A 144,179-nucleotide genomic window follows, 5' to 3' on the forward strand; every position below is an offset into this window, starting at 1 on the left:
TTCCTACCCCAGAACCTGCTGCTCTTGTGGACCAGTGCCACAAGATTTCTGGCCACTTCACAGGAGCAAAAAAGCATGGTGCCTGCTCAAGTTGAGGCAGATTCTGCCTGAACACCTGGTCCTTTAGGATGGAACTCCACCTTTCTCTTGCTCTAGCACATGCAGGAGCAAGAGGGAACCATCTGAAGCCTGCCAAGGCATAGTGGCTTGTATGTGTGTGACCTGTCCACTGCAGACTGGAAGCTCATTTCTGAGCTGGCCTTAGTACTCGAGTCATTCTATGCTGCCACAAACAGCTTGCGTAGTGAGGCAGCTATGCTGAGCCAAGCTTTGAACACTGGTCTTCTCCTCAAGAAAACCACCATGGGTAATCTCCAGGCCACTCTGACCACTTGGGATGCAGTCGCCCTGGCAGGTCGGCTGAGGACTGGGGTAGTGGAATGGCACCCTTGGGTGCATCTGCATGGCATGTCCTGGCATGCATATGACACCCAAGGATGAAGGGAAGAGCTGTCTCCCCTGACCAGCTGCCCAGGTGGAGGGACCTCCTGGTCAAGCCCTTTAGGTGTGCAGAGGAGGAGAGGCTAGGTGCAGACAACGACCAGGAGGAGGGGGCTGGTGTGCAGCCTAGCAGTGTGCATTCCACCCTCAGCAACACTGCCACCACCACCACTTTTTCCCAGTGCAGCAGTGCAGTTTCTCTGGCAGTGGCACCAATGGAGTGGCCAATGCCACCTCCACGTTCCACCACCCAGTGGTTCACAGAGGGCTTCCTTGGTGCCTTGCCAGAGGGACAGGAAGAGTCTACCACTCTCTGCAGCCATGCTGAGCAGTCTGTTCTGCTCTACCTGCCAGAGTCATTGAAAGGCCGGGAGGCGGAGCCATGCCAGTATGAGGCAATGCGTCGCCATGTCTGGCCGATCTTGGCAACTGTTGCTGGTCAGTTCCTCTCATCCTTGCCAACCAGTGACTCAAGCAAGAGGCTGCTCTCCAAGGCTGGGGACATGGTGACCCCTCTATGCTCACAGCTGGATGCTGAGTTGGTCGAGCAGCTGGTCTTCTTGAAAGCCAACCTCCCCTGGCTGGGCTACGCCGAGCTGGCCGTGGAGGGTGAGTGACTTCCATCAACCCTCTGTGCAGCACCTGCCACACTATGGCAGCTTATCCTGACCAAGATGTGTCACAGTCTCTGCCCCTTACTGCTGCTGACACATCCAGACATGCACACAGACACCACCGCACTGCCAGCCCGAGAATGGTGAGATGGGGCAATGCTGCTGTGCTGGTACTCAGGGCTAGGACGAGTGCTCCCTGCATCAGGGAGGGGTTCTCCCAGATGTTGCTGAGAGAGACTACAACTCCCATTCTCCACTCTTGCAATGACTGGCCACTATTGAGACTAGGGACAATGGGAGTTGTAGTCACTCTCAGCAGCATACATCTGCGGATCCCTCCCTCTTGCGGGAGCACTCGCTTGCCCGGTCCTGAGGGCCAAAAGGCAGAAGCGGCACACCACATCCATCACAGAGGCAGGCTACTGCATGTGCAGGCACAGGAACATCTGGATGTTATGTTTCACACATGCTTATGTTGAACTACACACGTAAGGAGCACACTGTCACAGAGGGTTGGGTTTGTTTCCCTGTAATGTTGTATATTGTTTGGTTTGTCTCAACCACGCATGACACCACGAGGCCCATGAAGGAGGTGGGTGGTGTGTCCTGGCCTGGTGCCACTATGGCCCAGCACCACCACCACCACCACCACCACCCATCCACAGAGGCTGTGGTTGCGGGGTGGGGGTGAGGCAGGAGGGAGGGTTTTGGAAGATGCATGCTGATATGAAAGAATTGCTTTCATGACTAATTGAATGGATGCTGAAATGAAAATGATGAATGTCAATGTGATAATATGATGCTGATGCTGATGATGTGATGATGAGATGTTCATACTGTTTTGTAATGTGACTTTCACTTGTCTCTTTAATGTTTGTTGCATGAGACTTTGCTTTGCTTTTTCCACCCATGGAAGGACTATGACTGAAGCAGCACACACACACACATGCACCGACCCCACCCCCACCCCCCAGCTGTGGCCAAGGATGAGCTTGCTGCTGGTGCTCTCACATATTGTGTCAGCCTGTCTGTCACACAGACTTAGGGCACCAAAGATTCTGAGGATATGGCAAAAATTAACCCTAAACCCACTAACCCTTTTGCAGAGCATGCATGCACAGGTATATGTTTCCCCCCTACATAATCTCGACTCTAGCAATTATATATATAATGCAATTCCAATGCCCTGGTTTGTTGCTGTGCCTGTATTTTGGTGACCTCATGGATGGGCACAGGATAGGTGTGCTCTCTCTCTCGGTAGACTTCTTTGCAATGAAGATTGGGTTTGTGACTTCTAGCATCATCATTATTTTTATTCAGACTAGATTGCTTGCACCTACAATAGGTTGTGCTGGTGCCACAGGCTCCGATCCATTACAGAAATGTCAAAAAATGCATCAAAAATTGTGTGCCGTTGTTGTCATCATTACTGACTCTTCTACTTGTGTAGGTGGGAGGGGGCCCCGACCTCGCTGTTCCACTGGCAGAATGTTTTCCATTCTTACTTAACCCACTTATGGCCGGGTGCCACAGATGTAGCTGTGTCAGTTGCTTGTTGATGAAAGCAGGGGGAAGGAGAGCATTTGATGTTGTTGGCCCTAGTCTGCTGCCCTAGTCTGCTGCATCTGTGATATCACACTTGCTTGCTTTTTGCTGGCTGCTGATCTTATCCTGCATTGGGAGGGGGCACATGGGACAGTGCATTTCATTGTTGTTGTTTCACACTGTTGTGTGAAGATCAATTGCATTTCTGTTGTGGGAGTGGGACACAGTGGATGTGGTGAATGACACTGTGGATATGGTGTGTGTGACCTTTGGAAACCTTGTTTTGCAAAGCTTTGTTGTTGATGATGTGTGCTGCATCCACCTTATAGGACAATGGGGATAGACAGTGCCCATTTCTGCTTCTGGGTGCCTCCTATAAGTGCCACAGTGGGTCGGGTGGTAGTGCACAATGGGTGACAGCTACCAATTTTTTTTCAAAGGAATTGGGCAAAGGGGTGATATTTAACAATTTTTTTTGAAGTTGGCATGTCTTTGGGCAGAAAAGGGGTTTCGGGGCCGAAGAGTGGGTCAGGTGGTAGTGCCCCAATGGGTGCCTACAACTAAAAAAGAGACATGATAGAGAGACATGCTAGCGGTGTATAAAATTATGCATGGAGTAGAGACAGTGGAGAGACAGAAATTTATCTCCCTCTCTCACAAGACTAGAACCAGGGGCCATCTCATGAAACTGAACATTGGGAAATATAGAACCAACAAAATGAAATTCATTTTTACCCAGTACATAGCTAGTCTGGGGGCTATAGGCCACCTCCAGTCTCAGAGGCAGGATGCCTGTCAACACCAGTTGCAGGGGAGCAACAGCAGGAGAGAGGGCATGCCCCTTTCAGCTCTTGCCTGTGGGCTTCTCAGAGGCATCTGGTGGGCCACTGTGTGAAACAGGATGCTGACCTCGATGGGCCTCCTTGGGCCTGATCCAGCAGGGCAGTTCTAATGTTCTTATGTGCCAGCCATTTTCCATGAAAATAAGTGGAAGGCAACAACAACAACCACAAACATATGTTTGCCTAGTACAGTAAACACTTATTAAAATTATTGTGTCTGCACTTCAGACATCTTTATAATACTACTGCCAGGCTTGGTCCTGGCAAATAGGACAGGACATTCTCACTCATGAAGGACACATATTAATTCATGGGCAGTTCCAATTTCTTCAGGAAGTTACTTACTTTAAGAACAAGTTGTGCTCCTCTCAGGATCTGAAATCTGCTCCTCCTCTCTCTGTGTAATCATTCTGTTTAATTTAATTTAGGTAAATAATGGTAGAGAATCCTATTGTGCTCCCCCTGGGGAAAACATGCTTTGCAAATGATGTATTTGAGGCAAAAAGACAGGGGGAGAGAGAGAGAGAGATTGCAAGTTGTACATGTTATCAGGAGCGTTATTTACATATATAGTCTTTGACAGAATTGAAACATGAAACTAAGTTTTATAGGTATCCTGGAGAAACGAAAGGCTTTGTAACATGGAAACCAAATGTTTTCTCAGTCCTGCTACACTTCATTGGCTGATACTTGCAAGGGTGAGGAAGCTTGTTGTGATTTTAATTTGGATGGGCCATAGATTTATTTACGGGGTGGGGGCCGCTTGTTTTTAATGGATGGTTCTAATGGCTGATAAGGGGTATTTGAGATTTATGCTTCTTCTGTTTCCTTTTCATAGAAGTAGTGTGTCTGTGTTGTGAATTCTTTTTTCTGCTGCTGCTATTATTGTTGTTGTTATTATTATTATTTGAATTTATATACCACCTAGTATAAAAATTTCTAGGAGGTGTATAGAATTAAAAACATAAAACATAACACATTTAAAATTCATAAAAGGATACAATCATAATAGATTAAAACACAATAATAATAATAATAATAATAATAATAATAATAATAATAATAATAATAAAATAATTCGATTTCTATACCACCCTTCCAAAAATGGCTCAGGGCGGTTTACAAAGAGAGATAACAAACAAATAAGATGCCTCCCTGTCCCCAAAGGGCTCACATTCTAAAAAGAAACATAAGATAGACCCCAGCTACAGTCACTGGAAGTACTGTGCTGGGGGTGGAGAGGGCCAGTTACTCTCCCCCTGCTAAATAAAGAGAATCACCACGGTAAAAGGTGCCTCTTTGCCCAGTTAGCAGGGGTATAATGTTATGCTGGCCAACATCCTCACATTGGACTTGCTCAATGAGCAAAAATCAAGGCCCAGGGATTTTCAAATTTGCCCTCTTGCACAAAAAAATCACTATAAAACATATACACCACAAATTGCACAGCTGTTGTATAACCAGAAGCATGCTTGTGCTAGTTCTACACTCGTCTCAAACATAAGCTTCAGTTAGTGGAGCAGCCTTGCACTAGCACAGCGCTAGTCAGGATGCCGGCCATTTGCTTTATATGTATTTTTCCCCTACTCTGATAAATTTTGAGCCTATTAAGAAATAGGCTCAAAATTTATCAGAGGAGGGGGAAAATACATATAAAACAAATTGAAGTATGGAAAGACAAGATACAAATGATTGTAACTGATACATAATGAGGTTGATCACAACCAAGTACTTTCAGAATGCCCTCTTTCAGCAGGGCATTTTGAGGCATCCTTCTTTCCAGCCTGGAGCTTCTGCTATGCTATGGCCATGGCTAACAGCAGTTGCTAGCTGTTGGTAGGGCTCCAAATGTGGTGTTTTTGATCACCCATTTCTTGATGGGTTAACCAAAAGAGAGGATAGCTGGTCTTGTGGTAGCAAGCATGACTTGTCCCCATAGCTAAGCAGGATCCTCCATGGTTGCATTTGGATGGGAGGCCACATGTGAGCACTGTATGATATTCCCCTCAGGAGATGGAGCTGCTCTGGGAACAGCATCTAGGTTCCAAGTTCCTTCCCTGGCATCATCTCCAAGATAGGGCTGAGAGAAATTCCTGCCTGCAACCTTGGAGAAGCCGCTGCCAGTCTGTGAAGACGATAATGAGCTAGGTAGACCAATGGTCTAACTCAGTATATGGCAGCTTCCTATCTTCCTATGATCCACGCCAGCTTTTGAATGGGGCTTTAGTTATGTGTATCCAAGTCCTGGAGGCAGGGCTAACAAACAGCCAGCAGCAAAAGCACAGAAAAGCAGTCTGCACTTACCTCTCTGTACATAATATCTATTCCATTAAATGATTAATATTCCTGATTCCACTCCACTTGTCCTTGTATACCACAACTCTTTCCTTTGGATTATACACCAGGAAGCTTCCGATCTGTCTTCAAAGGCCACCCATGCAGATCACATTGGGGCAATACGAACTGAAGTTAGCAATGCATAGATAATAGAGGTAAAACCCTAATCAGAGAGTTATCTGTCTCACCAGCCAAATCTTATTCTAGAGGAGCTTTCATGGGAGAATTTCCCAGTAGATTCCAAAATGACTTAAATCCTCACAAAACTCTGAATACAACAGAGTTGAAAAGAAAGTTTCCATTAACATTCTGAAAAAGCACCTTTTACAAGCTTGAAATGTGTACTTAAGAGGGTTGTGGGCAACATTTTTTACCCTTCCAGTTTGCCAGAATTCTGGCAATTTGAGGAGGGGACCAGTAGGGGATAGAAATCCCTATTACTTTTGTGGGGTATCCTACAGAATGCTCTTAAAGTCCAAGAAGGAGTAGCAGCCTGTCTTAGTCAGTGGGGCTATTCTCACGATCAACAAAAATTGGGCTACAAGAGCCTAGCCCGATTTTTGTTGATCGTGTAAACCCTCCCTAAAGCCCAGGTTTGCGGAGCGAGCGCTCCGCAAACCCGGGCTTTCTGATCATGAGTAGCCATGGTGCGGCTACGTACTGTGGCTACTCACGAGGAGACCCCGGAGGGGAGGCAAAAAGCTGCCTCCTGGCTCCAGGGTTCTCGCAAGCATGCCCTGCGTGCTCGTGTTGGGCATGCTGGAGCTTGCGGGGGCCAATTGACTCCCACTCCCCCTGCCGCCGCCGGCTCCGTCATGGAGCCGACAATCGTGTGGGCAGCCAATGTGGCCGACCCAGGGCTCCCTCCCTGCTCGTGTGCAGGGAGACCGGGCTTAGCCTGCTCTCCCTGCTCACTGCCCCAAACCAGGTCTCGCTGATCGTCAGACCTGGCTCAGTGTCTAAGCCAGTGTCATTGATCACAAAGGCCTAAACTGGTGCCTTTGTGATCAATGTCATTCTCTGGTGCATTCTTGGAACAAAATAATGCCAACTCAAGAGGCAAATGGCACTTTTCAGTGCCCACAAGGTACCATGAGCTAGTTAAGCCCCATACCAACATTGTTGCGACTCCACCAATGACTTATATATGCTCTCAACCCACTCATGAACTTAAAACAAATAATTCTGGTAAGAAGTAATCTGCCTATTTTCCTTTGACTATGCCTACAACTGGACTAACTTTGGTCCAAATTGGTTAGGCAGATCACAAGTTAGCCCACTTGGGTCAAACATTTACACACCTGCCATCTTGAACTGGGGTGTTCAAGATCATCACAAGTTATGCCTTTGAGGTGACCCTATGTGTCCCTACGACTGTACCAGATTTGGTCTAAATCAGTTCCCATTTGTGCCTCAAATGTTCACTCATCTGCAAAATACAAGGTTTTGCTTATAACCTATAAAGCCCTAAACAGCTTGGGTCCTGGGTATTTAAGAGAACTTCTTCTTCGCTATGAACCACACCTCCCATTGAGATCATCCGGATAGGTTCGTCTGAAGTTGCCACCGGCTTGTCTAGTGGCTACTCAGGGACGGGCCTTCTCCATTGCTGCCCCAAGGCTTTGTAACACACTTCCTGCTGAAAAAAGAGCCTTCCCATCTCTTACAACTTTTTAAAAGGCAGTCAAGACACATTTGTTCACCCAGGCTTTTAATTAGATACTGAGGCGAATCACATGAGCAGTGTGAGGCGCCAAAAGGAGGTCTGTGGGGAGAGTGGGCTTAGCCCGCTCTCCCTGCAGACGATCAAAAGGGAGCCTGGCCACTCACATGACTGCCGGCTCCATAACGGAGCCAGCAGGGGCTGTGGGGATCGGGGGCCGCGTAGCCCCCGGAAGTTCCAGGATGCCCCGCTGGACTGCATGGGGAATCCTGGAGAGACCCCCGAGCTTGGGAGTCTACTCATGTGTCACCACAGTGCCGGGGCAACACATGATCAAAAAGTCAAGATTAATGGAGTGCTCACTCCACTAACCTCGACTAAAGGGAGGGGTACTTTGGGAGGTTTGCTGCCGGGAGGCGTTCAGCTCCCGTTGCAGCACACGATCGCCCAAAAGCAGGCTAGGCTCCCCTAGCCCGCTTTTGGGAAATCATGAGAATTGCCTCACTGTTTTAATAGTTTGATTGTTTTTAATCATTTTATTGTTGTTTTAAATTTTAAATTGTTGTAATGTTTTAACCTTTTTACTTGCTGTTTTTATTGTTTTGTTGTAATCCATCCAGAGACCTGTGTTTTGTGTGGTATACAAATATCCTCTATAATAAAAGCCCTGGGTGTGTGCCCGTGTCTCTGCGGCCGTATCTTTCTCAGCCGTTCTGGGCATGCACGGAGTGCATGCCCAGAATGTCCGAGAAAGATACGGCCGCAGAGACACGGCGGACATTTTGGCCGGTTGTTCACCCGGCCGCGGGAAGGCCAGAGGTGGCCACGGGGAAGGCAGAGGCGGAGGCGGCGGGTCCAGCCCAGCCACGAAGATAGGAAGCAGTGGGGGAAGCCGGGCAACGCGGCGGCGGAGCCGCGGCCTCGCCAGAGGAGACGGAGAACCCGGCCGGGAGGAGGTGGTGGGTGAGGCCAGGGAAGATGGCGGCGGGGCCCGGCGAGGCGGCGGGCCGCAGCAGCGGGGCCCAGCAAGGCAGCGGGCCCGGCCGCAAGGGCTGGGGAGAAGGCGGGGGCCCAAGGAGACAATGGTGGGAGAAGCCGGGCGAGGCGGCAGCCGTGCGGGGGGAGGCGGCGGCGGGGGAAGCCAGGCGAGGCGCAGGCTGGCAGGGGACGGATAATCGTCTCCCCTCCCCAGTTCCTTACCAGTCGGTCCCTGGCTCATCAACTACCAGTAACACTTTGCTGCGCCCCGAGGAGCCTCCGGAGCCGGCGACCACCCCAACCTGCTCGCTGAAGGTGGCCACCGCCGCCTGCTTCACAGCATTGGAGAGGGATGAGAAAAAGCCGCCGCCTCCGCCAGCGCCGCCAGCCCCGGGGCTGGGGGCAGCAGGAGGCCTTTCAGCGGGCGAGATGCTGTCAGGTGATGGGGACGTGGTGCTGGGAGGCGGCGGTGGCTGCGGGTGGTGAAGACCCGTCATGTAGCCATTGGGCAGGTTGCCCATGAAGTTGCTGTCGGAGAGTCGCCTGCGCTGGTCATTCATCTTGGCTCCAAGGGGCGGTGAGCTTGAGGGCGGGGGTCCTACCTATGGCGACTTCTATGCCGGGGTGTCACTGGAGGGAATGTGGCGTGGCCCTAGGGCGAGCCTCTCTGGGGAAGAGGTCTTCCGGCTGGGATGCCCCCCACACCACCAGGGGGCTTCCTGTGGCTGATTGGCAGAGGGAAGGAAGTCTCTTCTAGAAAGGTGTGCCCTGCAACAAGCTTCTGCCCAAGAGAGGAGCAGCCAAGCAGCCAACCTTTCAGACAGAAATCTTTCAGGGGGAATCGCCTAGCGGACCCTCTCCCCCAAACAGAGAAAGATGCTTCAACTACGGATCCTCTCCAAGAAAAGGAATTGGGGGGGGAGGGGGGGGCTTTGTAGTAGAAGGAATCTCTCTAGAATCGGAAAGGATCCTATAAAGGTGTCGTTCTCCCCCACCCTCTCTCTTTCCCCCCTCTCTCCCTCGGTCCCTGGCAGATTCTCCTCCGGGGAGTTCCTATCTCCTACAGGGAGAAATTTCGGGGAAAGAAGCAAAGCAGGGACTATGCGGGGAACAATAGCAGTCTACTAGCGCCCGTTAATTTAACAGGCTTAAAGTTACTAGTGTTAAATAACCTAGAACTAGAACTATCTAGTCCAGCATGCTGTTTCCCACAAAGTGGCCCACCAGATGCCTCTGAGCAGCCCACAGGCAAGAGGTATGTGCATGCCCTCTGTCCTGCTGTTGCTCCCCTGCATCTGGTATTCGGAGGCATCATGCCTCTGAGGCTGGAGGTGGCCTATAGCCACCAGACTAAGAGCCATTGGTAGACCTGTCTTCCATGAATTTATCTAAGTCCCTTTTAAAGCTGTCCAAGCTGGTGGCCATTACCACATCCCATGGCAAGGAAATCCATGGATAAATTATGCACTGTGTGGAAAGGTTTTCCCTCTTGTCAGTCCTAAATTTCCAACCTTCAGTTTCATGTGATGACCCCTGGTTCTAGTGTTGTGAGAGATGGAGAAAATTTTCTCTCTGTGTGTGCTCAAAACCCCTTTCAGAAGCCACCCCTCACCCCAATTTATGAATCCCCATCCATAAAATATACTGGGAGACCATTGGGTAGGTATATTTCTCAGTGTACCTCTCAGAGGTCTAGTGAGGATGAAATAGGGTGTGTGTGGGATGACAGAGTTATCCTGAGCTACCTGGGAGAAGGGCTGCAGACAAGTGGATTCTTCAGGCCGGTCACCCACAACCATCACATCTTTTGCTTGGTACCTTGTCTGCTGTCCTGGGCACACACTTCCTGGATACACACAATACCAACATATTCTCTCCATCCAAGCCATACACAGATGACAAGATTCCATTTGTGAATGGGCTTGCATCTCTGGGGCTATGTATGGCTTCTTGTGTCTCATAGTCCCTACACAGGTCAACTCAGGAGAGCCTCTTCCAGCTATATGCTGGGGGGGAAATGTTATCCCACATTACAATTCTTTGAGGGCAGATCCATATGAACATTGCCCTGCAAATGGGAGAACATCAGTTCTGTGGCAAAAACGCACCTCCCCAATGGCATTGGTGGAAGAGCCGATACACTCTTGACACATCTTTTAATCACACGAGAGGGCTCTTCATCTGAATCACCCCTCAGCAAGTGACCCCAAGTGTTCTTCCATGGCAGCTGCTGCACAAACAAGGTCCAGATACATCTAATGGTGCCAGCTGGGCAATCAATCAGTCTTTTCTTCTGTTGTGTGGTTTTGTCATCAAAACCTGAACTACTTGTGATGTCCTCAGATCAAACCATCTAAACTGCATCATGGCACAGAAGTAGGAAGGCCCTAAATGTACTGCCTACAGTTCCTGCTGTGCTTCCTGGTTGGCATGAAATACTCCAACTAGAACTAGCAGGATCAGGTGCTTCCATGAGAACCTAGGAAGCTGCTATCTACTGAGTCAGCCCACAGGTCCATCAAGAGCAGCATTCTCTACTCTGACTGGCAGTGGCTCTCCAGGACTACAGGCAGTTTTGGGATTCACCATGGTCCATCCCCCCCGCACCTCCTTCCCTCCCTCTCTCCCTCCTTCCCTCAAATTGCAGAGGAGGGAGTTGCTTCACTTACTGCCTCCTCCTGCAGGACTAAACTTCTCTTGGTCTGGCCTCTCACTGGAGAACGCAGAACCCACCTCAGCACTGTTCACCTCATCACTGATACCTCTATTTCACTCACACGCCTCCCGCTTTCTCCTCCATTTCCTGCCCCCATTCCGGTCCTTCCCTGATGAACCTCCTTGCCCACCATACTTTCGCTGTTTACCAAACCTATCTCCTCACATTTCAGGGCCGTCTCCGGTGTCCAAGCTCTGCCTCATCACCAGTTTGCATGCCAACTGCTACACCAGCAGTTGGCCCCAGATGTTGCCCATATTCCTTCCATCACTTGCCCAGTACCATTCACTCTGGCCAGGCCTTTGAGGCATGTCAGGACCCTGCTCCACTCCTACGTCTCTAGATGTTGCTTCCCCCTTTCTGGGCTAGTAAGGCACAGGGACTGACTGTGTCTCTGATTGTTCCACATGCTATTCCTGGCTGCTCATGTATGATGTATGCATTGGGACAGTGATGGACTGGTTTTAGACCACCTTTTGCCATTTCTGCTTGTCATGTAACCCGTTATCTCTGTATCTTCACTGGCAGGTGAGTGAGGTCCAGCAGACTGCTCAGTGCCACAGATCTCACCTCTACATCTTCTTACTCTATCCACCTGCAACCAAGCTCCAACACCCACCCCCTTCTGGGCTGTATCCCACTAGGAGAAATGGGAAAAGACCAGAGATGTACTGTGGATAGTTGATTCACTGATGCCAGGCTTACTGAAGCTGACATGTGGTTGCTGCTGGCGTGAAGCCTTTGGCTTTATTCTGCTGGCTAAAATCCCTTCTTCTGTGAGGTCAGGTGCTTCTGAAGGATTTAGTAGTTCCAAATACTAGGTCTGACATTGTGGAAGGGGCTGGTTTCATCTTTTCAAACACCAGAGGACACAACTAAGCCGTTCCTCAAACTATTTTTCAGACACTATCATCTTCCCTGGTCAATTGAGCTTGCAAAGGAAAGCAAAATTGGAGTTTCCTAAGAAAAACAGGATGTTCTCTCCCATTCCAAATGGCTTAAAATGGTCATGGGATAGAAACCACCCCACCACAGAAAGTGTGGTGGGATGAAAATTTCTGGGGTGTTTTTTCTCCCAGTTGGCTTATAATGGCAGAGAGAGAGTGATAGCACCACAGCACAGGGAGTTCATTCATTTTGGGGTAGTTTTCTATCCTGTGTCATGTTTTTATTAATATCATAAATATAACTGGTGAGGGGCCAAACTTGTGGATATATCACATGCCAGAGTCCAGGTAAGAGTTTGTCAACAAGAGCATAGCAGGGAGTGCAGTGGTTGGCTTGTTTACATAGCATTACACAGCTAGGGGTGGAACTCTACACCCAAAGCCAAATGAGGGTTAAGTGCCCTGGACAAAAGCCATTCAGGGCTTGCTTTATTTATTTATTTATTTGTTTATCTATCTATCTATTTATTTATTTATTTATTTTTACATTTCTATACCGCCTTTCGTTAAAAACAACCCCAAGGCGGGTTACAAAAACTAAAACATACAATAAAAAGCAATAAAAACATCAAACTAAAAACATATAAAAACAGGCATAAAAACAATACAACAGATAAAAACACACCGAAGCAGCATTAAAAATGATTATTTAAAAGCCTGGGTAAAAAGCCAAGTCTTTACAAGCCAAGTCTTTACAAGCTTTCTAAAAACCGTGATGGAGTCCGAGGAACGGACTATATAGGCAATAACCAGCACTTTGTATTTTGCTCTGAAACATAGCACAAGCCAGTGCAGTTCTTTTTCAGTTGGTGTGATATGGTCCCTTAGGGTTGTCCCACAGACCAGTCTGGCTGCTGCATTCGGTACAAGTTGTGGTTTCTGGACTAAGTACAAAGGCCTCCCTATGGAGGGGCATTACAAAAATCAAGCCTGAAGGTTATCAGCATACATACCTCTGTTCTAAGATTGTTTACCCCCAGAAATGGGTGCTGCTGACATCTTAGCTGAACTTGATAGAAAGCACTCCTGGCCACTGCCTTTTTGTCACCAAGATAAGCCCGTGTTCTGTCTGGCTACTTGTAGTCCCATTCTTTCTGTTGTCTGACAGAAGAAAAACATTGCATAAGATCATACAAACATAAGCGCAGCCCTGCTGGATCAGACCCAAGGCCCATATAGTCCAGCATCCTGTTTCACATAGTGGCCCACCAGATGCCTCTGGGGAGCCCACAGGCAAGAGGTAGGTGCATGCCGTCTCTCCTGCTGTTGCTCCCCTGCAACTGGTATTGAGAGGCATAGTGCCTCTGAGGCTGGAGGTGGCCCACAGCCACCAGACTAGTAGCCATTGATAGACCTGTCCACCATGAATCTGTCTAAGCCCCTTTTCAAGCCACCCAAGCTGGTGGCCATCACCACATCCCATGGCAAGGAATTCCATAGATTAATTATGCACTGTTTGGAAAAGTACTTCCTCTTGTCCATCCTAAATTTCCCAACCTTCAGTTTAATGGGGTGACCTCTGGTTCTAGTGTTGTGAGAGAGGGAGAAAAATTTCACTTGGACCACCCTCTCCACTCCATGCATAATTTATACACCTCGATCATGTCTCCCCTGAGTCGCCTCTTTTCCAAGGTAAAGAGCCCCAGATGCTGTAGCCTTACCACATAAAGAAGGTGCTCTAAGCCCATGATCAGCTTGGTTGCCCTCTTCTGCACCTTTTCTAGTTCTACAATATCCTTCTTAAGATACAGCAACCAAAACTGTATGCAATACTGCAGATGTGGCCGCACCATATATTTGTAGAAGGGCAATATAATATTAGCATTTTTATTTTCAGTCCCCTTCCGAATGCTACCGCATACTGAGTCTACACTTTCAATGAGCTGTCTACCACAACCTCAAGATCTCAGTCCTGATCAGTCACTGACAGTTCAGACCCCATCAGTGTATATGTGAAGTTTGGAGTTTTTTCCTCTAATATGCATCTCTTTACACTTGCTAACATTGAACCACATCTTCCATTTTGTCACCCGCTCAGCCAAATTTGGAGAGATCATTTTGGAGCACCTCACAATCTCCTTTGGATGTCACTACCCTAAATAATTTAGTGTCATCTGCAGGTTTGGCCACTTTGCTGCTTACCCCAACTTCTAGATCATTTATGAATGAGTTAAATTGCACTGGTACCAGTACAGATCCTTGGGGGATCCCACTTCTTACTTCCCTCCATTGTGAAAACTGTCCATTTATTCCAACCCTTTCCCCCCTGTCCATCAACCAGTTACCGATCCACACATGAACCTGTCCCCTTATCCCAGAACTGCTAAATTTACTCAAGATCCTTTGGTGGGTAATTTTATCAAAAACCTTTTGGAAGTCTAATTATACTATCTCAAATGGAAGACCTTTTATCCACATGCCTGCTGACACACTCAAAGAACTCTAAAAGGTTCGTGAGGCAAGACCTGCCCTTGCAGAAGCCATGCTGGTTCTCCTTCAGCAAGGCCTGTTCTTCTATATGCTTAACAATTTTGTCCTTTAGTATGCTGTCCATCAATGCATTCATCTGTGCAGTGGACCCACCCCTTGGAGTGGAAGAAGGGACAGGCTCTCTTGAAGGACTGCACAAGTTCCTCTGTAGCTCCCATCCAAGTCAATAGAGCAAGAGAACATCCTGGAGGATGATTCCCTTAGAAAGTGGCCCAGATGTTGTGCCACCTAAATCGAGTGTTGACACCCCACTGTTGCACGTTCCCATTACATCCACTGGCACTGATGCAAGCTCATAATGAAGTGCTGGGAGAGTACAAATACTTAAATCAATGCCCACACCCACCAGAAATGCTAGTTAGATCAGAAACCCATCATGTGTCCTTCTATGACATGTTTCCAATCCAACTAGTGCTTTCAGAAGGCACTATTCAAATGATTTGTGCTCTTGGGCAAAAGTGCAAGAAGTTCACTAGGAGCCTGCAGCCTATAAAGAGATGGATTAGACCATTGCTTAATATTACAACATCTTGTGGACAAACAGGTCAAAAGGAATAAGCGACCTTTGTTTGCCACTTTTATAGACCTTAAGATGGCTTTTGACAGTTTCTAGAGATCGTCTTTGTTCTAAATTGGCGGCTACTTCTATGGACCGAAGGCTTCTACTCTTGCTCATCAAAATGCATGAAGATTCCTTTTTAAGAGTGCGTTTAGACCATGCTGGTAATCTTACAAACTTAGTACCCATTAGGAAAGGGGTGCGACAAGGGTGTGTATATTATCCCCCTACTTATTCAACCTTTATATTAACGATTTGATAAAGTGTTGGCAGACATCTGACACTCATCCACCAAAACTAGCTAACAAGAAAATCCCAATCCTGATGTATGCCGATGATGCAGTAATTCTATCTCAAACCAGGGTTGGGCTCAAAATAGCGTTAGATGCCTTAGCACTTTACTGCAGAGAGGAGCATCTACAGATCAATTACGACAAATCTAAAATGATGTGTTTCACCAATAAAGTAAAAAAAATTGTATGGATGCTAGATGGACACCGACTAGAACAGGTAAATCAAATAAAATTCTTGGGGGTTATTTTTCAACACAATGCTGGGAAATTAGCACATATAAGTATGGTCACAGAGTTGGCAAAACGCAGCACAGCAGCAATCTTAAGATTTTTTAGAACTCAGAGTGCAGGCTTCATACCAGCTGCCTTAAAGCTCTATACTGCAAAGGTCATTCCGCAATTATTGTATGGTATACAACTAGGTCCATACTCAAGGTTTGACACTTTGGAAAGAAGCCAATCAGGGTTCTTGAGGAACTTATTTGGCACTCCAAAATGTACAGCAAATGTGACTTTAAGGACAGAGGCTGGCTTTATAAAAATTGAATCTCGGGCCTGGCTTCTGATTATTTATTTCTGGTTGAAAATACATCTGTGACCAGTTGGTTTAATTCCTGAGTTTCTCTCAGTTAGTCCCCAGTCACTATGGTGTGCTACAGTAAGTATGAAACTCACCTCTCTAGGCTTAGACCCAGCTCAACTGCTGGAACTGGGTCTAGCGAATGCGAAAAGAGTAGTGAGACAACGCTTTGTTGATATTGAGATCCAAGAAAACTGGGCTGCACTTCCAAAGTTTTATAGAGTTATAAGAACTAATATGGATCTTTCCTCCACAAAATATCTGTCGACAATTACTTTTTCTAAGTTTCTATGGATATTCATGAGAGTAAGGGTTAATTCCTTTCCATCTGCACTTCTAGCTGGGAGGTTTCAGGGTGTGCCTTTAGAAGAACGACACTGTAGTTGTGGGTCAGGAGATACAGAAACTGTTGCACATATCCTTCTCCACTGTAATCTCCATTTATATCCCAGGGAACGCCTTATTGTTCCTTTAATATGTAAATATATCAATCCGATGATAACCTTGTAAAACATCTGCTTTCAGATAAAGATGCTTCAATTTCTATTTCTGTAGCTAAGTTTAGTTATATTGTTTTTAAAAGGTATAATGGGATATCATCCCAATTTTAAATTGTATATATATACACACACATTTTAATGCTTACTAGTTTTTATTCTCTGTTTGGTCAATGACTGTAAATAAAATTACAATACAATACAATAAATAGATAAATAAATAAATATTGAACTGGGATGAATGACATCATCATAAACCTGGCTGTTGAGGTGTCCCTATGTGTCCCAACAGCTGTAGCAAATTTCATTCAAATCAGTTAGGAGGTTAGGCACCTCAAACGTTTATGCATCTGCCATCTTGAATTGGGGTGGATGATACCATCAAGCTATGCCACTGAGGTGTCCCTATTTGTCACTCACTACTACAGTACCAAATTTGTTTCGAATTGGTTAGAGGGTTCACAAATTAGCCCACTTGCACCTCAAATGTTTACACATCTCCCGTCTTGAACTGGGGTGGATGACATCATCATGATCTATGTCGTTGAGATGTCCTTATGTGTTCCTACATCTGTACCAAATTTGGTTCATTTTGGTCCAGGCATTGTGGAGTGATGGGGGCGGGGGACACACATGCACCCAGACATCCAGACACACACACAGAATGCCAGGTGATCTCATAAGCTTACTTTTCTTAAGGAAAATTCTCTAAAAATGTTGTGGGTTCCCCCACAAAAGTGAAAGGGGTATCTGATCCCTCATTGCCATAATTCCAGCAAATTGGAGCGGTTGAAAATATGGCCAGAACCCTAATAATACACAAGTTTTCAATCTTGGGGAAAGTGCCCATTCAGAATATTAGTATAAGCTTTAATTTCTGCTCTGTGTTATTCAGAGTTTGGGGAGACTTTATTTATTTGTAATGTACTGGGAAGTTCTCCTGTGAAAGTCCCATTGAAATTAGTGTTAGCTGTGCAAGATTGTGCCCATGTTGTGAAGCATTTTTTCTCCCATAGAAAGATTATCAGCTTTACAAATCACTTTTGTTACTCCTCAGGAGAAAAAAAAACACCCCACAGTACTGTTTTATAGAAGGAGAAGTGGAAAACTATTGTCACGTCACGTCTCTTCTGTTCGTGTTTCATCTTATTGAGATGCCACAAGTGGCCTTCCCTGTCAACTTACCACCCAATGCAAAGTGACAACTGCATCCTGACAGGGTATTAGGTCCAAAATGAACTGTCTGTCTATAAAAACCTTTTTAAAAAAATTATTAAGCTGGTTTGGCCTGCCCTCAACACGCATATTTAGGGGAAGTCCATTGGCTTGACATAGGTTATGCAAAATGCTTCATTACAGATATTTATTGCATAAACTGAATGTTTCTGCAGGCAGAGATGAGACTGCTCTTGAGTTTTATTCATCTTTAAATAGCAGTTTCAATTTTTGAACTGTTTCCTGATCTTACTCTCCCCAGGGCTGTGTAGCAAGAGAGAAGCACATATGAAATCAGGATTTGACTCCAACAGCTGAAGACGACATGGATGCCCATCCAGTTGTGCATCCACAAACACATCCATTGAACTGTTTGGAGGCTTATTTAGATGCAGACGTGGTTCCAGAACCATAGCTGCAGACACTGCTAGCTGTAGAAAGGGCATAACAATCACAATGGACCCTATGGACATTCAATTACTGATCAGGTAATTTGTGACTATTAGACTCTTTTTACAGATGAGGAACCAAGGTTTGTTTGTTTGTTTATTTAACCCTAACCTGAGCAAAAAGTGTACTTGACTATTCTGATGTTTGAGTCAAATGTATTCCAAAAAGTCACAGAAATAACAACCTTGACTGGGTGGACTTGAGTATGACATAAGCTGCACAGTGGCATAACCAGGGAAAATGGCGCCCAGGGCAAGCACTGAAATTGCACCCCCCGCCGCACCCCCCGCCACCCCCCCAACATACATCTGACTGACACACATGTTTCAGAAAACTTTTATTTTTAAAATTTAAAAAATTACAAAAATTACCAATATCATACATGTGGTCAAGCCCCTATCTACCACTTCAGATTTGTTTTTTAAAACTATCCAAATTGTGGGGCTATCATTAATTTGTTTGGATAGCTCAGGTTAAAATGCTGGAAAATGACAAATTTCAGTATGCTGGGGCTCATGAAATCCCCAAATATTATGTTTTATCTGTTTATTTGCTCCTTTAAATTCTACTGCTACTCATCATCATCATCATCATTAGGGATGTGCACAAAACCGGTTCGCCCGGTTCAGTTTGGATCTGAACCGGGTCCGAACCAGGAGGGGGTGGTTTGGTTTTGGTTTTGTCCGAACCACCCTGTGGTTCGGTTCGGATCCGAACCAGTTCGGATATGAACTGAACTGGTTCGGATCTTGAAAAGTAGCTATGATGGTAGCTGGCACCCAGGGGTACCTGTCACCCAAACCCCAAAGCAATCGGATACTCGTACGATTTTTTATGAATTTTTGAAAAATATTTTTATTTTTTTCTCATAGGATGTAATGGGACTCGAACCAGGCCATTATTCCTTATTGTGGAGCACCCATGGGTGCCAACAACCATGCAAACCCTGAAGCAATCAGACACCCCTATGATTTTTTATGAATATTTGAAATATTTTAAATTATTTTTCTCATAGAGAAAAACCACTCTAATATGCTATCATAGAATCCACACTCAATACCTCAGAAACAAGAGAACCTTTCAAATAATTCAGGTAGCTTCCTTGCCCACCCTAGGAACTACCACCCACCACAATCCACTCTACGACACCCCTTCCCCCCCGACATGAAGCTATACATTTGCTGACACCTCCATGCTTCTTTATGGAGAAAAACCTTAAAGACGCGTAAACTTCAAAAATCACTTTAAAATCACCCCTTTGCCCAATTCCTTTCAAATAATTCAGGTAGCTTCCTTGCCCACCCTAGGAACTACCAGCCACCACACTACACTCTACGACACCCCTTTCCCGCCGACGTGAAGCTATACATTTGCTGCAATCCTCATTATTCTCTATGAGGAATTCAAAAATACTTTAACAATTCACCAATAATCAGAGGAGTGTCAAATTGCCTTGGGATTTTTTTGGGTGGTAGGCACCCCTGTCTGTCTACCACCCACCCTGCTTTTGTGCCCCTAGGTGCTCCACAATAGGGGATATGGACTGGTTTGGGTCCCATTATACTCTATGAGAAAAATAATTTGAAATATTTCAAATATTCATAAAAAATCATAGGGGTGTCTGATTGCTTCAGGGTTTGCATGGTTGTTGGCACCCATGGGTGCTCCACAATAAGGAATAATGGCCTGGTTCGAGTCCCATTATATCCTATTAGAAAAAAAATAAAAATATTTTTCAAAAATTCATAAAAAATCGTACGAGTATCCGATTGCTTTGGGGTTTGGGTGACAGGTACCCCTGGGTGCCAGCTACCATCATAGCTACTTTTCAAGATCCGAACCAGTTCAGTTCATATCCGAACTGGTTCGGATCCGAACCGAACCACAGGGTGGTTCGGACAAAACCAAAACCAAACCACCCCCTCCTGGTTCGGACCTGGTTCAGATCCAAACTGAACCGGGCGAACCGGTTTTGTGCACATCCCTAATGATGATGATGATGATGAGTAGCAGTAGAATTTAAAGGAGCAAATAAACAGATAAAACAGCAGATTACTATATTTTAAAAGGAATGAAGTTTAAAAGCCCTCAGAAAATAGTCATTAAAAAGAGAGAATACAATAAAACAGATGACAAACAAGTAGAGACCAGAGACTAGGTCTCTTGTGGCACGGAATTCCAGAGCTCTGTGGGAAGGAGTTCTTCCATGTACAGATGAGAAGCACTTGTCAGTGGCAAGAGATGGATCAGCACTTTTTCTGATAGCATGATAGCATGAGGGGACAGTGACTTGACAAGACCATGGCCATCATCATCAACATGATCACCATGGGCATCATCATCAACATGACCAATACTCAGGGCATCATCAAGGGAAACGAGTCCTGTTGGGCGAGGGGGCTGACTGTTTGCTTCTGCTCTACCTACTCCAGGAGATTCCTATATGAGAACAGACTGCGCCAGGGGCGCAAGCCTCTTGGCATGAGCCAAAGGACAAGAACGCAAGGGTTCTCATCCTTTTGGTTTTCAGCACCGAGGCAAGCAGAATGGGGCCTCAGAAGCAGAAGAAAAAAATTGAATGTCCCTTGCGTTCAACAAAGAGTTAGTAAGTGTAATACTCTTGTGCATGAATAAGGAAGCGATGGGCCTGGTGTTACTGAAAAAGTGGAGCCGAGGGTTGTTGAGCTGGGGAGATGTGTCTGGGAGAGCAGAAGAGTGAGGATGGTCTGGGGGCTGGTGATTTCATGGATAGTGGGCAGAGGGAGATATGATGGTGGGAGTTGTGCAGGCCGCAACAGCTGCGTCCCTTTCTCGAGAAGGCAGATCTGGTGGCAGTTACCCACTCTGTAGTCACATAACTAATGCAGAAATCCTAGTTTGAGTTCATTGTTGGCCTGGCCTTCCAGGGTTTTTAAACTGTTTTAAAAGTTTTAGTTGTTATTGGTTTTAAACTGTTTTTAAGGTTTGTTTGTATGGATTGTTTTTAAAATGACTGCTTTGTGGGTTTTGTTTTTGTATTTGTGCACCGACCAGAGCCATTTGGATGAAGCAGTATATAAACAAACAAACAAACTAATGGCTGAATTACTGTAAAGCACTCTCTAAGTGGGGCTGCCTTTGAAGAATATTTGGAAACTGCAGCTAGTGCAAAATGAGGCAGCGAAGATTTTATCTCGAGCTGCCTGCTGGGATCACATCACACCCTTTTGGGAATAGCTAAATTGGCTGCCAATTTGTTTCCAGTTTCAATTCAAGGTGCTGATATTGACCTTTAAAGCCCTTAACAGTTTGGGCCCTGGAAAACCGAGGGACTGCCTTCTCCCAAGGGCTTCTGCCTGCTTGAAAAGATCATTGGAGAAGGCTCTGTTCCATGTACCGACAATGAAGGAGGCTGGGCTGTCATGCATGCAGGACAGGGCCTTCTCAGTTATTGCCCCCTGACTTTAGAATGCTCTTCTGGTGGGCATCTGCTCCACAGTCTCCATAACAGTTTTTAGAGAGCAAGTGAAATCTGGGCTTTTTACCCAAGGTTTTATATGAGTGTTTTTTGTTGCTGCAGCTCCGTATTTTATGCTATCATTGTTTATGTTTTTTAAACTTTTAACTACATTTGTATTTTTGTTTTCTGATTTATTTCCCCCCCCCCGTAACTGTAACCTCCCCCCACCCGCTCTCCTGTCTACACTTGCACATAATGGACAAGATGCAAACTGCAGTCATAGAGAGGGGAACTGGTTTCGTGTTACCTGTGATGACTGCGGCCACCACATACATACATACATATAAAGATCATCAACTTTATTCCACTTCTCTGTAAGTTGTTCAAGGGAGCTAACAATCAGGAATAAAGGCTGGAAACAATACAATGTCCAATGACATGGTACAATGCCCATGGTATCCTTCTGGGTCGCCTCTCGAGTATGGGAATCGGAGGCACTGCGTTGCAGTGGTTATGGTCCATTCTTGGGGGGAGGGTCCAGAAGGTGGTGCTGGGGGACTACTGCTCGGCCCTGTGGCCATTGGCCTGTGGTGTCCTGCAGGGTTCGGTCTTGTCCCCCATGCTGTTTAACATCTACATGAAGCCGCTGGGAGAGGTCATCCGGAGTTTTGGACTGAGTTGTCAGCAATATGTGTATGACACTCAGCTCTATCTCTCCTTGTCATCTGATCCTAGGGAGGCAGTGGATGTCCTGAATCGGGGAGGGCGTGATGGGTTGGATGTGGGCTAATACACTGAAATTGAATCCAGACAAGACGGAGGTAATGTTGGTCAGTAGGAGAGCCGATCAAGATGAGGAGATTTTACCGGTTCTGGATGGGGTTGCACTCCCCTTGAAGGAGCAAGTACGCAGCTTGGGGGTACTACTGGACCCGGCTCTGCTTTTGGAAGCTCAGGGGGAGGCGGTGGCCAGGGGTGCCTTTGCACGGCTTTGGCTAGTGCGCCAGCTGCGTCCCTTTCTCGAGAAGGCAGATCTGGCCACGGTTACCCACGCCTTAGTCACGTCGCGGCTGGATTACTGTAACGCGCTCTACGTGGGGCTTCCCTTGAAGAATATCCGGAAACTGCAGCTAGAGCAAAACGTGGCAGCGAGGGTTTTATCGGGAGCTGCCCGTTGGGAACACATTACCCCCATTTTGAAAGAGTTGCACTGGCTGCCAGTTCGTTTCCGGGTCCAATTCAAGGTGCTGGTTTTGACCTTTAAAGCCCTTAACGGTTTGGGCCCGGGGTATTTGAGGGACCGCCTCCTCCCAAGGGTTGCTGCCCGCTTGACGAGGACATCTGAGGGGGCCATGCTCCGGGTGCCGACAATGAGAGAGGCCCGGCTGTCGTGCACTCGGGACAGGGCCTTCTCTGTTGCTGCTCCTAGACTCTGGAATGCTCTCCCGGTGGCCATTTGTTCCTCGGACTCCATCACGGCTTTTAGAAAGCTTGTTAAAACTTGGCTTTTTACCCAGGCTTTTACATAATCGTTTTTACTGCTGCTTCTGTATGTTTTTATCCATTGTATTGTTTTTATGCCTGTTTTTATATGTTTTTATATTTTTTGCTTGATGTCTTTATTGCCTTTTTATTGTATGTTTTAACTTTTGTAAACCGCCTTGGGGTTTTCTTTTAACGAAAGGCGATATATAAATGTAAAAATAAATAAATAAATAAATAAATAAATAAATATAACAATAACCCCATTCAGGCATCTCCTCCCCACAAACCATTCATGCTTGCAGCCTAGAAAGTGGGTAGAAAGTCTCTCTCTGAAGTGTCACTCACCCCCTCTCCAGCTGTTCACGTTTACAGCAGTGGTTGTCTGCAGAAGAAATCTGGCTGATGACCACAGAAGTGCCTTCCCTCATGGTTACAGTGGGTCCCTCTGCAGACGATCGCCACTGTAATCATGAGCCGCTGGAGAGAGGGGGTGAGTGAAACCTAAAGGGTGGGACTTCCTCCCCACAATTTGAACTGTAAGCTTGAGTGGTTTGGGAGGAGGAAATGTCTGAATGGGGCTATTAGACAAAGTTTAAAAAGTGAGAACCTGAATGATAAAAACACAGATATGCTTATACGATATGCTGATTTGTATATGTGGTTGATATGCATAAGACATATCAAACTAGGTAGCAGGGGCTGGCATACAGACTAATGAAGCCTCTGCATTCATGAGAAGTGCTAGTGCCTGTGAATGGTGCTGCAACATTCCAAATGTGAAAGGGGTCCAATTTTTGCTGATCTCCCCTGACCCCAGAAGTGCTCCATGCAACCTGGGAGCAGGCCCCTGAGGATCACACAGCCCCAAGGGATCTACTTCCAGGTGACAGGGGGTGCTGCCTGCAGGACAGGAGATTGGTGGAAATGGTCCCACATGAAAAGCGGAGCTATGTTATTCTCCATGAGGAGCAGCACTTGTGCTTCTCATGGAGCTTCGTTAGCATGAATGTCAGCTGTTGACGACACTTTTAAAGCTGATTAAAACACAGAGTTGGGAAGGCCCTTTGGGACACAGTAATTGTCTCTCCTTATCTAAAAACAGACAGCAATGGGGCACGTTTTTCCAAATTGTGGATTTGGAAAATTGTGGACACCATAAGCGTAAAAAGCATGTCTCAAGTATCAAAGGGGATATCAAGAGGAGAGAGTAGCATTTCCAGGCAGGTTGTGCTGTCGAGACAATTTTGACTCCTGGCACCCACAGAGCGCTGTGGTTGTCTTTGGTAGAATACAGGAGGGGTTTACCACTGCCATCTCCCTTGTAGCATGAGATGATGCCTTTCAGCATCTTCCTATATCACTGCTTTCCCATACTCTGGGAAACATACCAGCGGGGATTCAAACCAGCAATCTTCTGCTTGTTAGTTAAGCATTTCCCCACTGCGCCCCTTGAGGTGGTGTATTTACCTGAACCCAAGACTAATCCCCCCCCCCAAAAAAATCATTGATGTTAAACATCAGGTGGCCATCTTAAATCCAGAATCCTTTGGTGTTTATATATATATATATATATATATATATATATATATATATATATATATCCTGTATTAATCTCTATTTTTCAGTGGTCTGTCTTAAATTCAGAGTCTTCTTCTATTTGGGTAAATACAGTATATGCAGGGCTATAGTTCTAGAGATATTCTAGTCCCGGACCATTCTGGGCCTTCATATGTCAAAGCCAACACCGTGAATTGAGTACAGAAGCAGACTGATAATCAGAGAAGTTGATGGATGATCACTGCACTGTGATCCAATCGATCAGTGCGAATCAGAAAACTGGCAGCTGCATTTTGAACCAATTGAAGCTTTCAGGCCATCACCAAGGATAGCCCCACAGAGAGTGCATTGCAGTGATCCAACCTGGAGGTGACAAGGTGCATGAATTACTGCGGGTAAGTCTGGTTTATAGCAGCAGTGGGACTTAAATCTGCGTTCCCCAGATTCACAACCAACTTCAGGTCTGTTCCCACTGGCATTTAGGAACATGAGACTATAGGAAGCTACCTTATACCGAATCAGACCCTGATCATCTAGCTAGGCAGTTAGCTCAGTATTTTCTACATTGACTGGCAGTGGCTCCACAAAGTTTCAGACAGAAATCTTTCCCAGCCCTACCTGGAGCTACGGCCCTATCCCTAACAAAAAAAAATAAGAACCAGATGCTTCTTGGACTGGGAACAAAGGACCTGCTCTTTGACATCCAGCTAACCCCTTGGCCAAATGCCACAGCAGGGATTTCAACTCACAGCCCCTGCCTCTGCAGCCAGCCTCTCCCCGCCTGCCACTATACTGTTGCTATAGTCCTCCGCTTGCCTTGCATGCCTTCCTTTACAAACTGTCAAAAGAAAAGTTAGACCCCGATACAGAGTTCCTTCTCTCAGACGCGTCCGAATGCCATCTCCATTTGCCAGTTCTGCAATGACAGCAGAGAGCAGTCCCTTGTGACTGAAACAGGTGGCTTCCGACGCTGATTGCTACAGTGGTTTTGCTCATATTGTTCTACGTAATGCCACTGATCTGAACCCCTTAATGACAAACTAAGAGCTCTGAAAAACAAACAAACAAAACATCAATTCTTCCTCATCTAAGCAGAGTCTATTAGCACATCGCAGAGCCAATTAAGTATAATTGGCAGCTCTTAGCATTAGAATATTTTGGCATTTCCATCACCTCAGAGAAGCTGCTGCGTGTGTCACGTCACACCGCCATCCACTTTCGCTGGGAGACGTGTCGAAGAGCAGCAGCTCACGTTTCAGATTTCCTCCTTATGGCCGTCAAAAACCTATGGAGGTCTATTTAGGTGCCCTCGGAGGGGGCACCAAAGTGAAAGGAGGGCAATAAATGATCCTGCATAGCCACAAAGCTGAACATGTCGCCTGTCTTGCTGTTAACTGTGAATCCTGTCATATCAGTGAGTGACATTATCAGTGAGCTGCGAATGGCAGGAGGGCCGTGAGTGTCAGGTATTAGCAACTGCCCTCAATTATAATAGGTTTTGACCCTGCTCCCGTTAAAGTCCATAGCAGAATGTCTACCGGATTCAGCTCTGAAGTAGTGGGCCTGTCATCTTATACAGAGAGATCTTCAATGCCTTTTCTAAGCATTAGCCAATTAATTCTGTCAGATACAGGAGCGCTACGCTACTCCTGCAGGTAGCCTATCTCTAGGGGAGAGTGGAATTTCCCCCGCATTAAATGCAACAATGGTATCAGAAAGGTGGTCAGGGAAACAAGGCCTGTGAGGAAAAGTTGAAAGAACTGAATATGTTTAGTAGGCCTGTATGAAAAAAACCCATTTCACTCAGTTCAGACAGAGTTTCCAAAGCAGGGCTTCACAACTGCAGCCCTCCAGTAGGGATGTGCAAACAGGTTCACCGTCAAATGTGTTTGATGTCGAACCAGTTTGGTTTGACCATTCGGGGTTGAACCGAACCATCCCGTTTGGTCCAACCCCGGACTGAACACCCCCTGACTGTTCGGGGGGTTCACAGATTTTTGTTAAAAAATAGATATAGATATAGATATTTACTTGCCCACTTTGAGGGAGTTGTTGGAGGCGGGGGGTGTCCTTGGAGGTTCCCCCTCCCCCCCCTCCAGTCTCCCTTCAGGCCGCCACCAGCCGTTTGGCCAACTCTTTGGCCCATTCGGTCCTTCCCCCTCCAGCGTGGCGGCCATTTTGGAGGCTGCCGTGCCTGCACAATTGGCCTCTGCGCCACTTTGCTTCACGTGGAACCCTTTGGCCACTCCAAACGTTGTTTCACCCCCAACACCACCCCTTCTCACTCCTCAAAGTACTTCTCAGGACTGCTCAGTCTCTGCCACATGAGAGCAAGCAGACACCTTCCACAGTGACTCCCCCCACCCCATGAAGCCCAGGTAAGGGTGCAGGTGCTCATGGGATTTGTAGGCTTTGGGGGCTAAGAATATAAGAACAGACCCGCTGAATCAGGCCCAAGGCCTATCTAGCAATAGCAATAGCACTTACATTTATATACCGCTCTATAGCCAGAGCTCTCTAAGCAGTTTACAATGATTTTAGCATATTGCCCCCAACATTCTTGGTACTCATTTTACTGACCTCGGAAGGATGGAAGGCTGAGTCAACCTTGAGCCCCTGGTCAGGATCGAACTTGTAACCTTCTGGTTACAGGGCGGCAGTTTTACCACTGCGCCACCAGGGGCCCATCTAGTTCAGTTTCTTGTTTCACACAGTGGTCCACCAGATGCCTCTGAGAAGCCCACAGGCAAGAGGGGATGGTATGCCCTTTCTCTTGCTGTTGTTCTCCTGCACCTAGGATTTGGTGGCATCTTGCCTCTGAGGCTAGAGGTGGTCTATAACCACTAGACTAGTAGCCATTGATAGACTTGTCCTCTATGAATTTGTCTAAGCCCCTTTTAAAGCCACCCAGGCTGGTGGCCATCACCACATCTTGTGGCAGAAAATTCCACAGTGTGAAAAAGTACTTCCCTTTGTTGGTCCTAAATTTCATGGCCATCAGTTTCATGGGACGACCCCTGATTCTAGTGTGTGTGTGTGTGTGTGTGTGTGTGTGTGTGTGTGTGTGTGTGTGTGAGAGAGAGAGAGAGAGAGAGAGAGAGAGAGAGAGAGAGAGAGAGAGAGATTTCTCTCTATCCACTCCTTGTTTCAGCAATTGTAGATAAATTCAGTATCCTTGGGAGGCACCCTGAAGTTATAGGGAGAAATTCAGTTTCTCTATGGGGGAACCCTGAAAAGCCTGACGATCAGAGAGAATGTCCACTTTGAAGAAATGGGTCCACCTCTGGTGGAATTGTGCTGCCATTCCTGGCTATCACAGTCAAGCAGCAGTGATGTGGTGAATATGGAAAGAGGTTGGATCTGTGTTGCACAGCTCAAGAACTATAAGCAAAATTCTGCTGTGGCATAAACCACTAATAACTTAAGATGTCCCTCTAGCTCAGCAGCACTGCTTCCAAAGGTGGTCAGTCATTTAGTTGTCATGGTCAACAGTTGCTGATAGACCTGCCATTTGTCTCATCTCTGCTCAAATGATGGCTACCTATTCTAGCGGCCATCCTCACAGAGGAGAATCATAGAATGTTAGAGCTGGGTGTGGCTGTGAACGTCTTCAGTCCTCCTGCTCAGGGCTGAAGCATCCCTGACAGATGGTTCTCCAAGCTCTGTTGGAAAACCTCTAGTGGAGAGCTCATCAATGCATGAGGGAGACTATTCCACTGTTCAACAGCTCTTACAGTTAGGAAATTCTTCATAAAGTCTAGCCTAAATTTGCTGCCCTGCAATTTCCATCCATGGTCCTCCTCTCAGGAGCAACAGAAAACAAGTCCACGCCTTCTATGTGATAGCCCTTGGCTATCATATCCCCTCTCTGTCTTCTCTTTTCCAAGCTAAACATACCCAGCTCCTTCAACTGTTTCCAGCTGCTCACCATCTTTGTTGCCCTCAGATCCTGCAGCAGTGAATTCCATAAGTTATTTTTGTGCTGTGTGAAGAAGCCCTTTCCTTTGTTCCTCCTGAACCTCCTGCCAATCAGTTTCATTGGATGACTGTCAGTATTATGACAGAGGGAGAAAAAACTCCTCTTTCTGAAAAAATGAAAAACAAAACAAAACATTGAGGTCATCCACACAATCAAAAACTGTGTTCTACCCGGGTTTGGGAGCTATGTGGTTTCTGGTTTTGTGAAAGTAAGGTTAGAGGAAAACCTGGATAGAAGTGATTGTGTGGAAGCAAGGTAGGAGGAAAACCTACCCAGGTTTTCCTCCTACCTTGCTTCCACACAATCACTTCTACGTCGGTTTTCCTCCTACCTTGCTTCCACACAAGTGAAAGTTGGTAGCACACACAGCTCCCAAACCCGGGTAGAACACAGTTTTTGATTGTGTGAATGACCTCCATTTTTGATTGTGTGAATGACCTCATTGAATTGGTCCAGCAGGGTCTGCTGTAGACTTCTGTGTAAATCAGGCCTGCTCAACTTCGGCCCTCCTGCAAATGTTGGCCTACAATTCCCATAATCCCTGGCTATTGGCTGCTGTGGCTGAGAATTATGGGAGTTGTAGGCCAAAACAGCTGGGGGGCCTAAGTTGAGCAGGCCTGGTGTAAATGGACCCTGCTCTTCTTGATGTATTATTCACAGCAGCTGGAAGTTGTAGGACTGATGCAAAACATCCTCCAAAGAACAATGAAGTAGGGATGTGCAAAAAATTTCGGGCACAGAACGATCTGTGCCCGAAATGAACAATTTTGGGTGATTCGGAGCCGAACCGAATCACCCCCGATGTCCCCCGATATTTTTCGGGCATGAGCCGAATCACCCGAATTTCGGAACCAAAAAATTTGGGTGATTCGGTTCATGGTTGATTTTTGGCGATTTTTTTAAGTTTTAGTGACTTTGGGGCAGTTCGGGGGCATAGCATGGGATCTGGGCAAAAGGAGTGGGGTGGGGTGGTAGTGTCTAATGGGTGCAGGCTACCACCCCAATTTCAGGGGGATTGGGCAAAGGGCTGATTTTTGGTAAATTTCTGAAATTTTCATGTCTTTGGGGCAGATTGGGGCATATTGGGGCAGAAAGTGGGGCCTGGGGCAGAATAGTGGGGTGGGGTGGTAGTGCCTAATGGGTGGAGGCGACCACCCCAATTTCAGGGGGATTGGGCAGAGGGCTGATTTTTTGAGAATTTTTGAAGTTTGGGTGTCTTTGGGGCAGATTGGGGGCAGAAAGTGGATCTGCCCCAAAGGAGTGGGGTGGGCTGGTAGATAGTGCCTAATGGGTGGAGGCTACCACCCATCCCCAATTTAAGAGTGATTGGGCAGGGGGTGAATTTTGGTGAATTTATTTTTATGAGGTTTGTCTTCATAAGGTGAAGTGTGCTAAATTGATTACTTCCTCATATTATTCATAGTAAAGGAAAGTGTTAAAAAGTGAAAGTGGGGTCATGAGAGTTGTGTAATTGAAAAAAATCTCATTTGCTATGATAGAATGAGAATTCACACCTCAGAAAAAACTTTTTCTGAGGTGTGAATTCTCATTCTATCATAGCAAATGAGATTGTTTTCAATTAAACAACTCTCATGACCCCACTTTCACTTTTTAACACTTTCCTTTACTATGAATAATATGAGGAAGTAATCAATTTAGCACACTTCACCTTATGAAGACAAACCTCATAAAAATAAATTCACCAAAATTCACCCCCTGCCCAATCACTCTTAAATTGGGGATGGGTGGTAGCCTCCACCCATTAGGCACTATCTACCAGCCCACCCCACTCCTTTGGGGCAGATCCACTTTCTGCCCCCAATCTGTCCCAAAGACACCCAAACTTCAAAAATTCTCAAAAAATCAGCCCTCTGCCCAATCCCCCTGAAATTGGGGTGGAAGCCTCCACCCATTAGGCACTACCATCCCACTCCACTCTTTTGGGGCAGATCCACTTTCTGCCCCCAAACTGCCCCAAAGTCACTAAAACTTCAAGAATTCTCAAAAAATCAGCCCTTTGTCCAAACCCCCTGAAATTGGGGTGGTAGCCTCCACCCATTAGGCGCTACCACCCTGCCCCACTATTATGCCCCAGGCCCCACTTTCTGCCCCAATATGCCCCAATCTGCCCCAAAGATATGAAAATTTCAGAAATTTACCAAAAATCAGCCCTTTGCCCACTCCCCCTGAAATTGGGGTGGTAGCCTGCACCCATTAGGAACTACCACCCCACCCCACTCCTTTTGCCTAGATCCCATGCTATGCCCCTGAACTGCCCCAAAGTCACTAAAACTTTAAAAATTCACCAAAAATCAGGATTTTTCCCAATCCCCCTGAAATTGGGGTGGTAGACTCTACCCATTGGGCACTACCACCCCAACCCAAAATTTTGCCCCTGGGCCCCTTTTTTACCCCCCCAAATCGATTCAGATTTGGATTCGGATTAAATCCGTATCCGAACCGAATCAAGGGTGATTCGGGTGACCCAGATTCGGGCACAAAACAGAACAGGGGTGATTCGGTTCGGGTCCGAGCCGAATCACCTGAAAACCCGAATTGCACACCCCTACAGTGAAGCTATTCTGACAATCAGTGGAAAGCAGGCTAAGGGTGCTTAGCCCGCTTCCCACCAATTGTGAGACTCACTGGGCTTGCAGCTGAGCCCGGCTCAGTCAAAGCGGATCACCCTCTTAAGTACCCCTCCCCTAAGCCTGGGTTAGCGGAGCGAGCGCTCTGCTAACCCGGGCTTTCTGATCATGAGTTGCCGCAGCACAGCTCCGCAACTCACACGTAGACCCCCCAACTGGGAGGCTGAAAAGCAGCCTCCCAGCTTGGGGGTCTCTCCAGCACGTCCTGCGCGCTCATGCAGGGTATGCTGGAGCTTCCGGGGGCCGCACGGACCCTGATCCTCCCAGCCCTGCCAGCTCCATAATGGAGCTGGCAGTTGTGTGGGTGGCTGCTTTGGCCACCCGGAGCAGACAGCTCGGTGGTCTGCGGGGAGAGCGGGCTAAGCCCGCTAACCCTCCCCAGACAGCTCCCACTGATCGTGGGAACCACCTCAGTATTAGCTTCCCAGTACAGCAGCCCCAGCAGCTTTCCATCAGCATCTTAAAAATTGTCTGCAACTCCTTGGGTTCTGTTTAGATTGTACTAATGGTCAGTTTGCCCATGGAAATGATTCTCATTCAGGAGGATTGCAGTGAGCAGTGGCTGCACAGATGTGCCGCAGTCCCTGGGCATGCACGCTGATATTCAGATCATGTCCTGAGGGCTGTAAGTTTGAAAGCCTCTGCCCTCTACCTGTGTCATTTGTTTCCTTGGTGCCTCTCTTTCATTCTGCTTTCAAGTTTATGCCTCTCCTCTCCTTCTCCCACCCTGCATAGTTTTGTTTTATTTTATATAGATAGATGTTCCCCTCTGTGCTAATCTGTTTTTAATGATGCTGGTCTTAGCTTTGTTTTCCACTCATATGTTGTGCTTCTGTTTTTTGCTCTCTGGTGCAGGCTGTGTTCGGGGTTTGTGAACAGAAGGTAGTCACCTAAACATCTGATGGCAATTCAAATGTGTTGAGATTTTTTTCCACCCTTATATTAAAACATCAACAAAATCAACATTAAAATTAGAAATTAGACTAGCACTCTCGCTCTCGCTTAAACTTTACCCATCCTGTGGATTAGGCAGACAGAAAGAGGCACACGGCAGCCAGAGAAATACTCTATTAAAAGGAGGGTGGGTTAAGCATTTGCTACATTTGGCAGTTGACTCTTTCCCAATAACCTACGCACACATACGCACATGCAGCCAGCCAGCTGTGTGCAGGCAGATTTGTGGAAATCAAAGAGCAGGATTTGGCAAAAGCTCCAGCACATTTGCCAAAATTGTCAAAAGAAGCATGCGGCCCTTCAAAAGGGTTACGCTTGGCTCTGTGTTCAGAGGTAGCTTAGGTACCACCCTGCATATATAATTCTGGCACAGCTGGCACCGATAACGAGAATTCACTCTCTAGTAGATCTTTGTTCCAGTTCAGTGAAGGCAGAAGCTGTAAAACTGCATTGCGAGGCTCATCCAGCATTGTGTATGTGAAATACTAAAATGTATGCAGAGAACCAGTCCAGCAAAAAGGTCTTCTAGGTAAGGGAGTATAAAGAAGGTTATTCCTTAGGTAATGCCTTGTGATCACTTAGAGTGTTATCTGGGACGCTGTTGGGTGAAATCCTACCATAGCCATGAAATCACTAGCTAGAGTAAGCCCTGTGTCACAAAGTAGTGAGGAAGATTTGAGTTCTCTGGCACTCTTCTGCAAGCTGAATATTAAGAAATAGTGGGAAGAGGGAAAAGTGGGCAAGATTCTGAGGCACTTTCCACGATCAGTGGGAGCCGCCTGGGGAGGGCGAGTGGGGAGAGCGGGCTTAGCCCACTCTCCACGCAGACGATCCAGCAGTCTCCTGTGGGTGGCTAAACTGGCCACCCACATGACTACCGGCTCCGTTATGGAGCCTACTGGGGCTGGGAAGATTGGGGGCCGCACGCCCCCTGGAAGCTCCAGCATGCCCTTCGTGAGCACACAGAACATGCTGGAGAGACCCCCGAGCCGGGAGGCTGCTTTTCAGCCTCCCGGTCGGGGGTCTACTCGTGAGTTGCCGCGCAGCCCCCGGAAGCTCCAGCATGCCCTGCGTGAGCACGCAGAGCATGCTGGAAAGACCCCTGAGCCAGGAGGCAACTCACAATCAAAAATACCAGGTTAGCAGAGTGCTCGGCTAAGGGGAGGGTTCTTGAAGCGGGTGACTCGCTTTGGTGAGTCCGGGCTCAGCTGCGATCCCGGTGAGTCTCACCTGCAGACGAAATCGGGCTAGGCTCCCCTAGCCCAATTTTGCCTTATCGTGAGAATAGCCTCATTATTAGCCCTCTACACCAGAAACAAAAAAGTCAGATCCAATACAAATTGACTCCCCAAGACAGGGAAATTGCCTGGATCGCTGACATGCCCCCTGCAACTGTCACTTCCCATTTGCATAGGCACACTAGAAGCTGCCTTATACTGAGTCAGACCATTGAGCTTTCTAGCTCAGAATTGTCTGCACTAACTGGCAGCAGCTCTCCGAGGTTTCAGGCAAGCGTCTCTCCCAGCCCATCCTGGAAACGCTGACAGGAACTGAAGCTGGGACCTTCTGCATGCAAGCAGGCAGATGCTCTTCCACTGAGCTATTTACCCCCATTACCTAGGGGGTAAAACTTGCAGCACTCACATATAGTCACTCCCCCAATGCAAACCAAGGCAGTCCCTACTGAGCAAAAGGGACCATTCATGTTCGCTACCTCGAGACCAGCTCTCCTCAGTTTTGCCACATGGCTTCTGAGTCAGACAGACTCCGCATTGCAGGGTGTAATGCCTCTAAATGAATGCAGCTTTTAATTCATTGCAGGGTGTAGTTCTTTTAACGAATGCAGCCAAAATAGAACTATGATTCCCAGAAAGCGCCGTGACATCCCAGGTCCTTCTGATTACACGGAAGGAAAAAAGGTGCCTCTTTGAATCAGATGGCATGCGGTAAGGGCCAGGCACAAAATTGCAGTGCTCCATAGGAGGGAAGATGACATCATGCCTGCTGTCCCAGGCCCACACCGAGTCTCAAGTGAAGAAGAGAGATGGGGAGAGGGTGGGGGGACAGAGTGGGGGTGGGTGAGGAGAGGGCAGTGAGTGGGAGTTCCAACAGGCATGCTGGAACTACAATAGAATTGGATGCTGGTGGGGAGTTTCGACTGCCAGATGTCCCCACTTTTAGGGGTGTGCACGGAACTGGCTGACCTGGTTCGGTTTGAGTCCAAACTGGACTTGAACCAGACTAGGCCGGTTCGGTCCAGGACGCCTTCAAACCCCTCCCTGGGGGGTGGGGTCGTGGACCTTTTAAAATAAAATAAAATAAAATATTTTTTTTATCTTACTCCATTCAGGGGAGTTGTTGGAGGTGGCAAGGGGGTCCACAGAGGTTTCCCCCTCCCCTGGAGGGCCTCCCTTGGCCCTTTAGGCCTGTTCGGGCCTTCCCCCTCCGGTGTGGTGTCCATTTTGGAGGCCACTGCGCCTGCAATTGGCCTCTTCATGACCCAGGCCACACAATGGCCAATGGTGCAGGTGCAGTGGCTTCCAAAATGGCCATCACGCTGGAGGGGAATGCCCTAACGGGCTGAAGAGCTGGCCAAATGGGCCGGTTTGGGCTGCAAGGGAGGCCGGTAGGAGGAGGGGGAACCTCCACAGACCCCCCTCCCCACCACCTCCAACAACTCCCTCGAAGGGGGTAAGTAAAAAAAAAATTAAAACTCAGGTCCGCAAACTCCCGGGGGTGTTCGGTCTGGAGTCAGACCAAACAGGGGATGGTTCAGTTCAACCCCGAACCTTTGAACCAAACATGTTCAAATGTCGAACTGGTTTGCACGTCCCTACCCACAGTTGGTATAATTCATGTAACAGATTTCAGAAATCCTCAAGGCTGCAACAAATAAGAAAACCACTTGTTCTGAGTCAAGGCCAAGAAGAGAAGCTTTCCAAAACAAAGAGAGGCTTCCAGAGAGCCAAGGTTTTAAAAGAAAATTGAGGGACCCTTTACCAGTTCCTCACAAAGAGGATGCCATACCTTCCTTCTTGTTCAGTTCTCGGACTCTAGTGCTAAACACCGTACACATCTGGACTTAATACACAGGTCCAGCCATTCATGTCTCAACCATTATCCAGGGGAATGCACATTTGGCAGCGCTCATAAAGTCGGTGTGGAGTTAATGCCGACAGTCCCCGACATACTATAGAGGCTATCAAGTCCAGTATGCCTGTAAGAAGTATCCAGCTGCACAGCCCTAATCTTGATTAGACTGGTTTGCACATAGCAGAGTCTAATCTAATCTAATCTTATGACTGTCATGCCATTTTTGTCTCCTCCCCTTTGTTGGTTTGCTTTACATCCATCCTGAGGAAGAGTCCTTGAGATGTCCAAAACTTGCATATTAGTTCCTGCTGTAGCTGTCGCAGTCTGGCAATAGCCCACCCTGTAAACAGGGCAGAAAACAAGCAAATGAAATGCTTGCTTCTCCCACCTTTTGGAATTTAGGGTTGCCACCCAGTGGAAGTCTTCTTCCTTGGCTCTCTCCACCCAACTGCCAACAGTATCTTCAACCATAACTGATGTGGAGTAGGAATGCAAGTAATCATGGGCTAGGAAACAAAACTCAAGAGATCACAAGATACCTGAACACAGTTACTGTCTGTCCCCTGATAACTGAGCAAAGAGGCACCTTTTTAAAGTGGTGATTCTCTTTATTTCGCAGGGGGAGAGCAACTGGCCCTCTCCATCCCCAGCACAGCATCCCTCCAGTGGCTGTTGCTGGCATCTTTCTTATATTTCTTGTTTAGACAGTGAGCCCTTTGGGGACAGGGAGGCATTTAATTAATTTATTTATTTCTGTATGTAAACTGCTTTGGGAACTTTGGTTGAAAAGTGGTATATAAATATCTGTTGTATTCATATTTACTTAGGGAGAAAACAAAACATTAATCCAATTTATATTCTTAAAGATTATTTTCTAAATCCTCCCCCACAAATGAGCAATGGATAAATAAATCAAAGAAGAATAAATAGAAAGGACAGGGCGGGGCGCCTTGGAGGAGGGGTAGCACTGTATGTTAAAGAAGGGATAGACTCTAACAAGGTAGAAAACCTAGGTGGACCGGAGTCCTCCACAGAAACCTTGTGGGTGCCAATAAAAGGCCTGAAAGGGAACATGCTACTGGGGATGTGCTATTGACCTCCAGATCAAAACGCCGACAGTGACTGGGAGTTGCAGGAATAAATCAGGGAGGTATCAAGGAGAGGCAGGGCTGTAATTAGGGGTGACTTCAATTACCCACACATAGACTGGGTAAATTCATCAGGCCAGGACAAAGAGGTCAAATTCCTAGATACGCTAAATGACTGTGCCCTAGAACAGTTGGTCTTGGAAACAACCAGAGAGAAGGCAACCTTGGACCTAATTCTGAGTGGCACCCAGGATCTGGTGCGTGATGACAGTATCATTGACCCTCTAGGGAACAGTGACCATAGTGCTATCAAATTCAGCATACATGCGGGGAGAGAATCACCAAGGATGTCTAACACGGACATTTTGAATTTCAGAAGAGGAAACTTCTCCAAAATGAGGAGTATGGTGAAAAGAAAGCTGAAAGGGAGAATCAGGAGAGTCACTTCACTCCAGAGTGCATGGAGTTTACTCAAAACCACAATACTAGAAGCCCAGTTAGATTATATACCCCAAAGGAGGAAAGATACCACAAAGTCCAGGAGGATGCCAGCATGGCTAACAGGTACCGTCAAGGAAGTCATAAAAGGGAAGAAGACTTCCTTCCAAAATTGGAAGGCCTGTCCAAATGAAGAGAACAGAAAGGAACACAAACTCTGGCAAAAGAAATGCAAGGTGATGATAAGGGAGGCAACAAGAGAGTTTGAGGAACATTTAGCCAAAAGTATCAAGGGGAATAACAAAAACTTCTTTAACTACATCAGAAGCAGGAAACCTGAAAGGGAGGTGGTTGGACCATTCGACAATGAGGGAGTGAAAGGGATTATTAAGGAGGATATGGAGGTTGCAGAGAAGCTCTATGAGTTCTTTGCGTCTGTCATCACGGCAGAGGATACTGATCATATACCTGTTGCTGAACCAGGCTTTTAAGGGATGGAGGATAGAAAGCTGAGTAAGATAGAAGTGACAAGAGATGACGTTCTAAACTGTCTGGAAAAACTGAAAGCTAACAAATCACCAGGGCCGGATGGCATCCATCCAAGAGTCCTCAAAGAACTCACATGTGAAATTGCCGACCTCCTTGCCAAAATATATAACTTATCCCTGAAATCAGGCTCTGTACCAGAGGACTGGAGAGTAGCAAATGTAACACCAATTTTCAAGAAGGGATCCAGGGGCAATCCGGGAAATTACAGGCCAGTTAGCCTAATGTCCATTATAGGCAAATTGATGGAAAGCATCCTCAAGGATAAAATCGTAAAGCACCTAGAAGAACAGGCCCTGCTGGGAATGAGCCAGCATGGCTTCCACAGAGGTAAATCTTGCCTCACCAACCTTTTGGAGTTCTTTGCAAGTGTCAACGAGTGTGTGGATCAAGGTGATCCAGTTGACATAGTCTACCTGGACTTCCAAAAAGCTTTTGACAAAGTTCCTCATCAAAGACTCCTGAGGAAACCTAGCAGTCATGGGATAAGTGGACAAGTACAAGTGTGGATTGCTAACTGGTTGAAAGACAGGAAACAGAGGGTAGGAATAAATGGAAAGTTTTCACAATTGGGGGAAGTAAGAAGTGGGGTCCCCCAGGGATCTGTACTGGGGCCGGTGCTTTTTAATTTATTCATAAATGATCTAGAAGCACGGGTGGACAGCGAGGTGGCCAAATTTGCAGATGACTTCTGGGTAGTGAAATCCCAAACGGATTGTGAGCAGCTCCAAAAGGATCTCTCCAAACTGGGGGAGTGGGCGACAAAGTGGCAAATGCGCTTCAATGTTGGCAAGTGTAAAGTGCTACACATTGGGACAAAAAAACCCAACTTCAAGTATATGCTGATGGAATCTGAGCTGTGCGTGATGGACCAGGAGAGGGATCTTGGGGTTGTGGTGGACAGCTCGTTGAAAGTGTCTATTCAATGTGCAGCACCTGTGAAAAAGGCAAATTCCATGCTAGGGATCATTAGGAAGAGGATTGAAAATAAAATGGCTAACATTATAATGCCCTTATACAAAACTATGGTGCGACCACACTTGGAGTACTGCATACCGTTCTGGTCACCACATCTTAAAAAGGACATTGTAGAACTGGAAAAGGTACAGAAGAGGGCAACCAAGATGATCAGTGGCCTGGGGCACCTTTCTTATGGGGCAAGACTACAACACCTGGGGCTTTTTAGTGTAGAAAAAAAGACGACTGTGGGGAGATATGATAGAGGTCTATAAAATCATGCATGGTGTGGAGAAAGTGGAGAGAGAAATTCTTTTCCCTCTCACACAACACTAGAACTAGGGGTCACTCCATGAAATTGATTGCCAGGAGGTCTAGGACCAACAAACAGAAGTACTTTTTCACACAACCTATGATCCACTTGTGGAACTGTCTGCCACAAGATGTGGTGACAGCCAACCACCTAGATGGCTTTAAGAAGGGTTTGGATAACTTCATTGAGGAGAGGTCTATCAACGGCTACTAGTTAGAGGGCTGTGGGCCACCTCCAGCCTCAAAGGCAGGATGCCTCTGAGTGCCAGTTGCAGGGGAGTAACAGCAGGAGAGAGACCATGCCCTCAACTCCTGCCCGTGGCTTCCAGCGGCATCTGGTGGGCCACTGTGTGAAACAGGATGCTGGACTAGATGGGCCTTGGGCCTGATCCAGCAGGGCTGTTCTTATGCTCTTATGTTCTTAATAAATGCCAGCAGTCCCCCACCCATCTAACTTTCTTCTGGCTCCATTAATCTGTATTCTTCTCACACTCGCTAACTAAAACTCCTTCTCAAACTTTGCCTTATATTCCCTACATTTCCCATCCACGCCAAAATCTAACCAATCTGCAGAGTAGAATTGTTAATTTTGGTTTCTGTTCTACCAGGAGTTTCGGTCTTGGTGGTGACTCTGGTGGTCTCAGACTCTGTGGTGGTGATGATAGCAAATATCCAGGCCTAATCCTTAGGTATTATTACTGCTGCTATTTCGTGATTGAATTAATTATTATTGTTTTATTAGAGCTTATTCAAATGCTCAGTACTGGAATTGACATAGTTTTCACACAGGGGGTCACATAGGTTCTCTTCTGCTGATAACTTATTACAAGACTGGAGGAGAGCTGGTCTTGTGGTAGTGAGCATGAATTGTCCCCTTTGCTAAGCAGGGTCCACCTTGGTTTTCATTTGAATGGGAGAGTACATGTGTGAGCACTGTAGCCCTTAGGGGAGAGGAGGCACTCTGGGAAGAGCACCTGCATGCTTGCATGCAGAAGGTTCCAAGTCCCCTCCCTGGCGTCTCCAAGGTAGAGGTGAGAGAGATTCCTCCCTGCAGTCTGGGTAGACAATACTGAGCTAGATGGACCAATGGACTGACTCAGCATATGGCAGCTCCCTACGTTCCGAACTCAATTGCATGAGAGATATTCTAAATACACTGCACTACTCATTTAACAACTGACAATTAAGATCACATGGGAGGAGCCAGGGACATGGTTCCTTCCAAGGTCAGTATGTTCCCTCCCAAAAACTGGCATCATGCTGTCATCAGAATGAGCTGTGCTGTTCCAAGACCTTAGCCACTAGTCCTTCTTAGTCCTTTCACTTGAAAGCCACTAAATTATGATTACAGAGGTTGAACCCTTCTGCATGCAAGACACATATGAAGCTATAGCCCCCTCCTCTATAGCCCCCAAGAACACAAACGTTGGGCATCCCTGGTATTTTCCACTGATTTCACCTTAGATCAGGGCTTTGTGCAGAAATGTAGCTCAGGAAAGAACCAAAGAAAATAAATTACAAAGAGCAACTTTCTGAATCTTCACCTGACGGAGGGAGAAAAATGAAGGGAAGGGTAATGTTCATCCTCTTTAATTTATCATCTTCATCATCTAACCCCTGCAGGGAGGAGTAAAGGATGCTTCACCTCCTGTCTCCAATTTCCCAGTGCCCAGTAACTACCAGGAATTATTTCCTGACTGATCAGTAAGGTGTCAGCTGGTACATTAGTGTGGAAGCCTGGATGTGTTTTGACAATAAGTCAATGATTCTTTTTGACATGACTTTAATAGGACCAAAGAGGTGATTGTGGGATGATACTTTTTAATGGGATATAGATATAAATGACCCAGGTTTTATGACAAAGGTCAGAGATATTGATGATTAGTGTAAGGGAGATAATTTGGCTGGCGTGGTAGGAGGCAACCTGCATGATTTATGAATGATATTTGTCTTTTCCTTTCTCTTTCTCTTTCTCTTACTTTTTCTTTAAACAAAGGATAGATTCAGGCAAACATTTTTTTCCTTCCTAGAGTGCATTGATGCTTTCCATTCACTATGCACTGGGAATCAGGTGTTACGAGAAATGAACATAAGATATGGCCTCATATCGAGTTGGACCATTGGTCCATTTTGTCGAGCAATGCCTATTCTGATTGGCAATGGCTCAACCAGAGGATTTTTCCAGCACCTTCTTCTGAGATGCTGTAATTGGGGATGCTGAGGATTGCACCTGGAACCTTCTGAATGCAAAGGTTGAGCTTTACCTTTAAGCTATGAAGGTCTCAAAAGCCTAAATCACACTTATTCTATGTGAGGTTCACATGATCCATGGAGATGACTGTAGCTCATAAGTCTATGGGTGATGTTCTAAGAAGCCATCTCAGTTCCTGACCAACCATTTTTACTGCCTGTTTAGGACTACAACAACAGAAGGGTGGGACACAACTGTGGAGTTTTTGGTTAATCCATTCCATTCCTTGAATGAGACCAGTTTTTGAATGTGGCTTTAGCTACTTGTATTCCAGTCCTGGAGTAGAGGCGAGGCTAACAAACAGCCAGCAGCAAGAGCACTGGGAAGCAGTCTGCACTTGCCTCCCAGTACATAATGAGGCTATTCCCACGATCCCTGGAAAGTGGGCTAAAGGAACTTAGCCCACTTTCCAGGGACCGTGAGAACCACCAGGCTCACAGGCAAGTCCTGGTGCTCTCAAGTCAGCTAGCCCACCTCATTCCCCCTCCCCTTAAATGAAGTTAACGGAGCAAGTGCTCCATTAACCTCATTTTTATGTTTGTGTGTCGCTGTGGTGCACAACCAGCCTCCCGAGCTCGGGGGTCTCTCCAGGATGGGGCATCCTATAACTCACATGGGGCATCCTATAACTTCTGGGGGGCATACAACCCCAGATCCTTGTAGCCCCCGCCAGCTCCCTGATGGAGCCGGCAGACATGTAGGTGGCCAATCCAGACACCCAGCTACAAGCAACTGCTCATCTGCAGGGAGAGCAGAAAAGAAACTCTCAGGGAGAGCAGAAAAGAAACTCTCCCCACAAGCCCAACAGAAGCTCTTCTCACGAATCATGAGAAGAGCTTCAATATCTATTTATCAAACTATTAATATTCCTGATTCCACCCCACGGCCTTGTGCTTGCACACCACAGTTCTTTACCTTGGATTCTACAGCAACTACCTGATGGACCACAGTAAGTGCTGGCTGGCCTCTGGTCTAAGTTGAGCTTGGAAGATCAGCAGTTCTGCAGACCTGTTCTATAGGCTGGTGCTAGCGGGGCAGACTGAGGAATCAGGCCTTCGGGTTGTGCTCACCCACTACCATGCAAATGGAACAAGATGGAAGCTAGTCATCTGAATTTTTGAAAGTATGTGCAACTGTCTCAGTATTGATGATCCTTCAAGTTCTCAAAACAGGGATGGAAAGAAAACAGACACTGCAGGAATTATGGGCACAAACAGTTATCTGTATATACACCTGGCTCATAAATAACTGCCTGAAAGTTACTGACATGAAGAGGACCATCATGAGATCTGCTACATGCCCCCATACTAGATGCTGGAATGTTTCTTGGTGAAATATAAAGTGCTGGTTACCACTTTTAAAATCATGAATGGCTTAGGGTGCCACCAGTTCATCTGGTTGCAACCTGGGATCAGGCTTCTGTTGTATTCTAAGTAATAATCTTCTGTGTTTTGTTGTTGGGACACTTGTCCCAGTGAGGATCCTGTAGAGAGTGTGGGGGTTGGAGTCATAAAGGAAAAGGGGCGGAAAGAAGAAGGAGAAAAATGCCGTTGCTTCTGAATAAAGCCTTGGTTAAAACCACATGATATTTCTTTGTGTTTACAAGGGAAGTGGTTATAAAACATTTGGCGATGGAATTTTGAACCAGCTATGCATGTGAGCCTGCAAAGCTTGTGAAGAGTCACAAGATGTGGTGACAGCCAACAACCTGGATGGCTTTAAGAGGGGTTTGGATGACTTCATGGAGGAGAGGTCTATCAATGGCTACCAGTCGGAGGGATAAAGGCCACCTCCAGCCTCAAAGGCAGGATGCCTCTGAGTACCAGTTGCAGGGGAGTAACAGCAGGAGAGAGGACATGCCCTCAACTCCTGCCTGTAGGCTTCCAGTGGCATCTGGTGGGCTAATGTGTGAAACAGGATGCCGGACTAGATGGGCCTCCTTGGGCCTGATCCAGCAGAGCCATTCTTATGTTCTTATGTTCATCTTCATTTTATTGTATTACTGAGCCTACATTCCTGAACTGCTGCATTTTACTATTGCTGCTGCCGATTGTTTCTTCAGCTTCCTGACTGTTGTATTCTATCGAGTATTCTTCTATGTTGTGTTGTTGAAAAGTTTGTCTCAGTGGGGATCCTGTAGAGAATGTGGAAGGTGGAGTCAGGAAGGAAAAGGGAGGGAAAGGAGAAGGAGAAAATAGAGTTGTTTCTGAATAAATCTTTAGTTAAATCTATATAAGATTACTTCATTTCTATGAGGGAAGCAGCTATAAAATATTTGGCAATAGGATTTTGAACCAGCTAAGCACGTGAGCCTGCAAAGCTTGTGAATGTCCCTGCAACTTCATTTCATTGCATTTTTGCAATCCATTCAGTGGATTGTCATCCATTACCCAATATCAATGAAATGCTGCTTACTCTGAAAGAGTCCTCAGTGTGCACAACTTTGGCCTTGTCTTTGGCCTATCATCAAATCTCTCTGTTCAAAGGTTCTCGCGAATACACAGCTTTCATTACCCCAGAAGGTCTTTTTCAATACAAAAGACTGCCTTTTGGCTTAGCCTTTGCAGTTTTGTTATTTCAAAGAATGATGCTTGCAATTTTTGGGACTATGGATGGCATCACTTTCAGGATGACATTTTAATGTATGGCAAAACCATTGAAGAGCATGATGCTAAACTGACAGAAATCTTAAGAAAATTCGGACCAACACGGACTTATCTCTGCAGAGAAATGTCAATCTTGCACACACTTGGTGATGTACTTGGGACACATAGTATCTCAGACTGGTGTACATCCCCAAACAGACTTGGTGAAAGCTATTCGGAAAGCAGCAGAGCCACACAACAAGGATGCATTTCCCTCATTTTAAGGATGCTGTGATTATTACTCAAAATTTGTTAAGACAATTTGCCTCAAAAGTTGTTCCATTGCATCTTCTTTTTAAAAAGAATGTAGCATTTAACTGGGATGCATCCTTCAAGGCTAGTTTTTACACTGTTCGATTGGCTATTTCTGAAAGCCTTGCTCTTATTTCTTTTGACACCAACAGGCACACTGTTGCAACCACTGATGCTCCTGAATATGGTTTGGGTGCTGTCTTGACCCAGCCAAAAAAAAAAAAGGACAGGGAAGTTACAGTTGCCTTTTCTTTCAGAGTGCTTACTCCTTCAAAGATGTAGCCTGTCACTGAAAAAGGAGCTCTTTCTGGGTGGTGAGGCACTTCAGAACCTACTTGTGGGGCAGAATATTCACTTTACTGTCAGATCATAAACCCCTATATGCTTTATTTACTACTCAGGGATCAATTTGCGTGACCAAGAATTCACAAATGGATCACCAGACTTTATGGATTTTGATTTCTAGGTGAAATATCTTTCAGGTCTTCAGAATACAACTGCAGATAGTTTATCTGGACTTCCACTTCCAGGCCAAGAGGAGATCCCAGAAGATGAAGATGAAGGAGCAGTAATTGCACAAATAGCTACATCCACTCATGGAAAGATCACATCTTCTGAATAGAAAGTGGCCCTCAGTACTGATGCAGTGCTTACTGAACCTAAACCTTACATAATTAATGGATGAATATCTTCAACCATGCATGCATGTAGCAAGAGCTGTCCCTTCTCAATGAGCTGGTTCTGAGGACTGATCATTTGGTGGTGCCAACTTCCTTATAAGCAAAAGTGATCAAAATTGCCCACAAAGGCCATCTGGGCATGAGCTTGAGTAAAAGGCAAATCAGAGACAGTTTTTGTTGGCCAGGTATGGATAAACACATTGAAAATGCAATCAGGCACGTTATGGCTTGTGCTATATCTGACAAATTGCAGAAGACTTTTACCACCCCTTTGACTCTAGTAGAGTATCTCAGTGGTCCCTGGAGAAAACTTGCTCTGCACATTTATTTATTTATCGATCTATCTATTTATTTATTAAAAGTTTATTATATACCGCCGCCTCCAAAGACTCTAGGCAGTGAACAACAACAATACGAACAATTTAAAAATAAATAAAGATCAAATGCCTGCTGAAACAGGCAGTTCTTAAGAAGGGCCTTAAAAGCAACTAAGGAGGGGGGAGGGGGAAGAGTGTTCCAAAGAAGAGGGGTGGCCACAGAGAAGGCCCTCCTATGGGCCCAGGCACTACACCAGGGTCTGGGACACTAAGGAGGGCCAGACCTGATATAATGGGGTGTTTTGGTAACTAACCCCCCAAAACAAATATTTTTGTAGTCATGGTAGATTAATATTCCAGGTGCCCAGAAGTTTCATTTGTTGACAGCATTACTACAAACAAGGTGATCCAGTTCATGGCTGCAGTTGTTGTGAGAGAAGGCCTTCTTAAAGAACTGGTGACTGACAATGGGGTACAGCTGACCTCATTTGAAATGAGGGAAAGGACAAGAAAAAAATAGAATAGATAAATAAATTCCCCAGCATAGTAAAATGCTGGCCCACTAACCTCTGCTGGCTAAGAATGCAATAGAAACTGATGGGCCAAACACACAAAAGCTGCAAAGGTACATACTTAGGTCTTTCTTCTCGAGTAAAGCAGCATGGGGGAAGCAGTGGACCGGGTCTCATGATCAGTGAGACCCGGTTTTAACTGGTGAGCGGGAAGAGCGGGCTAAGCCTGCTCTCCCCACTCACAAGCGGGCAGGGAGCCCTGGGCGGCTGGATCAGCCACCCACACGATTACTGGCTCCGTGATGGAGCCAGCGGGGTGTGTGGGGGCGGGGTCTGCAAGTCCCCCACAAGCCCCAGTATGCCCTGCGCAAGACCCCCGGAGCTGAGAGGCGGCTTTTCACCTCCTGGCCTGGGGTCTACTCATGAGTAGGCGCGGCACAAAAGCGCGCCACGGCTACTCACCCCTTTTTGCCAGGGGTTCTCGAGCGGGTTACCCTCTGCTAGCCCGATTTTTGCTGATCATGAGAAGTGCACCAGTGTTTTTCAGTGTTTTTCAGCAGGGAGAGTGCTTTTCCTAAGCATTTCTCCACTCCCTACTTTTATGATGTCATTTCACACATAACGGCAGCAAGTAAGTGTGGAAAAGCTGCCAGTTCCTGATGAGGGCGTTTCTGTGTTGGCAGAACCCAGACATGTTGGATGGAGAATGTTGGTGATCTGCCTCAACCCAGCATTGCCAATTGTCAGGAGCCTATCTGTCCAGTGTCCAAATCAAGGTTGCTGTCAAGGTTGGAGGCAGCTCCTTGAAGTCCTCCCTGGTCTCTGAGTCAGAGGCTCAGCTGTAGTGGGCTCAAAAAGACTTGTTGCTTTCAACAGCATTCACTGCCTGCTGGCCTTGATTTATAGTGTTTTGACTAACTGGGTTCCTCCTCCGATCAGCTGCCAACAATTCAGCATTTATCTTGCTTGTTAAGCAGCCGCTTGCTCCGTTTGAGTGTTTCCAGCTGTTGCCAGTGATGCTCATATCTCCCTTGTTGGTGTGTTATTGTTTGCACGCACTCCGGCTCTGGGCTTGGCTCTGCATCCCCCTTCTCCTGTGCAGCTTCTGATGCCCCCCGCCCCCCGCTGGGAGCTGCAGCCTCAACTTGGTCTGCCTCGGTTTCTGCCTGCAGCCCGACCAATGAACTCTCCTCCTCTTGCTCTTTTGGAGGGTTGCCAACTTCCTCCACAATCCAAAGGTAATGGCATGACACCAATCCAACTTCCAATGCTGGATAACAACGTTGGGTGAGTGTCAGCCAACATTCTCCACCCAACATTCCCAGATTCAGACAAGACAGAAACAGCAGTGGGAACCAGTAGCTCTTCCGTACTTACTTTCTGCCACTACATGTAAACCTGCCCAGTGTGCTTCTCTTGTGAAGTTCTGGATGTGTGCTTCTGAGTGTCAACATGAATCTAGAGGCCTGCAGGAGCTAAGAGTGGGGTAGGGTCTGAACTAGAAAAGCAATGGCTCTTTTGCTTGCCACTTCTCCCTGGAAAATTGCCCTCCCTGTACTTTTCAGCATCATCAGTATTTAAATCCTCACATTTGCATAATGCATCACTTGGCCCAAAGTGTCAGCTGCAAAATCAGTATCCCCAAACCCATTTTTTGCTGGCTCATTTGAAACATCTGTGAACACAAGCAAGCAGTACCCATCTGCTGGAAAGGATGTCCACACAGGTTAAACATGCCCTGTGAAAGTTCTCGTGTGAACTTGTCACACGCCTCCATTTTAATCAGCTGAAGAAGCATTTGTCTTAATCTTTAAACAAACAAACCAAAAAAGAAAAAGCCACACAATCAACCTGATAAAGTAATGTATTTGATGAATAATGTATCGCTGGAGGGGTTCAGGCTGTGTTCTCTTCTACAAAACCATCATTTGTAATGTTTACTTAAACACTGGCTCTTGACAAAACACTTAGAATCACTTAGCATCTTGTCCCTGAGCAGTTTGAATTAGAAGTCTGGACTGCTTAATTTTATTGTGCTAAAGGCATTAAGCAAGATCGGTGGGGGTGGGGGAGAAGAGATGTTCTTGGACTGCAGCACACTGGGAAAGGGTTTTGTTTTTTTAAAAGCATTCGGTTTAATTGAAAAACAACTTTTTTAGCCTGACTTCCATATACCATGAAGGATCGTATCATTTTAAATATATATGAAAACTCCTGTCTGGAAACAATTTCTTTAACCTCTAGAACCCAGTTTCTTTACCATCCTTTTATACACTTTGCTGGTTGCCTTGCCATTTAAACTGAATTAAGTGTTACGAAAGCCCCAATTTTAGGCTCTTTCATCAATGTAGCCTAAAGGGATATAAAGGAATGGAGCTTTTTCTCTGGCTGGAATCCAGATACTAATGGTGTTAAAATGCCACCTTATTGCATTTAAGTCAGCAGATAGGTCAAGTAGACAAACCGATTGGAGGAGATGTTTAAATAAACACTCCATTTAGTGCTTCCTCCTCGCCTGTGCGTTCTATTTTCCCGACCTACCAAGTGCTGCCTAGCAGGAGAGGTGGCACTTTTTTGATAATATGACAAATGCCTGGCACGAACAGAGGTCATCAGGGTTGAATATTTATGCCAGGTAAATAGATTGTGTGCTGATTTTAAAAGCCTCCAGATCACCACTTCCAAATGGTATCATAAGTGACGTGGGCAGGTCAAATTTTGCATAAATAATTATACAAAAGGGTAAAGCTCTGGGATGAATGTTCCTCTCAGACAATAACATGAAGTTTGAGGTCCACTCTGCATGTTTGGCAGGCCACCGTGAACTTGCATCACTGTCTTTCTGTACAACAGAGATAGACACATCTCTCTGTTTCCATTGTGAGCAAACTTTGCACAATTTCCTCAATTCCATTCTCTTCAACTAAATATCCCTTTATGTGTGTTGATGTTTTTTTCGGTCACTGAAAGTATTTTAAAAGCATTTTCATATATATCCTCTCCAAACAGCAGGTGTCATAATATGTTGCAAAGTAGGCAGTTGAATAAAAGATACAGAATGCATAGAATCTATAGGCATCAGTGTATCTTCTGAAATTTGATCCACTGGAGAGCAGGAGGGGTCCAGAACAACAATTTTCAGCAAGACAGGAATTCAGTAGCATCCGTACAGTTACCCATTAGTATGAATAGGCATCAAGTTGTTTAGAATGATTATATACATGAGGCCCCGTGAGGGATTTGTTTGTTTGTTTGTTGAAACATTTTTATACTGCCCAAAACTTACGTCTCTGGGCATATATGTGAGGGCCTTGCTTATTATTGAAGGGAAAAGTCCGTATCAGTATTCTTGAAGTTCCTCAGATGTTTTTCTTGAAAGCAAGAGCATGAATCTCCAAATTTACTTTGAAATTTCACTGTAAGCAAAATTTGGCGGCAGCTTTAATAACCAGCCCAAGCACCCTGAGTGGTGCTTATTCAAAAAAAGTAAGGAACTTCATGAAGAATGAACACACAGTTCAGGGTCATGAAAGCAACAGTGATACCACCAGTGCAGTGTGTGAACTGGATGTCGACCATGAATTTAAGAACTGAGGACAATTTGGAATGTCCACTCATTGAATTAACTCTAATCACTATTGACTATGTCTCCAAAAAAGAAACTTGTCAACAATGGTTCTGTAAATTTGTCCTTATATGCAAATGAGGGAACTGTCAAGAGCAAGGGACAAGTGAGTACCTTTAAGCAACTCAGAATTCGTTTTTTAAAATTTCATTATGAAGATATTCTGCTGGACTAAATTATTCTGTTAATGGCACTTGATCATGCAGTCTCTAGGTCTGGGATCATTTACTTTAAGGTTAGCACAGAGTCACTGCTTAAAGTACTTAACAGTTGGTAGTATCAAAATCCTCTCTCTCTCTCTCTCTCTCTCATTTGCTTTTATTACGTATTCCGTTGTTAAGGAAGCTGGAACTTGATCACAAAGGTCAACACGGGGTACTTTTACAGTTGTATCTAAAGCTCCCACCCAGGACCTACACTTCAATTTATTTATTTATTTATTTACTACATTTATAAACCACCCCATCGAAAGGCTCTGGGCGGTGCAAAACAAATTTAAAAATACATAAAAACACATACCATTTAAGACACAGTGCTTAAAATAATATGAAAACAATTAAAAAACAATTAAAAACCATTTAAAACTAATTAAAATACTTTAAAAAAAACAATCTGAAAGGCTTGGAAGGTCAGGCCAAACAACTAAGTTTTTAGGGCTCTCTTAAAGGCCGACAGTGAGCCTAAACTGCAGATATCTGCTGGCATTGCATTCCATAGACCAGGAGCAGCTACAGAAAAGGCCCGGTTCTGAGTCACCACCAGATGTACCGGAGTTGCCACCAGACATACCGCCACCAGACGGACCTCTCCAGATGACTGCAACGAGCAATAGGGATCATACCAATGAAGGCGCTCTACAATCCATCCTGCTACACCCTGGATGAGGCACAACTAGGGCTAACTGAGCCACAAAGTCCTCTTTGGCTCTAGCTTCTCCAGCATCTCCTGCAAAAATAAGGAATGGTAAGAGCACAGTTCTCTATGATGGCCAAATATGCTGTCCTTCCCTGCTTCTCCTTGGATGTCCCCTCTCTTGGCCACTATACTTTTAATCTAAACTGTAGTTTGGCCATTAGTCAAATGTTGAAATTTTGGCTTTACAGTTAGAGTGGTGTCCTGTATTGCTGCTCCTGTTTGAAAAAGTTTGAAAAAGATAGTGTAAAGATGTTTGAAAAAGATAGTGTAAACTAAGAGGAGTATCTGTAATCGTTGCCTTGATAAATCTGAATAACCCCCTGCTAACTGACCTAAGAGGCATATTTTAAAATATTTATATAATCCCTTTTATGGGATTAGAGTGGATCATTTTCAGTTTGTGACTCCCGAGGAAGTGAACAAACTGCATCGGACTGTATGCCCTACAACCTGTTCTCTTGACCCTTGCCCAACTTGGCTTATCTCATCTGATAATTATATTATCAGAGAGGGTCTGGTAAATATTATAAATGCTTCCTGAGGGAAGGCAGGATGCCTCCTTGTCTTAAGAAGCCTATTTTTAGACCACTTTTGAAGAAACCTGCACTGGATCCCTTGCAGTTAGCTAATTACAGAACTGTTTCTAATCTTCCATGTTTGGGCAAGGTGATTGAGCGGGTGATGGCTTCTCAGCTCCAGGCAGTTTGGGATGATGCAGATTATCTAGGCCCATTTCAAACCAGTTTTCATGTGGGCAATGGGGTTGAGACTGCCTTGGTTGGCCTGATGAATACTCTCCAATTGGCTAGAGGGGGTGTGACACTGCTGACCCTCGGATCTCTCTGTGGTTTTTGATACCATCGACCATAGTATCCTTCTGGACCACCTGAGAGAGGTGGGATTGAATTTTACAGTGGTTCCTCTCTTACCTCTCTGGTAGGTTCCTCTCTGTTTCCTCTCTGGTAGGTTCCACTCTTACCTCTCTAGTAGGAGACTGTTGATCTGAAAAGCGAGAACTGAAATGTGGAGTCCCACAAGGTCCCATACTGTCTCCAATGCTCTTTAACATTTACATTAAACCGCTGGGAGAGATCATCAGGAGGTTTGGTGCTGGGTGTTGTCAAAATGCTGATGACGCCCAGATTTACTTCTCCATGTCGACCTAATCAGGAAATGCCATAAATTCCCTAAATGCTTGGAGGTGGTAATGGTCTGGATGAGGGATAACAAACTGAAGTTGAATCCAAATAAGATGGAAATACCGACTATGGTGGGTTGGGACCCGAGAGATGGTTTAGATCTGCCTGTTCTGGATGGGGTTACACTCCCCCTCAAACATCAGGTATGTAGTTTGGGAGTGCTCCTGGACCGCAAGCTCTCCCTGGTTTCTCAGGTTGAGGCGGTGGCCAAGAGCACTTTTTATCAGCTTTGGCTGATACATCAGCTATGTCCATTTCTAGAGGTGAATGACCTTAAGACAGTGTTACATATGCTGGTAACCTCCAGACTTGACTACTGTAATGCGTGCTACACGGGGCTGCCTTTGCACATAGTCTGGAAATGAACAATTGGTACAGAATGTGGAAGTCAGATTGGTCTCTGGAACAACACGAAGGGACCATGTAATAACGGTTTTGAAAGAAATGCACTGGCTGCCAATATGTTTCTGGATGAAATATAAACTGCTGATTATTAACTATAAAGCCCTTAACAGCTTGGGTCCAGGCTATTTAAGAGAGTGCCTTCTTTGTCATGAACCCTCCCACTTTTTATGATCTTCTGGAGACATCTGGTTACGGTTGCCACTAGCTCATCTAGTGGCAACTGAGGACCGGGCTTTCTCTGTGGCTGCCCTGGGGCTTTGGAATATGCTCCCTGCTGAAATAAGAGCATCTCCTTCTCTCTTTGTTTTCAGGAAGACCTTCAAGACTTTCCTGTTCTTGCAAGCTTTTAATGAGAATTTTAATAATTTTAATAATTAGTTTAATATTGTTTTTATTGTGTTTTATGTATTTCAACCTGTGATTTTAATGTTGGGATTTGTACACTGCCTAGCGATTTACATATCAGGTGGTATAAAAATATGATAAAACAAACAAACAAAGAAACAAATATTTGAAAGTGGTGACTTACTTATTTTTAGTATGCGGAGAGCCACTGGCCCTAACCAAAATCAGCCCAGCATCCCTCCAGTGGCTGTTGCTTGAGTCTATTATATCTTCAGCATAAGAGCATAAAAATGGCCCTGCTGGATCAGGCCCAAAGCCCATCTAGACCAGCTTCCTGTTTCGCACACTGGCCCACCAGATGCCACTGGAAGCCACAGGCAGGAGTTGAGGGAATGCCCTTAGTTATGCCTCTGCAAGGTACTAAGAGGCATCCTGCCTTTGAGGCTGGAGGTGGCCTTTAGCCCTCTAACTAGTAGCCGATGATAGACCTCTCCTCCATGAAGTTATCCAAACCCCTCTTAAAGCCATTTAGATTCTTACCCCTTTGGGATAGGGAACCATCTTATGTATATGTCTATGGACACTATGTTGAGAACTTTTGTTGACTAGTGGTATAAAATAGGGCTGTGCAGTTGTTTCAGTCTGAAAGGCATGCAGGACCCAATATGCCCTCTCTTGGAATTATTGGAAATACTTCTGTTGAGTCATGAGGGATCCTTAACAATCAGAACTCTGACTAAAGTTCCTCCTGTCATTGCAGAACGCTGTTGGAGTTATGATAGCTCTCTCTGACCTAGTTCTGATCCAATCTGATCCATTCCAACTGACCTGACAGTTTTGGGGGTCATGTCAGCCCCACATGACAATTTTCCTCTCAGGTCCAATCAGATTTGATTAGATCTGACAATTTTCAGCATGCAGAGGCCTACTATATAAATATATAGTAGTAGTCTATACAAACAAAGATTAGAATTGTTTGAACAATGGTTTTTCCCATGATGTTCTATGGATGCGAAAGCTAGACTTTGAAGAAGCAAGATAGAAAAAGCATTGACGCTTTTGAACTTTGTTGCTGGAGAAGACTTTTGAGGATACCATGGACAGCCAGGAAAACAAACAAATGGATCATAGAACAAATCAAACCAGAATTTTCACTCGAGGCACAAATAACCAGGCTCAAACTATCATAATTGGGCACATTATATGAAAACCCAGCTCCCTTGAGAAGTCCATAATGCTGAGAAATGTTGAAGGAAAGAGAAGAAGAGGATGACCAGCAGCAAGATGGATGGACTCAATGCACCACTGAGAGACCTTAAAGGCCAAGCTGAAGACTGGAAAGAATCTATGTGGTCACTAAGAGTTAGGGATGTGCAAAGAGTTTTGAATTTGAACTGGTTTGAATTTGAACCGATTCGGTTTGAAGGTTCGAACTCGAACCAAACAAGGCATTGAATTGGCAATGCTGGTCTGAGTTAGAACCAAACAGAGCCTGGTTCTATTCAAACTGGTTTGAACTGGTTTGAGCCTCCAAAACTGGGTTGGGTGGTAGGTACCCATGGGTGCCAACTACCACCCAAATGCCCACTCCAACCCCAAAGCAATCAGAGACTCCTGCGATTATTTGTGAATTTGTGAATTTTTAAAATTATTTTTTCATAGGGTATAATGGGGACTCAAACTGGCCCATTATACCCTATGTAGAGCACCTAGGGGCACAAAGGTGGGGTGAGTGGTAGGAACCCAGGGGTTCCTACCACCCACCAAACCCCAAGGCAAATGGAGACTCCTGCGATTATTTGTGAATTTTTGAAGTTTTTTCCAATGTTTGCATTCCTCCTATAGGGAATAATGGGGATTTGAAGATTCCCCTCCCCCCTTTGGGGGTGCCAGGGCATCTCAAAGTCAGTCTGGGGGCATAGCAGGGATGGTCTCAACTCCCACCAGGCACCCCCAAGTTGATAGGAATTATTTTTCTTTAATTAGGAATTTTTAAAGAATCAATTTTGGACTCCATAGGAAAGCATTGATAGACCTTTCACCTACTGACCTTAATTACTGTATTCCTGAACTCTGAGTTTGGTTCACAGTAATTAATGTCATAGTACAGTTTGTTCTTCTGAATGAAAGGCTCACCGATGCTTTCAATGGAGGCAATAAATGATCTTTAAAAATGCATCAATAAATAACAATGAGTTGAGTCTGGCCCTGCCGTGCCCCTGACCCACTTTGGGGTGCCCTGGCACCCCCCAAAAGGGGGGATGGAGATGCTTCAAATCCCCATTATTCCCTATGGGAGGAATGTGAACATTGGGAAAAAAACTTTTAAAATTCACGATCAGTGAGACCCGGTTTCTAAGGGTGAGCGGGGAGAGTGGGCTTAGATGATGTAAGACTCCACAGGTCACTGAGAGTCGAATCAAGGTTTCTTTTATGTAGTATTTTTTATGTAGTAGAAACACACATGTACATTAGCAAAACTCATACCAGAATTGCTTTTCAGCAGTCTTCCTGCCCCAGTGCAACCCTGCACGTTGCCAAAATGGGCATGGGAGAAATTCACATGAAATGAAGGAACTAAAATCTGGAGCAACTCCACATCATCCAATTCCAGAATCAGTCTTAGGAATTCTCCTAGTTAAACCAGAATTCAGCAGGAGTGGAATGCTGGACAGAACAAACCTGCAGATTAGTAAAGGAACGAAACTGGAAAAAATGTGCTTGTGCCTTAACAAAAACACTGAAAACTCCCGGATGAACATGCATAGTTGATTTTATATGGATTTCACTAAGGCTGGGGGAACATTGGCACAATAGCTGGAGTTTCCAGAACCTGAACTTCTGTATTCCTCCATCTCCTGTACTCTGTTTGGCAGCTGTGCTAGGCATGCTGCATAATCAGTTCAGAAAGACAACATTCTTTCTTACAGGCAGGGGGCAGAGCACATGAAAATTAAAGCATTGAGTGTACCCAGCTGGCCTAGGGAGAGGAACATTACAGGAGCACCATGGTTCAGTAGGCACCTACCTAGTATGTCATCAAAGCACAGCAATGCCTGTGGAGACATGTCCGGCACATCCTCTCTTCCCTCTCACAGTGCTGCAATCCAATCTGAAGTTGTTTTATGTTCCCACCTCCTATCACCTTGCAAAGCTGATGATGTTTGGAGGGCACCAGACTTGACAAATAGCGCACCATGCAGCAGTAATTAGTAGTGTAACGGGGATGAAGGAAATGGATGGTCAATTTCGTGCGGCTAAGAAATCCAAATGGAGCTGACACTCATACAGCTGCAGAGCTAGAAAGGAGTTAAAGGGTCAGGCAGAACCGCAGGTCCAGTGGACCTGTGGTTCCACGTTACATCTGGGGGTGCTCTGTGTTTGCGTGCATGGACACATGTGCACACACACACACACACACACACATGCACGCACAAACAAAACAAGAGATCTATTGAGCTTCTGGTGGCGACACCCATTAAGAAGTCAAGATGGCCAGCAGCTCAATGTCAGGTATGCACTTAGTGGTAAATAACAGGGGTGCAGACAGAGGGAAAGCTTGAGGAGGAGGAGCTTCTCACTTAAATTCTTTGCAGGGAGAGGAAGCACACTTTTGTGGAGAGATGAAGTGTACACAATCCAAGTGACAATATAAAAACGAAACAAACTAAACACTTTTGCAGAATAAAACCAAGTTAAAACAACTTCACAACATTGAAATTGGTAGCGGTGTGCGGGGGGAGTTCAGTAAAATGAGCAGGGAAACTTTGCTTCAGATGCTTATGGAGGGGAATCTGCAGCTCTGCTGAATATTCCAGTTGGCACCAAAGTTTCATAGAAGTGAAATTCAAAGCAAAATGCAGGGTTCTTTTCCAAGGGGAAATAGCTGAGGATTTTAAGAGAAGCCAAATGGATTTTCGAGAAAATGAATTGACATTTCTCAGGGAGTGTTTGCCTACCAATATGGGCTCTCTGTCATTTGATGTGTGGAAAGACTCTGCAAAGAGTAACTCAAGATAGGAGGACAGCTCAGCGTCAAGGTGTGGCCAAGGGGACATCCAATTGTGTGCTCACTGGAAGTTTTCAGACAGAGGCAGGATGGCCATCTGTCAGGGATGCTGTTGAATTTTCTTGCGCTGAGTGTTGGACAAGGAGACCACCAAGGTCCTTTCCAACCTTTCTATTATTCTAGGCCCAGAAGGGTAGCAAATAACTCGTTTGGTGGTGCAGTTTTCACAGCATGGTAGGAAAGGATTAAGTGCTCCCTTCACTCAGGTCTCATCCTGATCACTTTCATGCAATCTCAGCAAAACAAAAATGAAGGCATGAACTAGATCTTTAACATAATGCAGAGTCACACTTGCTACTCCGAGTTGGGCCCTCAATCTTCTTCTAGTGGTATTAGTTGAGATGATGTAAGACTCCACAGATCACTGTTTAGGAAGATACTGTGTCAGTTGCTGGCAAGCTCTTTCAAAGCTCCAGTTTGTGGTTCGCAAATTAGAATTTCGGGTTCAGAATTGAGAGGGGTGAACTTCCAAGGAAGCAAATAGGTGGAATTTGGCTGGCTGAGAAATCAGTCCAAAGTTGGGGGTGGGGTTTACCAAGAATTGTGGCTATTTTTCTTTTGCTGTTGCTGTAGATATCAGTGGTGATAGAGCTCCTCTTAGTGGTTGCTTCTAGGTGGCTGGCATCCCCCTCCCCCACAAATTCCCTCAGATATCATTCCCAGAATGCCATAGAATGATACTTACAACTGGGGCAATGTGTGGGACAGGGAAGCAAAAACAACAAACTGCGATCATGAACCAATAAGCATTTCCCTGAGTATTTTGAAGACATTCCCCACCCCTGTAACATCTTTAAAATCCCTCTTTCCAAACTTGATGCTTGCAGATGGGCAGTGGATTGGGGGGGGGGGGGCAATTTAACCCAATGCTGTTTGATGTAAGTATTCAGATGTACAGTATAGCTGATCTCAACCAAAAAGCTCAGGCATGGGTAACAATACAATAAAAACCAAAACAAAATCTTATTCTATTTAACAAATACAATACATTAAAAATGTGATTGCCATCTCTTTATAGGCTGCAGGCTCCTAGTGAAGTTCTTGCACTTTTGCCCAAGAGCACAAATCATTTGAATAGTGCCTTCTGAAAGCACTAGTTGGATTGGAAACATGTCATAGAAGGACACATGATGGGTTTCTGATCTAACTAGCATTTCTGGTGGGTGTGGGCATTGATTTAAGTATTTGTACTCTCCCAGCACTTCATTATGAGCTTGCATCAGTGCCAGTGGATGTAATGGGAACCTGCAACAGTGGGGTGTCAACACTCGCTTTAGGTGGTACAACATCTGGGCCACTTTCTAAGGGAATCATCCTCCAGGATGTTCTCTTGCTCTATTGACTTGGATGGGAGCTACAGAGGAACTTGTGCAGTCCTTCAAGAGAGCCTGTCCCTTCTTCCACTCCAAGGGGTGGGTCCACTGCACAGATGAATGCATTGATGGACAGCATACTAAAGGACAAAATTGTTAAGCATATAGAAGAACAGGCCTTGCTGAAGGAGAACCAGCATGGCTTCTGCAAGGGCAGGTCTTGCTTCACTAACCTTTTAGAGTTCTTTGAGTGTGTCAGCAGGCATGTGGATAAAAGGTCTTCCATTTGAGATAGTATAATTAGACTTCCAAAAGGTTTTTGATAAAATTGCCCACCAAAGGATCTTGAGTAAATTTAGCAGTTCTGGGATAAGGGGACAGGTTCATGTGTGGATCGGTAACTGGTTGATGGACAGGGGGGAAAGGGTTGGAATAAATGGACAGTTTTCACAATGGAGGGAAGTAAGAAGTGGGATCCCCCAAGGATCTGTACTGGTATCAGTGCAATTTAACTCATTCATAAATGATCTAGAAGTTGGGGTAAGCAGCAAAGTGGCCAAACCTGCAGATGACACTAAATTATTTAGGGTAGTGACATCCAAAAGAGATTGTGAGGTGCTACAAAAGGATCTCTCCAAATTTGGCTGAGCGGGTGACAAAATGGAAGATGTGGTTCAATGTTAGCAAGTGTAAAGAGATGCAAATTAGAGAAAAAAAACTCCAAACTTCACATATACACTGATGGGGTCTGAACTGTCAGTGACTGATCAGGACTGAGATCTTGAGGTTGTGGTAGACAGCTCATTGAAAGTGTAGACTCAGTATGCGGTAGCATTCGGAAGGGGATTGAAAATAAAAATGCTAATATTATATTGCCCTTCTACAAATATATGGAGTGGCCACATCTGGAGTATTGCATACAGTTTTGGTTGCTGTATCGTAAGAAGGATATTGTAGAACTAGAAAAGGTGCAGAAGAGGGCAACCAAGCTGATCATGGGCCTGGAGTACATGTGTGGTTTGCTAACTGGTTGAAGGACAGGAAACAGAGAGTAGTCATAAATGGACAGTTTTCACAATGGAGGTAGGTAGGAAATGGGGTCCCCCAGGGATCGGTATTCAGACAGGTGCTCTTACCTTGTTCATCAACGTTCTAGAAGTTGGGGTGACCAGCGAAGTGGCCAAATTTGCAGATGACACTAAACTATTTAGGTTAGTGAAATCCACAACAGATTATGAGGAACTCCAAAAAGATCTCCAAACTGGGGGAGTGGGCGACAAAATGGCAAATTTGGTTGAATGTAAACAAATGTAAAGTGATGCATATTGGGGCAACCCCCACCCCCCGAGCTTCACATATACGCTGATGGAATCTGAGCTGTCGGTGACTGACCAGGAGACAGATCTTGGGGTTATGGTGGACAGCTCATTGAAAGTGTCGACTCAGTGTGCGGCAGCTATGAAAAAGGCTAATTCCATGCTAGGAGTAATTAGGAAGGGGATTAAAATAAAAAATTGCTAATATTATAATGCCCTTATAAGAATCTATGGTGCGGCCATATCTGGAGTACTGCAGACAGCTTTACTCACCATATCTTAAGAAGGATATTGTAGAACTGGAAAAGGTGCAGAAGAGGGCAACCAAGATGATCAGGGGCCTGGAGCACCTTCCTTATGAGGCTAGGCTACAGCATTTGGGGCTCTTTACCTTGGAAAAGAGGCAACTCAGGGGAGACATGATCAAGGTGTATAAATTATACATGGAGTAGAGAGGGTGGTACAAGGGAAATTTTTCTCCCTCTCTCACAACACTAGAACCAGGGGCCACCCCATTAAACTGAGGGTTGGGAAATTTAGGACCAACAACCGGAATTACTTTTTTACTCAGTGCATAATTAATCTATGGAATTCCTTGCCATGGGATGTGGTGATGGCCAGCAGCTTGGGTGGCTTGAAAAGGGGCTTGGACAGATTCATGGTGGACAAGTCTATCAATGGCTACTAGTCTGGTGGCTGTGGGCCACCTCCAGCCTCAGATGCACAATGCCTCCCAATACCAGTTACAGGGGAGCAACAGTAGCAGAGAGGGCATTCACATACCTCTTGCCTGTGGGCTCCCCAGGGGCATCTGGCTGGCCGCTGTGTTTGTATGATCTTATACAATATTTTTCTTCTGTCAGACAACAGAAAGAATGGGACTACAAGTAGCCAGACAGAACACAGGCTTATCTTGGTGACAAAAAGGCAGTGGCCAGGAGTGCTTTCTATCAAGTTCAGCTAAGATGTCAGCAGCACCCATTTCTGGTGGTAAACAATCTTAGAACAGAGGTATGTATGCTGATAACCTTCAGGCTTGATTTTTGTAATGCCCCTATATAGGGAAGCCTTTGTACTTAGTCCATAAACCACAACTTGTACCGAATGCAGCAGCCAGACTGGTCTCTGGGACAACCAAAAGGGACCATCTCACACCAGTTGAAAAAGAACGGCACTGGCTTGTGCTATGTTTCAGAGCAAAATACAAAGTGCTGGTTATTGCCTATAAAGCCCTGAATGGCTTTTGTCCAGGGCACTTAACCCTCATCTGGCTTTGGGTGTACAGTTCCACCCCTAGCTGTGTAATGCTATGTAAACAAGCCAACCACTGCACTCCCTGCTATGCTCTTGTTGACAAACTCTTACCTGGACTCTGGCACGTGATATATCCACAAGTTTGGCCCCTCACCAGTTATATTTATGATATTAATAAAAACATGACACAGGGTAGAAAACTACCCCAAAATGAATGAACTCTCTGTGCTGGGGTGCAATCTCTCTCTCTCTCTGCCATTATAAGCCAACTGGGAGAAAAAAACACCCCAGAAATTTTCATCCCACCACACTTTCTGTGGTGGGGTGGTTTCTATCCCATGCCCATTTTAAGCCATTTGGAATGGGAGAGAACATCCTGTTTTTCTTAGGAAACTCCAATTTTGCTTTCCTTTGCAAGCTCAATTGACCAGGGAAGATGATAGTGTCTGAAAAATAGTCTGAGGAACGGCTTAGTTGTGTGCTCTGGTGTTTGAAAAGATGAAAGCAGCCCCTTCCACAATGTCAGACCTAGTATTTGGAACTACTAAATCCTTCAGAAGCACCTGACCTCACAGAAGAAGGGATTTTAGCCAGCAGAATAAAGCCAAAGGCTTCACGCCAGCAGCAACCACATGTCAGCTTCAGTAGGCCTGGCATCAGTGAATCAACTATCCACAGTACATCTCTGGTCTTTCCCCATTTCTCCTAGTGGGATACAGCCCAGAAGGGGGTGGGTGTTGGAGCTTGGTTGCAGGTGGATAGAGTAAGAAGATGTAGAGGTGAGATCTGTGGCAATGAGCAATCTGCTGAACCTCACTCACCTGCCAGTGAAGATACCGAGATAACGGGTTACATGACAAGCAGAAATGGCAAAAGGTGGTCTAAAACCAGTCCATCACTGTCCCAATGCATACATCATACATGAGCAGCCAGGAATAGCATGTGGAACAATCAGAGACACAGTCAGTCCCTGTGCCTTACTAGCCCAGAAAGGGGGAAGCAACATCTAGAGACGTAGGAGTGGAGCAGGGTCCTGACATGCCTCAAAGGCCTGGCCAGAGTGAATGGTACTGGGCAAGTGATGGAAGGAATATGGGCAACATCTGGGGCCAACTGCTGGTGTAGCAGTTGGCATGCAAACTGGTGATGAGGCAGAGCTTGGACACCGGAGACGGCCCTGAAATGTGAGGAGATAGGTTTGGGAAACAGCAAAAGTATGGTGGGCAAGGAGGTTCATCAGGGAAGGACCGGAATGGGGGCAGGAAATGGAGGAGAAAGCGGGAGGCGTGTGAGTGAAATAGAGGTATCAGTGATGAGGTGAACAGTGCTGAGGTGGGTTCTGCGTCCTCCAGTGAGAGGCCAGACCAAGAGAAGTTTAGTCCTGCAGGAGGAGGCAGTAATTGAAGCAACTCCCTCCTCTGCAATTTGAGGGAAGGAGGGAGAGAGGGAGGGAAGGAGGTGCGGGGGGGACCATGGTGAATCCCAAAACTGCCTGTAGTCCTGGAGAGCCACTGCCAGTCAGAGTAGAGAATGCTGCTCTTGATGGACCTGTGGGCTGACTCAGTAGATAGCAGCTTCCTAGGTTCTCATGGAAGCACCTGATCCTGCTAGTTCTAGTTGGTGTATTTCATGCCAACCAGGAAGCACAGCAGGAACTGTAGGCAGTACATTTAGGGCCCTCCTACTTCTGTGCCATGATGCAGTTTAAATGGTTTGATCTGAGGACATCACAAGTAATTCAGGTTTTGTTGACAAAACCATACAACAGAAGAAAAGACTGATTGATTGCTCAGCTGGCACCATTAGATGTATCTGGACCTTGTTTGTGCAGCAGCTGCCATGGAAGAACACTTGGGGTCACTTGCTGAGGGGTGATTCAGATGAAGAGCCCTCTCGTGTGATTAAAAGATGTGTCAAGAGTGTATCGGCTCTTCCACCAATGCCATTGGGGAGGTGCGTTTTTGCCACAGACATGATGTTCTCCCATTTGCAGGGCAATGTTCATATGGAGCTGCCCTCAAAGAATTGTAATGTGGGTTAACATTTCCCCCCCAGCATATAGCTGGAAGAGGCTCTCCTGAGCAAGGAGTTGACCTGTGTAGGGACTATGAGACACAAGAAGCCATACATAGCCCCAGAGATGCAAGCCCATTCACAAATGGAAACTTGTCATCTGTGTACGGCTTGGATGGAGAGAATATGTTGGTATTGTGTGTATCCAGGAAGTGTGTGCCCAGGACAGCAGACAAGGTACCAAGCAAAAGATGTGATGGTTGTGGGTGACCGGCCTGAAGAATCCACTTGTCTGCAGCCCTTCTCCCAGGTAGCTCAGGATAACTCTGTCATCCCACACACACCCTATTTCATCCTCACTAGACCTCTGAGAGGTACACTGAGAAATATACCTTCCCAATGGTCTCCCAGTATATTTTATGGATGGGGATTCATAAATTGGGGTGAGGGGTGGCTTCTGAAAGGGAGTTTGAGCACACAGAGAGAGAACATTTTCTCCATCTCTCACAACACTAGAACCAGGGGTCATCACATGAAACTGAAGGTTGGAAATTTAGGACTGACAAGAGGGAAAACCTTTCCACACAGTGCATAATTTAATTTATCCATGGATTTCCTTGCCATGGGATGTGGTAATGGCCACCAGCTTGGACAGCTTTAAAAGGGGCTTAGATAAATTCATGGAAGACAGGTCTACCAATGGCTCTTAGTCTGGTGGCTATAGGCCACCTCAAGCCTCAGAGGCATGATGCCTCTGAATACCAGATGCAGGGGAGCAACAGCAGGACAGAGGGCATGCACTGTGGGCTGCTCTGAGGCATCTGGTGGGCCACTTTGTGGGAAACAGAATGATGGACTAGATAGTTCTAGGGCCTGACCCAGCAGTTCTGTTCTTATGTTCTTATGTTTTCATATTCTACGAGAAGGTCAGCATCACACATGTACTTCCTAATTCATATAGGCTCTGAACATGGGGTCTGTATCTTGCCAAGTGAAAGGATACACATGAAAGGTGTATCACACAGCATATGAACCACGGGATAAGTTCATATCAGTCCCTGTGTAGATGAGACCTCAGAAATGTATAGTACATCAGCCCAGCTCTCTGGATAAGTGTATGACCAAAAGCTTTGGAACTCTTCCACTGTAGTTCATCAGTTTAACTACCTTTGGGTCTCTTTGCTGCATTAGACAGCCTGATTTCCCTTTGCAAACTGATATTTATTTTTTGGGGGGTGGGAATATTGAAAGAGGAAAGGCCTGGAGAGTAAAGAAGATGGTCCTGTTGAGCTTGAGGCAGTCCTGCTGGGAAATCCCAAATCAAATTCTCCTGACAGGAAGCATTATTCAAAGCTGTTCTAATCTAGCCAGACGGCTCATAAAAGCATACAGTGAAGTCAAACAAAGGGAAAGAGCATTCTTTCCCTGAGATGTTTGCCCCTCTGGAAAGCAATTGCGAGATCTTACCTCCTCTTCCAGAGTTCATTCTTTACTCCATTCTTACAGATACCAGTCTGGGCTGCAGAAGCAGGAAAGAGTGAAGGGTGAATGTCCCTGTTTCATCACTGCACAGGTTTAACTGAATAAAATATTCTCCTGTTTCCACTCATATACTCTATTCAACTTTTGAGGTCCTGCTCCATATGCCTCTGTCAAATGAGGTTTGCTAAATAACTCATAGTAGCAGGGCCTTTTTGGTGGTGGCATCAACTTTGTGGAATTCCCTTGGCAGACAGGAACATAGGGATCAGCCTTACACCGAGTCAGATCATTGGTTCATCTAGTTCAGTATTATCTACATTAATTGGCAGTAGCTCTCCAAGTTTTCAGGCAGGAGTCTTTCCCAGTCATATCTGGAGATGCCAGGGGTTGAACCTGAGACCTTCTGCGTGCAGAGCTCTAGCACAGAGCTATGGCCCCATTCCCAAAAGACCCATACATGAGTGGGTCTCCTACCCCACACTGACCACACCAAGACCTGCTTAGCTTCAGAAAGGCAACTGTATTGTGTACTCTTAGACCATGCTTTAGAGAAGTGCACAAAAACGGCCAGGCCAATTCAATTTGAATCCGTACCAAATTCGAACTGACCTGACCCAGCTCAGTTTGGGTTCTGGTTGAGCTGGACCTGGCTCGACCACCAAACCAGTTCGAACGAGTTCAGAGCTAAACTGGTAAAGTGGAATTGAGTGAGGACTATCCTTTACCAGTAAAGGGGCGGGGGGACATCCCTGAGTCTAGAGGGGCAGGAGAGGACTCCATTACTACTTACAAATCTTATTTGTTGTGGCAGCTGCAGGAAGGCAGTGGGTGCAATAGCAGCTCCCCTCCCCCAAGAGTAGCCCAGGCCAGTGGTGACCCAGTTTGGGCCCCGACACATACACGGGGGCCATTTTAGAGACCTCTGCACATATGCGAAGTGTTGGAAGTTAAAGGACTTTGCGCTGTCTCTTGTCGCAGACAGTGGAGGACAGACTAGTGAGTCAGAGGGCTAGAGGGTCAAGACGTTGGTCATCCCTTCTCCACTGCTCTGATACTATCCCTTTGAAATGTAGATTGCTAATCTCAGGGATTAACTTCCTTCCTCTCTCTCTTCCCTTCCTGCCCTTCTACCTTGCAACATGGCAAGCCTCTCTCCCTGCACCATGTGTGCAGAGAGGATGCAGAATCCATCTGCATCCAGCTAGATAGATAGATTAGAGATCCTAACTCCTCGCTTTCCTATCTAGAATGGAGTTCCTTAATAAATGCCTTTTATATTGATTTGAAACTATGAATTGGCTCCAAGTTACTTTACTCTCAGCATACACGCATGCCTAACTGAATTCCGCTGTGTTGTGCCTCTGTGCACTCTGCTATAATGAGAAAGGGATTCTCTCACCACAGAGAATTTCCAACACAAAGAACACTAAGATGGACCCCCATGTGTACAGAGGTCTGAAGAGGGCTGAAGAAGGCCCAAACCCCAGCCCAACAAGCCCTTCAGGCCCCAACACAGTATAGATCTTTAGACACCAAGCCAAAACTTGGCTTATTAAGAAGGCTTTGGGGGCTTGATCTCTCTCACTGGTCTCCGATTTGCTGCTGCTGCTGCATGCTGTTCTTAACAGCCTGCTGGAAATGTGTTCCTGATTAATTTCTTGTTTGGGCATGGTATTGATGCTGTGCATTGTAAAATGATTTTTAAAAATACATTTTAGTTTTTGCAGAGTGTGTTTAGCATGGTATTATATGTATAAATTAAAATGGGTTGTAAGGTTTACAATAAACACACAAAAAAATCACATATCCCAATTCATCAGGGCACCTTCTGGACGGCAAAGGGAGTCATTTGAGGCAGACTGAACCGTGTGCTTCAGCTGTCCTGAATGGTTAAACCCAGGCCCTAGCAAATCTGAAATCCCCCCCCCCTTTTTTTTTGCCTTATTCAAAGACAACTCACTCTGTGTTGTTGAAACCATCATTGAAACTATCATTGTCCAGCCCCCGCCCCCTGCTCTCAAGCATTTAAATTAGGAGAGGGGAGCTGGTCTTGTGGTAGCAAGCATGGCTTGTCCCCTTAGCTAAGCAGGGTCTGCCCTGGTTGCATATGAATGGGAGACTTGATGTGTGAGCATTGTGAGATATTCCCCTCAGGGGATGGAGCCGCTCTGGGAAGAGCAGAAGGTTTCAAGTTCCCTCCCTGGCTTCTCCAAAATAGGGCTGAGAGAGACTCCTGCCTGCAACCTTGGAGAAGCCACTGCCAGTCTGTGAAGACAATACTGAGCTAGATAGACCAATGGTCTAACGCAGTATATGGCAGCTTCCTATGTCCCTTAATGTAGCTTGTCTCTAGTGCACATACAATCCAGGATCACTTTTAGCACTCAGTGCACACTTACCATTTACTCAGTGTGCAGTGTCCTGTGGAATACCCTGTAGGCTCCCATCTCTGTGTCAGCGCCATCTGCAAGCAGTTCGAGCTGAAGCATGATCCCAGCAGCCAGGATCATGATAATGTTGGGATGTAGTTGTGCCCTTAACCTAGGCTAAGAGCTGGAGTTTGGTGCTGGGTGTGACACTGTGGCACTGCTGGATCCCCTGCCAGGATCCCCACCCCATTTAAATAGTGAGGTCATTCTCATGACCTGCCTTACCTGGGCAGGGCAGTGCTAGCCCAGGTAAGGCTGGTCATGAGAACCACCAGGATCACTCCCAATACCAGCACTGCTCACATAGGTTGTCCAGGTTTTCAAACCCGGGCTAAAAGTAAGGTAGGAGGACACGCACGATCCTCCTACCTCATTCCCGAGTTGTATGAGCGATCGGGTTACCAGCAGCCATCTGAATAATAGAGCTGAGGGGAAGCCACAGCAGGAATTTCCCCTATGCACTGCTCTGCTTGCATAGTGCATTGTGGGATTCCTGGAGGCCGGGCATCTTCCCCCCCATCTCTGGATTGGCATGCCATTCACCGCAGTGCTGGCCATGTTGGCATGTGAGCAGCAGCACCTGGAGGAATCAGCTGTTGTGTGGGGGTAGGTAGGTAGGATGCTGCCTACCCCCCAGCCCTCTCCAACACCAGCCCACATAGCTGTGTGAACAACCTTAATCTATAGGTGCTCAGGAAAGTTATTTCCAATAACTTTATTCTAGCTCACCAGAAAGCAAGCTAAATTTAGTGCAGCAAAGATTTTCCATGGACCACTTGGATGTACCCCATTGACCCCGGGGGCAGGGGGGTCCTTGGACTCCAGGTTAAGAGCCCCTGCTTTAACTGGTGATGCTGGGGTCTGAGCCTAGTACCTCCTGCATACAAAGCATGTACTGCTCCATTGAGCGATGGCCTCGGTCCATTGCCAAGGCAGGACGAAGATGCCTATCTCTGCCTCTCGTCTCCATTTGGGCTCCTTTTTCCTGATTTCCATTTGACTGTTTAAAAGTAGCTTCCTGCGGCCTGTCTGATGGGACCAACCTCTTAGACCGTCTCTCCTCCGCAGGAGGGCCATCAGTTTCCCACTTCCCAATCACTCTTTGGTTTCTCGGCCTTTCTTATTCAGAATGACAGAAGGCTGAGAAACAGAAGCCTTGGTCACTTCCCAGGGCATCACTGTCACTCACCTTTCAAGACTCTGCCCCCTGCCCTGCGTTTTGGAAATACTGTGGGGAGAGAATGACAGGCCAGAAATGTGGCTCAGCAAAAAACTCAGCGGGGCTTTCTGCTCCTGAGTTACTAAGGCCAAGGCCTCTCATCGTCCCTGAAAAATCCCATGAAATGCCAGCATCTGAGATATTACTGTTGCAGTGAACGCTCAGTACAGAACTGCCAGCTGAGGTCAGTGATATAACAGCAGTGTCTAATTGTTAACCCTTTTTCTTGGAACTGTAAATATTTTCGGGATGTCCGAACCTCTCCTGAAAAATCCTACTTATCCTATTTAAAACACGTTGGCTTCCCGTGAATTTCTTTAGAGCATTCTCCTGAGTAGGGACCTCCAAGTTTCCTTCTGCTTTGTGGAAAAGCCAGTGGTAAGTTCTGCACATGTCCCCCCAATATTCGGGGGGCGGGGGGGAGGGAATGTGGCTGCACCTGTTGTCCCTGCCTCACAATGACTACACTTTCCCCCTGTTGCCTACAGCACACCCACTAATCATATCAGAACATGGTGACTTCCTCCAGATTCCTTCAGTGGTTTTAGGACCCCCAATTCTCTTGGAAGTTCACAATGTGTGAAATTTCAGTTAGCTACTCTGAGAGATAAAGAGATAATTTGTTCCTGAAATTACCTCTGTAAAGTACAGTCCAAACTGACAGAATGCCTCATCCTCCCTCCCTCTTTCTTTCTTTCTTTCTTTCTTTCTTTCTTTCTTCCTGCTAAAATATTTGCACCAATAGGAATAAATTTAATACTATCTTAATTAAAAATATTAAATTTAATTAATGTATTTTCATTCATAGCTCACCTCATCTGTAAGGCAAGGGCTTGGTATCATCTGATTAAAAGACAATGTCAAATACCCCATTAGACTTTACTTAAAAATCCAATTTCAACTGTTAAAACATAACAAATACTAAACCTCCACTACTTTAGCCATGCCCCTAGGTCTAACAAAAAGATTTTTGTCCCCTGCTAACTGAGCAAAGAGGCAAATTTTTAAAGCGGTGATTCTCTTTATTTAGCGGGGGAGAGCAATTGGCCCTGTCCATCCCCAGCACAGCCTCCCTCCAGTGGTTGCTGCTGATGTCTCTTGTATGTTTCTTTTTTAGATTGTGAACCCTTTGGGGACAGGGAGCCATTTCATGTATTTATTCATATCTATGTAAACTCACTTTGGGAACTTTGGTCAAAAAGCGGTATATAAATATTCACTGTATTCATATTCGTATTGGTTGGTGGGAGTCAGATAACTAAGAACTTAGCTAAGCAGGGTCTACCCTGGGTGCATATGAAAGGGAGACTAGAAGTGCGAGTACTGGGAGATATTCCCCTCAGGGGATGGAGCCACTCTGGGAAGAGCATCAAGGTTCCAAGTCCCCTCCCTGGCAGCATCTCCAAGATAGGGCTGAGAGAGATTCCTGCCTGCCATCTTGGAGAAGCCATCTTGGAGAAGTCTGTGAAGACAATACTGAGCTAGATAGACCAATGGTCTGACTCAGTATATGGCAGCTTCCTATGTTGCTAAGTATGGCCATGTAAGTACTGCCATGCCAATGACATTGCATTGCCATGGCCCTGCTCAGCCTCCAACCCTATATGAACCATTGCTCCCAGAGCAGAGGGAGACAGAGCATTGCAAAAGCTGAACCAAGAGGTAGGGGGAAGCAACTCTTCTCTTTATGGCAGGGAGTAACAAAGCACCTGCTCAGGAAACAACCCCAGCTGTTGATGCAATGGACCTAGGAGAGAGGATACTCCAACAGACAAAGAGCCATCAAAACCCCAGCTCTTTGAGGTGGGACTTCTGCACAATTCTGCTTAAGGGCATTGGCTAATAGGTGAGCTTGGGGTCCCAGGAACCAACTCCTGAGGCCATCATCCAGCAGATTCCAATATACATCTTATACATAGGCTTGGGTTGTCAAGATGTGCAGTGACCACCCAGAATGTCTCTTCACTCTTGAATATCCAGTGTGAGGGATTGACGTGTATGGGACGTGTAACGGTGGGTCCAACTGACCTGCACTTTTCCTCCCAGTCCCCTGGCGGTCTCCCAGAGAACTTGGAATGGCAGTCTGGGAGAACGCAAAGCGGGCAGAACTGGATTGGGATGAGATGCTTCAGAAGGGATGGTGACACATGTGAATGGGAGGGCATTGCTTTGGCTCTCTCTATGTGCCATTACTCAGTGGTCCGAGAAAAAGGAATGGGTGGGAGGCTCAATCCTAATTGCCAAACCACTCGAAAGAACTGACTGTGATCATTTTGTTGCCTTGGGGGCATTAGCTAGAAAAGCAAGGAGCAGTGCTCTACATCTGAGATTAAAAGATGGGTTTTGAGCTGGTCTCTGCCTCTGGACCACCCCAAAACATTTTAGCCCCACCTTGGCTCATAAGAACATAAGAGATCATAAGGAGCTGGTTAGATGAATGTTTGATCTGAACCAGGAGGGCTCCTTTTATTTATGTTTTCATTTATACTGGATGAATGATCAAACAAACAAATGAACGGATGAAAGAATGAATGAAGTCCTGTAGAACAGATCAAATGCCACAGTGGCCAATCAGGTGTTGCGCACAGGAAGCTCACAGGCAGGGTGGGGGTGGTGGCATCCAGCAACAAGTATTCAGGGGTATACTGGCCTTGATCATGGATGTTCCATATAGCCATTATGCCTAAGAGCCGGTGACAGGCTCTACTCCATGATTTTATCTAAACTCCTTTAAAAGCCTACTAATCTACTTGTCAGCACCACATCTTATGCCAGTGCAATCTACCAATTTGGTATTGTTGAAGTATTTTCTTTTCTTTTTTGATCTGGTGGTTTCTCTACCAGACAAGTACTGGGCTCTGCCCTCAGATGCCAAGGGCTCTACTTCCAGACACCAACCAGGACTTTGGCCATCAGAGTTTAGGTGGGGCTGTAATGCGGTGGTAGAGCATCTGCTCTGCATGCAGTAGCTTCCAGGTTTAGTCACTGGCATCTCCAGGACTGGGAAAGGCTCCTGCCTGAAACCTTGGATAGTTGCTTCCAGTCAGAGTAGACGGTTCTGAGCTAGATGGATCAATGGTCTAACTCAGTATAAGGCAGCTTCCTCAGAGTTTAGGAATTCACAGTAGCAAACTTTCCAGTGAAGAGTTGCATACTATTTATTTATTATTTATTTATTTATTAGAACATTTTTATACCACCCACAACTTACGTCTCTGGGCGGTTACTAGTGACAGTTTTCATTTTAAAATAAGGGCAACAAACGATGGTTCCTTTTAGTCCTGGTGATAGATACTAGGGATGTGCATGGAACTGGCTGGCTAGGTTCTGTTCGAGGCTGGACTGGCCTCGAACCCAACCAGGCCAGTTTGGTCTGGAACCCCCTCGAACCCCACTTGGTTCAATTTGGTCTGTGGGAGCTCCCAAGCATATGTGTGTGTGTGTGTATACACACACACACACACACACACACCCCTTTTAATCCGTTCGGGGGAGTTCCTGGAGACAGCGGGGGGGGCTCCATGGAGGTTCCCCCTCCCCCGCTGGCCTTTGAAACCACCCCTTCAGCCAGTTTGGCCGCTTTTTCGCCGGCCACACAGAGGCCATGTGTGCAGGCACACAGCTTCCATAATGGCCACCAGGCTGCCTGGTGAAGGCTGATGAGCGGCCGGGTGATTTATAAGGCTGGCGGGGAGAAGGGAAACCTCTGCGGACAACACCCCCCCCCCAGCCTCCCGCCTCCAGGAAATCCCCCAAGGGGAGTAAAAGGTGTTTTTATAATATAATATAATATAATATAATATAATATAATATAATATAATATAATATAATATAATATAATATAAATTTTATAATTACAAGCTCACACACACACACACCCGGAACCTTGGGGGTGTTCGGTCTGGAGTCGAGTACTTCAAGCGAGACCTAGGACCATGGACAGACATCCCAACTGAAGTAGCAGATCTTGTACAGTATGGTCATATCGATACATAAACTGCCTTATACTGCATATAAGGTGATGGTCTCCTGTGAATGGCAGCATCTCTCCAAGGGCTCAGGCAGAGAGGTCTTTCCATTCCAGCTATCAGAACATCCTTTTATCTAGAGATGTTGGGGGCTGGACTTGTGATCTGTATGCATCGCTCGGCCACTGAGCAGTGGCATCTCCCCAATAACAAGGATCTAATTCTGCCATTTGGTACAAAAAGATTCATATGGCATTGCCCACCATATTTTCTTTTTCAGTGTGGAACCTTGGGCATGCAAAACACGATGCCTTCCATTGAGGTATGGCCCTCCCCAATCATGAGGGTCTAATTCTCTCATTTGGAACAGGAAAAATCATACTGCATTGCCTCCCGGTTTCCTTTCTTTGAGCCTCTCACAACCACTTTGGCCATGCTTTCTGCGCAGCCAGCAAGGCATTCAACAAGTCACCCTGATGCATGTTTTTGGCTCAGTTATCTTGAGCTGGCTCCACAGCTATAGAGGCATCCCTGCCAATGGTTTGACCTCTTTTTGCAGTCACTCTTATGACCAGAATGTAGCAACCTATTGGACTGTGGACATCGAAGAAGGGCTGGAACCCAGCTTGGTTGGCTCTGCAATGCTAACTTTCCTTTATCAAACAGAGTCAGATGTTAGCAATGTGAAGGTCAGCTGTCTTATTCAATGCCAACTCTGGATTATTGCCTTCTGTATATTATCTCTACATTCCCCTTTGAGGCACATAAAGCTTGAATACAGAAGAGCAGGAGGAGGTGGGCCAGTGCAGGGTGGTTGTTATCTACGATTGCACCAAATCTGACCCTTATTTTGATTTTCAGGACCATTGGTGTCTTACTGGCTACAGTGAGTAGCTTCTGTATTTTCCTGACTCATAGAGACATCATGCCTCATATTGATTTGTAACTTGCCCTGAGTCCATAATTTGAAGAAAAGCAAAAAAAAGAATAATACTTTGCATTTATATAATGTGTTTTGAATGCAGAAAGCACTTCACCTGCAGTATTATGTTGATACAATCCATACAAAAACTCTAAGGCAAGCAAGTACTATTATTTTCATATTGCAGCTGAGGGTGAGTAACGTGCCTGAGGCCGCCTAGTGAGTTCATAGCAGAGGCACCGCTTTGGCTTGCAAAGTCCCAATTCACAGCCCAGTCTCTCTACACCAAAACCAAAGGCAAGACTGAAATATGTGCTTCTACTTGAGCTGCATCCAAATCTGGCTGAAAGTGAAATCCAAAGCAAATTTGGGAAGCCCTCTTTAGTCCAAATATCTGCAAAATTTTTGAAGACTTAAAAAAATCATAATACCACATAGGGGCTTGTTAAAAAAAATTAACACCACCCACATAATGGTGCAGTGGGAAATGACTTGACTAGCAAGCCAGAGGCTGCCGGTTTGAATCCCCACTGGTATGTTTCCCAGACTATTGGAAACACTTATATTGGGCAGCAGCGATATAGGAAGATGCTGAAAGGCATGATCTCATACTGCACAGGAGGAGGCAACGGTAAACCCCTCCTGTATTCTACCAAAGAAAACCACAGGGCTCTGTGGTCGCCAGAAGTCGACACCAACTCAATGGCACACTTTACCTTTAAGGAAGAGGACAGGGCACCTAGGGATGGTAATAGGCAAGATCCAGTGGCAACCAAAAGTAAAATTGCCTAAAGATTTGGATGGTCTTGCTGAATTGAAGAATCTTTAGATATTTCAGAGGAAGTTAAAAGGGTTGCAATAAATGAGCAAAATTTCTCAGGGGTGTTTTGCACACATCTCTTTGCTAAATGCTATCTGATTGATTGTAGAACCTCTTATAATGGGTACTACTGCAAACCATGGAGGTGAAAGCAGCTCTACAAACTAGGGATGAATGGATTTCTCTGTTTCCATTTTGTCCAAATTCTGTTCAGTTTCAGCTTTGTAATTATAGGACGTAGCCATGTCCTCCCCGCAATGCGCAAGGAAAAGGATACAACGTCAGGCTTCCTGGAAAGGAAAGGCAGCATTCTGAAATGCCACCACTGCAGCTTCCCAGAAGGCAATTGATTGCTATAGGATTTTTACCTGAGGAAACTACGTACCTTTTATCCACTCCCTGAAAGCTGATTTTCCTTCAGTGGAGGTCCAAACATGTTGCGGAAGGGAGGAGAGGGGAATGTGCAGGGGCATAGCAAGGTTGGAGTGGGCCCAGAGACAAGATTTTTAAATGAGCCTCCCCCTCACTGCTTTCCTCTCCTTCTCCTGGCCCGATGTCTCTGCTAACTACCCCAACTAGTTACAAGGTTTAAATAACAGCAGAACCAACTAATACAAGGATTTAAGTCTGATATTCCAAAATAAGTATGCTGCTTTGAAATACATTTAACTGAATACACACACACACACTTCACAATATATAGTGATATACATTGAATACGATATGTTTGTGCTACTTTTAATGCCTAGAACACACTAGAAACACTAGAGGTAAGAGTATTTATGCTGCTTAGCTACATAGATGATAAGATATCATGAACTAGATAGATGGGGAGCTGGGATGATGATCATGTGACTTGCCTCTGGGGGGCCCCTCAAGGCAGCGGGCCCCGAGACAAATGTCTCCCTCTTGCCCAATAGTAGTTACGCCCCTGGGTATATGAAGAAATGGTAGTCCAACCCTCCCTCCCTCCCTCCCAAAAGCTGGTTTTCCCAGTGAAAAGTAGGGATGTGCACGATCCAGTTTGGCGCCTCCTCTGGGAATCCATTTTGATGGGGTGGGGAGCAGTTACCTTAAGGAGCTGGTAAGGAGCTCCTTACCTGCTCCTCCCTGCCCAGCAGCTTTTCCACACATGCACACTGGCCATTTGCGTGGTCAACATGGTTATGGCCCACCAGGCACCAGCCCGTGCACATCTCTGGTGAAAAGCAGCCATTGGCCTTTGTTTACATGAATTTGCATGTAGCACATAATTACGAATATGCCAAATATTGATGTGATGGATATTAGGCCTTCAGAGTGTGTGTTTTGCCCTTTACACAGCCCAGTCAGGGAGAGGCAAAGTACTGTTTCAATGAAAGTACTCCAGTATGAACTAATAGGACAAATTAATGTCACTTCAAAACCAGAGTGACACAGGCTTTGAAACATCCAACCGCCTCTCTCAAACTTGTGTTTTGTCTTTCATCTTGCCGTCCTTCTCGACCAATTCACCCCCTCATTACTAGGCCTAAATATAAGGAGTTTAAAAGGAAACCTTAATTGAAGGTAAATCCCCGACAGTCAAATTCAAGAGTTTCCTTTGATAAAAAATAAAATAGAACAACCTTAGAAGGTAAAAAGCACAGAGAAATCCTGATTAGCGTTGAAAAGAATCTGTTTGATTGTGGATAAAATACATGAAGCCATCTTCAGAAGTGTCCCTTTCTTTCCATTTGGTGGCTGCTCTTTAGACACCATTCAGCTTGCAGCCTCAGATGCATTGGGGACATGTTGAGAATATTGTTATGGCTGGGATGAGTCAGCCCCAAAGAGGTTGGAGCCACCATGATCCCTGGTGGCTGTTGACTGTTCATGGGAACGGTAGCTGATTTAATAGCACAAATTATCAAATTGTCCAAACTAGGGAGGAGAGCTGGTCATTTGGTAGCACACATGCATTGTCCCCTTTGCTATGCAGGGTCTACCCTGGTTTGCATTTGAATGGGAGACTACACTGCAGATATTCTCCTTAGTGGATGGGTCTGCTCTAGGAAGAGCAAAGGAACATAGGAAGCTGCCATATACTGAGTCAGCCCACTGGTCCATCGAGCACAGTATTATCTACCAGACTGGCAGCAGCTTCTCCAAGGTTGCAGGCAGGAATCTCTCTCAGCCCTATCTTGGAGAAGCCAGGGAGGGAACTTGGAACCTTTTGCTCTTCCCAGAGTGGCTCCATCCCCTGAGGGGAATATCTTACAGTGCTGACACATCAAGTCTCCCATTCATATGCAACTAGGGAGGACCCTGCTTAGCTAAGGGGACAAGTCATGCTTGCTACCACAAGACCAGCATGCAGACTTGCATGCAGAAGGGTCCATGTTAGGGAGGAGAGCAGCTCTGAGGAGTAGCAGGATGATTGTCTTGGTGGGGAGATTGGTTCAAACCTGCCAGTGCCTTCCCCCCACCCACCTTGCCCTCTCAACCAATGGTCATCAGAATGACCTTTAAGTATAACAGCAAAAGAACATAAATCAATCATGATCCAGAAGCAACCACATAACATACAATTAGCAACTGAAAACTCATCAGAAGAAAATAACTTAGTCAGTTTGCAAAAAATCTGATAAGAAAGTAGGTAGACACTTGGCAGATGGATTGGAAGCTGCCATTGAAGGATCTGTATAGCATGCCCAGTAGGAGCACATGTTCGCTGAAACCTCTGGTCCCTGTCTTCTGAATTGGGCAGCAATTTTGTGAACCTTCCTTAGATCAGAAAAAGGTTTGATAGAATAGCCTGGTCTCCACATGAGGGTGGAAGACCAGTAGAGTGAGATTGCAGTGGATCTCCCCTGTTCACTGTTTCTGTGCTAATTGCTAGCCCTCTTCTACTTTTTAAAATCATTTTTATTATCCTAGTGTGTTTTTAGCCAACTTTCTAGTAGGCTTATGAGATCACCTAGCATTCCGTGTGTATGTCCATCTGTGTACTTGGGGTTGTGTGTCCCCACCCCATCAACTTTGCAATGCCTGGACTAATATGAACCAAATTGCTGTGAACCACCCTGAGCCATTTTGGAAGGGCAGTATACAAATCTAATAAACAAACAAATAAATACATTAGGTACACTTGTAGGGACACATAGGGACACCTCAGTGGCATAGTTTGTGATGATGTCATCCACCCCAATTCAAGATGGTGGATGAGTAAACTTTTGACATTAACTTGTGGACCACCTAAGCAATTTGAGCCAAATTTGGTACAGTTGTAGGGACACATAGGGATGGCTCAAGGGCATAGTTTGTAATGATGTCATCCAACCTGATTCAAGATGGTGGACATGTGAATGTTCGAGGTGTAACTGGGAACTGAATAGGACCAAATTTGATACAGTTGTGGGGGCACATAGGAACACCTCAAAAGCATATATTGTGATAATGTCATCCACCCTAATTCAAGATGGCAGACGCATGAACGTTTGAGGTTCAAGTGAGCTAACTTGTGAACTTCCTAACCAATTCGGACCAAATTTAGTCCAGTTGTAGAGATAGTGAAAGGAAAGTAGGCAGATTAGTTCTTACTAGAATAACTTATCTCTTTGTTTTGATGTTAATTCTCATTAATTCTTTTATTGTTGCTTTTGAGAATTTTAAAATGTTGATTCCTGTTTGCGGTTGTGCTTTGAGTATTGTGCCCTGAACATTCACTGAAAGAAGAGAAGGGATATAAATTCCTAAAAATAAACCAAGAGAAACCAAAACAAAATGGAGCAAAAAACAAAGGGAAACAGAACTTTCCATTTGCAATAATTATGGAAGCAAGTCAAACTAGTAGATGGATCAATTGAGTTCACGGGGCATTTTTATTCCACTTGGAAACTGTCATTTCAGATTCTGTACAAGCAGCTTGGATTCCCATGTAATTCTGCAATCTGTTTACCTTTGGCTCAGCATCAGATTGAGCTGTGGAATATGTTGAGCGGTGCAGTTGACTATTTTTAATTGGACCATGAATGAATAATTTAGAATTGTACAGTACTCAGATGTGGGACATGCTGGGGGAAGGCCGATAACCCAGCTGCTCAAGTGGAGATTTGAAATTAATCTGAGTTGCTTACAAATAGAAGGTTTCTCTCTCCAGGACCTTTAGAGATGGAACCTGGTTAACAGGTCTCCTAGCATGAAGGTGCCTACGACTTTCTCAGCCTCAAGCATTATGTTATTTATTTTCCTCTTTAAATCTGAGTTTGTGAACTGAGTTTGCCAAGTTGCACTGCAGTACTGGGAAAAAAGAAAAAAGATCTTACATCTACTTCGCTATTCCCAGCGGAAGAGGGTTCATACTGCAACTCATTATTTCAAATCATTGGGTGTCCTTCTTTAAAAAAACCCCAACAAAATAAAACAGAGCAATCCAGGGGAACAGGTACTTGCTCAGTGCTTTGCCTTCCTTTTAACATACCCATCACTGAGATTAAATGTCTTGTGCTAGAGATAATGGATTGGAAAGGCAATGAGGAAGAGTCAAAGCAAGGGACCTCACTCACCAGCGAAACTAACAGAACTGCTTTTAATAACAGGTTATGCAGGAAATGGGGGCTGAGCATCCAGTTCTCTTAGTGGTCTTGTGCTTGATTAATCAAGCTGTGCACCACTTATCATTCATTATTTTAATTGTTTTAAAATAATAAATAAAAGCAACATACAATTATACCTCATTTTTCACTTTCTACCTCATTTGGCTTCTGAACATTAGATTGTGGGTGTCTCAAAATGTCATATCACTGAATGGTGTGGAAATGTGTAGCTATTAAACATAATCATTCACCAACTTCTGGGTGGGGGGAGCATACAATGATAACCCGAAGACAGTGAAATTTATTTATGTGTTTGTTTGTTTGTTTGCCTGTTTGTTACATTTATATACCGCCCCATCCAAATGGCTCTGGGCAGTGCTTTAGGCTACACTTGATACCTCAGTGGCTCCTCTACCTCAGCTCTGTTGGCAAGCAACAACAATCTAGAACAAAAGAAAGAGAACTAACAATAACCTCCAAGCAACTTCTCCTTTCCTCATTTTTATTTGCCTCATTTTCACTTCAGGGGTCATAGGAACATAGGAACTTAGGAAGCTGCCATATGCCGAGTCAGACTATAGGTCCATCTAGCTCAGTATTGTCTACACAGACTGGCAGTGGCTTCTCCAAGGTTGCAGGCAGGAGTCTCTCTCCGCCCTATCTTGGAGATGCTGCCAGGGAGGGAACTTGGAACCTAGATGCTCTTCCCAGAGCAGCTCCATCCCCTGAGGGGAATATCTTACAGTGCTTGTCTTCCATTCATATGCAACCTGAGGGCAGACCCTGCTTAGCTAAGGGGACAAGTCATGCTTGCTACCACAAGACCAGCTCTCCTAAGGTGCTGAAGGTTGAATTTATTGTACATCCAAATGCGTGCAACCGCGGTTCTGTCAGAAAAGCAACCCAAGGTTCCGCTTCCCAAACTCCAATTTGAATCCTCGGGCTGAGGTGAGTTTTGATGCTTCCGCCCTGGTTGCATATGAATGGGAGACTAGATATGTGCTATGTGAGCACTATAAGATCTTCCCCTCAGGGGGTGGAGCCACTCTGGGAAGAGCATCTAGGTTCCAAGTTCCCTCCCTGGTGGCATCTCCAAGATAGGGCTGAGAGAGATTCCTGCCTGCAACCTTGGAGAAGCTGCTGCCAGTCTGTGTAGGCAATATTGAGCTAGATGGACCTATGGTCTGTATGGCAGCTTCCTATGTCCCTATATTCCTTCAAATCTAGTTTCCCGTTATGTGCAAAAGTGGCCTCTCTCTCCCCCTCCCTCCTCTCTCCCTTCTGCTGTTCTTCTGCACAGCTCCTGGCCCAGCACATAAAGTAAAGTGTGCCGTCAAGTCGGTGTCGACTCCTGGCGACTACAGAGCCCTGTGGTTTTTCTTTGGTAGAATACAGGAGGAGTTTGCCATTGCCATCTCCTGCGCAGTGTGGCATGATACCTTTCAGCATCTTCCTATATTAGTGCTGCCCAATATAGGTGTTCCTCATAGTCTGGGGAAAAATACCAGTGGGGATTCAAACTGCCAAAATGCTGTAGCCCCCTGCAGTTGCAGTAATTGCAGTAGGCTTAAACCGGCCCTGCTTCTAAGCACCTTGAAGCAAAAAATACAATACAATACAATAAAAAAATGCGCCTTTTGAACAGAAACCATGACAAGAGACAAACACCAGGTGGTTGGTTGCATACCCTATGGGAGTGAAAATAACATTGTGCCTGCTGTCCCTGCCCACCCCCCAGAGTCCCAGGTAAGGGAGGGAGATGGAGAGAGGCAAAGAAAAGACAGGGGAAGAGGTGAGCCATGAGCATGAGGACAGGGCAGTGGCAGGGAGAGTTATATGGATATAATGAGGTCATTCACACAATCGAAAACTGTATTCTACCCAGTTTGGGAGCTGTTTGGGAGTTGTGTGTACTCCCAATTTTTGATTGTGTGGAAGCAAGGTTAGAGGAAAAGCTGGGTAGAAGTGATTGTGTGGGAAGCAAGGTAGGAGAAAAAGCTACCCAGGTTTTCCTCTAAACTTGCTTCCACACAATCGAAAATTGGGAGTACACACAGCTCCCAAACCTGGGTAGAACACAGTTTTTGATTGTGTGAATGACCTCAGAGAATATTTATATACCACTTTTCAACACAAGTCCACAGGGCAGTTTACAAAGATATAAATAAATAAATAAATAAAATAGCTCAAAGTGCTCACAATCTAAAAAAAACCAAAAACATAGGAAAGAGACCAGCAACAGCCACTGGAGTGAAGCTGTGCTGGGGATGGATTGGGCCACTTGCTCTCCCCCTGCTCAATAAAGAGAACCTTTATTCTGACCAGCATGCTGGAAGTCCAAAAGAATTCCATCAGGACAGGAGGGACTTTTGTTAGGTGTCCACCTGTTAGTGGTCCCTGCCGCCTTGGTGGAATTAATTCTGCCAGTGTGTGTCCTTTGACATAACAGGTCTGATGTGCCCATCAGACCTATGTGACTACACAGCCCATGTAATTTATTATTTATTTATTTGATTTCTATACCACCCTTCCATAATTGGCTCAGGGCAGTTTATACAGAGAAATAATACATAAATAAGATGGATCCCTGTCCCGAAAGAGCTCACAATTTTAAAAGAAACATAAGAGAGACACCTGCAACAGTCACTGGAGGTACTATGCTGGGGTTGGATAGGGCCAGTTACTCTCCCCCTGCTAAACAAAGAGAATTGCCATGTAGTGATAGTAGTTCCTCGAGAAATAGAGTGTTGTAATCAATATGCTTTGGAAGCATCTATAATAAATACAGAGCACCAATCCTGGCAGAACTTTTCTTGTGCCATACAGATTACACTCACTGTGTAAAAGAATCAACCATGTGTTGGCCCCTGACTTAACTCTGAGGCAATCCCAGAAACAGGCAGAGAAATTTGGAGGGGAAGCAGAAGGTCACTGGTCACCTTTCTTAACAGGTTGTTAGAGTTGGAACCAACAGTGAAATTCAAATAACAATAACAAGGTTCCTCCCAAGGAGATGGTTACTCTACTTCCTTGTGTTATCTGTACTTATTTTATCTCTCATTTAAGAGCAAATTTATGTTTTTATTCATGCATTTTTACCCTTCCCCTCCAGTATGCTGCTGTTCAAGGTGGTTTGTAGTACAAATATTACCAAAAATACCCAGGTGGGGGGGGGGGAGATAATCACATTTGAAAAAGCAATTGAAAGCATTAAAAGTAATGGCTGACATCCTAGCATGGGCTAGGGGTGTACATGAAAGTGGTATGCCCAGTTTGGTTCAAGTCATATTCAGTTTTGGAGACTGGGGGTGGGGAGGCTGGCAGAGGGAGGGAGGATGGCAGGGGGAGAGGGAGACCACGGCCTTCTCCAGAGGTGGGGAGTTTCGGGGGGGGATCGTTACAAGCCCCGGATTGGCCATTCGAACCGCTGGACCGGCTTGGGTGGGGGCGTTCAGCTTGAGTTTGAGCTGAACTGGGTCTGGTTTGCCTCAAGGGCGAGCCGAGGACAAGCCCTCAAGCCGGCCAAGTTTAATGGTGAACTGACTTGAGCTTGAGCCAATTCACACATCCCTAGCCAAGAAGCCACATCTGCACTGTAGAGAGCTTTCCTAGCTTTCCTGGCATTGGGATGCAGCAGTGGGGAGTAGATTTTGATGCTCTGCTGCACCCCTAGAAGTGCCCTGTGTCACCTAAAAATGTGTTCCTGAGGGGTTGCGCAGACCTCAGGGACATATTTTAGGGTGACACAGGGCACTTCCAGAGGCACAGCAAAACATCAAAATTGTCTCCCCACCCCCACGGCCTGCTTGGGTGCAGCAGCAGTAGGCAAACTCTTTGCAACGTGGACATGTCTTCCTGCTGCATGCATGCAGCCAATTAAAAAAATTAAAAGTGATGGCACAGGGGCTAAAATGGTTTAACCTGGGAAACTAAATAAAGCCAGATTCAAAACGCCTTGAAGAAAATGACCATTTTCATGCTCCTTTTACATTCTCAAGCTCTTTTTAAAACTTTAACTGTCCCTTCTCCTCCCTGTTTCAGCCCTTAGAGCCAATTAAAGCAGAGATAAAAATAAAGGCAAAAATAAATAAAGAATAGAAAAGGAGGCTGCTTTTTGGAGCATTGTTAAATAAAATGTCCACATTTTCTTCTCAGGGCTGCTGTCATGTTTCCGGACTGGGACTCCATTGCTGGGTGAAACACTGATTTTTAAAGTCTGAAGTAGTATCCCATTGCTTTCTAAACAAACACAGGATAATGGGGAAATCAACAGCAAGAGAGTGGAACATGATTGCTGGAAACTTACAGATTCTTTGTCAGAAGAGAATGGCAGTGGGGAGTAAAGTCTGATTTTAATGGAATGGTTAAATCATACATTTCTTGGTCAGAAAAGTTCAAGAAACCTAGAGGGAGTAGTACAGGGCAGTATATATCCTACAACAGAGATGGCCCACTGTGATGGTCAACTGGCAGCCTGCTGACCAAATATTATTATTTAGATGTTTACTTTGTCCCTCCTCCATGGAGCTCAGGGCAGTCAAGCCATTGTATGTGTCCTCTGATATGTGACCACATTTAAATGAAGGGAAGGTGAACTATACCTTTATGTTTTTAACTTGTAAGAGAAAAGCGACAGTCAATGGCTTCATTCACACATAATGTCAAACCGGAGGTTGCTGAACCCGCGGTTAATTTTTCAAACCATGAATTGCATCACAGACATTCATCCAACTGTGGTCCAGGAACCTCCATATTCAGGGCAGGGGAGCCTCTCCCTCTTCCTGGTTCACCAAGGCTGGATCCCAGAAAGCTCTGTAGCACTCACGTCACCAGACTGTGGGCAAGGCATCAGCATATCTCCACGGCAGCAGCCATTGGCCATGATCTTCAAGGGGTTGTGCCAAGAGCAATCATGCCTTTTCGGGATGGTCCACCTGCCCTCGGTATGGAAAGGGCGTTTAAATCCCTTTAAATGCCCTGCCATTCATTTAAATGCCATGCCATTCAAGTCCTTATTCTGGCCAAGATTGCATCGCTTCCGTTTTAAGAGCCCTGAAACAAAACTGTCTCGCACAAGCACGATTTCTGTTGGGGGGGGGATCTTGGGGGGGGCAATATTTTCCTGTTACTCAGGAAAGGGAAGGGAACATGATTTCCTAGGAGGGAATATGTATATGAGGGAGGGCAAAGGATCCTGGGATCTGCCCTGCTGTGACCAAAGATTCTCTTGAAATGGCTCATCCCAGCAAAGCAGTTTATGGAAACCAAACCACAATCTTGCCCCCATTGCAGCTTGCCGCCAGCGAACTACAACTCTCATGAGAGGGCCCGTTTACTGGGGAGGGCCTTAGGCTCCCCAGCCATTTGTCTTCCATCGGACTGCATGCTCATGAGTTGAGCTAACAATAAAAATGGGGGCCCTGATTGTGTGGGGCTCCCGTCCTCTCTCGTTAATGATATAACATTTGTACAGTGACTCCCTCCTCTCCAGTGGAACCTTTGATGCAACCAAAAGAGATTTGGATGCTCCATGTGTCTGTGCGTTGCTGGATGGGCAGACTGGGGAAACACCAGGACCAGGGACAGATCTTTACTTTCATTCAAATATCATGGGTTTGGGCCGGCATTACGCCATATGCAGATCTGCTGCCATGGGGAATCATGGGAAAGGGGAATCCCAATTTCCAGTTAGCTCAGAAGAGTGGGGTCGCTGTTACAGGCAAAAATAAAGCAGGAAATGTTCCAATGGGTGGATGGACTGGCAGAGGTCCCGCTTGACAGCTTCTTCATGGCAGTCATCAAGACAGCAAGAACTGTTGCCGGGGTACCTATCTCCACAGCTTGCTTGTATAGAGCAACTTGGCCAGGCGGCATCTGAAATCCAGCCCTCACATGTGTCTCCATGGCTTGACACTCTCATGAGAGAGCCGTCCATGGGAGAAGGGATGTCATCACTCATAATAACTGATTCAGCTTGACACCCCTATCTCCTCAGATGGTTATTCTCATGAGTTGTGAAGGGGTAGCCCCATGGCTTTACACTCTCATGAGTGAGTGGTTCACTCAGGAACAACATCCATAATCATAACAGATGAGGAATCACTCCTATCACAGGGGGAAATCCTGATCCTGCTGGCCGGCCCTTCTCATGAGTACGTCTATGGACCACACTCATCTGCCCAAGGGAATGGGGCTGGGATCCCCTTCCTCAAGGTCATTGTGCCCCTGAATGACTTTGCCATTTGACAGACTTGAAAAGTTTGAAATTGTACATGGTGACATAGCCCATTGGGTGGTGACCCAGGACCGGGCTTTCTCTGTGGCTGCCCCAGGACTTTGGAATAAGCTTCATGCTGAAATAAGAACATCTCATCCTCTGTTTGCTTTTAGGAGGACCCTCAAGACTCTCCTTGTTTTCTCAGGCTTTTAATTAGAATCAATTTTAATAATTTTAAAAAACTGTTTTAATAACTATTTTATTCTATTGTTTTTATTGTGTCATGTATTTTAATCAGTTACTTTTAAAGTAATCGGTTACCACTCTGGGCTCCTTGGAGGAAAAGTGGGATATAAAATGTAAATAATAAATGAATGAATGAATGAATGAATGAATGAATACAGAAAGAAAGAAAGAAAGAAAGAAAGAAAGAAAGAAAGAAAGAAAGAAAGAAAGAAAGAAAGAAAGGTTTAATAAAGTATTTAAATTTTGTACACTGCCTGGAAATGTACATATCAGTAGGTATAAAAATATGATAGATAGATAAATAGATAGATAGATAGATAGATAGATAGATAGATAGATAGATAGGTAGGCAGAGCCACAGTAATGGAGGCATTCATGTTTGGACATAAGGCTCCCACCAGAAAACTTCAGGCTATGGTGGTGAAAGTCACTACAAACCGAAGGTTCAAACTGGAGTTGGACGAGGCAATCCTCAGGTCGCTTTTGAGGCAAAACTGCAGATGCACACATTTGGATGGTCACAATGTCAAACCTCTGCCCCATTTAACTATGGTTTCACATTAGGTGCGCATGCAGCCAGTGAGTGTGCACAAAGCAAGAGACTTCTCTGCCCTGACTGCTCCAAATGTCCCTTTACCCACACTTCTCTCCTGGCTGTTGTGGGTTTAAAGTATTTGATGCCAGCAATTCACCAGAATTGGACATCAAAAAGCAATGTCAATTCCTGAGGCATCCCAGGAAGCAACAATGCACCTGGCAGGTAGGAGACAAGCTGGCTGCTATGAGGAAAGTAAAGTGGTGCTACTGAGCAGTGCTGCCTGCAAAAACAGAAGATTTTTGCAAGGGTAAAGCAAGGTAAGCTTTATCCCTCCCCCCATCAAGGTAAGCTCCCCTGCCTCATCATTGAACTTAGAAGGCATTCCATGGGCCCCTCCCTCCTCCCATTCTTAACCCCCTGAATTCAAGCTGCAAAAATGGGCTGGAAGATTTGGGCCAAACTGGTGCATTGTTAATGAGCCTTGAGTGGATGTGGACAGAGCAGCAGATTGTTTTCATTCATTTTCATATTCATATCCCACTAAGCTCAGCCTAAAGACTCCCGCAGCAGCCTTAAGATAGCATCACCATGCACCCAGTTTCCAGTTGAATCATGCACTGTAATGATCCCAGATCAATCGTGCACTGCATGTGTGAAAATAATTGCACGGCCAGTTTGGCACTTTCTGAAGGCTTCACAAACACAATCAATCCACATATAGTAATATTCATTCATTCATCCATGCATGCATTCATCAATTGATATACCACCCTTCCTAAAATGGCTAAGGGCAGTTTACATTAAAATCAAAAACACATAATAAAACAATTAAAATAAAATAAAAACATTTAAACCGGATTAAAACTCATTAAAATTAAAACTAGATATCATTAAAAGCCAGGCGGAATAGATGGGTCTTACTCTTGAAGGCTCTCTTGAAGGCCTCCAGGGAAGAGATAGATAAGTTTATTAAGTCATTGACCAGCAAAGCCAGGGAAGATAATCCTCTCATGTCCATGGGGAGTGTGTTCCACAACCTAGGGGCGACAGCTGAGATGGTCAGATCCCAGGTCCTTTTAGCCACATTTGGGTAAAATGGGGATTTTGTTGCATTTGCTAATTTTGCTGGCTTTGCTGTGACATTCTAAAGATAATGGCTGACATTCTGACTGAAGCTACATACAGGTTGCCCAGGGGCATAGCAAGGTTGGAATGGGCCCTGGGAATTAAAGTAAAGATGCTCCATTCCCCCTGCCCCTACCAACCTTCCTGCCTACGTCTTCAGAGAGGTGAGATATGGATAGCAAAAGCACAGCTGCTATTCAGCTGGTAGCTTCGTGTCCCTCAGGGGCCCAGGGACATTTCCCTTCCTTTTTCAATTATACCTATGTCTTTGGTGCTGGAGAAGGCTCTTTGACTACTGCAGCGTTGGCATTCAAAAAGGGGGAAGGAATTCTGCCAATATCTCTTTCCTCCAGAAGTGCCCTATGTCCCTTGAAAATATGTCCTTGAGAGAGGTGTGACCCCCAAGGACATATTTTTAGGTGGCATAGGGTTCATCTGGGGAAAGCAGGAGATTGGTGAAATCCTCCAACCCATGAGATAATCCTAACTCCGTCTGTAGAAGCTTCCCACTGCATCTGGCATGTGCAGCTTCAGTCAGGAGATATTGACTGGTCTTTTGTTGTAGCCACACAGCACATTCTTTTTTAAATACTGAGATGATTCTCATGATTGGGCGAAATCGGGCTAAGGGAGCCTAGCCCGATTTCACCTGCACGTGAGAACCACCGGGTTCACAGCCGAGCCCGGTCTCACCAAAGTGGGTAACCCGCTAAGGTTACCCTCCCCCAAGCCCAGTATAGGGGAGCGAGTGCTCCGCTAACCCGGGCTTTCAGACCGTGTGTTACCTCACCATGCCTCTGTGCTGCAGCAACTCACGAGTAGACCCCCTGACCGGGAAGCTAAAAAGCAGCCTCCTGGCTTGGGGGTCTCTGTAGCATGCCCTGTGCATTTGCGCAGGGCATGCTGGAACTTCCAGGGGCCGCATGGCCCCTGGTCCCTGTACCCCCCTGGCTCCATGATGGAGCCAGCAGTCATGTGGGTGGCCAATCCGGCTGCCCAGAGCTCTGCGGACACTCGTCTGCAGGGAGAATGGGCTAAGCCCACTCTCTCTGTGTAACCCCATCTGGCAGTTCCCATTGATCGTGGAAACTGCCTCATTGACTTCCTGCATGGAAATTCAGTTGGAGAAACCATTGGAGTGGGATATTTGTCTTCACCCCAGTTCCCATTACAGTCTATCAAAATGGGGTGTTTTGTTTTATTTTGAGATATATTGTATAGAGTCCAGCCCCTTCTATTATTTCACACTAGGGCCGTACAACCTTGACCCTCCTACAGATGTTGGACTACAATTCCCATAATCCCTAAGTACTGGCCATTGTAGTTGTGAAAGATGGGAGTTGCCATCCAAAAACCACTGGTGCCCTATTTCACACAATGCCAAGAAGCAAATGGACTGCATCTGAGCTGCTCTATGTGTGGTACAAGCCAAAAACATCTCACTGACCTTGTATTGTGGCCTACAGGTCCCTGATGTCCTCCTGTTTTTGCAACTCTCTGGTGTTACCATCTTTTGAACTGAACATGCCAGGGACTGAATCTGGGGCCTTAAATACACCAAGAATTTACTCTGCTACTGACCTACAGCTGCCCAGCCATACAAGTCTGCACTACAGTGTCTATATGAGCCAGAGACTATATGGGGTAGAGATAGGCAAATGTTTTTAACTGCTTGCACACTCATTTTGCTTTATGGACAAGGGAAACTGAAGTCAAAAGGCCTTGTTGGCAGCATTTGAGAAAACATGGGCAAAGAAGCAGTCATGTGACACTGCCCTCCAAAGACTGCCTTTTAATTAAACTGATGCATACTCCGAGAATACACAAGCAACAAAATTGAGTGGCAAAGTTGTTGCAGTAAGTACCAGAGTTTTATCAAGAACAGCAAAGTCAATTTGACTGTGCCCCGAATACTGTACTTGAGCGCCCAAAGAGAGAAAGAGAGAGAGAGAGAGAGAGAGAAATTGCCTGTGGGCTGTTTTACGCAACAGTCGTTTGGGGAACGGTTAGTTTGTTTTCCTTTGCTTTTTGCCTTTCTTTCCTTTTTTCTGTTTTTCTTTAATGAATGATGATTGTTTGTATGATCGGGATCTAGGCTCTTTTTTCCCCTTGGCTTGTTCAGCTTCTTCTATTCTGCATGCTCACCCCACTCTTCTCCCCCCCCTTTAGGAACGAGCACAGAGTAATGGTAGCCATTTGTGCGCATGGAAAATAACAGTGGATGGAAGACTCCAGAGAGACTTGGGGGTTTTAATGAAATCATTAGAACCTTGTTCTCAGATCTTATTCTTTTTTAACAGAAAAGCTATTCAAGGAAAGAAAATCTACTGTTTCTGCAGTGGGAATTTCTCAGCAACTGACATTAAACTAAAAAAACCACACAGAAAAGAACAAGAACATGTAGTTGCAGAAAATAAAAGCAAACAAGGAATGAACTCTTAAAGAACCCTGACTTAAAGCCATCTCTTTGCTGCTGTACTGATCTTTGTCTGTTGTGTCCCTGTTAAGAACTACAGCTAAAAATAAGAGATATTTGTTCACATCAAAAATCCAAAATATTTGATTTTTTAAAAACACTTTGAACCTTCTGGTTCCTATTCAAACCTCCTGGTAACATTTCATTGGATTTTCTCCCAAATTGTCAGTGAAGACTTCAATACAAACCACATGAGTGTGTGAGAATGTGTTTTTATTTGTGTGCTGACAAAGGAATGCTCTGCTGTACTGAGGGGCGAGGTGGGGCTTTCATGTTCCTCAAAAATGCCACTCATTTTTGGGTCGTCCCCCCCCATAGTCACTCACAAAAGGCACAAAAATGTTCACGAGGGAGCAGGGAATGCCCCTCATTTCACCACCACTACCTCATACTCTGATGGCAAAACTGGCAGAGCATTTTGGTGATGTTCATGGTGTGTTTTTTATGGGAGGTTGAAAAGGGTGCTAAAAAGGATGGTGTTCATCCTGGTAGCCGGCAATAGGCGTGCCACTGCTGTTAAGCTAAGGCTGGTACGTTAAAAAGGTGATTATTTGTTTGTGTAGTGGATTACCAGCCTTTGTCTCAGAGCAAGACCATGAGAGGGGAAGAAAAATGCTGAATCATCCCCTCTATGATTTCTGAGCAAAGGCTTCACCCTTTAAACTTTCCTGTACTTCTGGTAGTTTCAAAAATGGCTGCCATCACCACCCACTTATCGACAAAGTTTAAACCCCTGCCCCCTGGACTTGGGGGGGGGGGGTCACAGGGACACTCTCCTGCTTTTGCTACTGGAAAAGTATACAAAAACCTTTCACAGGCAAGCTTACACAGGGTGAGAAAATTAACAGCTGCCAAGCTCCTGAGGCATGTGTGTGCACCACAGTGGGACCCCTTTCCAGCCCCCTTTCTTCTGAGGTACAAATCCACTCAGAGAGGCTTTTAAAATGCAAAGGGGGAAAAGGGGGAGAAACTTTATTCATAATACTACAGATAGCTTCTGTCTATGGCGCTTTGAGCTTTTAGTTACAGGTAAACAAGAGCATTACTCAGTGGTTACAAGAATACTTCAAAAAGTAGTGTAGCAAGGTGATACTTGTGCTTGCACACATTTATCACACTCACACTTTATGTTTTCAGGGGAAAGTACACTTAAAACATTTCAGGTGTACACTGATAACACAAAATACCAGCCATGGCCCTGTTATGCTGGCCTTTATTTTTGGACTATGCTGAACATTGGAAGCTCATACCAAGAAAGGAACAATGGTCCAGAAACTGAACAAAAAGGGGAAATCTAACATTTTTCTGTGTACTACGAAAATGCTCTAGCAGAGAGGCCATTGCTAAAAGGGTGTCCAGCAAGAGAGATGCATGGCCTGATATCATATAGCCAGAGAGTGTTTGAAGATGAGGCAGCAGATAAATCATTGGGGTTACAGTTCTTGGGATGTATGAGAGGAGAAGACTGAAGACCCACTTCATCAGTGCCTTGTTAAGTTGTGGTAACTTATTGAATAATGAAGAATTAGAGTTACCAGGCTTAATGGTAGCAGTTAACTGGGGGAGTAAACAAGCTCTGTCAAAAGTGGGAATTGGATTTTTGATGGGATACGGTTTGCCATGATTAACACAAAATATTAGATTTCTAATAAGCATGGAGATGAGGATCCCAAAGAGCCAATGAGGATTTGGGTGCAACAGGTGAAAACCAACCAAGAGTCTGAAAAGACATACAAAGAAGATAAATATGACTTTTGAGATATAAAATGAAAAGCCAGCAAGAAAACAGTAGGATTTTTCTCCCTTTGTTCCCTTATATTTTACCTTTCCCTTCTTGCACATTTTCTCTATGTTTCTTTCCTCTTGAATCTTCCCTCTGTCCAAGATGGTTTATCACTCAAGAAACTATTTTATTTTCTTTCTCTTCCATTCTCACCTTCATAACTATCATTCTTATTAAATCTTAAGTAATCTTTTCTATCCTCTTCTAAGTCTTTGTCTATGCAATTTATGTTCTGCTATACTCACTGAGTAGTTAATTCTTTGCTTAGTTTGTTCTGATTTCTTCTGGAGAAGCCTGAAAAACACATCAAACTGCCAGAAGGATAAATATGATTGCTCTTGCGGGTATAGGTTAAGGGTTTTAGACCCATTTAGTGGGTAGATTTTATTAACTCAAATATTACTCTTAATAGTAGCTTCAAATGCGAAACATTTTATGCTTTGTATAATGTTAGTTTGCTTATGCTTATATTTTGATGTACCTTTTGCCACTCATACCATTTTATGTATTTTTGTTATACATTTTACCATTTTATATGCCTCAAGTCTTTGAATAAAACCTTTAGGCTTTAAAAGGTGTGGTTGTTGGGCTTTGGGATTTGATCATACAAAAAGCCTACTGAGGCAAATAAAGAAATGATTTTACAGTCTCCTGCAGCAGAATAAATGTCTGTACAAGTTTGGGGGAAGTGGTTTTGACAACCAAGCATAAGGGGGGGACTCAGTTTGAGCTGAAATCACAACTCTTTTTTTGATCTGTTTTTTACCACAAGCTGACAACCAAAGATTTGCCTATTTCAAACATTCACATTCACTTCTGCAGCTCCTGGTAATATAGCTCTCTTCTCTGCTCATCCTCTCTCCCAGCTTCCTTTGCCATCCTAATCCTCTCTCTAGCCTTCTCTCCCAATCCCACTTTTCCTTGGTCCCTCGGCTTCCTTTGGCTAGCTGTCTCTTCCAATCCTTCTCTTGGATCTCGGCTTCTTCTCTTGTCCTTCTTTCCTTTTTAGCCCCACCATATAATTGTTAAGTGTCTGAGCAGAGGAGAGCTGGTCTTGTGGTAGCAAGCATGACTTATCCCCATAGCTAAGCAGGGTCTGCTCTGGTTGCATATGAATGAGAGACTTGATGTGTGAGCAGCACTGCAAGATATTCCCCTCAGGGGATGAAGCCACTCTGGGAAGAGCAGAAGGTTCCAAGTTCCCTCCCTGGCTTCTCCAAGATAGGACTGAGAGAGATTCTTGCCTGCAACCTTGGAGAAGCTGCTGCCAGTCTGTGAAGACAATACTGAGCTAGATAGACCAATGGTCTGACTCAGTATATGGCAGTTTCTTATGTTCCTATGAACACCTGCAGAGTGTTTTCTTCATTCCTGAGCAGCCACATTGCATGCCTCCCTCATCGAAATGGGACTGAGAAGTAATCTTCCAAGTTGGAGAGCAAGTTCTGAGTAGGCAGGAGCCCTCACCCTTCTTAGGGTGGTCTTGATTTTCCTTGCTTCCTGGTTTCACTCTGTGGGAAGGAAGACACAAAGCTGTGCTAGTGTGAGAAGTGTTTCTCTTTCAGACAGCAGAGCCCTCCCTGCCTTTGTGAAGCCTATACCTATGCCATGGCTCATAGCATGTAGAATGACTTGGGGAGGCTATGCAATAGATGGTCCCAACAAATTGTGTGTATGGGGGACTGAGCTGACCTAGTTGCCTAGAGTCTTCAGAGTGGGCGGTATAGCAAATGTAATAAATAAATAAATAAATAAATAAATGCCATGTAGGTGGCTGACATTCGGTGCAACACCCCGTCGATGCAAGAATGGGTGTTCACACAAGGTTCTGTGCAACCCAACAGCTCATCCTCACTGCCAGCAAAGGCAGAGAGACTCCGTGGCTGCTGAGGTGCATTACTGCAGCGATGCTTTCCCCATTGGGAATGACGAAGAAATCATTGCTACAACAAGAACATCACCCTTAGCAGCCGCAGAACCTCTTCGCCTTCACTAGCAGAGAGGATGGCCTTTTGGGTTGCATGGAACTGGCATATGTGTCCCACTCTTGCATTGCAGACATTCTTGCTCATTTGCTTCTTCTTTGCACTCTAGAGGAAATTGTCAGGAGGAAATCTTTTGAAAATAAGAATGTCCTTTTAGGCTTGCGGATTATTATTTCATTTGTAGATTGGATATTTTTGTGTTTATATTGAACTTCACTATTTCCTAACCCCACCCCCCTTTTGATACCTTTGCTGCTTTAAGCCACGGCATATTTGTCATTTGTTGCTTTACCCTAATGGACGATGACATCATCATTCTGTGCTGGTCACTGCTGACCAGTCTCCAATTTTGGATTAAGCAATGTGTGCCCCAGCTCTTCCATCACAAAGTGACTACCCCATGTAACATCAGGAGGCTCCTTTGCTCCTTTCTTTTGCCATTAAGCTGGTATGGCCAATAGTACATTCACACACACACCCCAGTGCTTTTGCTTGTTCCTCTATACATGTAGCCACAACAATAAGGGGTGCAATCCCATGCAGGTTTGAGATGCATGTGACTGATACAGCCTTATGGATGGGAGTAACCACATGGGTCTTTTGTAAGGGGTCACACCACAGAGAAGTGGTCTCTGCTGCTTCACGTCAGATGGCCCTTGGTCTCTCTTTCTACATACTGTAGGCTACACTGGATTAATTACAGACTTAGGGTATAGTAGGGATAGAGAAGCTGGTTCTGGCTTACATCCATTTGGCCACAATGGCCCCATTCGCATGTAACAGGAAACCAGATGTGAAGGGGCCTAAGTTTGAATTTCTAGTATACAGTATCTGAACTTGTACAACCATGGTTTGGACACAAAAGTGACCCAAGGTTTCCCTCCCCCAAACTCCAGTTTGAACATCTTGATTGTAGTGGGTTTCACTGCTCCTACCCGAGGTTTGATGGTGCTGTCCTTATGTCTGAACACTGAATTGCAGTCCCACTGAGCTCCAACCGGAGTTGAAGGAGGAATCTCCTCCTTCACTCTGGCTCTGTGAACGGCTGCCAGAACGGTCAATAATTCCAGAAGGAAGCCCATGCAGCCAGGTCTCCTTCCTCTCTGCAGTCTCCCTGACTGCAGTTGGGGTCCTGCTGGTTATATCCAAACGTGGACAGATAACCATGCAGGAGGTGGAGGCAGGCAGGCAGACTCTCCCTGGTTTCTCAAGTTTAGGAGGTGGCCAAGAGCACTTTTTATCAACTTTGGCTGATACGTCCATTTCTAGAGGTGTATGACCTTAAAACAGTGATACATCTGCTGGTAATCTCCAGGCTTGACTGCTGTAATGTGCTCTACATGGGGCTGCTTTTGTACATAGTCCTGAAACTACAATTGGTACAGAATGCGGCAGCCAGATTGGTCTTTGGGACAACCCAACGGGACCATAAAACACCGGTTTTGAAAGAACTACACTGGCTGCCGATATGTTTCTGGGCAAAATACAAAGTGCTGGTTATTACCTATAAAGCCCTTAATGGCTTGGGTCCAGGCTATTTAAGACCGTGCCTCCTTTGTCATAATCCTTGCCACCTCTTACGATCTTCCCACTTTTTATGATCTTCTGGAGAGATCCGGTTATGGTTGCCACCAGCTCGTTGGGTGGTGACCCAGGACTGGGCTCTCTCTGTGGCTGCCCCAGGCTTTGGAATAAGCTCCCTGCTGAAATAAGAGCATCTCCTTCTCTGTTTGTTTTCAGGAAGACCCCCAAGACTCTCCACTTTTTCCAGGCTTCTAATTAGAATGAATTTTAATAATTTTAAAACCTTGGTTTAATATCAATGTTATTCTATTGCTTTTATTGTCATGTATTTTAATTTGTGACTTTTAAATATTTTAAATTTTGAACACTGCCTAGAGATATACATATCAGGTGGTATAGAAATATGATAAATAAATGGCATAGTGGTTAGAGTGGTAGACTAGGGCCAGGAAGACCCGTGCATCCCCATTCAGCCATGAAGTTCACTGGGTGACTCTGGGCCAGCCACTTATCTCAAAGCCTAACCTACCTCACAGGGTTGTTGTAAAGATAAACATAACCATGTCTCTGGGCTCCTTGGAGGAAGCGTGGGATATACATGTAAATAAAATAAATAAATAAATCATAAAAATAAATACATAAAAAACAAATAATAGTGAACCAGCTTGGCTTATTTCTGAGCCAATCCTAATCCAGCTCACTAACTCCCCACCTAACCAGCCCCAAATATGTCATTTGCAGGTGAGGATCATAGAGGTTTTCAAGGCTTTGCCGTCCCTGGGAAGGACAACATTCATTAAGACCTTCAGCAGAGGTCTTCTCTTTGTCCCATTCCTTCAGAGCTGCAGCTTCTTTCTTTCCCTCTGTCATCATTGATGGATCTGTTGATTTCAGTAGAGAGATGGATAGGTGCTCCAGCCCCCAAAATGACTTGGAGGAGGGGCAAACAGCAACCCCCTGTAGAATTCACAGAGTCTTCAGTGGGATGGTTGTGATCCCCTGCCCCAGCAGCTAGGAGTGTGCACGGAACCATTCTGGGCAGTCCGGTTCAAATTTGAACTGAATTCAAACCAAATCATCAGTCCATGTTTTGTTAGAACAGGCGGGGTGGTCTGGTTCATGCACTTGAACCAGGTTGAACTGGGTATATTCGGTAGGGGTTCACTTTTACAAGCAAAGGGGGATCCCTAGCAACTAAGGAGGTTCAAAAGGGTGGCCCGGGGTGGGCGGTCACCTTATGCGCGGCAGCTTCTCGGTGGTGGCAGGCCAGCAGCAGCTCCTGTACGCCCAGCCAGTGCTCCCCCCATCAGCATGGACCTCTGTGCATGTGAAGAGACCCTAACCAGGCCCCTGCCAGACTGCACTGATGGGGAGATTGCTTCCGGGGCCTAGAGGAGCTGCGGCTGGCTCACTGCCACCGGCTTGCCATTCATTGTCAAGGAGCTACTGTGAATAAGATGATGTCCCACCTGCGACATCACTTTTGAACCTCCCTTTTAGCTGCTAGAGATCTCCCTTTGCTTGCAAAAGGGAATTCTTACCAAAGAAAATTAAGAAACCACTGATCAGCCTGTAAAAGGGGGGATTCTTAGCCCTTTATAAGTATCCCGAACCAATCAAACTGGGCCAAACTGGTTTGATCCAAACCAGGCCCGGTTGGGTTTGAACTTGGACCGCACCCCCTTTTGGGGGCGGGGCTGGTTTTAGCCCGAACCGATCAAACCATACACCCCTACCAGCCAGCAGCAGCTTGTGAAGCTTGAGCCTCTTGCTCTCTCTCTTTCAAATTCAATTCCACTGAATTCACTAGAGAGATCTAATCCAAGTCAGATAAGAAATTAGGGGCTCCTCGTACTCACTTCTCCCTTTTGGCAAGCAGTAGCAAGCTCCCACAGCTCATTTATGGTCCTGAGGGACTAGCGTTATTTCCTTGTATTTGTTTACCTGCATGGACTGGGTTCTATCTTGATGGATGTTGGAGCACTTCACACTAGCTGTGCTACAACCACGATTTTCTCTGCTAGCTGACTCACAAAAGGCAGACGAAGAGTTTGCTCATACTGAAATTAAACCAACTTTCTTGTTAAAGCAGTGACTATTTAAATATGTGCATATATTACAGGGAAATGTGGGGGGGAGAATTTATTGATTTCTGCACAAATTAAGCCCTTTGCTAATTTGCACAGATACAATTGAAACAATAAACTCAATGAGAACAACAAACTGGCTAATTAGCTTAATGATCGTTTAATTTTACATTTGGTAATGGATATCTTTTTTTCCTTTCTGCTCTCCCTTTCCTCCAGACTAATAAGATGTAAATTATAATCAACTGGTTTTAAATCTTAGAAGTATCATTTTGAGGACTTTAACTGCTAAGGGAGACCATGACAAAATGGTTGCCTCGTACTGCTACCCGTTAGAGCTTCTGAGGGGGGTAATCAGCTCTCAAAAGCAGCCCGAATCAGTCGTGGTTAATTTGGTGCATTTTTCCAGGGTGAATCACTGAAGTCTGAAATGGAATTGAGGTCGGTGCGAGAACAAAGCAAATGATTTAAGCCAGGTTGAAGAACCTTTTCAGACTGGGACAGAGGGCTTGCTTCTCCTAATCCCTGGCCTATGGAAACTTAGACTGCAGAAGAATATTAATGCCTGAGCAAGGTATAAAGCACCACAGGTCTCAAACTGTGGATTTGAACTGTAGGCCCTTCCTTTCTGTGCCACTATGGGCACTTACAATAAAAGACAACCCTGCTCTTCTCTCTGTCACATGGCCAGTGGATGGTTGTTCTGTTATCAGATCAGGTGGCACTAGGGACCCATAACTTGCCTCCAGGTCCTATACAGCTGGTGGTCCTATCCAGACATTGGATTGTATGTACATTCAGGTATACATGTTTTTGTGTGAACATCATGTCTGTTATTTTTTGTGTGAATATTTATTGTGTGTGTTTATTTTAAAAGTGAACCTGGGTACAAAGCCTCACAAATGTAGCATAATAGTGTTCTGCTTTACAGGCGCTGAACACAGTGACTGACCTCCTGACTAAACCTACAAAACTAGCAACTATACTTCAGCATAGGCTTTCTTGGATGGCATACTTCATCAGATGCATGAAGTGTCATCCTCATTTGGCAGGTAGATGGGGTTAAACAAGGATACATACATGCATACCTACATACTAGTAGAAGTGCTTGCAGTTTGCAAGACAGTGAATGCCTAACATCTCGGTGACTATAGGCTTTTCCTAGTGCTATGTCAGGGGTGTCAAGCTCAATCGCCTGGTGGGCTGGATTTGATTCCGATGCACCTCTGCAGGACCTCACAGAGTTTTGCACTGCACACCTTGCATCACCTTCTATCTTCCTCCTTCTCCTCCCTCTTTGTCTCATTGCCTTCCTTTCTCCCTCCCTCTCCCTGCAATTTAAATTAGCTGAATACATTGCATTCACACCACAATATGCTCAGGGAAAATTTATTTGTTTATTGATTTAGCTTCTTGAAGAAATTCTGACCTACAGATACCAAATTTCACATTCACAATTCTGCCAATAAAATTAGCTGAATGCACGACTTCTTACACCAGAATATCTCAGGGGGATTTTTTTTATTATTATTATTTTTTGGTATTTTAAAAGGAAATTCTGAACATAACCATCATACCCTAACTGTTAATTTTCTCAACAGATTTTTAACACTTAGTAATCAGATAAATAATTCCAAAGCAACATCATGCCCCAAGAAATGCAGAATCTCTCTTCTCCCCCCCTTACCCTCCACTCATGCTTCTTACTTCCTCCTCTTTCTCACGCGTCTCTCTCTCTCAGTCTTTTCATTCCCCTCCCCTTCCCCCACCCAGAGAAAAAGTGTCTTGCACTGTCTTTTGTTTTGTTTTTGTCATTGTCATCTTCTCCCCCCCACCGCTTCATTGCAGGGTCTCCCTCTTCTGGGATTGTGCTTCATGTGCTGAAAAGCCTGAGGGAGGAGGAGGGGAGGAAAGTGGCAATGGCGAGGGAGAAGGAAGCAACTAGGGGTGTGCACAAACCAAAAATTGCAGTTCCGCTCAAATTCAAACTGAATTCGAGCTGAATTGTGTGCTGCCGAACTGGTTTGACTAAACCGGTTTGGCAGTTTGGTGGCTAATACTTGTAAAAGGGAATCCTTTGAGGGGGTGGGGAACCCAGACTCCTGTGAATGGGTGGCAGGGAGCTGGTGAGAGAGGTAGTAAAAGGGCAGAGCACTTGGTGGTAAGAGGGCCCTTTTACTACCCCTCTTGCTGTCCCACTGGCTGCCCTTTCAGCACCAAAAAGGTCCATCCAAAACAGGCTTGATTTGGTTCAATCGTGGACCAAACCTTCCCCAAGAGAGAGAGACTCTCTTGGAACATAATGGCAAACCACAGGTCCAATGGAGCCACAGTTTGCCTCCATCCCCCCCTGCCCCCAAGTTCCCGGAAGAGCCCGATCTGCAGTCTGGGAGATTACAAAGGGGGAGGCACTGGCTGTGTGGGCTTCCTTAGACACATGAAGGAAAGCCGTGGCAGCCAGCTAATGGAAGGGGAGGGAAGGAGGAGCTTCCTACCCTCAACTCTGGCTTTGACATGATGGCAGAATCCGGACAACAAGATGCTGCTTCCGGACCTGAGGTTTTGGCGATGCAACTGGGAGGCAGGATCCATCTCACCTCCCCCCCCCCCCCAAATGACCAAGCACATGCTGCTGGGAACATGGCTCATGCTCCCAGACAATCCATGCTGCTCCAAACAGCACGGATCTACAAAGGTGCCAGGGTTAAGGATGTGTCCGTGCATTGCAGGGGTGTAGCAAGGTCGGAGTGAGCCCAGAGACAAGATTTTAAAATCCCCCCCCACCCACTGAAGCTCAGCTCGTGAAGTAAAGAAATCTTAAATGAGGCTGAATAGTGGTAACAAAAAGCAGAGTAAAATTTATTTTATATATATCACCCAAGTGCCACAATAAAGCATCATCCTAATTTTTTTTTTTTTAAGGTTTTGTAAATTGTGGGCGATGCAAGTCATTTAATGGCACTAGAGAAAGACATGCTGTTCTGGTTGCTCCAGGTCTTAACACTCACTTCAATTTTAGAGGCTGAATACAACTGAAGGAAGCCCGGGTGGGTGCGCAGCTGGGGGAGTCAGTCACGTGACTTGCCTCGGGGCCCCTGCCAAGGCAGTGGGCCCCCAGACAACTGTCTCCCCTTGCCCTATTATAGTTACGCCCCTGCGCACGTTCAACCCTTGGCTAAAGGTTGGAAGCTGGGATACCCACGCAGGCAGTGCCAGGATCGGGCTCGATCTACATGGATCTGCCCCGGCGATGCACATGAGCAGCCAAACCCAGGCTAGGCTTCCAAGCCTGGGTTTTGCTGCTAATGTGCATAGCCTTAATGATTATTATTAAATAAAGTTAAAATGTAAGAGATAAGAACAGTGATGATTCACCAATAGTAGATAAAGCTGTATTCCTGGCAATGCTAATTAACTGAAGTACAGAGATAGCAACTCCCCTTTAGAGCCTGAATGGGTGGACTGAGATCTCTGAACAAGGAGACCAAATGGCTATGGAATGTGAGAGGTACAGTGAGTGGCAGTTCTTATGTGAGGCTAAATGCATAAGATAAGTACAATGATAATTTCCATCAGCAGTAATAGGCGATAACACAATCTTCCCGGGTGAACGAAGTCACTTAACATATGTAGTGAGATAAGAAAGCCCTGTATTTATTCCAGCCAAAACAAATAGAATCAAACCTCCTGATAAATTCTGGCTCTGCAGTTTCCTGCGGGAATCTCCCTTTAAAGTTCCTTGGTTGGAAGACGGTGGCGGAAATCCAGAATAACGCTGCAAGAGCACAGAGAACAAAGTTGTGCATATGCAAGGCCATGTCTTTGCACAAAATCACACGGATGCTCAAAGTTGTGCAGTCTCTTGTAATGACCTTGCACCTGAGTAATGAGGGCAGGGGAACAGGGTGTAAGCTGTCTTTGAATGACCAGGAGAGAGATCTAGAGGTTGTGGCAGACAGCTCATCGAAAGTGCATGGCAGCTGTGAAAAAGGCAAATTCCATGCTAGGTGTCGTTAGGAAAGGGATTGAAAACAAAATTTCTAATATTATAATGCCCTTATAGAAATCTCTGGTGTGGCCACATTTGGAGTGCTCTGTGCAGTTTTGGTCATCGTATCTTAAGTACATTGTAGAACTGGAAAAGGTGCAGAAGAGGGTAACCAAGATGATCAGGGACCTGGTGCACCTTCCTTATGAGGCAAGGCTACAGCATTTGGGGCCCTTTAGTTTGGAAAAGAGGTGACTACAGGGAAACATGATAGAGGCGTATGAAATTATGCATGAAATAGAGAGGGAGAAAAGAGAGGATTTTCTCCCTTTCTCACAACACTAGAACCAGGGGTCATCCCATGAAACTGAAGGCCAGGAAATTTAGGATCTACAAAAACCACCTAGAGATGGAAGTTTTGGATGGTGTACTTATATATGGTGCAGCAGGGAAATGCTTGACTAAGAAGCAGAAGGTTGCCAATTCAAATCCCCACTGGTACTATCTCGGGCAGCAGTCATATGGGAAGATACTGAAAGGCATCATCTCATACTGCACGGGAGGAGGCAATGGTAAGCCCCTTCTGTATGTTTCCAAAACAAAACCACAGGGCTCTGTGAGTGCCAGGAGTCAAAATCGACTTGACGGCACACTTTACCTTTACTAATATAATAAATAACTAAAGTAAACAAACAAAAGGAAATACTTTTTCACACAGCACATCATTAATCTATGGAATCCCTTGCCATGGGAGGTGGTGATGACCACCAACTTGGATGGCTTTAAAAGGGGCTTAGACAGATTCATGTAGGACAGGTCTATCAATGGCTACTAGTCTGGTGGCTGTGGGCTACCTCCAGCCTCAAAGGCAAGATGCCTCTCAATACCAGTTTCAGGGGAGCAACAGCAGGAGAGAGGGCGTGCACATACCTCTTGCCTATGGGCTACCCAGAGGCAAATGGTGGGCCACTGTGGGAAACAGGATGCTGGACTGGATGGACCTTGGGCCTGATCCAGCAGGACTGTTCTTAGGTTCTTATGTTGGGCATTTCACAGTAGGAGGTACATCACAAGTTGTGATTCTTGTTGTGAAAGCACACCCCTGTTTCATCACCATGACATTTGGCTAGAATATAACCTCTTGACACAAGCTGAAAACATCCCTGCAGTAGCACCATATGTTTGCAGTAGTTTATAGGGATGTGCAAACAGTTCGGTTTGACTGTTTGGCGTCAAATCGAACTACCCTATTGTAGAGTCTGGTCCCTGTGTTTCTGCCCCATCATGTGGCCTGTTTTATGCTGGGGGCATGCCCGTGAGCAACCATGACCTATGAGAAGGATGTGTCATTGTCTAGGATGCACTGTAGGTTGCTGGTGGTACGTTGGAGTGGTTTCATCTGGGAGCTGTGGGCAGTCATCATTGACATTTTGTCACTTTCTCTTTGGGAGCCGTTCAGAAGTGGGTGCCAGTCTGGCTGTGTAAATCTGCCTTTTCTCTTTATTGGGCGTATGTTGTAACTTTAGGAATACTTGGTGTAAATTCTTTGGGTGTGACCCTGTCTGATGAGATGGAACTGGACCCCATGTGGTTGTATCATAGGGCCTGACTATAGGCAATGGGATGTGTTATGGGTAGAAGCAGTAGATGTGTGTATAGCAGTTTGTAGATATCTGGTATAAGGTGGCACTTATATGTCCATTGTGTATTTGCACCATAGTGTCCTGAAAATGAACCTGATGTTTTGACTAATCCAAGCTTCGGTTGCTGGTATGGAAGTTATGAAACTTGCGGTGGAATCTCTCAATGGTGTCCTGTTCTTGAGTCCAGATGATGATGGGTTTCTCAGTTAGAGAACAGGCCTTTCGAGACAGATGGTGAGTAAGCATTGTTCTAAGTCAGTCATGGAAATGTTGACCTACTGTGAAGCCCTGCAAGTGTTTATGGCAATGCCATTGACTTGAAGATATGAGTTGCCCCCCAATCTGCAAAAAAAATGTAGGGAAGGTTAAATTGGCAAAGCTTGGTTGGTAGCCAGGTGTGTTGTAGGGATGATATTTCTGAAAGCTTGTAATCCATTGTTGTGGAGGATGTTGGTATAAAGAAATCTATATTCATCATTACTTTGATGATGTTCTCTGGGAGACTGCCAGTTTCCTTGGGAAGTTATGCCACAAATAGCTAGTAATGCTGTTGGCATAATGTCTGAGGACAGAGTATCCATATATCCTAACACCTCTACAGTGATAGTACCACTGCCTGAGATAATGGGGCAATCAAGGTTGCCCCATTTATATATCTTGCAAAACAGATAGAACTAGCTGAAGCATCTGAACTAGCACAGCATTTGCGCCACTAGTCTCTCCTCGCTGCTTTCCCCCTCTCCCTTCTGCCCCAATCTATTCGCAGTCATTTTTACCCGCTGGCTGCCTCCTTTGCCCCTGCCTCCTCCCCTGCTCTCCACCGTACCAGCCCCCATGCCTGCCACAACAGCCCAGTTGCTGCACCAGCCTCTGCCCAGCCATTTTTGGTAGCCCACCGCCCGCCCAGCCAGGCTCCTCTTGGCGGTGCAACTCAGCCGCGCGCTGCCTCTTCTCCTCTCACCGCCCCTCGCTAGCTGCCCCCAGCCGCCAGAGCAGCACCCCCTTGGCCTCCTCCTTTGGGCTCCTCCAGCCCCCAACCAATGTTTCCCTCAGTCCCGAACTCTTGCAGTGTGTCGCAAGAGTTCCACCGCCAAATCCTGGGCATGCATGGTCCCAAGAGAATTAAATACATGGATACTCCTGACCTGGTCAAAGTTCCTGAATCAGTGCAGATGTGTTCCTTACATCCAGTTATACTGAATATATACAACATATATATTTGTTCCTCACATCCAGAGGAAACCCTTACATCCAGCAATATTGTTCCTTTTGGTATTCTTCAATGGGGTCTGACTATATTGGCCTGTAGAATGTGGTGTCAGAAAGCTGTCTCACAGTGCCCCGTACGTAATCTAGTTTGTTCCTGATGACCGGTGTTTCCTGTAAAAGGGAGGAATTCCCATAACTGGTTGAGTACAACTCCCTTAAGATGGGGCCAAGGACTATTGCAGCGGGGGATGCTGGGAGTTGCACTCAACAGCATCTGGAATTCTCAAATGATGGCCTGTTTGTTCATGATAATCATCCAGAACTGTGTACCAGACATTGAAAGCTTTCTATCACCACATTCTTCAGGCCACTTACACCCATTCAGATGCACTCACAATTCACTTGCAGTAATTTTTGTGATGACTGGTATATAGCAACATGAGTGACAGTAGCCAATGCCATCTAATGGTGTTTCAGTTTGCTCTCTCTATGTCCATCCGTTAATGGATCTCTTTTCATGTTCACTACCCTTCATTAGCAAGGTAGGATGGTGGAAACTATGCTCTTGTGCTACGGCAAAAGGCAGTCCTCTCTTGGAGGCTTATTCCATTTGTCTTGATGTAGGCAGCTATTGTAGTTACTCCTGCTTTAGAACCTTTCATAATTATTGCACTATATTGATTTTCTCTTCAGTGGCAAGGATTTTTTTTAAAAAAATCCACATAAGTAGTATTTGATTACCTTTAGAACAAGAGCACTGTGGATTTCTAAGGTAACTGGATATTGTGAAAGTATGAAGTGGAACACATTACTTTCACAAAGCCTTTCAAAGAGGACATTTGAAAAATGACAGCCTTTGCTTGCTATTCCAAAGTGAATCTTCTTGGGTAACCCATAGGGGGCATTTTTCCTTGGTGTTGCTTCCCCCCCCCCCCCGCCTCAGAATTCAAACATTCTTTAAATGGGTTTAGCACCATTTTTGAAGGAATGGCTTTGTGATGTTAATGCTTGGATTTCATTAGAAGCTAGCAAAATTCCTATCATGATGGGGTGTTTCTCTCTCAGATGGAGGGCTTGGATTAGCAAGCACTTATGGGGAAAGCAATCTGTGCTGTCCACCATGGATACCCCCATCTGTAAGGGCAAGACAACACAGTTTCAAGGATGGATGGCAGGTTTTGCCCTCACCAGACCTGTTTCTCCAAGTGTGATGCTTTATTTAGGAACATAGGATGCTGCCATCTCCTGAGTCAGGCCCTTGGTCCATCTAGCTCATATTGGCCCCATTTGCACGCAATGCCAACCTGGAGTTGAATGGGGCAGAGGTTGGAATTCATTAACTTCTGAATGTATGAAACCGTGGTTCTGTGGCAGAAGTAACCCATGGTTTGCCCCCATCAAACTCCAATCTGAACCTTTGGTTTTTAGTGAGTTTTGCTGCTCCTACCAGAGGTTTGAAGGTGGTAGCATTACATCCATATGCAGATGCCACCATCACAGGGGTTTCATGCTGTTTCTGGAACTGAAATCATAGAAATGGTGGCCCAGATCCACCCAGGAACACAACTCCTCTATGCCTGACATGCTTCTCACTGGGCGCCTCTCTGAGCCTTCCCCCCTCCCCCCACCCCGTTCCTGCATTCCCCAAGCTTTTGCTGGCCAACAGTGATGCCGCCTTCTTCCATCCCAAGCTTCTAAGCCTGTCAAAGGGGAAAGTCACATTGGGGGATGCCCACTTTCCACTGTGTCTCTTATTTCCCCATCTAGCAACCGGAAGAGAAAGCAGACAGGATGGAAGGATGGGCAATATGTGTTCTGGTCACCAAAAATAAACCGATAAACAAGTATGTTCACAAGCACATGCAGTCACAGTGGCACCATAAAGTGGGCCATCCAATTAGATCACTGCAAAGATTACCTATGGCAGGGCAGCAATATCCTGGGTTGGGCTTAAAAGGCAGCCCCACCCAGGAATTCTTGAATACATCTGCTCTGTTTTTTTGTACAATAAAGTTGGAGTAGCGGGGGCCAGCCCCTTCCCCTTGGGTGCAAGCATGCACTTTGCACTCTATGGCATTACTTATGAGTAAAACTTTCCTGGGGTACACAGAGATTGGGCATGATCATTAATAATGTGTGATGATATATCCCTTCTCCCAAGGACCACTCTCTCATGTGAGTGAAGGAGACACATATGTGGGCCAGATGGCAGATGCTGCTCAGCCTGGTTGCTTGATTCATGCAAGCTGCAGGGATGGGTACCCCAGCAACACTTTTCCCTGTCTTGGCAACTACTGCAATGAAGAAGTCCAAGCAGTCCCTCTGCCAGTCTGGTCGTCCATTGGCACATATCCATGTTTGCTTTTGCCTGGTATGGCAACCCTACTTTCCTGGGATCACTGATAATTGGGAGTCCCCTCTCCCACGCTTCCCCCCAGTGGCTAATCTGCATACTCCACAATGCTGGGCCAAATCTGGGAAATTTGAATGAGAGTAAAGATTTATCCCCAGTCCCGGTGTTTCTCTACTCTACCTACATGGTACTGCCTGGGCACATGGAGTGGCCACTATTCCTTGGGAGTATGAAAGGGTTTATGGTCCTCCCCAGTGGACTAATCCCCAACAGGCAAGCTGTCACAGGGACAGGGGTATGCTTTGGGAGATCTGGACTAAGCATTCCAGACCTGGACTGCTTAGCCGCGTCTGCCATCGCAAGAGCACCCTTGGTCACAGTGGACCAGACTCCACAAACCTTTGCCCTCCCTCATATACGTATTCCCTCCTAGGAGGTCACCATGATCCCTTCCTGGAGTAACAGAAAAATAGTGCCCCTCAGCATCCCCCCATTGCCAGTGGGCTCTTACGAGGGCAGCAGTGCAATTGGTGTCAGGAGACGGACTTGGCTAGCATGCAGACCAGAACTGTGATTGTGTGGCTTGCACAGCTTCCATAATTCCTGAACATATGTAGCTGCCTGATGCAGATAAGACCATTAATCCATCTTGTCCAGTATTATCTGCACTGACCAGTAGCAGCTTCCAAGGTTCAGATAGGTTTCTCTTCCAGTCCTACCTGCAGATTCTAAGGATTGAACCAAGAACCTTCTGCAAGCAAAACATGTGTTCTACCACTGAGCTGCAGCCCCAACCCTGAGCTCCTGGCTTCTGGAATGTGTCTGGTCTCATTTTGGCAAATGTACAACATTCATTTAAGTGATACATCCTCTACTGACCAAAGGCCATCCAGATAGCTACTGTTTTGCAAGCAGGCAGAAGGAGGGCACATGTGTGCATTGCTTGTACTCTTCCAGGTACATGTGTGCACAGGAATGTCCTTCTCACCATGGCAGCTCTAGGGAGGTGGCAGCCTTTGCAGCCAGGATCATGAGCAAACACCCACCATCTTGAAGTTTCCCCACAACCCACTTACCATCATGGATTGCGGAGAACCATCTTGGACTGTTTGAAGACATGCTCATTGGAAAGCACCCATATCTCAAGAGACACACAATCACAGGACAAGGGTCAATGAGTCAGTGATAGAACACCAGAAGATCCTTGGCATCACCAGGTATGCAGATCTGGTAAAAACCTACTCCTAAAACTCTGGAGAACTTCTGCCAATCACTGTTGATGGGCAATAACCATGGCAGGCTGTTAATCCTCACATTATTTGGAGTCAGCAACAACACATTGAACAGCAACAACACAGAGTGGAGGGTGCCCTCTCTTCTCTGCCACCAGCATCCCTGACACCTGCATTGATATGGCCACTGCAGAAATTGTCTGTGTGTGTCCATGTCCATTAGATGTAGTAATGGAAAGCATAATGTGATACCACACGGCTTTTCTTTTCCCATGCTCCATTACAATACTCCCCAACATCCTTGGTTACCATAGAGGGGATAGGAAAACAAATGATGTGATGTTGACATATATATGCATTTCCATTGTTACCTGTAGAGTGGGAAATGTGCGGGGATTGGGGGCATGTAGACCTACCCTGGGCCATCCTGGTTAGCACAGTTTTTCAGCTGGTGCAGGTTGTAGTGCTCCTACTTTTTCATTGAGGTGAGTCTCATGATCGATGAGTCTCACCTGAATGGGATTAACTTAGCCCGCTCTCCCTGCAGACGAGCACTCTGGCAGCCCTGGGCAGCCGGATCGGCTGCCCACACGACTGCCGACTCTATCACTGAGCCAGCAGGGGCAGCGGGGATTGGGGACCATGCATCCTCTGGAAGTTCCAGGATGCCCTGTGCAAGCATGTGGGGCAACCTGGAGAGACCCCCAGGGCCGGGAGGCTTGTTTTAGCCTATCAGTGGGGGTCTCCTCATGTGTTGCCACAGTGCGGGGCCGTGCCACAGTAATACACAATCAAATAGATGGGGTTAGCGGAGCTCGTCTAAGGGGAGGGCTACCTAAGTGGGTTACCTACATGAGAACCCGGTGGTCCCAAAAGTGGGCTAGGCTCCCTTAGCCCACTTTTGGCTGATCCTGAGAATCTCCTCATTCTTTCCTAGCATCCCAGCAACAAGAGAAGACTTTGGGGGCTTTATTATGTGCTGTTCATAAGATGCTGCTCATCTTCTTGTGGGCCCTTGGTCTCTAACTTGCCAGTTTTTTAAAGATTGAGTAGTGAAAAGGGAGTAGATTGGTCCTACTGCTGGAGGTCATCTTCCTCTGAACAATGCAGATTGAACTTGGTTTCCAGTTTCTGGTCCCAAGATTTGCACCTGTGCCACACTGGTGCAGGATCCTGCAGAAATAGCAGAAACAGCAGAGCTAGAAGGCCAAGTCTCCGCCTTGAACGATGAGGCAACGTCAAACTCGGAGCTCTTAACACTCCATCTCCATTCTTTTGCAGAAAAGCAGACCCCCCCAAATTACACTGTGCTTGACGACAGTCGTACCAGCTGACTTTTGGCTGGTTAATGGAACGTTGAAAATTTGTTACTAGCAGGACAAAAGCTGTGTGGCCACCTGCAGCTTTCTGTCAAGGCTTTAAAAAGAAATACCGACTGTGCTATAATAGGAATCAGCTTGCCAAAACATTATAAGAAGCAGGAACTTCCAAGTTGCTGCAACTCTACTTACATTATTATATGCTTGGATGCCCCCCAGAACACCAGATAGCTAGGCAATTAATGCAAAACCTTGTCATCCCTTCTCCACCTCCCTTGTCTTTGTGCGGGCCCGTAATGAGCCTTGTTCAGGCACTGAATATATTCAGAGCTCTGACAAATCACATCAGCATGAAAAGAGGAAAGGACAAAAAGTATGGCAGGAGAGAAGACCCCGGTCACAAGTGACAATTGTAACTTTGAAGCTTGTGAGCCTCTTTGGCTGGCTGCTTGGGCGTTCAGTGAGCGGAGAATTTGGTACTTGTAGGTTGTGGGAAGGTTGTCACCTGCTTAGTATGGTTATGTTGTTCATACTTCCATAGTTCTGTCCATAAGGAGTAGCAAGCAGCATTTAGCAGTTACTGTACTGGAGTTTGACCATATATGTTTTCCACCTGTGGCGTTTCTGTCAAATTCCTCCCAAAGAGGGATTCAACAAGAATTTGGAAAAGCTTCTTCAGCTAAACCATGGAATAATTTCAGAAGGAGCTGCAAAGAATTCGTGAAATTTCTGAAGAACATTATGCACCTCTCCGTGCTGTCCTTCTTCTTTGCACCAAGTTCGGGGTGAATTCTGTGTCTCCTCCTTAAGCAAAACACCTGAGGAATTTAAAGGGAAGAGAGAATTGTTTTGAGAAGATCAGGATAACTCCTAAATACAGTTTTGTGCATCCTTAGTTATTTATCGCTGGAACCCAAATCCCAGTGAATAAGCATAAATTTTGTATGAATGAGAAATCACAGAAAATGCACTGAACACTTGGATTTATAGCATGGTTCAAAATATTCTCTATTGATTCAGTTCATTGCCCTCAGCCATATGCCACTTTGGTATAGTGTTGCCAGACAGAGAAATTTCACTCTGTATTTCACCATCAAAATAATGAGAAAAACCATGGATTATTCAGATCAACGAGTGTGTGTGTGTGTGTGCATGTGATAGAGGGGCATGCTGGAAGCACATCAGGATGCCCTCCACTGATCACACAGTGGGCATACTCTCGGTGCAACAACTCCTTCCTTATCATGTGTTTTGGACTGGTATTGTCCATCCCATCCCACTAAAACAATTTAAAATTGGAGTTCTTTGTGTTTGTTTTAGGACTGAGAAAGACCTGTGTCTGTAATTATGAACAGTTGCTTCCAGTCATTGTAAACAACACAGAGCTATATGGAATCCTCTTTCTGAATCCTCTGTCTATACATATTCAAAAGACATTTATGCCACAAATTTTTAACCCTGTCAGCAAAAACTGCAGCAAAAGCATCAATAGAAAATGGGCAGAAATGAAAAGCTTTGATAGTGTCTGGGAAATGCACTCACGTGCCTAGTGGTACTCTCTATCCAATATGTCAGAAAGGTTTGAAGCCAAAAGCTGGCAGCCTACACATTGAACGAAGGTGTCAGCTCCATTGCAGTGAATGGAGAAACTTTAAAACTCAAAACTAGAATAGGGGTCAGCAACTGGAAGCTCCTGAATCAAATATGCCCCACTGAGAGGCATCATGTGCCTCAACCATTTCCCAATGTAGAGGTGAAACCATGACATGGACATGGACAACCATGGTATACAAACTTGCTGGGAGGTTGCTTTTCAAGGCAGAATCCTCACACACCATAGGACCATAGGAAGCTGCCAAATACTGAGTCAGACTATTGGTCTATCAAGCTCAGTATTGTCTTCACAGACTGGCAGCGGCTTCTCCAAGGTTAGAGGAAGGAATCTCTCTCAGTCCTATCTTGGAGATGCTGCCATGGAGGGAACTTGAAGCCTTCTGCTCTTCCCAGAGCAGCTCCACCCCCTGAGGGGAATATCTTACAGGGCTCACACATCAAGTCTCCCATTTATATGCAACCCCTGCTTAGCTAAGGGGACAAGTCATGCTTGCTACCACAAGACCAGCTCTCCTCTCCATCCTTCATCTTCTTTTCAAAATAGCCATTCAGAAATAGTAGTTGCTGTCCAGAACTGGACTAGAAACCTGAAAAGAATGAGACAAAGAAACATGATTATACTGAGAGCACCTGAAGAATTTCCCTTTATTTTTCATCATTGCTGAGTGGCAGTTTGCAGCCAGTACTTAAAGACTTTCTCCCCCTACGCCCATTTTAAATCATCAGGCTTCTTCCACACTGATTTTTGTTACTGTTGTTCTTATCTATATCCTTTATCAGTCTCTGTGGAATTAAAGGGCCTGTTTGCAATCATGTGGCATTACCTAAGGAGAGAGAAACATCAGACCAGAGCCCTGGTGGGGCAGGGAGAAAAAAGGACTTCGTGAGATGCTACTGCTGCAGCAACCAGATACGCTGTTTACACTTGTTCCCTGCAACGCAAGACATTGGTTGGAGCACAGAAGCAAGTCCGCAAGTCCTATGAAAAGGAACGGACTGAAAATATAATCCTAAACTAGTTGGTGCATTTCAGAAGGAAACTTGTTAAAAATGGGGCTGGACTGTTTTGAACTGGATTTTGCCAGTTGTTCTCAGGAGTTGTTAACATTTAACAGTTGCTAGTTTGATTTTTCCAAGCATGTGTGATTTTTAGAGGTCCCCTCTTTAAATTTCTATCTAGGTCACTGCATTAATTATTACTAACTGGACCCGCACAGAGCATCTGTACGCTAGTACTTGATTGCTCCCCTCATGCCCTGCCACAGCCCCCCTCACCTCAGAGATCTCCCCACCCTCACCTGAGCTGCACTCCTGCTCCTCCTCCTCCATCCCCCTCACACCTCTTGGTCGCGGCTGCAGCGTTGCTGGTGCCTATTGGCCATGCAGCAGAACCCTATCCCCAGAGACCTCTTCACCCAAACCCCGCTCCTTCTCCTCCCCACAGAAGCAGCAGCAGCAGGCAGTGGTTGACAGGGCCCTTCCTTGCTGCTGCCACCGCCATGGCCGCTCATTCCCCTCAGGCCGCTGACAGGCTCAGGCCCGTCCCTCACTTCTTTCTCTCTTCCCTTCCCTTCTTTTTCTCTCTTTCTCTCTCCTCCACTCACTCTTCCCCCTCTGTCTTTCTTCCCCTCCCTCCCTCCCTCTCCCCCTTCCTGGGTTAAGAGATCTTGTTCATCTTGTTTCCTCATCTAATTCACACAATGGCAGCCTCCTTCTCCTGAAGCGGCTCTTTCCTCCCTCACAGCCCCTCTCTTCGCAGACCCCCCTGCCCACTATCCTTTTATATAGAGAAATTCCTCTCCTCTGCAATCAAGAACATCTTCCAACCAGTAACAGTTGCATTCCAACTGACCTTAAGCATTACAGGCTCCTCCTCCCTATCTGCATATGGAATCCCCACTGCCCAATCACCCCGCTCATGAACCCTCACGAGAGCTCCCATGGACGGGATTAGCCATGGGTATGCCTTAGAGAATTAAATATATATACTAGCTGGGCTGGGCACAGAGCATCTGCACCTGTGACAACCTGCCCGGCCCACTTCACACACCCCCACTTGCATTTCTGGCCGGCTTTCAAGCCGGCCCATCCCCTCCTCCTTCCTGCCACCTGCTCCCAGCAGCCGGGCTGGCCCGCTGCCACCCCTTCATCCTGGCAGCCAGGCCTGCTGCTGCTGCCTCCTGAACCTACCGCCTCCTCATCCCGATGGCTGGGCTGGTCCCACTCAGCCGCCGCCTCCTGCTCTCGGCGGCTGGGTCAGGCCGGCCCGTCACTGCCTCCTTCTCCCGCCAGGATAGGGTTAGTTCTGTTCCCGGAGGCCAGCCAGACCTGGCCTGCCATTGCCACCATTGTCTCCCCATCCCTGTCGCTATCCCCCAGGCAGCTGCTCTCTCGAGAGCTGCCACACATGGGATTAACGACGGGTACACCTAGCAGAAATGAATATATAGTCTAGCTAGGTCAGGCACAGAGCATCTGTGCCTCCAGATGGCCCACCCACCATTGCTGTTCCCCCCCCCACCTACTGGCATGCCCCCTCTGCCTGCTTCTCCCACCCCACCTCATGGTTTCTGGCTTGTGGGCTGGCTGGAAAGCCAGCCTTCCACCTCCTTCTGCCCACTCCCAGTAGCGGTTGCCTCCTCCCAGCGGACAGGCCAGACCAGCCCGCCAACACTGCCTTCTCTCAGCAACTGGGCCAGGCTGGGTCAGCCTGCTTCCTCCTCCCAGCAGTGGGCAGCCCGCTGCTGCCTCCTGTTCCTGCCACCACCACCTCCTCCATCCCACCAGCTGCCCCTCTACCAGGGGCAGTGGGGAAGCAGCAATTTTTGACACCCTTCTCCAGGACGTCCTCTTTGCCACCAAAAATATGTCCCTGAGGGTTGTACAACCCTAAGAGACATGTTTCCAATTGGCAAGGAGTGCTTCCGGGGGATGGGGAGTGTGAAAAAAAGTTGACACTTCCCCAGCACACCAGAGCCATTAGTTTTGTTAGGCTCCTTTTTGCTGCAGTGATGTTTCCTTACTATGCATGTCAGCCACTGGTTTCATTAATACATTGTGAAAAATCAGTGTAACACAAATAGGAATGGGTAGAACGCATAGACTCTGGAGACCTTCATACATTTTCACACTCATTTGACTTGCTTCTAAATTCTAAATTCCCCAGCTGTTTTTCATGAGAAGGAACCCTAAAAACATTTTCAAAGTTCACTTTTGGTGATGTTATTGATGGCACATCCAAGAGGTGTTTTTTTAATCTGTGAATTTTATTATTGTTATGGACAGTGCAAAAAACAACAACAAACTGTACAGTATACTGAATACAATGTTTTGAGACAATGAGATTTACAGTAAGCCACAAGCTTTGTCTACATCTGCAACAGCTTTTTTTTAAAAAAACAAAAAAACCAGAAGTGTCTCTATGCTTTTCCCAAAATGCAACCAGAAAAATATGCTGTAACATCTCTGTTAAATCTGACTACTCTCGACCTAAGAAAACTCGTAAATTTTCCATCATGGTGAGATTCCCAAGTATTGACAACCAAATTTTTTTAACATCAGAATCCTAGGCCCCCAAATTGTCTGTAACTTTTTGTTCTGCTATCAGACTGTATTGGAATCTGCCCAATCATCTTTCCTATTAGACAAATATCACCTAGTAACAAGGTCTCAGTAGAGTCCGGAAGCTGATATCAAGACATAACATATATAACTTAGCAGTCAATTTTTAAATAGCTCCAGAGCTTTTCAAGGGGTGCTCACGTATCAATACATGTGATTCAATTCGAGGTTGAATCAAATTGCAGACTCCCCTAATTGTTTCATTGAAAGCAGCTGGCTCGGCCTGCTGCCTCGACGAATCACCCTGATTTGACCCATATTGATTTGGGTTAATCAGACGACATTTTGAGGCCTGTTTTTCTTGAAAAATGGACCTCAAAATGGTGCTTCTTTCCGAGGAGAGCTGGTCTACCAATTGGGATCAGTGGGTAGACCACCTCTCTGAGGCAAGCAAAGTCTGGAGCAGAGAGTTGGTCTACCCACTGATCCCATTTGGTAGACCGGCTCTCCCTAGAAAACCAGGAGATGTGCACATCCCTAAGCTTTTCTCCCTTTAAGTGTCTAGTTGCAAGAAATGCAGTGCATGCTAGAGATGATATATGGATATTCCTCCCCCCCCATAAAATACTGAATACCCATATCAAATACAACTGATTTTAAGATAACCCCCTTTTAAAAAAGGGTTATACTTGTATTTACCTCAAACTTTAAAAACTGAATTTAAGATTGCATGTACACAACTTTTTCTCTTGTGTAAGAGCAGTCTTGTGCAACTGGACAAATGTAACATTACAACACACATGCAAAGCTGCACAGAATACCAGCCAATAACTCTTCCATTTATGATGTTATTTGTAGCTGATTGCAGCCACGGTCATCCCACTTTTCTGTTGCTGCATCAGTGGCCATTTGATTCCTCCTCAAGGGATCCCAGCCAATCAGTGATCACATGATTGTCCTGATGACATCCCAGTGCCTGTGTATGTAGCCAATCAGATGTAGTCATGAGCAAATGCTACAAATGGGGGGAAAAGAATTCAATTAACGAGAGGGAAATTCTTCTATTAGTCGCATGAGCAATTCTAGTCAGTGGCAGGTCTACGAATTAAAACTCAGCCCTTTTGTAACAAACAATTAGGGGGTGAGTGGGATCAGCAAAAGGAGCCCCCTTTTGATTCTGACCCCACTTTTTGCAAAACCACCTCAACATCCACTTAGCATTAGTACAATAAGTCAGAACCTTCTTTGAGAAGAATTCTGTCCATTTGTGTGTAATATAGTCATGTCACCCGCACATGGGGATACTTTGTTAATAGCAGAAATTGCTAATTTATCCATGCATTTGGCTGGTGACTGGCATCTCCATGATTCATCAAAGCATTTTAATCCTGACTTGGTGGGGAAAACACATTTGTCTTCTGCGAATATGAAAATTATCCGAGGCATCTTTGCCTTCAAGGGTGTATCACTTTTTTAAAAAAAAGTACTGACTGTCTCTCATGCAGCACAAAAAGGAGTCAGCAACAGCCTTCACAAAATGGCATGACTGTTATTCACTACCAAATCACTGTTTATTTTATAGATATCTCCTATAGATAGGTATCAGCAATCTGATTAGAGTTATCTTTTGTTCATTCCGCTTACTGCCGAATTGAATTTGGTCCTAGAATGAAAAACAGCAGTGACTAATCCGGTGAGCCACCCACAGCCTTGGATATTGTTAAATATCAATGGGATTATCTTGAAAAGCATAAAAAGGAAGATTTACTCTTTGGTTCCCATGCAGACTAGAGTATGTTGAACTGTGTTTTGAACAAACACCGTTGCTCTATATTATTTTCGCTTTTTAATCACACCACCTGGTTTCTATATGACTAATTTAGCCTATTCTGTGCAAGTTTCAGTGTGTTTAGATATCTAGGTCAGGAATGGGTCAGTGTGTCCATTTCTTGCCTAGATCCAGGGGTTAATACATAAACGAGATGGTGCCCTGTCCCCAAAGGGCTCACTATTTAAAAATAAACTTAAGGCAGATACCACTGACAGCCACTGGAGGGATGCTATGCTGGGGTTGGTAGGACCAGTTGCTCTCCCCCTGCTACATATAAGAGAATAACCACTTTAAAAGGTGTCTCTTTGCTCAGTTAACAGGAGTAATTCTCTGGGAGTCAATAGATTAAGGTACAGATTGCCCCAGCATTACAAGTTGGGAGAGGATGCTTGGAAAACATGAGTCCTCCCCTCCATAGTTGCCAAGAAGGCTCGGAATTAGCAAGCCAATTCTGAACTGAATCTACAGTGGGCAACCCTTGCTTCATCTTTACTAGCCCCTGAAAGAACGGTTCTGGGCCTTGGCAAGACATAATCAAGACTATCTTCAGTTCCTGTCTGTACAATCAGCTGGGTACACTGGCTGACATCCAGAGCAATGAACTGCTTCTGAATGGACTATCTGCTAGTGCAAAACCTTTGTGCTAGCTAGCACTGCTAAATCAGGACCTTGTATTCCAGACCCCTCATGCATTTCAAGATGAACCTTTGTGCAAGTGCATTATAGTGCCAGAGCAAATTTGCTCCATCCACAAGTGGTTCGTTGCTTTGGAGGTCAGCCACTGAATGCATGGAGAGTGGGCTAGAAGAGGTGTGGCAGTAGGAGGGCCCACTCCTCAACCGCAACTCATTCATTGGTTCTTCTGCAAAGAGCAGGAGTGGGTGTGGCTTGGAAGACTCCCACCTTCCTGTGATTCTATGTGTCATATATAAGGAAAAGAGAAAAGGGTTCTACACTGTAAGAAATGGAGATGTCCCACACAACAATATTATATATCTTCTCATTCATTTAGCTATGTAAACCACTTTGTGAACCTTTGTTCACTGAGCAATATGTAAGTACTAGTGGGCCCGGGTGCAGAGCATCTGGGCCTCTAGCTGGACACAGCTGTTCCTCGCCGTCTCGGGGACTGGGGGCAGAGCCAGCTGTGCCGCCGCTGCCGGCGGCTCCCTCCGCCTCACCCCCCACCATGCCTCCGCCTCCTCCTCCTCCCTCCACACCCCCCTAGAGTGCTGCTGCGGGCGGGCGGCTGGGCTGAGAGTGCCGCCGCCGCCGCGGGTGGCCGGGCAGCTGGGCCATGAGTGCTGCCGCCGCGGGCGGACAGCCGGACCGAGAGTGCCGCCGCCACGGCCGGGCCGAGAGTGCCGCCGCGGCCTGGCCCGCCACCTTGCCTCTGCAGCCGCCCAGCCAGGCAATTCCCCTGGGTGCGCCAGGACCAATCAGGCACCCCCACAGCCCAGCCAATCAGCTGGGCTGCCGGGACGCATTTTTCCTGGGCACACCCAGGGGAAATATATATAGAGATTGTAAACCATAAACACTTACAGCTTTAAAGCACATACCTATACTGTGAACCCATATTCATGAGGTGGTTGAGGTGTGTGTGTGGCAAAATATCAGGGGTGCTTCTGAAAATCTCCTAAACCAAGTTTTGCCCAGGTCTTTGGAATTTCCTATTACTGATCTTGTTTCCAAAATGGGACCAATGTATTGAGGATTCTTTACTGTTCCTGTAAAAAAAACCCAAAAAAACAATTCCAAATGATGTACCAAGCTTGCTACAGCTGAGAGTTCCTTCATGACTTCCCCCTTTATATCATCAATGATGAATCATGCCAAAAAATGTAGTCTTGATGTGCATGTCTGCATAAAGATTCTTTTTTTTTTTTTTTTGGAATTCTGTTTTGCTGGTGTCCTCTTGTGTGTACTAATCAAACATTGCAAAAAAGAGCAAACTTGATCCAATTGTCTACACTGTTGTGTCAAGATTCATTCTGCATGGTGTGTTGCCAAAGCATAGATATTTCAGACTTCTGTATTGTCCAGGCTGAGAGAATTTTGGAATTATCTATCTATCTATCTGTCTATCTATCTATCTACACACACACACACACACACACACACACACCCCACACACTGCATCTAGGGTTGACATATTTTGATTTCAAAAATTCTGTTATGGCCAAGGTGTCGTCTCTGGAGCAAATCATGGAGTGGGAAGAGAAATGGGTCTAGAGAGCAATATCCTGAATTGAAGAAAATAGGAAGGGCTGGAGCCAGAGGGCCCTCAGGAGCTGGGGGTTGGTGGGTTCTTTGAACCCATCCACTCAATTATAGCTACACTCCTGACCCTGAATCAACTGCATTTCCAAGCAGGTGCTGGGACCTACAATAACTACTACTACTATGATGAATATTTATCTACCATTCTTCAACCAAAGTTCTCAACACAGTTTACATAGAAAAATGAAAAATACATAAATGAGATGATCCCCTGTCCCCAATGGGCTCACCATCTAAAAAAGAAACCTAAGATAGACACCAGCAACAGCCACTGGAGGGATGCTGTGCTGGGGCTGGATAGGGCTGATTGCTCTCCTCCTGCTAAATATAAGAGAGTCACCACTTTGAAAGGTGTCTCTTTGCTCAGTTAGCGGGGTAATGCCCATGTACAGCACCATCAGCATGCATGCCCCAGCATTATGAGCTGGGAGAGGATGCTTGGAAAACGTGAATCCCCCCCTCACCAAATAGCTGCCAAGAAAGCTCGTAAAGCAAGCCCATTCTGAACTGAATCTACGGTGGGCAACCATAGCTGCATCTTTCCTTGCAGATCCATTTCTATTATATCCAGGAAAATGCAATGAAAATCAGAATTGTTTTTATTTTTAAAAACACACAACCTTTTATTGTTTAGCAATATGCCATTGAATAGATTTCTTTCCTCTCCCCTCCTTTTTCCTTTCTTTCAGGGTAGTTAACTTAGCACATAATTAGCATGTGTACTAAACAAAGCAATCCATTTGTCACTCACCCCCCACCCCATGCACACACACACACACACACACTCCAAAATAGATGCAGCAAAAGTATTCAAGAAGGTGCCGGCTCGCCTGGAGCATGGGCCAGATGCTGCGACTTCCAGCTTTCTTCCATCAAAGCTGTGTGCGTTCGAAATTAAAATCTATGGCAATAATGAAACATATTAAAATGCATGCAAAGTCTTGAGGGCTTATAATATGCTAAAAACTGGCAAAGCATGTTTACATCCATATATCAACTTGGATGGGCTGAAAAGATTTAAAGTCTAAAATATGCAAATATGTGTCATATTGTCACACTTGGTCTCCCTAATGGAACTCCCTTTCATCTCGGCTCCCCTTAATTTCATGAATATTGCATGCCCCTCACACCTTTTTACTCCTGCTGTTGCCAGGCTGAGAAGATTATGAAAATATGTTAATAGTAACTTTCATCAAATAAAAGTTGCAATATTCTAAATATATAAAAAAGAATTAAGACTAAAAATACAAAATGGTTACATTTCCCCCCTCCTTCCTCCAAAGAGGTTGGGTTGTCTATGGAGAGCAGGAATAACTACTGACCAATTAAATTAATGAGCAAAAAAAAGGGGAGGGGGGAGACTATGGAACTGACAAAAAAGCTAGCATAGCAATTGGTTACCGTGGCATAGGAAAAATAAAGACAGAGGGATGATCTTGAAGGAGCGGTCTGCAGAGAAGAAAAGAAGTTTGTTGAAATTCTGTTTCTTAATTACATTTGTAACTGCCCACTCCCAGCCCACTTCTCTCTCTCTCTCTCTCTCTCTCTCTCTCTCTCTCTCTCTCTCTCTATATATATATATTCCCCCCTTTTTCTCAGCCCTGTAAGAGACAGTGGCTGACATACTGTACAATGTTGCATACTTACATTTTGCATTTTAATGGAATGTGCATGCAGTCGCACAAGAGTGCCCTTGTGCAAATGCACAAAATTGAACAAATGGATTTGAATGAATGATGGATGGCCATTATTTCCAATAATTGTACACCATGCGACTCTATTGTGCAACTCCATGCACTTGTGCAAGAGCACTCCTGTGCAACTGGGCATGCAAAATGTTTTATGACAGCCAGTAACTAGCTAATAGTCACCCAATATTAAACTACATTGCCAAGCAGGATATTGTAACCAAGTCTCATCAGTGATATGGAATTTTCTCCACTGATTGATTAAGTGCCAACAAGTTGGTGTCGAATCATAGTGACCACACAGTTTGGGCCCTGGGTATTTAAGGGAATGCCTTCTTTGGCATGAACCCCACCACCCACTGAGATCTGCTGGAGAGGCCCATCTGCAGCTGCCACCGGTTTGTCTGGTGGCCACTCAGGGATGGGCCTTCTCCATTGCTGCCCCAAGGCTTTGGAATGCGCTCCCTAGTGAAATAAGAGCCTCCCCATCTCTGACAGCTTTTTAAAAGTCTTTAAAAACACATCTCTTCACCCAGGCTTTTAATTAATGTTGTTCTAATGCTGTTTTAATGCTGTTTTAAAATATTATTTTAAAATTTTTACATTGTTGTAATGTATGTGTCGTTCCCCCCCATTTTGTCTTAACGAATGTTTTACTTTGTTTTTATTCTGTTGTAAACTGCCCAGAGACGTAAGTTTTGGGCGGTATAAAAATGTTTTAATAAATAAGTAAAATAAATAAATAAATAGAGAGATTCTCTCCAGAATGATCTGTCTTCAACTTGGCCTTCAAGGTCTCTCAGTGGTGCATTCATTGCTGTTGTAATCAAGTCCATCCACCTTGCTGCTGGTCGTCGTCTTCTTCTCTTTCCTTCAACTTTCCCCAGCATTATGGACTTCTCAAGGGAGCTAGGTCCTCGCATAATGTGTACAAAGTAGGATAGTTTGAGCCCACTCATTTGTGCCTCGAGTGAAAATTCTGGATTGATTTGTTCTATGACCCATTTGTTTGTTTTCCTGGCTATCCATGATATCCTCAAAAGCCTTCTCCAGCACCAAAGTTCAAAAACATCAATGCTTTTTCTATCTTGATTCTTCAAAGTCCAGCTTTTCATCCATAGCATCCACTGCACTACAACCAATTTTTATATACTGCTTTCCAACAAAAGGTCTCAAAGCAATTTTCAAAGAAATAATACTATTAAATAAACAAAGATGGCCCCCTGCCCCCCAAGGGGTCATGATCTGAAAAGTAGACACCAGCAAGAACCGCAGGAAGGGGTGCTGTGCTGGGTCTGGATAGGGCCAGTTGCTCTGCCCCACTAAATAGAAGAGAATCGCTCCTTTCAGATTTGCCTCTTAGCTTGGTTACCAGGTGTTCCTCAGCTCCTTTGATGGAGATTTTCCTTAGTCTTCAACTATGACAGATTGCAAGCAGACCCTCTGATATTTTGCAATTTTAAAAAGTGGACACACTTGGGTATTGCAGCATTCCAGTTCTCACACTGATAATCACGGCCTGAGAAATCAGAAACAAGTAGTCAGTTTCTGGACAGGCAGCTATGGAGGGTTATGGTGTGGTGGAGGGGAAGCACATGTAGTGTCCAGAAAACAAATGTGATGGCACCAGCGTCAAACAGCCCCACAGAGAGACGAACATGAGATTTAACTGCTAGAGCCCTGGGAAGAGCTCTGATATCTGAAATTTTACAGCAGATGATGCACAGCCCATAATATGCTTATACAAGATCCTATGACTCTAGTTAAAAACAAGGAAGATAATGCGAGCGATATTTCCAAATATTTACCCAAGCACAGCTCAGAAATTCAATTCCAGCAAATTCATAATTCTTATTTCAGTGTGAAATAAGAATTTTTCAGTCTCTTTAATCCAAGCTGAATGGGAACCTAAGCCTGTCTCCCTCTGCCATGCAGCCCTAGGAACTTGCCAGGCATCAGAGATGAGGGGAGGGAGACCTCTCTCCATTCGCTTGTTCTTGCTGAAGCAACCAAAAAACTAAGTATGTGAGGAAGAACAGCAGGGTGAGAAGGCAGGTAAGGGGAATGGAATGTACCTCCTTGGGAAGGTACTTGCAGGAGGTATTGGACCCTTGACACAATCTCAGTTACATCACTGGAGGTCCAAGAACATGCAGATAGGCTCAGAATTGGGTCGGAAATTGTCTGAGCTATATTCTGACTTGCAGGAAATAGTTTTGAGGGTAAGCCAGTTCCATGTCCAACAAGTGAGAGTTTCCCCATATTTAGGCAAGACAGTCCCATCATTCCCCCGTGAAAACCTATATACATGATTCAGCTTTTTGCTGCATACAGGGTACACCATTTTGCTGACCCCAATCCCTTGAAATTCCTGCAGGAATTCTCCAGGATAGGGATCTCTAAACTGATCCCAAATGTTGCTGAAGGTGAAAATGTGGTGGCAACATTTGAGATGTGGATCAACTTCCTCAGAAATGGCACAATACTTTAACTGACTCCCCCCACTCAAATGTTCTACAGGCATCTGTAAGGCACGTTCAGAGGCAAATGTTGTGGTTAGAGTTGTGCACGGAACTGGCTGGCCCAGTTCAGTTCGAGGCCGGGCCAGACTCGAACCTAATGGTACAGGTTTGGTACGGCACCCCCTTGAACTCCCCCTGGTTCTGGGGGTTCACGATCTTAAAATTCTTTTTTAAAAATTTTGGCTGCCAGGCTGCTGGGTGAAGGCCAAGCACCAGCTGAAGAGCATCCAAACTGGGCAAGGGGGTGATTAAGAAGGCCGGTGGGGGAGGGGGAACCTCTGCAGATGCCCCCAGCCACCTCCAGGAACTCCCCCAAGGGGAGTAAAAGGTAAAAAGGTAAAATTAAAAATTAAAAAAAAATTACAAAGAATTTTGAGATTGTGAACCCTCAAACTTGGGGGGAGGGTTCAGTTCCACCCCGAACCATCAAACCCCTGAACTAAACCCTCAAACCCCCAAACTGGTTCGTACATCCTTAGTTGTGGCCTTATACACACAGGGTGGGTTCAGACTCAACAGCCATACCTGAGGTTGCTACCTACTTATTTCCATTGCAGGTTCTGAGATACCAATATCAGTTGTAGGGATGTACACAAATAGGTTTTTTTAAATTCGATTTGTACCCGAATCGAATCACCCTCAACTTGTTTTGGGCCCGAATCTGCCCAGCTAGCACAGGGTCAATTTGTTTTATTTTATCCACAAATCTCCCGAAACAGATTCACACAGACAGCAGGCACAGGCAGTGATTCTCTCAGCATCAGGAAGGGGGCAAAAAAAATCTCTTCTCTTTTCCCCAATCAGTAAAGCATTTTTTTAAAAAAAATCCTGACACAAAATGGAGACAGCAAGAGAGATTGCCACAAAATGGAGGTCTGAATCTACAAATTTTTCAGGTCTGAAATCTGAGTGATTTGTTTTGGACCTGAATCTGGCCAGCTAGCAAAGGGGCAATTTGTTTTGTCCACAAATCACCCCAAAGAGGTAGATTTGGGTACAAATCATTTTGTACCCGAATTGATTCGCACATCCCTATCTCGTTGTGTCATCTAAACCCACCAATCTCGGCATATCCTCCCCTCCTTTCCTCAGGGAACCTGGCATCTGTTACTGAGGTTTCAATTAAGTGGCAGATGTTGAATTTCCTGAGGGAAAAAGGGAAGGATATGCGGACATTGGTCAGTTCAGATGACATGTTCAGTCTCAGCATATCAGAACCTAGAATAGAATTAGCAGCTTGTTCAGAAATGGAGAGGAGCAGACGCTCTTGGAGCAGCTCAGGGGCTGCCATTTTATCTGAACCTGCCCTGTGTGGGTAAGACCACACAATTTGCCTCTGATTTGAGTCTAGGTGAAACTTGATGAAGAACTCTTCCCTTTGCATCCAAACTTTGCTTTGAGAAAACCTGCCTCTTATTTCTGATGCAGAATTTTGCTTGGGAGGAGCATGAGGAATATTGATTTACTGGCCTCCATACAAGTTTCTTTCAGCTCCCAGGTGTTAGTTTATGACTCTGCTCTCAATCCTGTTTATTAACTGCCAGCTGCTCCTCCCCCTTCTGGTTTCAAATCATGATGATGTTCAAATGCTCAAGCCTATCCGGATACAAAATGAAAATGTGATTGATGGCTGTGCTGCAGTGTGATATTTTGGGGCTCTTTGCCATTTGGAGGTTGGGAGTGTGCTCACTGTACTTCACAGAGGTGCACACCACTGGTATTGCCTCTACAACTTAAGGATCCTGTGAGGAGAGCTGGCCTTGTGATAGCATGCATGAATTGTACTCTTTGCTAAGCAGGGTCCACCCTGGTTTGCATTTGAATGGAAGACTACATGTGAGCACTGAAAGATATTCCCCTTAGGGGATGGGGCCGCTCTGAGAAGAGCTCCTGCTGCATGCATGCAGAAGGTTCCAAGTTCCCTCCCTGGCATCTCCATAGGACTGAAAGAGACCTTGGAGAAGCTGCTGCCAGTCTGAGTAGACGATACTGAGCTAGGTGGACCAATGGTCTGATTCAGTATAAGGCAGCTTCCAATCCAATGATACCTGTGTTCTACCTGGGTTTGGGAGATGTGTGTGCTCCCAATTTTTGGTTGCTTGGAAGCAAGGTAAGAGGAAAACCTGGCTAGAAGTGATTGTGGGGAAGCAAGGTAGGAGGAAAAGCTACTCAGTTTTTCCTCCTACCTCTACTTCTACCTAGGTTTCCCTCCTACATTGCTTCTACACAACCAAAAATAGGGAGCACACACAGATCCCCAACCCAGGTAGGACACAGTTTTTGATTGTGTGGATGACCTCACTATGTTATATGGCAACTTTCTCTTTTCCAGCCTTCTGGTGCTGCAATGTTCCCCTCTCATCTCCCCTTTCCCCACAACTCTGCCACCAAAATTGTATTTACCTGTTGTTTTGGTCTAACCACGTGATGTTCCAGCTTAAACCCATGCACTGGCTTTCTGTCTCCTGCTGGATCTAGCAAAAATAAATTCCTTGTTCCAACCTCCACAACCTTGTTGGCCCTTGCCTCTCATATCCTGATATATCCATACCCATGACCTTTGATCTTCAGGCTCCACCACCCTGAGCTAGTTAAAGACCTCCTGCTCCCTTGAATGACTCTACCCATTATCCTTTGCTGTGTTTTATGCTATAATTGCTTTGCCAAACATCCATGTCATGCTGTCTCTCTGGTTTCCTTCAAATCCTTCCTACAAACCCTTTGTCCCAATATCTTACCAAACTGAAGTATGTGTAACTGAAATAAATGACTATTTTCCCCTATCTACCCTTACCTGCATCTCCTTCCTCTTTTTTTTCTGTCTCCCTTTGATGAAATTTACCATGCAAGTTTCTTGGTTGTGTCCTAGAATGGTAGCATCAATTGTAGAGTTAGAAGGGATGTTGAAGGTCTTCTAGTTCAACCCTCTGACCCAGGCTAGGAATATACTATAGCATCACAGATGATTGTCAAACCTCTCAAAACTTCCAGCGAAGGACAGCCTGCCAATGCCACCATACAAAATAGATGGTTCCACTGTTGCAGTTAGGATATTCTAATCCTTCCTAATGTCTAACCTGATTTTGCTTCCTTACAATTCCAACTCAAAATCTAATCTGCTCCTTCTTCTATGTGATAACCCTTAAGATATTTGAAAATGGCTCTCCTTAGTCTTCTCTTCTCCAGGCTAAACCTACTCAGCTCCCTCAACCATTCCTCATCTTATTTTCCAGACTGCTTATTAGCTCTGCTGCCCTCCTTAGAACCTTTTCCAGTTTGTTGATATCCTTCTAAAGATGCAGTGCTCAGAACCTGTCCTCTTATTGATATTTTTGCAAACTGCCTGTCCAGCAGGGGCCCCTGTCTGCCTTACCAGCTCCAATGTTCCCTTGGTAGCCAAGGCCAGAGAGGCCCCAGGTGTGGTGGGCAACCAGGCAGAGCAGCCTGAGGAGTGGCCAGCCTTATATGGCAGGGCAGAGGTCCAGTCAGTGGGGGCGTGGGATGCATCAGTTGTCCGGAGGGATTTAAGGCAGGCTCGGCCAGTGATGAGAGGCAGTTGGAGGGTGAGTGGTGGAGGCCTATGGAGAGAGACTGATGCAGCGACCCCAAGGAGCCTGGAGGAGGAGGGCTCAGGTGAACCAAACCCCCTCCCCTCAAAAACTCTGAGGTCCTGCCTGGGGGAGATGAAAGCCAGAGGTAAAACAGCTGTGGAGAGACCAGTGGTGTGACACTGCTATTTGCATTGATAGTGTAATCACTGTCATCACCATCTAGCTGCCAGGGCTGTGTGCATATATCATGGGACCAAAAATGGCAACCCAGTAAGACAAAGCAGCTGTGCAGGTGTCTGGAAGCTGAGTCATGGACAGCAGTCACTCAAGGGCAGATGTCGAAAGCCAGGACTGGGAGAGGCAGAGACATGCCAGGAATCGAACCTGGTAGACGATCAGGAGTCAAGTCAGAGGGTCTAGATAGGAGCCAAGAGTCAGCTACAAGCCAAGCATCAAGCTGAGTAAATAGTCATGAGACAGAGGATCAAGCAGGTAATAAGGAGTCCAAGACAAGCCGAGGGTCAAACTAATCAGTCAGGAGAGACACTGAGACAACTGCACCACCTTGATACTGAGACAAGCCCTGCCTCTCAACCAGGAAACTTCTTATACTTCCTCCTACAGGAAAAGGCCTATGAGCGATCCCAAAAGGTGGGGTCTGCCCAGTGATTCAAACACCTAAGGAATCATTCCAAACTGCGGGAAACCATGCCAGAGGTTGGGGTTTGTGGTCATCTGAATGTGGGAAACCTCGGTGCCATTTGAAAAGCAATGTGCTGATTCTCTTTATTTAGCAGGGGGAGAGTAACTGGCCCTATCCACCCCCAGCACAGTACCTCTAGTGACTGTTGCTGATGTTGAGCTTATGTTTCTTTTTAGATTGTGAGCCCTTTGGGGACAGGGAGCCATCTTATTTATTTGTTGTTTTTCTGTGTAAACCGCCCTGAGACATTTTTGGAAGGCCAGTATAGAAATTGAATGAATGAATGTACCTGAGGTTTCTTGCCACAAACCTCAATGTGCACCTTTGGTTGCTGTTCAGTTTCATAGCCAATAATTCTGGTTAGAAATCAACATCATGTTGTCCGGTGGCTGCCACTGTTTCTAACCAGAGTTGAGGTAGGAAGCTCCTCCCTCTCTCCATATCTGATTGGCTGCCATGGCTGTCCTTTATGAGAAGGAGGAAGCCCGCACAGCCACTTCTGCCCTTCTGGTCTCCTAGACTCCAGATTGGATCACCTGGGAGTGCAGCGGGGGGAATGGAGGCAAACCACGGGTCTGTTGGACCTGCGGTTCACTGTTATGTGTGAAGAAGGGCAGCCTAGGAGTCTGCTGCAATGTAGCAGACTGCCACAAGGGGCAGCAATGTGCAGGGTCCCAAGGCAGATAAAGCATGACAGCAGGAGGTGCAAGTCCTCCACTTCAAGCACATCCACTGGCAGCACATCTGCTGCTGCTGTCTCTACTACTACTCCAGCGACAAATATTTATATACTGCTCTTCAACCAAAGTTCTCAAAGCAGTTTACATAGAAAAAACAAATAAGACAGAAATAAGATGGTCCCCTCTCTCCAAAGGGCTCACAATCTTAAAAGAAACATAAAGCAGATTAGGGATGTGCCTGGTCCGGAGCAGTCCGGACCGGCACCGAAGTGGGGGCTTTCTTTTAGGGCGGGGAGGGCTTACTTACCCCTCCCGCTGCTTTGCCCCCTCCAGCGCCCGTATTTCACTGAGTAATTGGGGCGCTGGAAACCAGCCGCCCCCGCTGCCCCCCCCCGCGAGCAGATTAGGGCCAAAAGTAAACTACTGCCGCCGTCGCCCACCTGCCCTCCCTCCCAGCAGCCCTCCCTCCCAGCTGCCCGCCCGAGTCCTCACCACATGTTGTCCAAAAAAAGAGAGGAGCTCGCGAACAGAGCTCCTCTTTCTGCAAAGGTTCGGCCCCAACTGGGGCCTTGGGCGCGCGCCGCAAAGGACACCTGGGAGTTCCGCCAGAGGCCCGGTCTACCCGCCGGCAGGGGGCGAGGCTGGGTAGACCGGGCCTCTGGCGATCGGAGGCCCGGTCTACCCGGCCTCGTCCCCTGCCGGCGGGTAGACCGGGCCTCCGGCAGAACTCCGATGCATCCTTTGCGGTGCGCGCCCAAGGCCCCAGTTGGGGCCGAGCCTTTGCAGAGAGAGCAGATCTGTTCACGAGCTCCTCTCTTTTTTCGGACAACATGTGGTGAGGACTTGGGCGGGCAGCTGGGAGGGAGGGAGGGAGGGCGGGCTGCTGGGAGGGAGGGCGGGCAGGCGACGGCAGCAGTAGTTTACTTTTGGCCCTAATCCGCTCGCGGGAGGGGCAGCGGGGGCGGCTGGTTTCCAGCGCCCCAATTACTCAGTGAAATAAGGGCACTGGAGGGGGCAAAGTGATATGGAAGAAGAATTATCACCAATTGAAGAAGTTGCTCAGGCGCAGGTGGAGGAGGTGTTGGAAATCGAGGATGCCACTGTTGCTGAACTGTTTCAAAATCAAAACCAGGCAACCTCCCCTTTGCCTTCACCTCAAAAACCCGAATGCCGTTTAACAGAAAAGCAACAAGAACTAAAGCAAAAAATAACTGAGCACATGAACCAAACAACCACCAGGGTAGGGGTGTGCACGGAACCACAGAGCTGCGGTCCGGCACTGTGGAGTGGGTTCCTTTAAGGGCGGGGAGGGTTTACTTACCCCCCCGCCACTTGCCCCCATCCAGCGCGCGTATTTAATGTAATAATTAGGGCAGCAGGATACTTCCCTGCTGCCCCTTGTCCCTCTGCAATGCCGCCAGCCGCTTTGACTCACAGTTTTGAAAGTAATTACTGCTGCCCAGTGCCAATAATGAAGTTGAAGAAGAAGCCGGCCTCCACTTCGGCGCCTCTCCACCCGGCGGATCCCCCAGGAGCCGCCGCCACCTCCCAGCAGCCACTGAGAGAGGCTCTGCCATGGAGGACGCGCCGCGGCGCCGCAGCAACCCTCACTTCCGGCTACCATGCGACTTTCCCCCACATACAGAGTGGCTGCATTCAGTGTCTGAACCCCCGCAGTGATGTCGATAGGCTATACTTCCCTCGCAGCTCAGGTGGAAGAGGAATGCTGCAAGTCCATCAAACAGTAGAGGAGGAGAAAAGAGGCCTTGAAGAATATATCAAGGACAGTGAAGAAGATGCACTTCAAATGGTCAAGAACGAGAAACTATTCAACACCAATGAAACAAAGCAGGCCTACAAGAAAGAACAAGTCAAGAACCGAGCAGAAAAATGGAGAAATAAGCCCCTGCATGGTCAATATTTGCACAATATAAGTGGAAAATTAGACATCACCAAGACCTGGCAATGGCTTAAGAATGGCAACTTGAAGAAAGAAACAGAGGGTTTAATAGTGACTGCACAAGAACAGGCACTAAGAACAAATGCAATAAGAGCAAAAGTCGAAAAATCTACCACAAACAGCAAGCGCCGCCTTTGTAAAGCAGCAGATGAAACAATGGACCACCTGATCAGCTGTTGTAAGAAGATCGCACAGACTGACTACAAACAAAGGCATGACAAGGTAGCAGGGATGATACACTGGAACATCTGCAAAAAATACAAGCTACCTGTAGCCAAGAATTGGTGGGACCATAACATTGAAAAAGTTGAAGAAAATGAAGATGTAAAAATATTATGGGACTTCCGACTACAGACAAACATCTGCCACACAATACACCAGATATAACTGTAGTCGAGAAGAAAGAAAAACAAGTGAAAATAATTGACATAGCAATACCAGGGGATAGCAAAATAGAAGAAAAAGAAATAGAAAAAATCACCAAAAACAAAGATCTACAAATTGAAATTGAAAGGCTGTGGCAGAAAAACACCAAAATAATCCCAGTGGTAATTGGCGCCCTGGGTGCAGTCCCAAAAGACCTTGAAGAGCACCTCAACACCATAGGGGCCACAGAAATCACCATCAGCCAATTACAAAAAGCAGCTTTACTGGGAACAGCCTATATTTTGCAATGATATCTATAATAACCAACAGTATTGATGATAAAATTCAGCCATCCCAGGTCCTTGGGAAGGACTCGATGTCTGGATAAAACAAACCAGTCAATAACACCTTTTCTGATTGTGTAAATAAGAAAAAAATAATAATAATAATTCGATTTCTATACAGCCCTTCCAAAAATGGCTCAGGGCGGTTTACAAAGAGAAATAACAAATAAGATGGCTCCCTGTCCCCAAAGGGCTCACATTCTAAAAAGAAACATAAGACACTCACCAGCAACAGTCACTGGAAGTACTGTGCTGGGGGTGGATAGGGCCAGTTACTCTCCCCCTGCTAAATAAAGAGAATCGCCACGGTAAAAGGTGCCTCTTTGCCCAGTTAGCAGGGGTTGATGGCAACTCACTCCAGACTGAGGTGACTTTACTCACAGTTTCATCATCTGGATGTTAAAAAGGATGGGAGAGGGAAAAGATGGAACCTTATAGAACCTGTAGCATAAGAGTCACAAGAGTGAGCAAAACCCTCCAAAAAACAGCCTTATGAAATTAGCCTCCAGCAAGGAACAGAACCAATGAAGTGCAGTGTCCCAAATCCCCACCTATGTAGGGATGTGCACCAAACCAGTTTGGCCTGTTTGGTTCAAATTTGAACCAAATTTGAACTGAGGTGGGTTGGTTGGTTTTGTTCAAACTCCCCCACTCCTTGGTTTGGTTTGAATTCGAACCCAACTCAAACCGGGTCTAAAAGGTTCTACATAGAATATTATGCAGAGTTAAACTATCCCATTATTCTCTGTGCAGAGCACCTAGGGGCAGAAAACTGGGGTGGGTTGTAGTAGAGATGTGCAAAAAATTTCGGGCACAGAACGATCTGTGCCCGAAACGAGCAATTTCGGGTGATTCAGGGCTGAACCGAATCACCCCTGATGTCCCTCGATATTTTTCGGGCCCGAGCCGAATCACCCGAATTTTGGGCATGAAAAATTCGGGTGATTCGGTTCATGGTTGATTGGGGGGGATTTTTTGAAGTTTTAGTGACTTTGGGGCAGTTCGGGGGCATAGCATGGGATCTGGGCAAAAAGAGTGGGGTGGGGTGGTAGTGCCTAATGGGTGCAGGCTACCACCCCAATTTCAGGGGGAGTGGGCAAAGGGCTGGTTTTTGGTGAATTTCTGAAGTTTTCATGTCTTTGGGGCAGATTGGGGCAGAAAGTGGGGACTTGGGCAGAATAGTGAGGTGGGATGGTAGTGCCTAATGGGTGGAGGCTACCACCCCAATTTCAGGGGGATTGGACAAAGGGCTGAATTTTTGAGAATTTTTGAAGTTTTAGTGACTTTGGGGCAGTTTGGGGGCAGAAAGTGGTTCTGCCCCAAAAGAGTGGGGTGGGGTGGTAGTGCCTAATGGGTGGAGGCTACCACCCCAATTTCAGGGGGATTGGGCAGAGGCCTGATTTTTTGGGAATATTTGAAGTTTTGGTGTCTTTGGGGCAGATTGGGGGCAGAAAGTGGATCTGCCCCAAAGGAGTGGGGTGGGCTGGAAGATAGTGCCTAATGGGTGGAGGCTACCACCCATCCCCAATTTCAGAGTGATTGGGCAGAGGGGTGAATTTTGGTGAATTCTGAGGTTTGTCTTCATAAGGTGAAGTGTGCTAAATTGATTACTTCCTCATATTCATAGTAATTGAGAGTGTGAAAAAGTGAAAGTGGGGTCATGAGAGTTGTCTAATTGAAAAAAATCTCATTTGCTATGATAGAATGAGAATTCACACCTCAGAAGTTTTTTTTCCCTTTGCATTTCTCCCATAGGGAATAATGGGGATTTGAGGATGCTCCAACTGCCCCCCGGGGGTGCCTGGGCTCCAAAGTGGGTTTGGGTGCAAGGCAGGTATGGCCACAACTCCCCCCAGGCATGAACCCCAAGCAAGTGGGGTTCATGGTTTATCTTTTATTTATTTTATTTTTAAAAAGATTTTAGCCTGATTCAATGCAGTGAACAGTGTGTGACCTTAATTGCTGTGAACTCTGAGTTCAGAATTCTGAGCAATTAAGGTCACACACTGTTCCACTTGTGAATGGGGGGGGGGGACTCATATTCATTGCACCCCTGGGTGCCTACTACCCTCACTGGGATTGTGCCCCTAGGTGGTCTGCATAGGGAATAATGGACCAGTTTGACTCCCCATTATACCCTACAGAGAAAATGAAAAAATTGAAAAATCTTCCCAAAAAAACTAATATCGCAGGAGTGTCCGATTGCTTTGGGGTTCCATGGGTGGTAGGCATCCCTGGGTGCCTACCATCCATGCCAGTTTTGTGTCCCTAGGTACTCTGCGTAGGGAATAATGGGCCAGTTCAACTTCCCATTATACTCTATGGGGAAAAGGCAACCCCTCCAAAAAATCATTTTACAGCACAGGGGTGTCTGGTTGCTTTGGGGCATTGGTGGTAGTTGGCACCCATGGGGCATACCACCCAAACCTAGTTTTGGAGGTTTGAACCTTCGAACCAGTCGAACCCATTCAAATAGAACCAGGCAATGTTTGTTTTGAACTCAGACTGGCATTGCCAATTCAATGCCCTGCTTAGATCGAGTTCGAACCTTCAAACTGAACCAGTTCAAATTCAAACCAGTTCAAATTCAAACTGGTTTGAATTTGAACCTGTTAGCACATCCCTAAGCCTTATCAGAAGACACCTTGGCTGATGGTATCAAAAGCTGCCAGGAGGTCCAGGAGAATTTGCACGTGTGCACTTCTCCTGTCCTCCAAGCACAGGATATCCATCAGTGTTACCAAATCAATTCTGTGTGAAATGTTAGATATGAGGGGCAGCAAAATCAGTGAGAAGCAAAGAGTCGGGATGCAGAAGGAAGAAGGAAGATAAGGTTAAAGTAGTAGCCACATCCCTATAGAAGAGTTTTGAGCAAAATTCAAAATCTGTGAGGCTTTGAGATGAAGATACCAAACTGATAATAAGGCACCATGGCACGATATTCCCATTGACAACACGACTCCATCACAAATCAACTTTATGCACTCACATACAGCACCTCAACATTTTGCTCATGGTTCCAAGACAGTTACAGGTTATCTCTTTAGACTAGCTAACAGGTGAAATCATGCAACTTTATGAAAAGTGTTCCTTTATTATGATCTATCCTAAACTCATCTATTTTTAACTGCTGAGATTTATTATAAATGGGGTGTACAGCTTAAAAGGTCAGGAAACCCTTGATTACAACCACAGTAAATCAACCTAGATTCATTTTAATGAGACACATCATTGTATTTTTTATTTTATTTTTTATTTTGGTATGAGTAAGGGAAAAATAGTCCCTCAAAGAACCAGACAGTTTTCAAAGACTGGCACATGGTAATTTGATGGAGGGTTTCCTATTTTTATTCCTCTCCATTTTTCCCCTTTTACATACTCATTTCCAGATAAACCAGAAGCAAAGAGGTACTTTATTTATGCAAATTCCCAAGGAAGTGCTTAGAGATGTAAGTAACAATCTGGGAAGATTAAACAAAAAGCTAACTTCTGTGTTAAATAGGGAAAGCAAATGCATTTTTTTAAAAAAAGAAAAAAGAAAAAAACCTTCATTGTCTTTGCCCCAGTGTACACCTACAGATTATGGAGCAAACTGGATTTATAAAGAAAGTTTGCAACCTTCAACTCCAGTGACTAATTCCTTGCCTTAGCCTTTAGTGCTCTTGGTGAAGAAAAGAGAAGCCCTGCAGAATCAGACTAAAGTCCACCCAGTTCAGTAGTCTACTTCCTACCATGACCAACCAGGTGTTTCCAAGAAGTCTACAAATGGGGAATGAAAACAATAGCCTTTTTTGACTGTTGCTCCCCAACAATAGGCATTTGTGTATTCAGTGGCATAGTACCGCCATGGATCATGGAGGTTTGCTCTTCACTCTTCCACCTTTCCTATGCTCAGTCACCAAAAGGTTTACCCCTGACTCTGAAGACTCCTTCTCAGAACCATCTTCAGTGTGGGATGGTACCCCTCCACTACCATACCTCATCTCAAGGCACAAGGAGGCTCCCCTGTTCCCCCAGCACATGATGAACAAGGCACAGTCCCTTCAAATTCCAGCAGTATTCCTCAGATGAGGTGGAACTCAAAACACCAACCTGATTGCAGGATTGCAGTAGCTCCTAGGTCAGTGATGGGGAACCTTGACACTCCAGCTGTTTTTGAACTACAACTCCCAGCATCCCCGGCCACAATAATTGTGGCTGGGGATGATGGGAGTTGTAGTTCAACAACATCTGGAGTGCCAAGGTTCCCCATCACTGTCCTAGGTGGTCCAGGCTAGTGCCAGAATAACAACCTGAGTTTGCTGCAGTGGGTTGTCCTGTATGCAGACTGCACAACCACATCCGCACATAATGTGGAACATAATATTATTCACATTTGCACATAATGTGGAACTGCGGGTAAAATGGGCCCATACAACCCAACTTCCCTCAGCTCTCCCATCCGAATTTGAATGTCACTGAGAGCAACCTCTCCACAGTCTCGCTGACTGCAGAGAGGAGGGGGAACTGATTGCTTGGCTTCTTGAATGAAGGACAGCCCCAGCAGCCAATAGAAGCCAGGGCGAGGGAGGAACTTTCTCCCTTAACTCCAGTTGCCAGGAAGCAAGATTGTGGTGCCACGTTCGGACGTAATGCAGGCACTACAGACCCAGATTTCTAGTATACAAAACCTACTCCCAACTGAAGGTACAAATCAAAGTCCATGGAGGGAAACCGTGGGTCCATTTTGCAGCAAAATTGTGGTTGCCGGCATCTGGACATACGTAAACTGAAAATGGAGGCCTCTTCACCTCTGGTTTCTTATTATGCGCAAATGAGGCCACTGATACAGGTTCCACAGTGAGCTGATCATGGTCCTGATCTCTTGTAAATGAATGTGTACTCTGGCTGAATTTCAGCCTGGAACAGAAGAATGTCACATCTCCAACATTTGACAGATGAAGATATACAGAGTCAGGTGTACATGTAATACCCTTAGTATCACTTCCACAGCTGTTACTTGCTTCACTACGGAACCCTGATGCTGCTTCTCCACTTATACAGTATATGCTGTATTATATATATGCTATATACTGTATATGCTGCATATGCTGTATATTATACAGTTTACACTGTATACTGTGCAATAGCCCATCTTTCCACTGGCTTCTGAAGGAAGTCTGTCTATCTAAGACTAAAAAGATTAGAAATTAAGGAATAGCTCCGGTGGGTGGTGGGAAATAACAAAAGTTGAGAAATCATCAAACTGAACCACATGCATGGCAAAATATGAACATTTCAAAATATGAAATGTCAAAATGCCATTAGAGAAGGGGTTAGGCAGGCTTCACGAGCTAGGACCTTCCACTGCCTGGGACAGCAACTAAAAAGACCTTGCCTCATTTCACCATCAACCCAACTTCCAATGGCAGTGTAACATGAAGCAATCTGTCCTCTGATGGTGAGCAAAGTCGGTAGGGAGATTCATCTTGGGAGAGGTGTTCAAATGTCCTTGGCCCAAACCATTTAGGGCTTGTAAAGTGATCACCAGCATCTCACAAAACACAGCCAGGTAGCTGTGTTGATCTCTTCACAGCAAAATTCACAGGGCTTAGTAAAGTAATACTTGGATTAACTCTACTCCATGTTCACCACGGAGATGTGGGTTTTTTGAGCTGCACAAGACTCTGCTTTAAGCTGGCTGTAAAGGTACTAGAAATGTGGGGAGGGGAGCCTTTGTGTAAGAGCACCAAAAATGCCAGGCTGGATGCAAACACAGACTCCCACCATTGGCATTCTTTTCCTTTAACACAGGAAAAGTTGCATTCATGCAAGGCGCCATTCCGTGAACAGAAGGGGTCTCTGCATGAGCCCAACTCTCCTTCTGTTCAAGGAAAGAGTTCTCCACAATGGAGAGCACCATTCCACCAGAGCTTAAGATCTAACCCACCATGCATCACCTTACATACTCCTTTGCAAGTTGTACATACTCCTTTAAGAGATCCAGGTTGCTTACAGCGTGCTTTTAATTTTTCACACTGTAGCTAATGAAAAATTTAAATGAAATCATTTAGTAGTGATTGCTCCACAAACACAACATGGATTCCTTTAAAGTTCCAATTATATAGTTTAGTTTAGCTTAGTTTAGCTTTTTTTATACAACTGGCTTCTGAACGAGAATGGCAAAAAAATAAATAAATGTCAGGCTAAGTTCTCTTTTTTAAAAATGGACCTAAGGATATTGTACCTCTGAACATGTGCAGCTTGTATTCTATCTCTAGCCGGAAACACTTGTTAAAAGAAATCTATGTAATCGTGGGGTTTCACTGAGTATGTGCAGAGCTCCTGTCCCTGAAGGATATCAATTTTGCATTAAACACACACACACACACACACTACAATTAAGGTGTTAATGAAAACACCAAAGATATCCTACACCTACCAGTGTGGTGTAGTGGTTAGAGGGTTGGACTAAGACCAAGGTAGACCTAGTCCTGGGTCAAATCCCCATTCCTCCATGATGCTCACAGAACATAGGCCCAGCCTGTGGTCCCCTTCCCTCTGTTCAGCCACTGAATTCTTGCCAGCAAAAGTCCGTTAGCCAGATAACGTGGGTGTGTAATTGCATGTGCAATTATGGGATGCCGTGGACACAGAGCAGGTAATTGTGTGTGCAAATGTCTAATTATGGGCCTTTGTGTGCACAATTAACCAATTTGCCCATATCATCGCCAAAGCTTTGCTTTCAAATTAGACATGCATCTGCATACACAAATGAGTTGCATGTAATTGCACAGACAAAAAAAAATCAGACTGATTCATAGATAATTATTTGGGGAGGGGCTGGTATTGTTCTGAATCCAAGTGATGTAACTCAGAAGACAGGCATGTAGAATGGGAAGAAGCCCAGTGAATGTGAATGGACACCCTGGTCTTGGTTTCTTAAGCACATTTGCATTCTTGTTAGAATGCTTATGCTACCATCTAATCTACATTTCTTTTGCTTCCCTGGGAAAATGTCATGTGGAACTGTGCCTAATGCATTAGGAGATTCAACAACGACTTTTGTCTCTTGCATTTTTTCTAAAAAAAAATACCTTCCACTTGTTATCTTTCAAAAGGAGAAAGTTTCAGGCAAAATGAGTTTTCTCAGTTAAAATTCTGCGAAAGAGTTGAGAGTCTAGACAAATCCATGTATTCCCCTTATGTGTATGGCAAATTCATGGTGACAAATCTGTCCCATCATGCCGGCTGACTCTTGGTGCCCATGTTTTTTTGGTGGGACGTGTGAAAGCCTATGCACACAGGCTCTCCACACAAATGAGAACATTTTGTGCAAACAGATGGGGAGATGAATTTCTATCCTAACCTTTAGATGATGCTGGAAAAGTCAGGGGGTGCCACAGCCAGCACTGCACAAGAGAAGAGATTCTGATGGGATTGTCATTCCATTGCAGGCACAAACTGATTACATATGCAGCAGGTCACCATCCAGTCAGAAGTCATGGGCTTGGTAAATGCTGGTTGCTGGCCCCTGACTCAGTCTTCTGGGGCCTCCAAGTTGGAGTGGGAATTATCTTCTCCTCTAAATTGCCACATGGCAGCGGCTAGTGGGTACCCTCCCACTGTAATTAGAAGTATGCATCATATCAGCCATAGGTTCTACTGTTCTAGAATAATCATAGCAAGAACGTGAAATATAGTCTGCTGTTTTCTGATTTTCACTTGGTTATTAGCAGGTCGCTTAGTTATGCTCCATCATATGCTTCAGGTTTGACAAAAAGCCAAAATGGGGCAGAGAAAAAGGAGGGGAAAGAAAACAGTGGCTGACATATATTTATGTGGTGTTGTGCCCCAGGGCTGCTGTGCACTCAGAAGGCGGTCTGACACTGCGAAGCCAAAAACCTGCAGGGCTTTAAGAGGGTTTGGATAACTTCATGGAGGACAGGTCTATCAACAGCTATTTGTCTGAGGGCTACAGGCCACCTCCAGCTTCAGAGGCAAGACGCCTCTCAATACCAGTTGCAGGGAAGCAACAGCAAGGGAGAGGACATGCCCTCAGGCTTCCCAGTGGCATCTCCCTCTCTCCCAACACTAGAAACCCATGAAACTGAAGGTCAGGAAATTTATGACTGACAAGAGGGTACCCTCCCATTTTTCACACAGTACATAATTAATCTATGGAAATCTTTGCCATGGGATGTGGTGATGGCCACCAGCTTGGGTGGCTTGAAAAGTGACTTAGACAGATTCATGGAGGACAGGTCTATCAATGGCTACTAATCTGGTGGCTGTGGGCCACTTCCAGCCTCAGAGGCACATTGCCTCTCAATACCAGTTGCAGGGGAGCCACAGCAGGAGAGAGGGCATGCACATACCTCTTTCCTGTGGGCTCCACAGAGTCATCTGGTGGGCCACTGTGTGACACAGGATGCTGGTCTAGATGGACCTTGGGCCTGATCCAGCAGGGCTATTCTTATGTTCTTAATAATATATAGAATTTTAAAAATATAGGCCAGGTCTACCCATAAACTTGAATGGGGCAGCATAGTGGTGGCATTAGACCAGGTCACCAGAGCAACAGTGGCCAGGTGACAGGTCTGCCTTCTGCACTCAAGGGGAACTGGGGAGACCTGGCCTCCCATGACAGGGTTGTTCTGGTCTACCTGCCAGCTTTGTTTCTAGGGCTGGTAGCCTGGCCCCTGGTCTCCGGGAACTGGTATACCTGGCTGTTGATTCAAAGTGGATAGCTTACACATGGGTGTGGGCAAATACCAGGTGGATTGCCTTTCCTCAAGGGCATCCATTCTTTTCAGGACATGTCCCGGGGAAATGAAGATGTATGGTAGCGCTATTTACAGCAGCTCCAGGATGCAGCTTTTTGAGACTATAACACTAATTATCCCATCCACCCTCGGTTTTAAAGGTCATGTTAGAAACCCTACCTTGCCATCTTAATATGGTGATTTGGGATGCCCTTTGCAGACTCCGGACATGATGTGAGGATTCTTAAGTCCAGTTGTTTTCATATGTTAAAGGATATTCTTAACTCCATAGCTGAAGTAAATGGGAATTGGGCAAAGTTCTTCACTTTGCCCAAATCCTGCCCTCACTAGCTTAGTATGTGGTCCGTTAAAAAAATAAAAATAAATCACAGGTTGTGTTTGAGCTCATTGCAAATGTCCACAGGTTACATTCAAGCACACTGGGGTACAAAAGAAATGGCCACTTCGCAAAGAAGAGTGCTTCCCCCCCCCTTTTGCAATCTCATATCTTGAATAACCTGAGTTACTGTTAGTGTTTCAACCTTGCTTGATCCTCTTACCCTCCCTCAGCAAAAGCCTCTTTGTCACCACACCCCATCGGAAATGATGCCCTTGTTTCTTTCTTGTCAGCCTCTTTTAAAGTCTTTATTTGCATGTCATATATTTTGTGATTAGCCCTTCATTTCTGGGCCCTTGCTGTCCTGCCTTCTTCTCTTTTGTGGCATTGCTTTGCCCTCTCTTTCCATCCCATCCTTGTCAGCCAATTTCCATTGCACTGTTTGAGATTTCAATGGATTTTTAAATATTTTAAAAAGCAAAGTCTTCCTTATGGTTGTTAATGCAGTATTATATTGAAGCTGAAGCAAGGGAACAGAGGTACTGCTGCGGCTTTGATTTGCTCAGAAATTGCATGGGGACGTAAAGCCTCTTTAAAAATGAAAACATAAGGCTTAATTGTGCCATTTCTAGGGGCAAAGATTTGCGGCACCTCAGTTTCATCAAAGACTAGAATCACAGAATTAACGAGTTGGAGCGGCCCTAGTAGGCCACCTGACCCACGGCTGGATGGAGGGAATCAAGAGCTAATACATAATAGACTTAATAATAATAAACTTTATTTGTTAGCCACCCCATAACAAATTGTTATAGCCAGCCAACTTGAAAACGGAGGGAAAGCTCACTGTAAGTAATTGGTCCCAAAGTCAAAATGTTCTTACCATTCAGGAGTTTCTCCTAATGTTTTCCCCTAAAGCTTCTCCTCTTTTAATGAAATATTCTTGTGAGTTCCTCCCCCCACAACGAGTGTCGTTTCTAACCTCCTACCAAACTCCCCCATTGCCAGAATTTTGGTGAATTGCAGGGATCAAAAAAACTGCTAACAGCCCTAAAATATATGGTTGTTCCCTCAACCATTTTCCACAGAGCTTGTTCTGCAATGCAGACCTTTAAAAACCCTTTTGTTGCTCTTAGCATCCTTCTCTGGTTTTAGCATATATTTTTTTGAGATTCAGCTCTTCCTGACATCATCCTTGGAGCAACTTGCCTGCATTCATCCTACTTGATCTGTCCTTCCTTCCTTCTTCCTTCCTTGCTTCCTTTACTAGCTGAAGGTTTGTCCCCATGAGATTTATCCCTGTTGTTTCTTCACTAGAATACTGGTGTTTTAGCCCAAAACCACTGGTGTTCCAGCTAAAAGAACATCAGGCTACCCCATTAAATGGCCTCCTTGCACCTGCACAGAGCCCATCTGAAGAAGGCTTAGCCTGGTGCTAAGTTCAGTCAGTGCAAGCGGTTGGCCAGGCCGGCCATGGGGAGGGATGGCAGGCCTGAACACATGACTCCCCACTGCTGCCAGCTCTGCATTACATTGTCTCCGCTCCCACCAGAGGACCAGTTAAAGGGCACCTCCATGCACCTCGTCTTTGTTACAGGAGTGGCTGGTGGCCACAGGGAGGTGGTGGGTAAGGTCATCCCTCCCCCCCCCCCACAACCCACTTCGGGCTCTGCAATGAATAAAGGTAATTCCAGGATGCCCTGGAGCCATTTTGTTTTTAAAAGTAGGTTAGGCTCTCCTCCCCCCTCCCTCCCCCCTACAAATTGAAGGCTTAATTCCCCCTCTTAATTCCCCCCATAATTCCTCCTCATCCTACATATTGAAGGCTTAAAGTGCCCAGAGACATAAGTTTTGAGTGGTATAAAATATGTTAAATAAATGAAATAAATAAATAATAAAGAATCGATTTGGCTAGATTTCAGTCTGAATCTGACTGATTCGATGCAACTTTGAATCCAATCACCCTTTTTGGGGTGATTTGTTTCTAAGTAGAAACACTCAAATCAGCCAGATTCGAACTGAATTGATCCGCTGCCAAATTGATTTGCACATCCCTATCCTCTGGTTGAACTCACTGAGATTATGACGTAGCCTGCACACCTACAAGCCCAATCCCTCATATGCACACCTACGAGCCCCCAAACCCTCAGAAGAAATTGGGCATATGCAGAATACTATAAGGAAAAATTTCTTCTGTGACTGGATAATTCAAGCTGATCAGATGCAGGAGAGAATTTAACATTGGGTCAATACTGATGGGCCAGCAAGAGACTCAGTAAGCTCTGCTGGGGAAACATGGAAGGTCAGACGTGCTGCATGGACCAACAAGTGAATGTGTGTTATTCCTGCATGAAACAGAAGGCTGGACAGGATGAACTCCAACTCAACCTCTATGATTCTATGGAGCGTATTTATAGAGCATGGGGTTTGTACCAAGTGTCCTATAATGTGGTCTGCCTATGCTGTCCATGCCATCAAGTCACCGGATGACATAAAGTATAAATGAGCCAATGTGCTTGGCAGGCATGCCAAAGACAGGCATATTTTTGTATAGAAAGTGTGTGTGTGTGTGTGTGTGTGTGTTGTGTGTGTGTGAAAGAGGGGGGGGGAGGGAGGGAGAGAGAGAGAGGGAGGGAGGGAGAGATCCTGTTATGATTATAACTGTGCTATAGTTACTGAGCGGTACAGAAAAGGAAAAGAAGAAAAGTTCACCATGTGTGATAAAATGGGATGTAAATTTAAAATAAAATCCATCGAGAGGTGGGTACAGATTGTGAGGATTATACTCATGGAAAATTTTTCCCCCTCCCTCCTTCTCTATCTAGTTAGCTAGCTAGCTGCAGCCCAGTATGCACACTCATTAATTAAGTGGGAGCACTTGGATTTGATCCGGTAAAATGCAACTGAATCACAATGGATTTCTCCTTCAGTGACATCAGATTTAATTCCAGGGTACCTTCTTCCTCGCTTCCCTAGTTCTCTGCAGTGCTCCCTTGTTCTTCTCATCTTCTGGCTTGTGGCCACGTGGAATAATGTAGCCAATGCCACATCACATGACTGCGGCCAGCAAAACAGAAGACCTCTAGCTTTCCTCCTTCCCTTGCAGGAGACAAAATGAGCTTTGTTGACCATCCTATTGGGGGCTGAGTAGGAATCTTTCTGCTTTCCAACATATTGGCAAGTTGGGAAGATTTCACCTACTCTGCTATGTCCCATTTAATAAGTTTTACTTCACAGCTGTCAGATTCAGTGCAGGCAGGGGTCAGGCGTCGGGAGCAGCCTCATCAATGAACACTCACGAGCTTATTTGATCAAGGAGGGAGTGGTCAATCAGCCCTTCCAGGCTTGGCAGCATGAGGGATAGGAATGTGCAGAACTGGTTCAATTCCATCGTGAGCTCAGTCTACCTTCTTGCATCATCCCTAGAGATGTAGAAACGTGGTGGGACTCCATCTTTCTATTGCTCCAGTGCCTGCAGGAGCAAGAGGTGGACAGCATGTCTTTGAGGTGATTTTTTTGGCTGACTTTAAAATGTTGTTGGTTGCTTTGGTTGTTGGTTGTTTTGTTGTTTGCTTCTGCAGCATTGCCACACACACACACACACGTCCATGATGAGTCTGGACTGGTTCCTTGATGACGTGTGTTAGCCTGCAGGCTTTCAGCCAGGGCCCCGTCCAACTTGAGTTCGACCTAAACTGCAGACTTTGCATCACATTTGTGGTTTTCTTTTTTCTATCTCAACCTGTGTGCACAAACACACAATTAAATATGCTTGCTTTTGATGGATCTCAGATGGGCAGAGGCAGAAGAACTGGGTTGCCTTGCCTGCCCTTCCTTCCTGAGACCTGAGGTTCAGTCTGGTGTTCTGGCAAAATTTCTGTCTGTTTTTGCTTTTTAGTATGAGATTTGCTCCATGACATGTGTCTCTCTGTCCTCGCAGCACGCTGTGGTCTAGTAGTCTGGCTCTGTGCGTTCTGCATTCTAGATCATGTACTCTCAGAATCGGGGCACTTGGTGGGTCACTGTGTGAAACAGGGTGCTGGGCTAGATTGGCCGTGGGCCTGATCCAGTAGGGCTGTTCTTATGTTCTTTTGTTAAAAGATTGCTGCTGCTGTTCCTATGGAATAATTCTGTGTGGCTGGAGAGCAACTTGTGGCAATGATGCATCGGCAGTCACTGGGTAGGGCACCTGGCACAGAATTTTGCTTAGTGATTTTTTTCTGTATGCTTCCCACCATGTTATGTAGGCGAATACCTTTTTAAAAAATGCATGTGATCATGGCCTTGCAGTGCTATTTCTGGTTATGCCATAGGGAATGATGGGGATTTGAACAGGCCCAATATTCCCTATGGGGAGTGCCTAGGGACACCGAAATGGGTTGGGTGGAACATCAAGATGGGTGCTACCTACCTACCAACCCACAAAGCAATTGGGCAATTATTTATTTTTATTTTTCAGGGTCAGTAGGTCAAAGGTTGACCTACTGATGACCCCCCAACATTAAAAAAAAATTAAAATAGCCTGATTGCTTGATTGCTTTGCAAGTTGGGTGGTAGGTACCTCCCATCATGACATACTACCCAACCCATTTTGGTGTCCCTGGGCACTACCTGTAGGAAATAATAGGCCTGATTGAATTACCATTCTTCCCTATGGCAGAACCACTTCGAAGCAGTTCACCCCCAGTTTGAATTTGAACTGGACCAGTTTCCAGTTCAAAAGAACCGGCACTTGAACTGGGGCCCCAGGTTTGAGTTGGGCTCAAACTTGAACCGAACTGCAACGTCCGGTTTTCTACACACCCCTAATGAATGATAGGATTGGGACTCTTCCTTACTTTAGTGGACCACCAACCTGAAAGACTAAATGCCTTGGATGGGGAGGGAGTTGAGGCCAGAGCTCTCTCTCATTTTTTCAGGGCTACAGGCAAAAAAAAGTTTGCAGCCCCCTCCCCGCGATGAATTAATATTGTACTGGAACTAGAATAGTCTTGGTAGCCTTTGCTGCAGTGTTATGTCCTCATAGTTGTGAGGCCATGGGTGACCACTCTCTAGCTAATCCTGAAGAAAGCCCTGGATGAGGCCTCTGAAATGATCCTGACATCCCTCAGGGGCTGGTGAGGAGGTGCAGAGATCCAATTTGCTCTGATCCACTACCATCTGCTAGTATCTGACCCCTTGCCTTCATGTAGTGCCTTCATTTCTTGCATGATGCAGAGTAAGACCTCCATGAATGCCTTTGCTGAGGCATTGAAAGGGACATTCACTTACAAAAATGTCCAGGGGAGAGATTTTAATATTCCAAATGATGTCACCCATTTGCATTACATTGCATTATTTAGCTGAGTCTTCTGTTTCTTCCCTGCTACCATCTTCCGGTCTGATTTTGCATCGGCTCCTTTTCATATCCCAGCAAGCACAGGAATTGACCAGGAACGAAGAAATTCCCCTCGGCAATGAACACAATTCAGCCGCGCTTGTCAGATTCTGTACGACCACTGATTATTGCCAAAGGGGATTTTCTTTCCTATATATACGTTTTATCAGTGAGTTTGCTGTGGCAAAAGACAATCTCACATGGAGCCTCTCGGAGGGAAGCAGTGACTTTTTAAAGAAAACATCCACAAGGTTTTGTTTCTCTGAATTAAAGATGAACGTGAGCCAGTGGACGGTAGGATCCGGTGTTTAAAAAGCTGACCTGAAAAAATTCAGACATCTGAACAAGAATATCAATAGCATAACATAGAGTTGCTCTATGGTGGCCATGCTTGGAGGTCATCACTCAGTGGCGGAGCTGAGTTATGACCTCCAAGCACAGAGAAGGTCTTAGCTTCTATCTTTGCATCCAGTTAGAAAATCCTGCCTGAAAGACTCCTGCCTGAAACCTAGGAGAGCCACTGCCAGTCAGTGTAGACGATCCTGAACTTGGTGGACCAAGGGTCCAACTCAGAATAAGGCAGCTTCCTATGTTGCATTGTTGCAGAGGGCTAGGAAAGGCAGCCGATGATGTGCTGAAATAAAACTGCTCCTGCCCTATACAACTTCAAACTGCAAGTAGGGGCACATGATAGAAAAGCGGGGTGGGGGGAGAGAAACCCAAGGCATAGAAAACTAGAATGTCATGCTAGATTACAAAGCGTTGCCTTGGCAGGCTAGATTTTGATGGGCTTAAAGTTTTCTTTTATTTGAACAAGCAGATTCAAACTGCTTGAGTCTGTTTGTTCTATGCTACACTGTGAGAAACGGCACAGCCCAGGAAATTTGTTCTTTGTGTAATCTTGCCTTGCGTTCCCTTCTGACTTCACTGCATGTCCAAAAGGTCAGTCCCGTTTAGTTCCTACTCTTCTACAATACCCTCACATTATTTTTGTCTGCAGTTTTGATCTCGCCCCTTAAGGGCAGAATGGACTGGATCCTGATTAAAATGCGATTCTTGATGCACGAAGCACTCTTTATAGGATCCCCGATTTGCCATTCAATCTGCATTTGTAAACATGTTAAAACCAGAATCCTACAATAACATGTGGCAACAGATGTGATCATAAAGCTTCCCGGAATAACTGTGGGCAATAACAATGAATATAATGGACAGAGAGGGGATAATATCTGTATTTATAGCAGTGTGTGTGGAATAGCAGAGGGCTCTGGTGACATTTAATCTTTGGGGATGGACGGATTCCCTTGGCTTCAAATGGGTGCTTCAGCATTATTCTTACTGTAGACAGCTCCCCCACTGAGCTATCCTGGAGCACTGAACACTGGCATAACCCTGCCATTGATTATTTGAGTAGAAGTCCTGGGGGTGGGGGGGGGGTGTCATGAGAGTTCAGAGGAAGGCGCCCATTTTATGGACGATGTCTTTATTGTGTTACAGGAAGAGACAACAAGAAGTACAGGCAGGAAGTAGGAAGGGACTCTTCCTCCAATGAGGATCACTGCTAGCTAATGCTAGTGCCACCTACTAGCTGGGCATATTACAACCACATTTCCACGCCGGAGGGTAGGGTGTGTAGAACACACACTGGATGCTTTTTTTAGTCTTT

Source organism: Hemicordylus capensis, chromosome 2 (genome assembly GCF_027244095.1).
Source record: "Hemicordylus capensis ecotype Gifberg chromosome 2, rHemCap1.1.pri, whole genome shotgun sequence".
Taxonomy (NCBI): Eukaryota; Metazoa; Chordata; class Lepidosauria; order Squamata; family Cordylidae; genus Hemicordylus; species Hemicordylus capensis.